General features: G+C 40.8%; 7 protein-coding genes and 2 long non-coding RNA genes across 13 annotated transcripts; 5 read left to right on the top strand and 4 right to left on the bottom strand.

The window, feature by feature from the left end:
- Nucleotides 1-5,040: 5,040 nt before the first annotated feature.
- RNPC3 (RNA binding region (RNP1, RRM) containing 3) lies at nt 5,041-20,611 on the top strand. Of its 2 annotated transcripts, none has more exons than XM_032192745.1 (15): nt 5,041-5,244; nt 6,127-6,174; nt 7,271-7,389; nt 8,498-8,578; nt 9,292-9,403; nt 9,895-9,963; nt 11,477-11,625; nt 12,548-12,673; nt 13,467-13,603; nt 14,459-14,620; nt 14,797-14,891; nt 14,972-15,030; nt 15,561-15,693; nt 16,783-16,855; nt 20,385-20,611. In XM_032192745.1, exons 1-14 carry the CDS (start codon nt 5,041-5,043, stop codon nt 16,840-16,842), a joined length of 1,554 nt encoding a protein of 517 aa, XP_032048636.1. In that variant the 3' UTR covers nt 16,843-16,855; nt 20,385-20,611. The 2 variants fall into 2 exon arrangements, with proteins under 2 accessions (XP_032048636.1, XP_032048635.1); XM_032192744.1 differs by having other exon boundaries at nt 19,494-20,611.
- Nucleotides 20,612-22,233: 1,622 nt separating this feature from the next.
- Nucleotides 22,234-31,273, top strand: LOC116491968 (pancreatic alpha-amylase-like). 2 transcript variants are annotated; one of them, XM_032192345.1, is made up of 11 exons: nt 22,234-22,521; nt 23,864-24,079; nt 24,922-25,068; nt 25,366-25,563; nt 26,950-27,180; nt 29,152-29,285; nt 29,373-29,495; nt 29,610-29,709; nt 29,870-29,991; nt 30,101-30,226; nt 30,963-31,273. In XM_032192345.1, exons 2-11 carry the CDS (start codon nt 23,912-23,914, stop codon nt 31,150-31,152), a joined length of 1,539 nt encoding a protein of 512 aa, XP_032048236.1. In that variant the 5' UTR covers nt 22,234-22,521; nt 23,864-23,911; the 3' UTR covers nt 31,153-31,273. The 2 variants fall into 2 exon arrangements, with proteins under 2 accessions (XP_032048236.1, XP_032048237.1); XM_032192346.1 differs by lacking the exon at nt 24,922-25,068.
- A 4,645-nt stretch (nt 31,274-35,918) lies between these two features.
- LOC116491970 (pancreatic alpha-amylase-like) lies at nt 35,919-41,380 on the bottom strand. Its single transcript, XM_032192347.1, has 10 exons — nt 41,213-41,380; nt 40,450-40,596; nt 40,051-40,248; nt 38,813-39,043; nt 38,248-38,381; nt 38,038-38,160; nt 37,824-37,923; nt 37,215-37,336; nt 36,980-37,105; nt 35,919-36,236 (listed from the first exon to the last, which is right to left on the bottom strand). Exons 1-10 carry the CDS (start codon nt 41,378-41,380, stop codon nt 36,047-36,049), a joined length of 1,539 nt encoding a protein of 512 aa, XP_032048238.1. The 3' UTR covers nt 35,919-36,046.
- A 1,394-nt stretch (nt 41,381-42,774) lies between these two features.
- Nucleotides 42,775-44,582, top strand: LOC116491935 (pancreatic alpha-amylase-like). The gene is made up of 6 exons (XM_032192303.1): nt 42,775-42,882; nt 43,504-43,637; nt 43,725-43,847; nt 43,962-44,061; nt 44,222-44,343; nt 44,453-44,582. Exons 1-6 carry the CDS (start codon nt 42,775-42,777, stop codon nt 44,580-44,582), a joined length of 717 nt encoding a protein of 238 aa, XP_032048194.1.
- An 11,857-nt stretch (nt 44,583-56,439) lies between these two features.
- LOC116491971 (pancreatic alpha-amylase) lies at nt 56,440-61,717 on the top strand. Its single transcript, XM_032192348.1, has 10 exons — nt 56,440-56,607; nt 57,224-57,370; nt 57,572-57,769; nt 58,593-58,823; nt 59,255-59,388; nt 59,476-59,598; nt 59,713-59,812; nt 60,300-60,421; nt 60,531-60,656; nt 61,400-61,717. Exons 1-10 carry the CDS (start codon nt 56,440-56,442, stop codon nt 61,587-61,589), a joined length of 1,539 nt encoding a protein of 512 aa, XP_032048239.1. The 3' UTR covers nt 61,590-61,717.
- A 4,748-nt stretch (nt 61,718-66,465) lies between these two features.
- LOC116491972 (pancreatic alpha-amylase-like) lies at nt 66,466-71,375 on the bottom strand. Its single transcript, XM_032192351.1, has 10 exons — nt 71,208-71,375; nt 70,445-70,591; nt 70,046-70,243; nt 68,915-69,145; nt 68,350-68,483; nt 68,140-68,262; nt 67,926-68,025; nt 67,645-67,766; nt 67,410-67,535; nt 66,466-66,673 (listed from the first exon to the last, which is right to left on the bottom strand). Exons 1-10 carry the CDS (start codon nt 71,373-71,375, stop codon nt 66,484-66,486), a joined length of 1,539 nt encoding a protein of 512 aa, XP_032048242.1. The 3' UTR covers nt 66,466-66,483.
- Nucleotides 71,376-72,636: 1,261 nt separating this feature from the next.
- LOC116491973 (pancreatic alpha-amylase-like) lies at nt 72,637-77,539 on the top strand. Its single transcript, XM_032192352.1, has 10 exons — nt 72,637-72,804; nt 73,421-73,567; nt 73,769-73,966; nt 74,861-75,091; nt 75,523-75,656; nt 75,744-75,866; nt 75,981-76,080; nt 76,240-76,361; nt 76,471-76,596; nt 77,333-77,539. The coding sequence occupies exons 1-10, from the start codon at nt 72,637-72,639 to the stop codon at nt 77,520-77,522; spliced, it is 1,539 nt and encodes a 512-aa protein (XP_032048243.1). The 3' UTR covers nt 77,523-77,539.
- A 16,192-nt stretch (nt 77,540-93,731) lies between these two features.
- Nucleotides 93,732-97,246, bottom strand: LOC116492018. 2 transcript variants are annotated; one of them, XR_004253549.1, is made up of 3 exons: nt 97,057-97,246; nt 96,581-96,732; nt 93,732-94,164 (listed from the first exon to the last, which is right to left on the bottom strand). It is a non-coding gene; the product is annotated as an uncharacterized LOC116492018 (long non-coding RNA). The 2 variants fall into 2 exon arrangements; XR_004253548.1 differs by having other exon boundaries at nt 96,581-97,246.
- Nucleotides 97,247-99,515: 2,269 nt separating this feature from the next.
- On the bottom strand, nt 99,516-106,325 carry LOC116492017. Of its 2 annotated transcripts, none has more exons than XR_004253546.1 (4): nt 106,246-106,325; nt 104,994-105,111; nt 103,595-103,831; nt 99,516-99,639 (listed from the first exon to the last, which is right to left on the bottom strand). It is a non-coding gene; the product is annotated as an uncharacterized LOC116492017 (long non-coding RNA). The 2 variants fall into 2 exon arrangements; XR_004253547.1 differs by lacking the exon at nt 99,516-99,639 and adding an exon at nt 99,675-99,731.
- Nucleotides 106,326-141,985: the final 35,660 nt, after the last annotated feature.

Here is a 141,985-nt window from a genome sequence, read left to right as displayed (position 1 = left end):
GTCTCACCTCGGTACCTCTCCTTGAGGCCCTGCAGGGAGTCGCTCCACCAGTCTATCTCCCGCTCACACTCCCTGATACCCCTCAACCTCTCCACCTCCTCCTTGAGCTCCGCCACCATGCGGACCAGGTCATCCACCTGCTCACACCTAATGCACGCAGTTTCTCTGCCTCCCGCCAATGGCAGGAACAGGCTCAGACACTCCTTGCATCCGGTGACCTGAACTGCTGCATTTTTTAACGGGTAGTCGGTCTGCGTGTGTACCGACTTCCTGGAGAGCGCACCGGAGGGGCAGCTTTTGAACGGCTGGGGAGGGGGCGCTGCTGGCTCCGCCTTCGCCTCATCAGCCTCCCTCACGAGGGCTGCCGGCTCCTGGCGGCTCCCTCAAGTAGGCTCGATGCCGGAAAAATTATCCCTGCCTGGCCCAATCCCCCGCTCCACTGCAGAATGCGTCTGCCCCGGAGCCGATCGCCTCAGCAAAAACATGGGCATACAGTATTTTGTAGACAAGGAAAGACGCGGCATTCTACCTTAGGCATGTCTCCATACTAACACAGCCACTTGCCTCCTCACTCACAGCTTTTTGTCAACTGAAATAGATGCATTTTTTTCTTCTACTGGAGATAAAGAAAATGCCTAGAGGAATATATGTGTGTTTGTGTGTGTATATATATATATATACACATATATATAAAGACATAACCAATAATGATAACAGCAGGGTCCAGAAATCTAGCACTGCAGATATTCAAGATTCAGCCTCATTCTGGTCTCATTTTATCAGGATGATGACCTAACATTATCGTTGTGCATCTTATTGCTTCAAGAAACAGTGTTTCTGCTCTCTCTTATAATAAAGCTTTTTTTTTTTTTTTTTTTTTTTTTTTTTTTAAGATTAAGTGATAACTCTGCTCTGCATAGAAGAATGTGCCAGAAGCCTCCATGTTCCTTTTCAACCTGAATTAATCTGTGGTTCTGACTTACTCTGTTATTATTAAAACATTTGCATTGAAAGTTTCTCTGTATGAGCAAAGTACTCCTAAACCTGGAATCTCAACACAAAGATGTTTTGAGGAACCCTATTATTCAAGTATCTACAGAATTAACATTGAGAAGTTTAAAGAAAAAGAAAAAACATAAATGATCTGTTTTTAATGTGGGGATGAGGGAAAGAGGAAAGGAAAAACTGAAATTGTTTGCTTTCTGCAGCTTAAGGGTATAAAAACCAAACCAAAACTACACACTCACACCCACCCACCCACCGTTTTTATCTTCTTGACTTACATAATATTCTCTGTTAAACCTCTCTTCTGAAGATGTTCAGCTTCAGGGGCCCTATCTGACATGATAAACAGACCTTAGTACAGTGTTTCTCCCTCTTTGAAGGTGAATCTGTGCTGAGATAGACAGGTGGGCTGAACAGCCACAAGATACTAGATCACTGCCTAAGAAAGAGGGAGAAGAACATATTTGGAGTTTTGCCATTATTTCACCGGCTGGTGACCTATCTGCAGATTAATAATTGGAAGGCACTAGAGAACTATGATGAAAACTGGAACATTTGTTTTACCTATAAAACTTACAGACCTGCTGCATAAAAAAATCTGTATCGTAACATGGGAGTGAGCTAAAAGCCCAGTTTATGCAGTATTAAGCAACCTGGCCATGACATATGTGGTTTTGCAGTCCTGATGCTCCCATCTGCTACAATGGCATGTAGACCAGCATTTTACAGAAAGTCTTCTGGATTTTATACAAACAGGCCACATGCTGAACTCATGAGGCTGGCCAGTATTATTTTTAAAGTTTTAACAACCTCACAAAACACAGTAGTGCTGTGTCAGAGAAAATACACTGCTGTGATTTCATTTTCTGCCAGTACCTCCACCCGCTTCTGAGTTAACAGATGTTGCCTAGACAATATGAAGGACACTAATGCAGCAATGGATCCTGTGAGAGATTGCTGTTATATTTTATAACTGTTAAGAAAGGGAGGGAAAGAGGGCAAGGATCATGGTAAGTATCTCCCTTTGAGGGTTATTTCTGATTTACCTAGATTGGATTTCAGGGACTAAGGGGACTTCAACTTGCCAGACATCAACTGGGATTACCACACAGCTGACACAAGCAGGCCCAGGAGGTTCCTAAAGCACCTCAATGATAACTTCTTGGTGCAGGTGGAAGGGTGCCAACTAAGAAAGGTGCCCTCCTAGATCTGTTGCTGGAGAATGTCTTTTGGGGACACGGCAATTGGCGGTCATCTTGGTCATAGTGACCATGAAGAAGTTGAGTTTAAAATTTTTGGTGACAGGAGGAAAACTGCCACCATAACTTCAGCTCTGCGTATGGGGAGAGCAGATGTCAGGCTGCTCAGGGAACTAGTTAGCAAAGTCCCCTGGGAAACCACTTTTGAAGGTATCCATCAGTGCTGGTCAGTCTTCAAGCACTGCCTCCTAAAACACAGGATCAGGCAATTCCAAAATATCAGAAGTCAAGCAGGCGGGGCAGGAGGCTAGCTTGGCTGACCAAGGACCTTCTGGAGCTTAGGCATAAAAAGAAAGTGTATGGCTGCTGGAAGCAGGGTCAGGCGACATGGAAGGAATAGAAGGACGTTGTTCGTGTTTGTAGGGAGAAAATTTGTGTGGCCAAAGCCCAATTAGTGTTGAAGCTGGCCAGGTCTGTGGGACACAATAAAAAGTTCTTTTGTTGTTGTTGTTTGTTGGTGGTTTTTTTTTTTGTTTTGTTTTTGTTTGTTTGTTTGTTTGTTTTTGTTTTAGAAAAAAGGAGGACCAGAGAAAACAAAGGTGTACTACTTGATGGGTATGGTCACCTCACAGACAAGGACATAGGCAAAGCAGAGATGTTTAGTGCCTTCTTTGCCTCTGTCTTCACTGCTGATGATGGGCTTTGCGACCCCGGGTGCCCTGAGCTGAAGCACTGTGACGGTGGGAATGATAAACTCCCAAATGACCCTGAATGTGTGTGGGATTTGTTGCTCCACCTGGATCCATAGAATTCCATGGATCCGGATGGGATTCATCCCAGGGTGCTTAGAGAGCGGCTGATGTCATTGCGTAACTTATTATTTTTCAATGATCTTGGGAATCTGGAAAGGTCCCAGTTGACTGGAAATTGGCAAATATTGTACCAATTTTCAAGGACAAGAAAGAGGACCCTGGCGACTACAGGCCTGTCAGTCTCATGTCAGTGCCTGGTAAAATTATGGAGAAGATGATCCTTGAAGTTACTGAAGTGCACCTGGGGAACAATGTAGTCATTGGTCCCAGCCAACATGGGTTCACAAGGGGTAGGTCCTGTATTGACTAACTTGATTTCCTTTTATGATAAGATCTCCCATCTAGTCGATTAAGGGAAACAAGCTGATGTGATTTTTTGGATTTCAGTAAAGATTTTGAAACAGTTTCCCACAGGATCCTACTGGACAAAATGTCCAGCATACAGTTAGACAAAAACATCACACGATGGGTAAACAATTGGCTGATGGGTAGGGCTCAAAGGGTTGCGGTAAATGGGTCCACATCAGGCTGGTGGCCAGTCACCAGTGGGGTCCCCCAAGGCTCCATTTTGGGGCCAGTTCTCTTCAATGTTTTTATAAACAATTTAGGTGTAGGACTAGAAAGTGTTTTGAGCAAATTTGCAGATGATACTAAACTGGGAGGATTTGTGGACTTGGATGAGGGTGGAAAGGCTTTGCAGAGATATCTGAACAGATTGGAGAGCTGGGCGATCACCAACTGCATGAAGTTTAACAAAAGCAAGTGCTGGGTCCTGTACCTGGGTCCCTGAACCTGGCTATACATACAGACTGGGCGATGAGATGCTGGAGAGCAGCCCCACAGAGAGGGATCTGGGGGTTGTGGTTGACAGCAAGTTGAGTATGAGCCAGCAGTGTGCCCTGGCAGCCAGGAAGGCCAACCATATCCCGGGGTGCATCAAGCACGGCATTGCTAGTCGTTCAAGGGAAGTGACTGTCCCACTCTACTCTGCACTGCTGCAGCCTCACCTCGAGTAGTGTGTGCACTTTTGGGCACCACGATACAAAAGGAACGTGAAACTATTGGGGAGTGTCCAGAGGAGGGCTACAAAGATGGTGAAGGGCCTAGAGAGGAAGACATACGAGGAGTGGCTGAGGTCACTAGGCCTGTTCAGCTTGGAAAAGAGAAGGCTGAGGAGAGACCTTGTCACAGCCTACAACCTCCTTGTGAGGGTGAGTGGAGGGGCAGGCACTGACCTATTCTTTTTAGTGACCAGTGATAGGACCTGAGGGAATGGTGTCAACCTGTGACAAGGGAGGTTCAGGCTGGGTATCAGGAAGAGGCTCTTCACCAAGAGTTGTCACACTCTGGAACAGTCTCGCCATGGACATAGTCATGGCACCAAGCCTGTGGGATTTTAAGTGTTTGGACTGTGCTCTTAAGTCATATGATCTGAATTTGTGGTAGACCTAATGGTGCCAGGAGTTGGACTTGCTGACTCTTAAGGTTTCTTCCAACTTGTGATATGCTATGATTCTGTGTATCATCTGTCCATAGGATCACCTGACAGAAAGTTGCCCTGAAATAAGGATCAGAAGCAGCAGCCGAATTATCAAGGAAAGAATTTGAGAGTGAAGCAAAGCGCATTTATTTGCGCAACTGCAGCAGGTAATGGCATGGAAAATTCCTGGAATTCAGGTGAGGCATGGGAAATGTCCCCCACACGGGCAGGTTCTCCTAACAGCACCGGCTGATCACAGACGGACACCTGGCCGCGTTCAGGCCGGTATCGGGGCACAGCTGGCAGCACCCCACGGCCGCCTGCCCTAGGGTGCTGCGGGCACTCGCAGCCCGCTCACGCTCCCCCATTCGCCTGAGGCGGGCTCTCCAGCCCCAACCCCCTGAGAGTACCGCCCGCTGCCTCATGGCGGCTGAGCCGCGCCAGGGAGGCTCCTCCCCGCCGCCCCTCCCCGCTCTCGCGAGAGCGCTGCGGGCGGCCCCGGCTCTGTCGCGACTGGCCGCGCTGCCGCTTTCCGGGCCCCGGCATGGCGGCGCCGGGCTGCGAGGAGGCGCGGGCGGGGGGCTCGGCGCTGGGGGCCGGCCCCTCGCCCAGCGGCGTGGCGCGGCGGCGGGGCCGGACGCTGCTGGTGCGGCACCTGCCCGCCGAGCTGACGGCGGCGGAGAAGGAGGAGCTGCTGCGGCACTTCGGGGCGGCGGCCGTGCGCGTCCTGGCGGACCACGGGCGGCTGGTGAGGGCGCGGGGGCCAGGGAGGAGCGGGGGGAGCGGGGGGGAGCCGCGGGGCCCGGGCGTTGAGGCGAGGCCTGCGGCGCTGCGCTGGGTGTTGCCCTGTGAGGGTGGAGGCGGTGACACGGCTCTGTCCCCTCAGCTCCCCTGTGGTGTTTTTCTTTGCCGCGCTGCTGCGGTGTGGGTGCGTGTATCCGGCCGGGCGGGCTGTTGGCTGGGAGCCTGGTACGCTCCTCAGGTGAGCGGCCTCTGCGGCTCCCGTCCCTGCCACGCTTCCTCTTAGAGGATATCAAAAATACCTCGTTATGAGGATTTTCCTAACATCTGCTATCATAACAGTGTTAACACTCTTATTTTCTTCATACTGACTCTTGTACTGGCAAGATGAAGAAATGTGTTTAAACCAGATGTAAGTTTAAGGTGAACTTAAGGTTTGATCTAACATGGGAAGCGAAAGTTTGTGTTACACTTAGAAAGCAAGGGAAAGTGTTAGTTAGAAACCATCCAGAGCACAACAATAGTTACGACTTCAGTAGCAGGAAAATCAATGCTTCTGGGGGTTGCTTTGATGAAAGTAATTTATTAGGAGCTGCTGAAATAAACTTCCTCTTTTGAAAAGAAGCATCTTAAATTGTAAGCGAGTAGGTACTGATAAAGGTGGCTTTTGCTCACTAGAACAACAGCAACAAAAGTACTGTTTTCTGGTATTCTTCAGACTGTGGGGTTCCCGTCTTCCTTTTTTAACACAAAGTGCCTGTACTACGTTCTTAGCAAACCATTCCCTGGTTCTTTGCAGCACAGTGGAGCTGGATAACTAGTAACTGGAAGTTTTCTAACCTTTTGATTTGAATTCAATATGACATTTTTTTTTTTGTTTGCTCTCCAGAAACATACTGCTTTTGCTACCTTTCCCAGTGAAAATGCTGCTGCAAAGGTTTGTATAGAGTTTGTTACTAAATGTTTTAGAAAAGTACTTTTCTGAATTACCAGTTCTGTTGTACAGTGTTTTACATCTGATCTAGTAGTACTCAGTCTCAGGAAAAAAGATGCAGAGCAATGTCAAGTATTAGAATTGTATTTCAGCGGATGCCCAAAGGATTTGCAAAAATGAACACTCAAATAGAGTCATAGGAAAGATGGGTTGGAAGGGGCTTTTGAAAGTTATCTTGTGGGTCCAACCCATCACTTACGGCAAGGCAAACTTAAATGAGTCGATGCTGATGGTACCTTATCCAGGCTGCATGTGAGTTTCTATATTAACTATAAAACGAACATAAGTTGCTTGTGTTCTGCACGGTCATATATGTGGGAAAATTCAGACATAGTTAATGTACACAATTCAAGACTGCCTTGAATGCCAAGCTTCAGTAAGAAAAAGAAAAGCAACGTGTTCATGGAGGATACGTAGGCAAAGAAGATAACGCTGATAATGCCTTTTAAATATGACTGGTACAAAGTCCATGTCCTGAATTTTTCCCTCCTATATTCTAGGTAGTTTTTTTTAGGTCATGCTATAAATTGGTATTGAAAAAAGGTACAAAGACTGTATGAGGTGAACAACTGTGAATTTAGGTTGCTTTGTGTCAGTTGTTAGCAGCCTATCAGGACTTGCAGAAGGCTAGAGCTTCACAGTGTAAAGAACAGTTAGGCATCTTGATTTTCAGATTCCCAGGTATTACTGGTAGACTACAATGTGCGTAGTTCATGAGAGAGGGATTTTATTTCTTAAAATTGTAGAGATTTACTAGTTGTTAAGGCTGCAGTCTTGCTACTGTGTTCAGATGGCCTAAGTGTGCTATGTCATCTTTCTCTGTTCTGCAGGCAAGAAAGAGGCTGCCAAAAGCAGCACTGTGAAGGTGGGAACTATGTGGCTCTACCACTGCCTGTGTCTAGTAAGACAGGCTTAGCTTTAAAGTAGTTAGGACTCTGCCCTATGACTGGGTTGCCAACCAAAGGAAGAACAGTTATGCTTTGAAACAATTCTGACATTTTTTCTTTTCGTTTCTTTTTTCCATTATAATTACTTGAAGGCTTTGTCAAGACTGCATCAGCTGAAACTTTTAGGTCACACTTTAGTGGTTGAATTTGCAAAGGAACAAGACAGTGCGCAGGTTCTTAGCCAGCCTTTACCCTCAGAGAAATGCAAAAGGTATGTGGATAATAATTCAATTTCTATGTTTGCGGTCAAGGAGAGGAAGTTTTGTATTCATAACATCTTCATAGTACTGCTAAGTCAAAGGATAAACTGTAGCCTTTTAAAAATGTTAATAGAGAGGTTCATAGCTATTCTTCCCATTAGTGTTGTTCCATTCAGTATTATTATGTAATAATTCCCATCCTTACAGATTGGTGTCTTTCACCAGTACGTGGTCCTGTGAGTTTTCATTCACAGAGCAAGACTCCTGTATGCATAAGCTGGCCTCTGTGATATGCAGTTTCCCTGTGTTTAAAAGAGCCTCTTATACGTCTTTCTTTGTGTCAGGATTATAGTTTTATTTTGTTATTAAGCAGTGCATACAGTGTTTTCCTGTTGTTTCTTTCTAATCTAATCAAGGGTTAGGCAGAATTGACACCTGTAGGTATGACTGTGTAAGGCTATACTACTGTAGCCATTGGCTTCTCAGCTGGAGCTGGTTTGCATGTATCTAGCTCAAAACATGAGCAGAGCAAACATAAAACTGTCTCAGGCTCTCTTCAGATATTTAAAGAATATGTAAATAAGTAATAATAAAAACCTAACAATGAATCCCGATGCTAGTGTGACCAACTACTATGATAGTATACAGGTAAACCTGAAAGCCTAACCATGCAATTTATTCATTTTTTAATTAAGTACTTGACAAGCAATTGAAATTCAAACTATCGAAGTGATAGTGATAAAAACTATGTAATTATGTTTAGTTAAGATTAACTTTGGGGTTTTGAAAGTTACTCAATCCACTCTGAATATAAACAAATCAATAATTTAGTATTTTTGATCTTATAGTCTCTGAACAGAGAGTAACATTTTTTTTGTTGTGAGTAGATTTAAGTGAGAAGTGTTTAAACATAGGAAGACTCACTTAAATCTGTGTGAGAATTTGTTCATGTGGGCCTTAAAAGTCTGGCTACCCTGGTTGATCTGGTAATGCTGTTGATAAAAAATACTGTACTAATCTGTTTCTTATGTTTTTGAATTTTTGAAGTGAAACATTTGTATTTTATGGAAGGTAGTTAACTCTTGCCCTGTTTTAGTTAACCTTAAATTATTTTTCTAGTTCAGAAGAGCTGGTGAAAGAGGAAGAGAAGAAAGAACCAAACTGTCTTAAAATAGACAATGGAATTGCACCCAGCCATGGGTTTGTACTTCCTGTACTTTTTTTTATTCTGTTATGGTTTATGTTGAAACAAATGTTAAACACAGTTGAACAAGAGACTGTAGTAGTCTTCTTTTATAGTGCGCTGCTGTTTTACATGAGGAGATGTAGGAATTTTCATAAAGATGAAATTCGTAGATTGTCAGGTTTAGAACCCTCACAGTTGAGTAGTGACTGGTGCTCATGAAGACATGATGCTCTGGATTACATAAAAACCTGCTAGCACAGTTTGCCTCTTTCTCAGGAGGAGCTTAAGGGCTGGCTGGGCTGTCCAAATGTTAATAGCAGAATGCTTTTTTTTTTTTTTTTTTTTTTTTTTTTTTTTTTTTTTTTTTTTTTTTTACATACATGACGAGTAAGTTTCTTTGTAAACTTTGGGTTTACAGTGTTTGAAGATGTTGATTGCTTCCTGTGCTTGTTAGGCTTCCTCCATGTGTTGATAAATTTGTTTTACCCAAGCCCAGTGAGTCTGTCATGCGTTAGGGGACTGACTACTCCTTGATGGTAAAGACTTAATGTAAGTGGCCCAACCAGCCAAAATGATACATGTATGTATCACTGTTCTAGGGGAAATGATAATATTTTGGTGACGTTTCAGGCGTAATGAATAGTTAAATCTTGAGTAATTATTAATTGTTATCAGTTATTTTGTGGTACTGGAGCTAAGATTCTTTGTTTTTATTCTTTTTCCTCAGTCTCACCTTTCCCATCAATTCTTGCCTCAAGTATCTGTATCCACCTCCTTCAAGTACAATTCTAGCAAATATAGCAAATGCCTTGGCGAGCGTGCCCAAATTTTATGTCCAGGTAAGTAAAAACATGCAAAAAAAAAAAAAAAGGTATAAAAATATGTCTCCCCTTCTTAATTATCCACATACCCACAGAAATAGTTTTTGTCATAGTAAATGCAAGTTAGTTTCCTTGTGATAGTGTTAACCAATATTAATTCTTTGCCATGCTGAGATAATAAGTTACTTCAGATAAAACAAGTTTTAATTTAATTAAAGACTTAACTGGATGTGATCATCCTAATTAGATTTGACTTGAGCACTTCTAACTTCAAACTGAGAAGAGGATTTATGTACTACTTTGATAAGCCTTTTTAGGGTGTTGCTTGCATTTATTATTAGTGTTGCATCTCAAGTTCAGGTTTTCTTATTTTTTAGTAAGATATGTAGTTGTGCTCTCAGTAAAACTATGCTGATTTACACCTACCAGCAGCTATCAGCTGTGATATCCAGCAAGGAACTCATACTTAATTCCCTAATGAAAATATTATTTCTCTTGAATTATTTCAGGTACTTCATCTTATGAATAAAATGAATCTTCCTCCACCTTTTGGACCAATTACTGCTCGCCCTCCCATGGTAACTTGTTTAATACTCATTTTAAGTAGTGTAAAAAGGCTTCGTAATATAAAATGTAGGCAACGTGGGAAGAGATCTAAAGTTCAAACTTGTAAAAGTTGAAGTGTCTTGTGAATAGCAAATACGCCTGCATTTCATTGGGTAAGCTGTGTATGTTAGTCTTCTAAAGAAACCATTTCAGTTATACTCAAATAAACATGTATGACAGCAGTATTGGAGTATTTCAAACCACCGAGTTTAAAGGCAGGGAGGTTGTAGCATCATATTAAAGATGCATTGCTAGAAAATTGCTAGCCTATTGCCTTAAAAAGATAGTTACATTCTTTTATCTGTGTGTTTCTTAGCAGTTCTAATTAGATTCAGATTGTTAATGAGATTGTACAGAGCTTTTTGATTTGATTTGCTGTCTCTGGAGTGTTTTTTGAAAGAGGTGGGGTAAGGGCAACTGGCAGAGGCTTAGAGGGAGCTGTTCCTGTAGAAGTCTAAAGGGAAATAAAACTACTGTCTCTGTGGTTTTGGTTTTCCTAAACTAGCCTGATAGCATAGTTTAACTGATTGCCAGTGGAAGATTGAGCAAGTGAGGACTTAATGTAGCCCTTGGTGTTAGTGCCTTTGGGTATCATGAAGCTCTGCTTCACTAGGTTTTGTGGTTTGCCTTAACAGAACAGCTTGTTCTTAATAACAAAGGTATGGATCTGGCTTGTATAGAAAACTATAAAAATTATCAAATAAATTAATTCATACCGATGTTTCAGAGGGAAAAAAAATCACAACTTTGCCTGGTATTGGGCTGGGTTAAGCTCTGTGAAGTTAGCAGTCATGCAGAAATTAGTAAGGTGAGAAGTCAGTCATTAGAATACGTAGCACAGTTTCTAAAGGGTGCACAGTATATCTAAGGCTTATCTACAACAGTGCTTTATGAAATTGATGGTACATAAAAGTAGTTGTTAACTGTAGCAGGATTGTTGAAGGTGGGACTGGAGGTGATTTTGTATATAGACTGTTTGTTACAAGATGAGGTTCCGTAATCTTAATGGGAAAACAGATTCCTTTCATGAAATTCTCACTGCTTAGAAATGCTGTAACTTTCATAGTTGGTGGAAAGAAAGTTCAGTGTAGAACCTGAGGTGGTTTGGGAGGTTAAGGCTCCTTGTGTATGTTTTGACAATACTCCTCTCAAAAAAGTCCTTATAAAAAAGTGCAAAATAAAAACCCGTGGATGTAATTTCAATTTTTATGTTTAACGCTTCAAATTAAAATTACAGAAATATTCACTGTTGCGTTTCAGACAGCAGCAAACTTTTTTTTTTTTTTTTTAGTGTGGAAGTTTTCATTTCTAAAGTAGTTTATCAAAATACTGTCAAGGTCCCTGCAAATGTACTTTAAAAAGTTGTTTCTAGCCTTCTTGTAATTTACTGCTTGATCCTTTTTGTTATGTGCAAGGAAAACAAGATAGTCACTTTTTTAAATAAAAATTTTGCCTAAAGATTTTTTCCTTTCTCCCCATATTTAGTATGAAGAGTATTTACCAGTGCCTGTGCCACCTCCCCCAATCCCACCTCTGCCTCCTGAAGAGCCTCCTTTGCCTGAAGAGGAAGAAGAGCAAGTATCTAGCGAGGATGAATCAGAATATGAAAGTGATAATGAGGAGGAAAAAGAGAGGTTTGCATTTTAGTCATTTGCAGGCTTTTGTGTGGTTTTTAAGTGGTGTTTTTACTTGTATAGATTTCAGTTCTGCCAGTGGTGAAATCCTTGAACATTCTCAAGGAAGCTCCAGAGCAACTTGAAAACAGTAGGACAATGCTGTTCTGAACCACAGTAAGACAAAACATTGTCATGTGGTGTACAAATTATCATGTTTCTGTGTGCGAATAATGAAAACAAAACTCATCGTGAAGAAAGAATGCAAGTATAAGGAAGTAATAATTGATTTGTTTTCTGGTTTCTTCAGTTCTATACATTTTTAGTGAGTTAACTACTCGGCCTCAATTGTTTGTGCACTCTGACTTCCAAACTGTTCTTTGTATATCAGTGTGTATTGCTATAAGTAATAATAATGTGCGTGCTGAGGATTTTCTTACAGCTTTAGAGCTGAATTGGTGTAAATTAGAACTGTTTTTTAAGCTTTGTAATAATAGTAAATGAAGAAACAGTCTTCTTTTCCTGCCATTTAAACTGACAGGAAAAGTAAATGAGGAAATAACTAGCTATATGCAGAAAATACATGCATTTGGAAAAAAACAAAAGGTTCTGTTAGGTGAAAATGGCATTATGACAAAGGTTCAGCTTGGAGCTTTTTACTGCTTTGATGTCCAACTTAAATGCATACTTTGGGAAGAAAAGGATGTCACTGAACTCATGATTTTGTTTTTTCCCTTATGTGATGCTCCTTTACTCCAGGTATATCAGATTACTGTAACTATAACAATAGTTTTAGTGTGGTTTAGATCTTAAAGCAGCTTGACAAATAACTTGTGTTCTGAAAAGTTGCATTTCCAGGGTTTTAAGGAAGGGAGAAGGGTTATATTTGCGCATATGCATTCTCAAACCGTGCTTCTTTTTTTTTTTTTTTTTTTTATCATAGAATGACCAAATTGATGGAATTAGCAACCCTTCAGCCTAAAAGACCAATAAACACAAAGAGGCGTGGTGTTAGAAAAAAACAAAGAATTAAAGATTTACTCAATGTTCCAGTGTGTGCTCCCCACAGGTTTGTATTATTTCTATGGTGCTTCCTCTTTTTAAGAAAACTATTCTTTTTTACTAAATGTCTTTTTTCTGCGTTCTGTTTGCTTTAGTGTTGTGTTGATAAAAGTATTCTTTTCTCACTGATACGTAATTAGTCCAAATTGTCACATAGTTTGAACTAAATTCTGCTCAACAACTTCAGTGTGTGTGATGTTTGCATAGTTGAAGCTCTTTATCTTGCTATCAAACTAATCAAGAATCCCTTTTTCATTAAAAAAAAAAAAAAAAGTCATATCACAGTGCTGACAGAAGTGATCTGGATTTATTGCCTGGGGTAACTGTCTTAAAAAATAAAAACTGCTTTGGCCTAAGTCATTTTGATTTTTGAAATTGCAGTACTCTGGAACAGTAGATATTAGTGAAGTATTTCTATCCAGTGATGATCTACTGAGAATGCATTTTTTTCAACAGCCTTCCTCTTCCTCCAAGTGCTTTGGTATATTTTTATACTATGTGAGAGCAGCAGACGTGATGATTATTTTTCTTATTGAGGTTCCCTACAGCTTTTTGGGAAGTGTCTGCATATATTGTAATATAGGATGTTCTTTTTTTGTTGTTGTTTTCAGTGTCAGTCAAATGTATTTGCAGTGTTTTAATCAAATTAAATTGTATTAAATGAAATTTATGAAATGAAATTTATGGAACTTGTTTATTTGTGATAAAAAAAAAGTAGGATGAACTCTATCTGGAATAGATCTTTTATTGAGTATGCATTTGTCAGTCACTGAATCTTTAATGTTTTTTGTTTTAAACAGTAATATGCACCCTACACTGTCACCTTCAGATGTCTTTGAGCAGCCACAGCATGTAGGTCATAAAAAAATTGAGTTCCATATTACTACTGACATCCCATCTGTTCTTCAGATAAACTCGGAAAGAGAAGAAAAAAATGGTAGGAGTATATACTTCAAATTTATTTAATATTAACTTGAAAAAAAAAGCTGTTTTCCAGAGAAAGCTGTTAGAATTCCATTGCCTACATTTTTTCTTCTTTTGTGTTGGAGGAGTTTTCATAAATTGTATCTGTCAAGGTCTGTTTAAAAAACAAACCTTGGTTTAAGAACACCAACTTGAATCTTGTCTGCATTTGTTGTTTTTTCCTATTTTAAAGCACAGAGCTCTGTGCTTTGGTATAGTAGAGGATCTAGAGGATTTTGAAGGTCTTTTGAAGTTCACCATGTTTAATGGTGAACTGCTTTTATAAAAATTTAGGTTACTTTTAACAAATACTGTACAAACGCATTCACATTATAGTGTAATTGAATATATGAAGCTAATTTTAGATTTTCCCTTTCCAGCTCTTAGACTAGTATTCATGTGTTTGCCAGCTTCTTCTCTGTGACACAGTGATAATCTGCTATACCATGCTAACTGTGAAGTGTGATGATTTCTAGAAGGGTTGTGGGTCAGTCTGTTTTTCAGTATTTTACAATAATACACTTTTTTTTTTTTTTTTAATGAAAATTAAGTAAACTGTTCATACAGGCTTGAACAGTGGGCTCACTTTTAATTTAACCGGCATGTGGTGCAGCTGTTCTTGGTAATGCAGTTGATTTCATTGAGCTATATAGATCAAATGTATTTGTCAAGCCAGGAAATAAGACACATTTCCTTAACGATGTGTTCATGTTTAGTTACAGAGTCAACTATGTTCAAATGTTACTAAAAGGAATATACTTTTTTGTTTGCTGTTGTTCCTCTTGTGAATAATTATATGAGCTACTTGTTTAATGTGTTCAAATTACAGACCTTCATGCTGCTGCGGAAGAAATCAATAACACAGGATTTGGAAGGATTTTCCCAGCTCCTAGCTCAAATGATAAAATGGAAACTGAGGAAGAAGATGAGGAAATACCATCAGAATTTATTTCTAGAAGGGAACTAGAAAAAAACAGGCTTTCTAGAGAAGGTACAATGACGAGAATAAATTATTTAATAGATCTTTGCTTTGTTGTAATGAAAAGTTTTAAGTATTTCTTCTTTTAGTTTATTGCATACAATTTTATAATTTGTCTTGTACTGAGCAAAAATATACAATAAATACATGACCTAAAATATTTAGACTGTTTTTCTGTCTTCTTCAAGAAATGGAAAAATTTTCTGTCTTCAAAAACTATGAGCCAGGTGATCCAAATTGCAGAATATATGTGAAGAATTTAGCTAAACAAGTTCAAGAAAAGGTAGGTAAACAGCAAAATTTGAATGTTTATCAAAAAGTCTTTTTAGCAGCTTTCTTCTTATGCCTGTCCTTTAATTGCAGGATCTTAAGTTCATTTTTGGAAGATACGTGGACTTCCAGTCAGAACTGGAACGAAATATGTAAGTGACTTTGATACTTGGTTAAAAGTAAACTTTTACCAGTTTATAATACTGGTGAAAATTATGATTTGAAAACTAGTCATTTTTACTTTTTTCCCCGCTCTTTTCTTTCTGCTTCCGTGTTTTTATGGGGGAAAAATGCTTCTCATCTGAAAATCTTCCTTCATCAGAAATACAGAAATAAAACATATTTTTTGCACAGTTTCTGAAGACCTCATTATTTTTGCCTTTATATTTTGCTTACTAAATTTACTGTTTATTGGCTGAGCAATGCAGAATGAATACAGTGCAGATAATAGTGTGTATCTGGTCAATTTGCATACCTTGTATTTATTGCAGTTGCACACCAACGTCCAGTCCTGCAACCTAATGCCACTAAATAGCTTCTCCCAGCCTCCAATGACTTAATGCCTGCACGTAGGCACTGTTTCTATTTTTGACATTCCTACTTTATGCATGAGCATTGTATCTGTACTGTGAAATATCAGTGTGTTTAAACAATACTTCCTAATTCTCAATTTTGCCTCTAGGTTTGATATACGTTTGATGAAAGAAGGTCGTATGAAGGGACAGGCTTTCATTGGACTTCCTAATGAAAAAGCAGCTGCTAAAGCTTTAAAAGAAGCAAACGGATATGTCTTATTCGAAAAACCCATGGTGGTTGTATCTTTTTTTGTCAAATTACATTATATTCTCTGGAATTTCTGTCAGTCTCTAGTTTTGTCTCTATAGAGGGTTCTGCTTTGTTAGAATTTGATGGCAGGAGAAGATACCTTAAGAAAACCAGACAGCATACCCTAGCATGCTATTGGTAATTTTATTATAACTTATATGTAGACACCCCTTCTGAAATAGGAAAGTAAGTGTGCTTTATGTAAGACTTAAATTGACTTTTCTGCTCTTTGATCCTGAAAACACAATCAAAAAGATAATTTAGCTTGTATAACCATTGCATTTAAATTAGGTAGGTTTTTCAACTTGGTTAAGCATACATTTGCAGAATTGGGAGGTCAAGTGAGTTGTTTTGTGTTTGTGTGTTTTTTTTTTTGTTTTTTTTTTAGCATAATGTACAAACTCCTTTTGTCAAGGATTTACATTCACAAATATGTGTTCTATTTCAATTACAATGTAAAACCAAGAATATTTAGAAATGCCCCTGTCAGAGTCAGCCCTCTTTGTTTAGATTTCTTTTCCGGGTGGAACTGTTAGTTACTTTGCAGGCAACTATTAGTTACCTTTTTTGCTTGGATTGTCTTTTTTTTTTTTTTTTTTTTTTTTTTTTTGTTAAGGTATTAAATCTTCACCTGTCCCTTTTTTTCACTTAAGTGTTTTTTAGTTTATTTCCTTTCTTTGTAGTCTTGTTCCCTCCAGCCTGTTCTCCTTTTTCTTTTTTTCTTTTTTTTTTTTTTTTTAATATTTTTTCCTCCCAGGTATCTTTAGAGATCTTGAGTGTGTCCTCTGCTTTTATTTGTCAGTTTGCACCTGCACCTAAACAATTCCTAATTTGTCCTTCTTACTTAGTGTTGTGAACTCCTGAATAGCTATCTTAATGAATGCTGCAGTTCAGCAAGGTCCTAATCTTCGACTAGTATACACTATTGTTACCATATTTAATACCATAGTAGAACTCAGTCACAGAAAAACAAAAGGATGGTTTTTAAACTACCCTTTGCTGAAATTACGCTCCCATTTTGCTCCTTGGTTGACTCCTCTGTTTATCATTGGCACTTGTGGTCCTTAACAGAATCTCAGCAATTTGCTCGTTCAGCTAGACCAAAGCAGGATTCCAATGAAGGCAAAAGAAAAAAATAGAACGCTGCAGAAGGTATGGATTCTCTGCCTAAAAAAAAAAAAAAAGTTGTGGTGGTGTTGTGTTTTATTTATTTATTTAATGTCTGCTTTGGGAATAGTAATGGTGAAATAGAAATATTCCATACAAATTTTCTTTTCTTCAATATGTTCTAGTAGAAAAACAGGCTGCAAGATGCGTAGTTGTTGTGAGATAAAAATGTTGCTTTATCAAACTCTGTTTGGAATCCCGGAGACTTGCCAGTTCCATAATCCTGAGATCCTATGGTGGTTGTCAGTTTTTCTGATCCTTAATCTGGGGGCTCATGACCTGGGGAGAAAAAGTTTGTGGAATCTGATCAATTAGCTTATAGTAATATTCTGAGGTTTTGGCTTTGAAAAGGGTTGCTCCTTTGCCCCCTCCCAGACACACACACACATTGTAAAGGGCCTTTGGTAACTTTGGAAAATGAGATCTTAGTAATTTTGCGGCATCCTTCAAGCTTGTCTCATTTGGGAAAGGACAGTTACTTACAGAGTGCACTGGTGCTAATTCTTGGCATTTCTGTCTAAACAGATGAGAAACTTCTAGTAGAAAGCAATCACTTTATTTCCTACCATACAACTTCATTTCTGCTTACTCTTAAGTATTTACTTTATAGTGAGTAACTCTGGCAAAATCAGCTGTAATTTTAACTGTGAGCATTTTCATGGCCCCAAAGATTTTAGTGAACGGTCATATTAGCATTTGAAGTAACTGTTGGAAGACAGAAGCACTCTGTGCTCAGCCTGCACTCTTTGATAGCACCAATAGCTCAAATTTAAAGGGCGTTTATCTGAATTACATATAGTTGGGCATCACTCTGATTATCCATCCTTATATCTTAATGCAATTGAACTTGCAGCTCAGGTTGAGTGTTTCTGAAACATTTTGCTTACTCAAGCATACTTTTTAATCTGGATGTTTTGATGATTATTACTCTTGAAGAAAACTGAAGTTTGAAAGCAAAGATGTAAACAAATGATTTTTATTCTTTAAAAATTGTTTTGATTCCCTGGTACTATTGTTATGAGGGTACTATTTCTATTCATAACAGCCACTTCAGTTGTAGGTTTCTTGTTGTGTCAGTTGTCTAAAACGTTTCATCAGATTCCCATAGAGCTTGTTTACCTCATTTCTGCTGTTTGGTCTTACTAGTTCCTATTCTGAGTTACTTGTTTGTGGTTTGCAAAATTTGTATCTTTTATTAAATTAAAGATAACTTTTTTTTTACAGGCATTCTTTTGTATTCGTTGTTGAAAGTAGACAAATGAGCTGTGACTAAATTATTCTGTATTATATTTTTTCTAGTGTGGGATAAGAATAATATTTCTTAAAATGCAAAAAAAAAAATGTATTTTAGCTAGTGGAAAGCCTTACAAGTGAAGTCTGAATGGTTTTATTTAAGGCATTCCATACCTTTCCAGGTAGTTTACTCTGTTAAATTTGATTCTGACTTCACTAAATGTGCTAAATAATACTTGAATTGCTTACAGAAAATAGGTGCACACTTGACTATTAATCATGTTGATGATCAACTCAGTAGCTATTTCTAGAATGAGCAAACATTTATGCAAGACTTATTTGTACATCTGAAAGTCTAGATCCGTTATCTTGCTGTCACTGATTTAATATTTCGTGGATAGGACTTCTTCCTTGCCTTGCCCATTTATACGTAAAGATCAGAGTGCACCACAGACTAATGCAGATCCCTTGGAATCCTGAAGGTTTTAGCACAGATTATTTCATTCACTTCCAAGCTAATGATGAGGCTGAACCCTATTTATACACAAATGTGTTCTCCTGTCCCTGCTTTGATGGATGCTGCTGATTTGTGATGCAAAATTCCATGATAAAATTTGACTGTGTAAGCAAGAAGGACGTAAGAATCTTACTTAAAAAATACACGTGTATAAATAAATTTATGCAAACATCTGGAAGACGTCAAATTTGATCTGTCCTGCATCTCAGTATGGTTTTTCTTTTTTTGTAAGAAGGCTAAATTGATGTAAGTTTAAACTTTGATTATTTTTGAACAGGAAGAAATGGTGATTAAGTCATGAAATTTATTGCAAATACTTTGTTATTTTCTCTATAAAGTTTTTTTTTACTTGTAGAGAAAATACATATGGTTTGTAAAAATACTGTGACTCGTTAACTGAAATGTCTTTTTCTAATGGTCTGACAAAACCTTCCTTCAGTTGGTATTTGGGGTGACTATGTTTTCTGTAGCTAAAATACAATTTATTGGGATAAGGGTTATGTAGAAGAAACCGATGTTGAGAGGTCACCAGCTTCTTTGTAGAGAGTAAGTGACCTGAAAGCCTGCATTGAATGGAAACATGATTGGGTTTTGGACCTGATGGAAAAAGTGAGTCTGTAAAACTGAAAGACTTGAAGGAGAATTAATGAGACAGAACAGTCTGGTATTGTCCTAGTGGTTACCAAAAGATGTGCTTACTTTTGCGTATGGAGTTTGTGTTGGTGGACTCATCAGCCCTCATTAAATCTTGTAAGGAGTCAAAAACGTATTTTATTAAACAAGGCATTTTTGTTTATGATAGGTAGCATAAAATTGTGTGTGCAATACTGAGAATCAAGTAAAATTAAACAACATTCTGCTGTTCTTCTTTAGAAACATTCCTGCGTAAATACTGCAATAATACTGTCATGCAGAGTGTATCCTTTCTTGTTGTATCCTTTTTTGTGCAATGTTTCCCATAGCACTCAACTACCTCTTAAGTTTTACACCTAGAGTAGGTGTGGGGAGGAGTTTATACATTTTAGAATTTGAACTAATCTGGCAATTTTAAAAGCAAAGGGCACTTTTTCAGGGGAAAAAAAATCAGAGTCATCTTTGTTGGGTGAATAGATGCAATGAAGCTTCATAATCCTAAAAGGTGGCCTTCACCTTTTTCTTCAAAGGTTATATAACTTGATTTGTGATACAATTCCTTAGCTTGTATGGGCTCGAAGTGTTACACTGATGTGTGTGGAGCTGTGCTGAGCTCACATTGAGGATGCCTTGCTTTTCTTTAAATAAATATTGTATGTCACAAAGCCATTCTTACTGTTATTAAAGGGTAGGCAAGTGTCTTAGTTTGATTTCTGTTGTCCTGGTATATGAGAAACTGTATTGATTTTAGTCTGTACTTTCCTTTTTCTTTTTTGAGTAGAGAACAAAATCTAATAGTATCTCATAATGAAGTAATAGAGTTTGGCATTGAACTATTAATCACTGCTACTATTTTGTTTTTATTTTTTCTATGCACTGAGGTAGTGTGTAGAACTTCTATGAGAGTTATATAGCACACTGACTTATATTTGTCTTGTGGATTTTGTATTATGTTATTGTTTAATTTACTGTAGTATAAAATTAATACAGGCTGTATCTGTTAAGTCAGATTTTTTTTTCAGATAGCAATTTTAGAATATTAAGCATCTTTCAATTTAGTTGTCAAAAGAAAGCATATCACTACTATTATCTGGCTGTTCATACTTCTAACGTGCCTTTGTGATGTTCCAGGTCCTTTTTGTGTTCCAGCTCTTTCAAGTATTACCAAGCTTGGCGAAGAAGCAGTGTAATCATCAGGACTCTGAACTGTGCGTAGTGCATTTCTAAAGTATTTAATGCAGAGTATAAATTTTCTCATCTTAAAGATTCAAAATGTGTTGAAACTGTCATGAGATTTATCCAATAAATGTATGTACGTTGCTTTTGAAATATCTAATAAATTATTTCCTTTCTCTTAATTTTGCGTTTGTTTGTGGGATTTGGGACTGGGAAGAAGGAAGACAATTTTTTTTTAAGAGGTAAAGAATCCAGTTGTAATTGTACAACATGTTCTAGATGATTCACAATATGTGTTCATAGGCGTATAGGGTGAATGTTCTCTTTGTTAAATCTGATGTTCAGTTGATGCTGGTTCAGGGTATAAAAGGTAAGTAAATCTCTAAAATATCCTTAGTGTAAACCTTACCATGGAAACCAAACTGGACTGGTGCACTGGCATGAATTCATTCTGTGTAACTAGCTATTTTGAATTTTTTCCTTAATAATTCATTGTTTATTCACATGTTGAAAGATGCCACTAGTGCGACTAAAGTAGTTGAAACAAGTTTAACAGTTCAAACACTGTTAAACTAGCATAGGTGCCCTGGTGAAACATGTTTAAAAAAAATTAATGTGAAGGGCACAAAGTAAGATCTGTTGCATACTGAGGCTAGCGCAGCTTTCCAAAATCACATGGGAAACGTTGCAATGACACTTGTCGAGAAGGTCCAATAGATTTAAAGATAAAATTATTCTATAAAATACGAATTCACAAGTGATGGTGTGATAACAAGCTAGTGTAAAGATGTTTTGCCTTATCCCAGTTGAAGACAGTCTAAATCGGTTGCTGGACCAAAAAATACATTATGATAGCTGTTTTTCTGTATGATCTCAATTAACAGATACTCAAAAATGCCTTTACTTGAATTTTGATAAGTTTATTGCTGCATTCTTGTGTGGTCACTATACGTGTTTGTTAGTTTCTTACCTGTTTTTGGAGTAGCAGGCCAGGAACAATAAAACTACTTTATATGTGAGTGTCACAGGACAACAGCGTTCTTTGCATGTTGGATGGTAGAATGTCAACAGCCTGTTTCACAGATTTTATAACTCCACCTACTGATTATCAGTGTAATTAAGCCTGAGTGGCATGCAAGCAATCTACGCAAGAGGAAGGGGGAAATACCACTTGCTGTGTAGGCAAGGCACAATATTGGTACCAATTACTATTACCTGTTGATGAACCACTGATGGGAAAACTGGTGACCTCTTACATTCTTTGTCATGATGTCAGATGTGTTCTTTGCCAGGCGCTACCCCTGGCCAGCCTGCAAGAGCTGCCCCCAGTTGGCACTGGGGCACGCTGTAGGATTGCGGCTCCCTGCCCCTGGCACGATTGGCAGGATGATGTGAGGTGTGTCAGTCACAGCAGTGCCCCAGACCGAAGCGAGGCACGTTTCAGATGCTTCATAAATCTGACAGTCTTGATGTCGTCCTGAGGAGGCTGCTGTTCGGGCTGTCACGGGGCTGAGCTCAGCGCCCTTGGTGTAAGCGGGTTGTACGAGCCTGCTCTGCCAGCACCGGAGAGTGTCTGCCAGCTCTGAGACCTTCAGCAGGGTTCGCGCTGTTAAGATGCGAGAGAAAAAAAAAAAAAGGGGTCTTTAAATAAAATAAAAGTTAATTTTTCTGTGGCCTGCCCCTCACAACCAAAGCTGTGTTAGCAGGGTTCCCGCTGCCATTACGCCACTAAGTCCTGTCACGGGGGCGAGGCCTCGCAGGGGCGGGGCGGCCCCAGGCCTCGGTGCGCTTCCCTTCACGGGGCGGCCGGCGGGGCCGGGCTGCTTGGCGGCGCCGAGCCGCGGGGAGCCCTCAGGAGCTGCGATGAACCAAGCCCCAAACGCTCCGTTTTTTCCCATCGCGAAGCAAGCCCCGTGCCACGCAGGAGTGAACAAGCTGTGCCGGCGGAACACGCTGTGAGAGGCTGCGCGGAGCAGAGCTTCTGGCCGGAGGACAGCCTGGCAGCCCACGCTTGGTGTGGATGGGATATGCTGAAAATGCTGAACTCTGCTTAGGCTGTGGACATTGGTGCGCATACCGATCTGTAATTCTTGTAAGTGTAGCATTGCAGTAACTTCTGCAATGTTTTCATACGCTGGTTTTAAGCCGTATAAGAATTGTGGCTGCTTTTGGACTGTAATTCTGTAAGAAATTTTAGATACTGATAATTTATGATTTTGGATCGTGTCATATTAGTTTTTTTTTATTAGATAGATGACACCAGGTATGAAAGACAGTGATTAATTTAGTAATGCACGCTCTCTTCTCCCACTTTTTTTTTTTTCCTTTTAGGAAAAAAAAATACTATTATTAGCACTTGTGGTATTTTGGAAATGCCAGCGGAGTTTTGTACCACTGACTTAACCCAGCAGAAGACAAGTTGGCAAGCCACGGTAGAGTTGTTCAGGAGCAACAATCCCCTCCCATTTCCTCTAACTTGCAGCAGGTGCATCTCTGCCTGGCTCTCTCATCCTCCCAGTGGGAATACAGACCTTTTTTTTTTTCCTTTTTTTTTTTCTTCCCCATCCCCCATTTCAGAAGCATTTTGAGGCTAGACCCTTCAGTCTGCTGGGGCTTCCAACACCTCCATTCCCGTGTTGCTGCTTGTACTGACACCAGAACAGCCCTAAGCCTTATTCCAAAGAAACAAGATGCTACATTCAGTCTCCTCTTCGAGCACTAGGCCCTGGGCTATTTGGTCAAAATACATTCCTACTGCTTTGTGTAATTTAGTTGTTGCTTTCTCAATTGCATTATTTACTTTAAGGAAACAAGGACATGGATCTGCTTCTCTACCAGTAAAATTCTACAGCTATCACTGATTATAACATAAGCACACAACAGGAAAACGTTACATTAAACATTCAGTGGTTCTTAGGTTTGGAGTTGTTATGGTCGCTTCTGTATTTGAGGAATCTTCAATATTTGTGTTTGAATGGTGGACATCACGTCTATCATAACCTCCAAAATACCCTAATTTTCTTGGCAAGTCACGATAAGGAACATACGACTTTTCAAAGTCCTTTTTTAAATATGCACAAGTCATAGTAATGGATTATGAAAAAAAAAAAAAGATGCCATGCAAGGATAAATAGCAACAGAGAGTATTATACATTAAAATGAAAAACAGAATGCCAGTTTCAGTCTATATAAACCACTCAATCCTTTGGTGTTTGTGATTAGTTTCATTTTTATACTAATACAAATACTACTTTGTGCATTAGAGACAGCCTATATTAAGCAACATCACCATTAGTACATGAAGTTCATGTGGCTTAGATAAAGCTAATTCTCAAATGGAATGAAAGTCAGGTGAAGTTAAATAAATACGATGCCAGGGATTAACATTTAAAAGTAAATGCCTGTTCTGTAATGTGTACTTTACCCTCTTGCAGGAGAATAGATAAGCAGTAAGAAGAGCACAACTGGTCACAGAGCACACCATGGGTATCTGTTTTCTTCTGTTAATTGTAGGGGTTTGCTGGGCACAGTACAACCCCAACACTCAGGCTGGGAGGACTTCTATTGTTCATCTCTTTGAATGGCGCTGGGCCGATATTGCTCTTGAGTGTGAACGCTATTTAGCTCCTAATGGATTTGGAGGAGTTCAGGTATGTCTGTTCCTATCAGTAGGTAGTAAAATTGCTTCATTGATGGTAATTTCTTTTTCAAATGAAAATATTCAATTTACCAAAGGACAGGTACTGAAACAGAAAAAAAAAGAATAAAAGAAATTGGTAGTGCGAGTAGTAAATGCTGGCAATATGTTCCTCAGCCATCATTATGTTAGAGTGAATTTATTTCATCACTCCAAAGCACATGTTTTGCTCTATGTGCTATTATGTTTAAATGAATTAGAATTGCTTATCACTGGCTAAACCTCTAAATCTTTTTTTTTTTTTTTTTTTTTTTATACTACTGTGAATAACCTAAACTTATCTGCTTGATATTTAAATCAAAAGAAGTGCTTAAGAACTAGATAAACATAAAATTAAACTATGACTAAGAAAAATGAGCTCCCAGGAAAAGTACCAAAGTGCTGAAGATTTCAAATAAATTAAAATGCTACTAATTCTGTTCACCCAAGCTGGCAAGCTTCTCTCTGCCTGTCAGAGTGTCTGAGTACGCCATTAAAAGGCCCAGCTTCACATCATTTCAGACTATTTGATCTGGGAGGCATGCAGTCCAAAAGATGATTAGGAAACTATGTCCATGGACATAATTTTTCTAATATGTTTCTAACTGCTGAACATCTGGGCCTAAGTCTTTTAATTGCAGCTCACTACAGTTTAAGAAGAGGATACTGGGGATCTGTGTGTGTTAAGTATTGTGAGTTGCTTCCATTAAAGGGACCTTGTTTTATATTTTTATGTTCTTTCTCTAACAATACTGAGCAAACGTAATTAAACCATTATTGGTATCCTGTTACCAAGAGACACCATCTTATTCACAGATCTCACCTCCAAATGAAAACGTTATTGTTGCTGACCCCTGGCATCCATGGTGGGAAAGATACCAGCCAGTCAGCTACAAGCTTTGCACACGATCTGGAAATGAAACCGAATTTAGAGACATGGTGACCAGGTGCAACAGTGTTGGAGTAAGTGCTTAGAAAACCTTGTGGTGTGTGTAGCGCTAGGATATAGACATCAGCTAATGTAGAAGGGAAGACAAGGTAGCTGTGGAGTAAAGATGTTTTTCTTCTATGTGTTGAGCTGTGTGTTGTACCACAACTGCCGTATATTAATAAAAGAAGTATCTTAAATAAAATGTTGAGGGAAGCAAGCAAGCAGAAATAGGAGGATATGGCAGGAGGTAAGAGAAAGAGAACATTCTTCAGATAGTAGCACTATGGAAAGTAACTTTCTTAAACTGAAACATGAGCATCATTCTGTAGGTGCATATTTATGTGGATGCGGTAATCAACCATATGTGCGGAGGTACTGCTGGTGCTGGCAACCATTCTACTTGTGGAAGCTATTTCAATGCAAAGACTGAAGACTTTCCAGCTGTGCCATATTCTGCCTGGGACTTTAATGATGGTAAATGTAAATCTGAAAGTGGAGACATTGAGAACTATCATGATGCATCTCAGGTAAAACCTAAAACTATAAATGCATTTTTATGTCCATCTGTTTCAGGGCTGTTATTTCTTTGCTCCCTTTTACTGTCAGACATTATATAGAAAATAAAACTCATGGAAAACTATCCTAATTGATAATGGAGGTTAGCGTTACTATCATGAACTCCAGTTCTTTATCTAGAGCAAAGGGATAGGTCTACTTGAGCTAATGGCTCACCTTAAGATTTAAGTAATGTGCTTAGGTATTTTATAAGGAGAGTTTTAAAGATCATTAACTCTATTTAGGGATTCTTATTTGTGTTTTCTGTGCTTTAAAAAATATGAATTATTATTTACCCCTTGCTACAATTTGGAAGTTTTCTTTGGTCTTAATTTCAGAAGAGAGAGATTAGGATTTACTAAAGAAAAACAGTAAGGCTAAAATATTGAAAACCAACTTTCTTTTTAGAGATTTCCCTTGCTAAGAAAGACCTCCTTTTGTGCAGATAAGGGGAGTCTGTCTGTTCCTGTGTATCTAATTATATGGTCAGGACTTTAAAACTACCACAGAACTGAAATTATTTTATAAAGATAAATATGTGTTTTGCTTGAGCAATGTCATGCCTTTCAACTGTATTTAATCTTTCCTGAACCTAAGTTTAGGGGAGAGGAGTTTTAGGGAAATGGCAGAAGGGGGGAGATATAAATGTCTCTGGGATGTTGAGCAGCTGTAAAGGGTCATGTCTATTGTAGGTTCTTTAGTACAGGTTGCCACATAGGCTGATGTACCTTGCTGTTTCCACACAGATGTGTCCATAGCTGTGGAAACCCAACATAAGATTTATTAAACATATATTGAGTATACTGAAACACTTTTTTAAAATACTCTTTTTGTGGAAATCTATGACCATCATTCTGTATTTACAAAAACTAAGGCAAAAAAAGAGACAGAAGAGAAGAGTTTAATGTTTAGTAAGACTATAGAATTCAATATATTTTAAAGATTTTGAAATATCATTTCCAGAAATCTTACCTGCATCACAAAAGAAGTAAGTGGACTTGAAATAATAATGAATCCGCGTGTTAATACACTGGACTAAAAATAACATGATATTTTTGCCTTATACTTGCATTAAAAAGCTGATTATAGATTTAATTATGGCTCTCTGGTACATTCCTTCATCACTTGCAGCTGTGTATGCTGGGCAAATGTAGGCTTTGTAATGCTCCTTCTACGTAGAGGACTGTCCATGATGTCAGTCTAGATGACTGTCCAAGGTGTAAGATACGCATGGTGAATGATGAACAGGGAAGGTTTCCTTTTGTCGTTGTAACACAGAGAAATTCAAAGAAACATATATAGAACATTAGATTTAGGTTGCGGGGTGAAAAATGTTTCATTTCGGAATTTTCATACAGGTCCGAAACTGCCGCTTGGTTAATCTTCTTGATCTGGCCCTGGAGAAGGACTATGTGCGCTCCAAAGTTGCAGAGTATCTGAACTACCTCATTGATATTGGTGTAGCAGGGTTCCGGATTGATGCTGCCAAGCATATGTGGCCAGAGGATGTGAAGGCAATTTTATACAAGCTGAAAGACCTAAATACTAAGTGGTTTTCTGCAGGAGCTAAACCTTTCATTTATCAGGAGGTAATCTCTATTTTCTTAATTGTAGTTTACATACGTCTTTTTTGCAGACAGAGTGTAGACTCAGTCCTGTACCTAAAGCAGTGCTTTGCTTGAGCTGGGCCTGAGCAACTTTCAGTCTTGATCTATAGAAAGTGATGTCAAGATTTAACAACCATAATTTGAAATATCTAATTTGCCTGCAGAAGGTCATTGACATGAAAAGTGCCTCAATTGTTTTGCACCTTTTGGAGCTAGTTAACCTGGAAATCTTATTGAGATGTAATTTACTGCATTGAATTAAATGTAAAAATTCTGTCAATCTCAAAAAGGTAAGATTTCAGTCTCAGAATTTTAAATTATAAGTACATAAATTGGGTGAGCAATTGGCTAACGGGCAGGGCCCAAAGGGTTATGGTAAATGGAGCTGCGTCAGGCTGGCGGGCGGTCACCAGTGGGGTCCCTCAAGGCTCCATTTTAGGGCCGGTACTTTTAAATATTTTTATAAATGATCTGGATGTAGGAATAGAGGGTATTTTGAGCAAGTTTGCTGATGACACCAAACTTGGAGGAGTTGTGGACTCAAATGAGGGCGTAAAGGCCTTGCAGAGGGATCTGGACAGGTTGGAGAGCTGGGCGATCACCAACCGCATGAAGTTCAATAAGAGCAAGTGCCGGGTCCTGCACCTGGGACGGGGAAACCCTGGCTGCACGTACAGACTGGGCGATGAGACGCTGGAGAGCAGCCTAGAAGAGAGGGATCTGGGGGTCGTGATAGACAGCAAGTTGAATATGAGCCAGCAGTGTGCCCTGGCAGCCAGGAGGGCCAATCGTGTCCTGGGGTGCATCAAGCACGGCATCGCTAGTAGGTCAAGGGAGGTGATTGTCCCGCTCTACTCTGCGCTGGTGCGGCCTCACCTCGAGTACTGTGTGCAGTTCTGGGCACCACAGTATAAAAAGGACATGAAACTGTTGGAAAGTGTCCAGAGGAGGTCTACGAAGATGGTGAAAGGCCTTGAGGGGAAGACGTACGAGGAACGGCTGAGGTCACTGGGCCTGTTCAGCCTGGAGAAGAGGAGGCTGAGGGGAGACCTCATCGCAGTCTACAACTTCCTCGTAAGGGGTTGTCAAGAGGCAGGAGACCTTTTCTCCATTAACACTAGTGACAGGACCCGCGGGAACGGGGTTAAGCTGAGGCAGGGGAAATTTAGGCTGGACGTCAGGAGGGGGTTCTTCACAGAGAGGGTGGTTGCACACTGGAACAGGCTCCCCAGGGAAGTGGTCACTGCACCGAGCCTGTCTGAATTTAAGAAGAGATTGGACTGTGCACTTAGGCACATGGTCTGAACTTTTGGGTAGACCTGTGCGGTGTCGAGAGTTGGACTTGATGATCCTTAAGGGTCCCTTCCAACTCAGGATATTCTATGATTCTATGATTCTATAAATTGCAACAGAGTATTATAAATGGTGATTACGTCTGAAATGGCAACTGATTGCATAATGGTCTGAAACTGTTTTCCCATGGCACAGCCAGTGTTCATTTCACATTCCCAATTTGTGTATGATGTTTCAGAAAGAAATCCAAGTAAGAAAAACAAAAAATAGATTCCAGTCAGTAAAAGCTAAAGTTGCCAGATACATTATATTAAAAATGTGTTGCCAAAAGATCTAAGGCAAATAGGTAATTGTCCTTTACGTATATCATGAAATAAGTAATGAGGTTGCCCATGTGCTGGAAGCAGAGGTACTGGTGCTTACATTTTAGATAAAGCTCCTGCGGCCCAAGCTATAATTATGCAGTAGTCATCGGACACAGTAAATAGATTGAGGATGGAGATGCAAAAAAAAAAAAAATATAGTGAGTTTGAGATAAAATTAACAAAATAGCAATCAATGCAATATTGAAAAGAAATCAGATAGTAATATTAGCAAAAGTAGTGACTTTTCATTACCCCTTTCTGTTCTAGTTGTAAGGAATGTTCTTTCACGTATTAGGTAATTGACTTGGGTGGCGAGCCAATTACAGGCAGTCAGTACTTTGGAAATGGCCGAGTGACCGAATTCAAATACGGCGCAAAACTGGGGACAGTGATCCGCAAGTGGAATGGAGAAAAGATGGCCTACTTAAAGTAAGGGCGCCCATCGTGCAGCTTGCCTAGGATATGCTGGATGCACAGCTTGGCGGGGTAGATTCAAGTCCTTGTGTTTTTGGCCAGGAACTGGGGAGAAGGCTGGGGCTTTGTGCCTTCTGACAGAGCCTTGGTCTTTGTGGATAACCATGACAACCAGCGGGGGCACGGGGCTGGTGGAGCTTCCATTCTCACCTTCTGGGATGCCAGGTAAGGAATGCGGGGTTGTCTGGCTGATGCCTCTTCCTCTTGCTGATTTGTTTGTCTCTTTGTTCCCCAGCATGCTTTCTCTAGCCACGTCTCATTATGCTTTTGGCCCAACAGGCTTTATAAAATGGCCGTTGGTTTCATGTTGGCTCATCCGTATGGATTCACACGTGTGATGTCAAGTTATCGTTGGACAAGAAATTTTGTAAATGGGAAGGTAAGTTTGTAACACTCAAGATTCACGTTTGCTAAACTTCTCAAGTGATTTCTCTGTCCAATCCTGGATCGGGTGGGTGGAAATTAGGTGCGCCATCCATCCCGCATTTTGATCTGCTTTTTCCAGTAAGAACTTTCAAATGTCTCTTTTCAATAAAAAGGATGCCAACGACTGGATTGGACCACCTAGCAACTCGGATGGATCAACAAAGTCGGTTACAATCAATGCGGACACCACCTGTGGCAACGACTGGGTATGTGAGCATCGCTGGCGGCAAATAAGGTAGGAGACTCTGGAGCAAAACGCAGTAAAAGCAGTGACTTTTGCATGATGAGCCTCTTGGCTGTGGAGCTCTTGCAACTCCAGTGACAGCCATTCCTGGCATTTTCAGGAACATGGTTATCTTCCGTAACGTGGCAGACGGCCAGCCTTTCTCAAACTGGTGGGACAATGGCAGCAATCAAGTAGCTTTTGGCCGTGGCAATAAAGGCTTCATCGTCTTTAATAATGACGACTGGTAAGTTGGTGGGAGAGACTGTATCCCCGAGGAGAAGCAGAGCTCCCCAGACGGAATGCTGAAAGGGCTCAGGTGTTGGGAGGGGGCATGTCCTTCAGCTAGAGTGCTGACGGGTGAATGGAGAACATCGAAAGCAAGGCTGAGGTGTCTGAGTGGAGCGTCTGAAGACGTACAGATTGCTCGTTAGCATCTTGAGCATCCCATTCCTGTGGTCTGCCTCACATACCGTGTCATCTCCAGTACACCCACAGATGAGTTCACATGAGAAGAGGCTGAGGCTGTGGACAGAGCAGTGCCCAAGGATGGAAGCAGTAGGAGCTGAAGTTTTGGTAGTTCTGAGCAGGGCAGGCACTCTCTCACTTCCCTTATCCAAACTTGCCTGTCCAATCCAAGCCAGTCCAAGCCCGTTCAACCCTAATGGATTGAACGCTCATCACAATTAGGATTACCTTTAGCAGCACGCGTCCTGTTGTGAAGCTCTTTTATGCTTTGATTTTGTCCTGTTCTTTTCTTCCAATGAGAACAACTCCTACAGCCTGATCTAGATTCACACAGTGGCCTCCCCATTTCTGGAAAAGGAGTGCAGGGAGAGAAGCAGGGTCAGGCTTAGTAACTCCCTTGCATCGCATTGCCTTTCCAAGTCATGCAATAGCATCAGCTTCAGAATTCCTTTACCCAGTTGCAAATATCTGTTTTGAAAACAACAGAGAAGCAACGTTCACTGATTTTCACACAGGTACATGAACGTCAATTTGCAAACTGGTCTGCCTGCTGGTACCTACTGTGATGTTATTTCTGGACAAAAGGAGGGCAACGCGTGTACTGGAAAGCAGGTGTATGTTTCTGGGGATGGAACGGCTAACTTCCAGATCAGTAACACTGACGAAGATCCATTTGTTGCAATTCACGTTGATGCCAAGTTATAACTTCAATCAGAATTTGTTTCTCTCCCGGTGGTCTGTACATATGCTGTTTCCCCCATTTGCAATTCCCTGGTGTTCAAGATCCTTTGACTCTCCGTTCCCAGTGAACAATAAATGGCAATCAATCTGAAGAGTGATGTCTTTCCTCCTAATGAACTGGGTCATAGTAGCATTATCATGTCATAACTGGGGGCCATACCATTGGCAGCTCTTAAGGTTACCAAGAGAGCACTGCATTTCCCAGATCTCAGAAACACAGAAGAAAATAAAAAATAAGACAAAAGAAGCCAGCACCTGAGCAAGTTAAAATGTTCCAATGCCAAGGCTGATAGGTGCACGCATAGCTGTAAGCTGGAGCAAACACACTGGGGCAGGCAGCCTCTGCTTGCCGGCAGTATGTCCTTTCTCTGGGGCAAAGCCAGTGTGGAGCCCAGGTCAGCAGATGAAGCTCGGCTGCGCCAATCAGTTATTCCAGACTTTGACATCAGTCAAGCCAGTGTGTGACCTGCTTCACACTCCGTTTATGTCTTTATCAAAGAAAAGATCGGTACTCCCTCTGATATCCCCAGTGGCTTCCTGCAATTTAACGGTCATGCTGGCTGTTCCACAGGCTGTTCCACCTCTTTATTTATTTATTTTTATTTTTATTTTTGTTTTTTTTTTTTGTTTTTTTTTTTTTTTATTTTTTTTGTTTATTTTTATGTTTATTTTTATTTTTATTTCTATTTTTATTTTTATTTTTATTTTTTATCTTATTTTTGATGTTGGTTTGCTCTTTAGGTGTTTTTTTCATGCTCATGTTAACGTGCAGTCTATCACTCACAAAGTGTGTGATTCTATACTAGCTATGTGATGAACATTACCTAATCCCAAATGTAAACGTCTAGCCATAAAGATTGCAAGCTCTAACCACCATAACTTTTGTGGAAAATGATTGAAATGACACATATCCACCGGTGGTTTCTGTAAGTATTAGGCAATAAAGGCATGCAGAATACAGAGAGGGATATATCCCTGCTTGTAATCATTCCTCAATCCAAATGTTCCATGATGTTTGAGTGCAGCATTTATTTTATGTGATGTAGCAATTGAAGAGTCAGTCTTTGCTGTCTGTTTCATTCTAGAACGTCAAAGAAAATAATTACTGTCACTGTCTTCTTAAGTGAATTCAAAATTTGGTCGCCAATCTGTTCACTGCTTTTGAAAGATCAGGGCTGCACCCAGTCCCTGAAAAGGTGTTGGAACAACTTGTTCTGGACGCTATCTCCAAGCAATTCAAAGAGAAGAATGTTATTTGCAGTAGTCAGCACGGATTCACCAAGGGGAAGTCGTGCTCGACCAACCTTGTTGCCTTCTATAATGGCATCACCAGCTGGGTAGATGGGGGGAGAGCAGTGGATGTGATCTACCTTGACTTTAGCAAGGCTTTCCATACTGTCTCCCATGACATCCTGCTAGCAAAGCTAAGAAAGTGTGGGATAGAGGAGTGGACAGTAAGGTGGGTTGAGAACTGGCTGACTGGCCGAGCTCAGGGGGTGGTGATCGGTGGCGCAGAGTCTGGCTGGAGACCCGTGAGTAGCGGTTTTCCCCAGGGGTCGGTGTTGGGCCCGGTGTTGCTCAACATCTTCATCGATGACCTTGATGAGGGAATAATGTCTGCCCTCAGCAAGTACGCCAATGACACAAAGCTGGGAGGAGTGGCTGATGCGCCAGAAGGCTGTGCTGTCATTCAGCAAGACCTGGACAGGTTGGAGAGATGGGCAGGAAGAAACCAAATGAGGTTTAATAAGAGCGAGTGTAGAGTCCTGCACCTGGGAAGGAACAACCGCACGTATCAATACAGGCTGGGGGGCGACCTGCTGGAGAGGAGCTCTGAGGAGAAGGCCGTCCTGGTGGACGACACGTTGACCATGAGCCAGCAGTGTGCTCTGGTGGCCAAGAGGGCCAATGGGATCCTGGTGTGCATGAAAAGGAGCGTGGCCAGCAGGTAATGGAGGTGATCCTCCCCCTCTACTCTGTCCTGGTCAAGCCTCACCTGGAGTACTGTGTCCAGTTCTGGGCTCCCCAGTACAAAAAAAAAAGACAGGGATCTCCTGGAAAGAGTCCAGCGGAGGGCCACAAAGATGATAGGGGGCCTGGAGCATCTTCCCTATGAAGAAAGGCTGAGAGACGTGGCTCTGTTCAGCCTGGAGAAAAGAAGACTGAGAGGGGATCTCATCAATGTGTATAAATACCTGAGGTGTGGGAGACAGAGGGATTTGGCCAACTTCTTTTCAGTGGTTTGTGGGGACAGAACAAGGTGGAGCAAGATGGAGCACAGGAAGTTGCGCACCAACATGCGAAAGAATTTCTTCACGGTGAGGGTGACGGAGCGCTGGAACAGGCTGCCCAGGGAGGTTGTGGAGTCTCCTTCTCTGGAGATATTCAAGGCCTGTCTGGACGCCTACCTGGGCAGCCTGCTCTAAGGAACCTGCTTTGGCAGCATGGTTGGACCCGATGATCTTTTGAGGTCCCTTCCAACCCCTACGATTCAGTGATTCTGTGATTCTGTGACCCAGCGTTTGTTTTTGTTCCTTTTGTTTCAAGCTCTTTTTGGTACATATTTGCTTCCTAAAACAATACAAAGAAGGTGAAAAAAGCAAGTGTCTTCCTGAACAACAACAGGTCTTTGAGATGAGTCAGGAAACCTAGAGGTACTGTCAAGATTATTGCTGATCTTCAGGTTTTTCAGAATTAGTTAGCACTGTTTTCTTCATTATTATTTCTTCTGCTTTCTATGCAGTGGTACCATTAAGTCTTCATGCAAACTAATGCTCGTGCCGGCTGTTCCAAAGGTAAAAGTGAAATGTAGGTCTTTCTCAGGCATACTCAACTTAGACCTTGTGAACCAGTTTAAAGGCAGAAATCCTACTTGCATGTGTTAATATAGAGTATTAATTCCAGTGGTACGTGCAGTGCTGAGGCCGAGTCTTCAATTTCTACATCACGTAAAATACACGCTGCAGTCCAACATGATGGAAGATTTGGATTCAGACATGATCACAAGCCAAGACACATCCATCTGACAGATGATGCCAAGCTGGGGAGATGTGTCTATCTGCCAGAGGGTAGGAAGGCCCTGCAGCGGGACCTGTACAGCTTGGATTGATGGGCAGAGGCCAAGGGGATAACGTTCAACACGGCTAAGTGCTGGCTCCTGCCCTCTGGCCACAACAACTCCATGCAGCGCCACAGGCTTGGGGCCGAGTGGCTGGAAAGCAATTATTATTATAAGAGGATATGGGGGTGTTGGTCAATGCTCACCTGAGCACGAGCCAGCAGTGTGCCCAGGTGGCCCAGAAGGCCGATGGCGTCCTGTCTTGTATCAGGAATAGTGTAGCCAGCAGGACCGGGGAGGTGACCGCTCCCTGTACTCTGCTTTGGCAAGGCCGCACCTCGACTACTGTGTTCAGTTTTGGGCCCCTTAGTACAAGAAGGACACCAAGGCCCTGGAGCTGGTCCAGAGAAGGGCTACAAAGTTGGCAAAGTGTCTGGAACACAAGTCTTATGAGGAGTGGCTGAGAGAACTGGGGTTGTTTAGTCTAGAGAAGAGGAGGTTCAGTGCAGGCCTTACTGCTCCCTACAGCGACCCTAGAGGAAGGTGTGGGGAGCTGGCGGCCGGCCTCCTCTTGCGCATTACTAGTGACAAGAGGGGATGGCCTCAAGTTGCACCAGGGGTGGTTCAAGTTGGAAATTAGGAGACATTTCTTCTCAGAAAGAGCAGTTAGGCACTGGAATGGGTTTCCAGGGAAGTGGTAGAGTCACCGTCCCTGGGGGTGTTCAAGGAAGGATTGGACTTGGTGCATAGGGACATGGTTTAGTGGGTGACCCTAGTGGTAGGGGGATGATCTGGGATGACCAGATGATCTGGGAGGCCTTTTCCAACCTTAATGATCCTGTGATTCCACGATCTCTGCATTCTGCATGCCTTTGTTGCCTGTTATTTATGGACACCTCAGGTGGATGTACATGTAGGTCATTTCAATCGTTTTCCACAGAAGGTACGGTGGTTAGAGCTTGCAATCTTTATGGCTAGACTTTTACATTTGGGGTTAGGTAATGTCTGTCTAATAGTTAGCAGAGAACCATCCAGTTTCTGAGTGTTAGACCTGAATGTCAACATGGGCCGGAACCAAAACTAAACAACAATCAAGGAAGCAACCAACCAAAACCAAAATCAACCAACCAAAACAAACAAACAAAAAACTTTACAACAACCTAGTGCAGCATGGAGACGAGCATACGCTGTGCTCCACTCTCTGTCAGGATATCCATTGCAAACCTGTCTTTTGCCCCTGGGATCAGGCCAGGCAGCACTCCTGCCCCTTTGAAAGAGGCTGGCTCCCCATTCCAGTTGCTGCTTGACTGCCCGGAGCCTGTTGCTTGCAGTGTGGGATAGCACAAGACAACCCAGATGGCAGTGAAAGATTTTGGTCAAGCCACATCTGCACAGACAGCGAATGACTTAGCGTTATTTGCTTGGAAGAAAACAGTTGTCTTACTCATGAGATATGTTATGAACAAATTATTGATGGCCACCATTTCCAGAGAACGCTTCCTAGCAAATCGGTAACCTTTAATTAAGAGTGTTCACTTGTAACACTCGTTTTGATCAGAATAAATTTGGGATTGCTTGGGATAGCGCCCTAATTCCTACTACTGGCATAGCATACGGTTTTGACGTAATAATGCTATTACGAACCAGTTCATTAAGAGGAAAGACATCACTCTTCAGTTTGATTGCCATTTATTGTTCACTGGGAACGGAGAGTCACAGGATCTTGAACACTAGGGAATCGCAAATGGGGGAAACAGCATACGTACAGACGGACAGGAGAGAAACAAATTCTGATTGAAGTTATAACTTGGCATTAACGTGAATTGCAACAAATGGATCTTCGTCAGTGTTACTGATCTGGAAGTTAGCTGTTCCATCCCCAGAAACATACACCTGCTTTCCAGTACACGCGTTGCCCTCTTTTTGTCCAGAAATAACATCACAGTAGGTACCAGCAGGCAGACCAGTTTGCAAATTGACGTTCATGTACCTGTGTGAAAATCAGTGAACGTTGCTTCTCTGTTGTTTTCAAAACAGATATTTGCAACTGGGTAAAGGAATCCTGAAGCTGATGCTATTGCATGACTTGGAAAGGCAATGCGATGCAAGGGAGTTACTAAGCCTGACCCTGCTTCTCTCCCTGCACTCCTTTATCAGCCCTCCAGAAGTGGGGTGCCACTATCTGAATCTCGCTCAGGCAGCAGGAGTTGTTCTCATTGGAAGAAAAGAACAGGACAAAATCAAAGCATAAAAGAGCTTCACAACAGGACGCGTGCTGCTAAAGGTAATCCTAATTGTGATGAGCGTTCAATCCATTAGGGTTGAACGGGCTTGGACTGGCTTGGATTGGACAGGCAAGTTTGGATGAGGGAAGTGAGAGAGTGCCTGCTCCGCTCAGAACTACCAAAACTTCAGCTCCTACTGCTTCCATCCTTGGGCACTGCTCTGTCCACAGCCTCAGCCTCTTCTCATGTGAACTCATCTGTGGGTGTACTGGAGATGACACGGTATGTGAGGCAGACCACAGGAATGGGATGCTCAAGATGCTAACGAGCAATCTGTACGTCTTCAGACGCTCCACTCAGACACCTCAGCCTTGCTTTCGATGTTCTCCATTCACCCGTCAGCACTCTAGCTGAAGGACATCCCCCCTCCCAACACCTGAGCCCTTTCAGCGTTCCATCTGGGGAGCTCTGCTTCTCCTCGGGGATACAGTCTCTCCCACCAACTTACCAGTCGTCATTATTAAAGACGATGAAGCCTTTATTGCCACGGCCAAAAGCTACTTGATTGCTGCCATTGTCCCACCAGTTTGAGAAAGGCTGGCCGTCTACCACGTTACGGAAGATAACCATGTTCCTGAAAATGCCAGGAATCGCTGTCACTGGAGTTGCAAGAGCTCCACAGCCAAGAGGCTCATCATGCAAAAGTCACTGCTTTTACTGCGTTTTGCTCCAGAGTCTCCTACCTTATTTGCCGCCAGCGATGCTCACATACCCAGTCGTTGCCACAGGTGGTGTCCGCATTGATTGTAACCGACTTTGTTGATCCATCCGAGTTGCTAGGTGGTCCAATCCAGTCGTTGACGTCCTTTTTATTGAAAAGAGACATTTGAAAGTTCTTACTGGAAAAAGCAGATCAAAATGCGGGATGGATGGCGCTCCTAATTTTCACAGAATCACACATAATCACAGAATTTCTAGGTTGGAAGTGACCTCAAGATCATCAAGTCCAACTTCTGACCTAACGCTAACAGTCCCCACTAAACCATATCCCTAAGCTATACATCTAAATGTCTTTTGAAGACTTCGAGGGTTGGTGACTCCACCACTTCCCTGGGCAGCCTGTTCCAATGCCTAACAACCCTTTCAGTAAAGAAGTTCTTCCTAACATCTAACGTAAAACTCCCCTGGCGCAACTTAAGCCCATTCCCCCTCGTCCTGTCACCAGGCATGTAGGAGAACAGACCAACCCCAACCTCACTAAAGATCAGGTTTACACCCACCTGATCCAAGATTAGACAGAGAAATCACTTGAGAAGTTTAGCAAACATGAATCTTGACTGTTACAAACTTACCCGGCCATTTACAAAATTTCTTGTCCAACGATAACTTGACATCACACGTGTGAATCCATACGGATGAGCCAACATGAAACCAACGGCCATTTTATAAAGCCTGATGGGCCAAAAGCATAATGAGATGTGGCTAGAGAAAGCGTGCCAGGGAACAAAGAGACAAACAAATCAGCAAGAGGAAGAGGCATCAGCCAGACAACCCCGCATTCCTTACCTGGCATCCCAGAAGGTGAGAATGGAAGCTCCACCAGCCCCGTGCCCCCGCTGGTTGTCATGGTTATCCACAAAGACCAAGGCTCTGTCAGAAGGCACAAAGCCCCAGCCTTCTCCCCAGTTCCTGGCCAAAAACACAAGGACTTGAATCTACCCCGCCAAGCTGTGCATCCAGCATATCCTAGGCAAGCTGCACGATGGGTGCCCTTACTTTAAGTAGGCCATCTTTTCTCCATTCCACTTGCGGATCACTGTCCCCAGTTTTGCGCCGTATTTGAATTCGGTCACTCGGCCATTTCCAAAGTACTGACTGCCTGTGATCGGCTCACCACCCAAGTCAATTACCTAGTACAGGAAGCAGAAGGTAATCATCTTTTCTGGTCCCACATAGACAAAATTGCTGCATTCACTCAGCAACTTTACCTCATCTTTTAGCTTGAGAGAAATGCATTGCCCAGCACGTTCGTTTCTGCTGGGCAAATCAGCCAAAAGTTGGTACAATACATGTTGTAACCATGTGGAAAGAAGGGGCTGTAGAGTTGCCCTAAGCTGCCGCCTACCACCTCCTAGTTAGTTGACCATTAGAAATCCCCACATAGATTTCAAGGTGCCTTGCATTTCTGAAGGGCAGGTATCACTCACCCACTGGACTGCGGAGCTCAGCCTTTCCTGGTGTGTAGGAACAGGCCCATGGCATCACTGCCACTCCTCAGGAGGAGGAAGGTAGAAAAGACACATGCACAAAGAGAAGCAGAAAGGAAATTCATGGAGATTACCTCTTGGTAAATGAACGGTTTTGTTCCTGAAGGAAACCATCGAGTATTCAGAGTATTCAGCTTGTCCAGAAATGCTTTGATGTCCCCAGGCCACATATGCTTGGCAGCATCAATCCGGAAGCCTGCTACACCAATATCAATGAGGTAATTCATGTACTCTGCAATTTTTGTGCGTACATAGTCCTTCTCCTGGGCCAGATCAAGAAGACCACTCAAGCGACAGTCACGAACCTGTGAAAGGAATAAAGAACAATGTAAAAGAAAAGGGAAAGGAGAACAGAAAAGGGAAAGCAAATGCAGATACAAAAGTCAAAGGAAAAAGAAAATGAAAAAAAAAAAAAAAGGAAAAGGAAAAGGAAAAAGAAGAGGAAGAGGAAGAGGAAAAAAAGTAAAAAAAAAAAAAAGTTAAAAGAAAAAGAAATGGATAAGGAAAAGGAAAAAGAAAGAGAAAAAAAATAAGAAAAAGGAAAGGAATAGGGAAAATAAAAGGGAAAAGAAAAAAGTTGAAATAAAAAATAAAATGAAAAAGAAAAATTAGAAAATGAAAAAGAAAAACAAAAAGGACAAAGAGAAAGGAAAAGTAAAAGCAAAAGCAAAAAGACAAAGGAAAGGGAAAGAAAAAGGAAAAGATAAAGGACAAATGACAAAGGAAATTAAAAAGGAAAATGGAGAAAGGGGAAGGTAATAAAGAGCACTGTGGTCTCACTCCATGCAGCAGTGGTCAGTAAAATATCACCTCCCCATCTTGATGTCATCAGCATTCCGGATGGGAATCTGCACAGCGTATCATTGCAAAGCTGATGAAGGCTGAGCTGTGAACTTGAGAAAGACCTGCCACACATTCCATGTACAAAAACACTACCGCGCGCAGCCAGGGTAGCATCTTGCACTGCTGCCAGTTTTCCAGGAGTTTTCCACCTTATCAGGCTCAGCTGAGTTTAGCAGCTGTAAGGAAGAGCTCACTGGTGCAGCTGAGTGCTTTGGGCTCCATCAGTTCAGGCGCACAGTCCTGCGCATGCCCACATGAAACATGTGGGGCAGGTTTGTGATTTCTCAGTGCCTACTATACTGTGCACCACAAGTACCTTCCCTGAAGACAAATCTATGATGCTCACTGTATTCACTGGTCAGGTGGTGAAGCGCTGAATCTGTGGTCAACTACTCCCTTTGTGTGGCCTTACAGTAGTCTTTATAGAACAGGTTAAAAAAGAATTCACAGTTTTCCCATAGAAATTTACCTGATACATATCTCCATAATTCTGGATTTCTCCATTTGAGGTGTGACATCTGCCATCATTGAAATCCCAGCCAGAGTACGGCACTGCTGGAAAATTTTCGTTCCCAGCGTCGAAATAGCTTCCACAGGTTGAATGGGTGCCTGAGCCACCTGCAGCCCCACACATGTGGTTGACGACAGCATCCACATAAATATAAACCTGAAACGTAGTGATTGCATTTCAGTATGCTTTGTAGCGCTGGGAAGTAACAGTCAGAGCTTTACCACATCACTGTTAATTCGACCCTTTTTCCCCTTTCATATTCTCCATTTCTGCCTCCTTTGAGGACAGGAGCAGTGATGTCCCTCAGTTGAAACCACACTGCTCGCTGTATCAGTTACGTGTTTTAAAGGCACTTACTCCAACGTTGTTGCATCTGGTCACCATGTCTCTGAATTCATTTTCATTTCCTGATCGAGTGCAGAGCTTGTAGCTGATGGGCTGGTATCTTTCCCACCAGGGTCTGAATGGGTTAGTAAGGACAATATTTTCATTTGGAGGAGAAACCTGCCGATGAGATGATGGACCTCAGTAAGAAACCAGTAGTTCCTGTTTCAAGTTCAAAGTGCAAAACATGCACCAAGATTAGTCCTGGATTCCCATGAGAGACAGGCTTTGTGCTAGACCCGGTCTCTCTCGCTCTCTCTCCCTCCCTGCAGCACAAGCTGGGGTCTGCGAGATGTCCGTCTTGTAGACTGGTAGCAAGGAAGTTCTCTTTTGTTCCCATGGGCTGCCCATGTCCAGCCTGGGCCTGCTGTCCAAGGGCACGCACATGGGAGGGCTGAAGCCACAGGAACTACTTTTGTCTGCAATAGAGACATCCTTCGGAAAGCCAAAACTCCACGCTGAGACACTTGCCTCAGTAAAAAGGGAAGAGGAAAACTTAGCCTTCCAAGGGAAGCCCATCAGGGGAAAGCGTGCACCTTTGCAGCTGGTCTGATGGAGAGACACCCGACCCAGGCCGGCGGGATCTCTGGTTGCGCCTAACAGCATTTACTACTTCCATCCCCACGTTCCACACCAAAGTTACTTGGAGCTGGCTGTCTCTGATTCTGGCCTTTTGCGGTTTATTAATCAAATGTTACAAAGCAGTTTCACTACCTACGGGCAGGAAACAACGTACCTGAACTCCTCCAAATCCATTAGGAGCTAAGTAGCGTTCACACTCGAGAGCAATATCGGCCCAGCGCCATTCAAAGAGATGTACAATAGATGTCCTCCCAGCCTGAGTGTTGGAGTTGTACTGCGCTCCGCAAAGCCCTACGGCTGCGAGGAGAAGGAAGACTTGCATGGTGCCTTCAGCATAAGGCTGTGGTCTCTCCACTGCCAATTTATACTCCTGCAAGATGACAAAGTTCCTACTGCAGCTGACAGATTTCTCAGAGATAAACACTATCAGTTATTGTTTGGGTAGTGAGAGGAAATAACTCTTCCATTTTGTTTTTTTTTTGCCGAATTGCCCCACAGCTGAAGATAAAATAACTTTTCACAATGTTTATGCCTTATCATTAAACAAGCAGTCTGTGCGCAGTTCACCCAAATTTGGGACTGTATTCTTTCCAGTCATTTAAACAAAGATAATGTATCAGAAGTTAGCCCAGGTGTGACACGTGGACCCTTGAGGGGAGCTCTGGAACATGAAATGAAAGGCATTATAAGACAAGTGGAACTCTAATAGGTCTCAGAGAATGAATGAATTCAGAGGCATTCAGAGGCATCTAGCACTCAGGATTAATCCCAGCTCACACCTGGCTACTAGACCAGCCTCTCTCAGTCAAAGGCAGATGCATCACACAACACATTGTGAGACTTGAACAGCTGAATCACACTGGAAATTGGAAATTGGCCTTATGTTTTTTCCTGTTATTTCACACAGTCAAGGAGGGAAATGCAAAATTAGATGTAAAGAGATAGTGCAGGTGAATTTTTGATGTCTGGCATAAAAATGAATTGGAAAGTCAAATGGATCCATTGCCTAAGCCTGTTCGGGATTTTCCTTCTATTTCCTCTTTCAAAGACTTTCCCGCTTTTCCTTGTGACATGATTTGAAGATCTCATTTGGAACTAAAATATAACGTCAAGTTCCTAGTACAACACTCCCTGAATAAGCTGGAGTCAGGCCAATGATAAAACAGCACTCTGTGAGAATTCAAATCCAGAAAATCCCTGACACTTAGTGAATAACTGTGAGAAATGCAAGAAGTCCACCAACAGGCATACCCACTCCAAGAGAAAATGTCATTACATTTTGTACCTGAACTGCCTTGAGTATATCCTTTCTAAACTAGCCATGAAATTCCATATGTGTCAGATACATTCTTGTCTTTCCCAGAATTTGTGTTCAAGGATGAAATGCAAAAGCAGGTCCTGCTTGCCTATCTGTTCATTTTCCTATCATAGAACTTACGAGAGGTCTTTTTCAAATACAAACAAATGAATTGACTTTATTTTAACTAACAGCAATGACACATTGATTGGTAGGAACTTTGGTTCATTGGTTTCTATCTTCAGTACTGTCACAGTAGAAGACAAACTGTTCCAAATGGGAGCAAGAGGGAATAAGGATTCTAACATCGTAAGTAAAAGGAGTCAATTCATTCTTACAAAAATATACACCAGCTCCACACATGACCTTGTCTACATTCCAACAGCAAGCAACCAGTGAGGTGATTACAAATTGTGATTATGAGGATAGTGAGAACAAACCTATTGATAGTCATTATTACCAAGACCAACCCAATGCATGGTCAAATTTTAAAACACCATTCCCTCGAGACTTGTATTAAGCTAAAGGTATGTTATTCAGCTGCTCAAGCCTCACAACGTGTTGTGTGATGCATCAGCTATTGACTGAGAGAGGCTGGTCTGGTAGCCAGGTGTGAGCTGGGATTAATCCTGAGTGCTAGATGCCTCTGAATCCCTCTGAATTCATTCATTCTCTGAGACCTATTAGAGTTCCACTTGTCTTATAATGCCTTTCATTTCATGTTCCAGAGCTCCTATTGAGGGTTCACGTGTCACGCCTGGGCTAATTTCTGATACATTATCTTTGTTTATATGACTGGAAAGAATACAGTCCCAAATTTGGGTGAACTGCGCACAGAATGCTTGTTTAATGATAAGGCATAAACATTGTGAAAAGGTATTTTATCTTCAGCTGTGCGGCAATACAGGAAAAAAAACAGACAAACAAGAAAAAAAAAAAACAGAATGGAAGAGTGATACCCAGCTTGCTAGCCAAACAAGAACTGATAGTGTTTATCTCTGAGAAATCTACAACTGCAAAAGGAACTTTGTCATCTTGCAGGAGTATAAATGGCCAGTGGAGAGACCACCACCTTATGCTGAAGGGACAGCAAATTTTTCCTCTCTATGGGAACAGGAAAGATGATTACCTTCTGCTTCCTGTACTAGGTAATAGACTTGGGTGGTGAGCCAATTACAGGCAGTCAGTACTTTGGAAATGGCCGAGTGACCGAATTCAAATACGGCGCAAAGCTGGGGACAGTGATCCGCAAGTGTGATGGAGAAAAGATGGCCTACTTAAAGTAAGGGCACCCATCGTGCAGCTTGCCTAGGATACGCTGGATGCACAGCTTGGCGGGGTAGATTCAAGTCCTTGTGTTTTTGGCCAGGAACTGGGGAGAAGGCTGGGGCTTTGTGCCTTCTGACAGAGCCTTGGTCTTTGTGGATAACCATGACAACCAGCGGGGACACGGGGCTGGTGGAGCTTCCATTCTCACCTTCTGGGATGCCAGGTAAGGAATGCGGGGTTGTCTGGCTGATGCCTCTTCCTCTTGCTGATTTGTTTGTCTCTTTGTTCCCCAGCATGCTTTCTCTAGCCACGTCTCATTATGCTTTTGGCCCAACAGGCTTTATAAAATGGCCGTTGGTTTCATGTTGGCTCATCCGTATGGATTCACACGTGTGATGTCAAGTTATCGTTGGACAAGAAATTTTGTAAATGGGAAGGTAAGTTTGTAACACTCAAGATTCACGTTTGCTAAACTTCTCAAGTGATTTCTCTGTCCAATCCTGGATCGGGTGGGTGGAAATTAGGTGCGCCATCCATCCTGCTTTTTGCTCTGCTTTTTCCAGTAAGAACTTTCAAATGTCTCTTTTCAATAAAAAGGACGTCAACGACTGGATTGGACCACCTAGCAACTCGGATGGATCAACAAAGTCTGTTACAATCAATGCGGACACCACCTGTGGCAACGACTGGGTTTGTGAGCATCGCTGGCGGCAAATAAGGTAGGAGACTCTGGAGCAAAACGCAGTAAAAGCAGTGACTTTTGCATGATGAGCCTCTTGGCTGTGGAGCTCTTGCAACTCCAGTGACAGCCATTCCTGGCATTTTCAGGAACATGGTTATCTTCCGTTACGTGGCAGACGGCCAGCCTTTCTCAAACTGGTGGGACAATGGCAGCAATCAAGTAGCTTTTGGCCGTGGCAATAAAGGCTTCATCGTCTTTAATAATGACGACTGGTAAGTTGGTGGGAGAGACCGTATCCCCAAGGAGAAGCAGAACTCCCCAGACGGAATGCTGAAAGGGCTTAGGTGTTGGGAGGGGGGATGTCCTTCAGCTAGAGCGCTGACAGGTGAATGGAGAACATTGAAAGCAAGGCTGAGGTGTCTGAGTGGAGCGTCTGAAGACGTACAGATTGCTCGTTAGCATCTTGAGCATCCCATTCCTGTGGTCTGCCGCATATATCGTGTCATCTCCAGTACACCCACAGATGAGTTCACATGAGAAGAGGCTGAGGCTGTGGACAGAGCAGTGCCCAAGGATGGAAGCAGTAGGAGCTGAAGTTTTGGTAGTTCTGAGCGGGGCAGGCACTCTCTCACTTCCCTCATCCAAACTTGCCCGTCCAATCCAAGCCAGTCCAAGCCCGTTCAACCCTAATGGATTGAACGCTCATCACAATTAGGATTATCATAGAATCATAGAATATTCTGAGTTGGAAGGGACCCTTAAGGATCATCAAGTCCAACTCTTGACACCGCACAGGTCTACCCAAAAGTTCAGACCATGTGACTAAGTGCACGGTCCAATCTCTTCTTAAATTCAGACAGGCTCGGTGCAGTGACCACTTCCCTGGGGAGCCTGTTCCAGTGTGCAACCACCCTCTTTGTGAAGAATCCCCTCCTGATGTCAAGCCTAAATTTCCCCTGCCTCAGCTTAACCCCGTTCCCGCGGGTCCTGTCACTGGTGTTAATGGAGAAAAGGTCTCCTGCCTCTTGACACCCTCTTACGAGGAAGTTGTAGACTGTGATGAGGTCTCCCCTCAGCCTCCTCTTCTCCAGGCTGAACAGGCCCAGTGACCTCAGCCGTTCTTTGTACGTCATCCCCTCCAGGCCTTTCACCATCTTCGTAGCCCTCCTCTGGACACTTTCCAACAGTTTCATGTCCTTTTTATACTGTGGTGCCCAGAACTACACACAGTACTCGAGGTGAGGCCGCACCAGCGCAGAGTAGAGCGGGACAATCACCTCCCTTGACCTACTAGCGATGCCGTGCTTGATGCACCCCAGGACACGATTGGCCCTCCTGGCTGCCAGGGCACACTGCTGGCTCATATTCAACTTGCTGTCTACCACGACCCCCAGATCCCTCTCTTCTAGGCTGCTCTCCAGCGTCTCATCGCCCAGCCTGTACGTGCAGCCAGGGTTTCCCCGTCCCAGGTGCAGGACCCGGCACTTGCTCTTATTGAACTTCATGCGGTTGGTGATCGCCCAGCTCTCCAACCTATCCAGATCCCTCTGCAAGGCCTTTCCACCCACATTCGAGTCCACAACTCCTCCAAGTTTGGTGTCATCAGCAAACTTGCTCAAAATACCTTCTATTCTTACATCCAGTTCGTTTATAAAAATATTGAAAAGTACCAGCCCTAAAATGGAGCCTTGAGGGACCCCACTGGTGACCGCCCGCCAGCCTGACGCAGCTCCATTTACCATAACCCTTTGGGCCCTGCCCGTTAGCCAATTGCTCACCCATCGTATGATGTTTTTATTTAGCTGTATGGTGGACATTTTGTCCAGTAGGATCCTATGGGAAACTGTGTCAAAAGCCTTGCTGAAGTCCAAAAAAATCACATCAGCTGGTTTCCCTTGGTCCACCATACGGGTGATCTTATCATAAAAGGAAATCAGGTTAGTTAGGCAGGACCTACCCTTCACAAACCCATGCTGGCTGGGACCAATGACTGCTTTGTCCCCCAGGTGTGCCTCAATAAGTTCGAGAACCATCTTCTCCATGATTTTACCAGGCACTGACGTGAGACTGACAGGCCTGTAATTGCTAGGGTCTTCTTTCTGACCCTTCTTGAAAATCGGCACAACATTTGCCAGCTTCCAGTCTACCGGGACCTCTCCAAATTCCCAGGATCGTTGAAAAATAATTGAGAGAGGTTCCGTGATGACGTCCGCCAGCTCTTTCAGCACCCGGGGATGAATCCCATCCAGACCCATGGACTTGTAGGAATCCAGGTGGAGTAGCAAATCCTGCACACGTTCAGGGTCAGTTGGGAGTTTGTCATCCCCACTGTCCCGGTCCTCCAGCTCAGGGCACCCTGGGTCCCAAAGCCCATCATCGGCATTGAAGACAGAGGCAAAGAAGGCGTTAAGCGTCTCTGCTTTGCCTATGTCATTGTCTGTGAGGAGACCTTCCCTATCAAGGAGCGGCCCTATGTATTCTTTAGTTCTCCTTTTTCCATTCACATATCTAAAAAACCCTTTTTATTTTCTCTCACAGACACAGCCAGCTTCAACTCTAGGTGTGCTTTGGCCACACGAATTTTCTCCCTACAAACACGAACAGCATCCCTGTATTCTTTCCATGACACCTGGCCCTCCTTCCAGTAGCGAAACACTCTCTGTTTCCGCCTAATCTCCATTAGAATGTTCCTGGTCAGCCACGCCGGCCTCCTGCCCCGCCTGCCTGACTTGCGATATTTAGGAATTGCCTGATCTTGTGCTTCTAGGAGGCATCGCTTAAAGAATGACCAGCACTGGTGGACATCGAGGCCTTCAAGAGCAGTTTCCCAGGGGACCTTGCTGACTAGTTCCCTGAGCAGCCTGAAGTCCACTTTCCCCATATCTAGGGATGAGGTTTTGGTGGCACTTTTCCTTCTGTCACCGTAAATTTTGAACTCAACCACTTCATGGTCGCTATGACCAAGGCGGCCACCAATCACCACATCTCCCACCAGACCCTCTCTGTTTTCTAGCAACAAGTCTAGGAGGGCACCTTTCCTAGTTGGCTCCGTTAGCACCTGCACCAAGAAGTTATCATCTAGGTGCTTCATGAACCTCCTGGACTTGCTCGTGTCAGCCGTGTGGCACACCCAGTTAACGTCTGGCAAGTTGAAGTCCCCCATAAGGACAAGGGGAGTTAATCTCGAGGCCTCTCTTAGTTCTGTAAAGAATAATTTATCGGCGCTATCGTCCTGGCCAGGCGGTCTGTAATAGACTCCCACAATGACATCCCCTTTATTCGTTCGTCCCTTGATCCTTACCCAGAGGCTCTCAACTTTGCCATTGCCGACCTGAAGTTCCACACAGTCCAGCCCCTGCTTCACATACATTGCCACCCCACCACCTCGCCTACCCTGCCTGTCCCTCCTGAAGAGCCTGTAACCATCTATCGCAACACCCCAGTCACAGGACTCATCCCACCAGGTATCACTTATGCTGATGATGTCGTAGTTGCGGATTTTTTTTAAAGATTACCTTTAGCAGCACGCGTCCTGTTGTGAAGCTCTTTTATGCTTTGATTTTGTCCTGTTCTTTCCTTCCAATGAGAACAACTCCTGCTGCCTGAGCTAGATTTACACAGTGGCACCCTAGTTCTATAGTTCTAAAGCAGATGTATGTTTCCGGGGATGGAATGGCTAACTTCCAGATCAGTAACACTGACGAAGATCCATTTGTTGCAATTCACATTGATGCCAAGTAATATCTTCAATCAGAATTTGTTTCTCTCCTGTCCGTCTGTACGTATGCTGTTTCCCCCATTTGCGATTCCCTGGTGTTTAAGATCCTGTGACTCTCTGTTCCCAGTGAACAATAAACGGCAATCAAACTGAAGAGTGATGTCTTTTCTCCTAATGAACTGGATTGTAGTAGCATTATCACATCATAACTGGGGGCCATACCATTGGTACCTCTTAAGGCTACCAAGAGAGCACTGCATTTCCCAGCTGCTTTCAGCCATGCTGGCTGTTCCACTGGTAAATGTGAAGTGAGCTGCATAGCCAAACATCACTTAGTCCTCTTGATGATAGTGAAAGCACAGCATAATATTGTCTCTGTGTTGAAGTAGCTCTGCTGTGTCTCAGTTTCATTCCACTGCGATCTCTTGCTTCTTGTGACACTATAGGGGCTTGGCATGTAAGGACAAGTTTGTGTCACTTCATCCTTCATCAGGACACTAAAAAATGGAGGTAGTAGCTTTTCTTTAATTTTTGCAGCCAGCAGATCTCCTCTCTCCCAAACAGCACAAAGTTTAACGCTCTGTTTTTTGACAAGCTGCACTTTAAAATCAGTCTATAACCTTCACAGTTTTGGAGCTGTGCAGAGGGAAAACAAAACAAAACAAAACAAACAAACAAAAAAACACAAACAACAACAACAAAAAAAAAAACCACAAACAAACAAGAATAAAAACAAAAGAACATCAGAAGAAAACTATCTCAGATACCTCTAATTTAGAGTGCAGAAACTGTAAGCTATCCCGAGGTTATTCTTATCAAAACAAGTGCTGCAAATGAACACTCTTAATTAAAGGTTACCGATTTGCTAGGAAGCGTTCTCTGGAAATGGTGGCCATCAATAATTTGTTCATAACATATCTCATGAGTAAGACAACTGTTTTCTTCCAAGCAAATAACGCTAAGTCATTCGCTGTCTGTGCAGATGTGGCTTGACCAAAATCTTTCACTGCCATCTGGGTTGTCTTGTGCTATCCCACACTGCAAGCAACAGGCTCCGGGCAGTCAAGCAGCAACTGGAATGGGGAGCCAGCCTCTTTCAAAGGGGCAGGAGTGCTGCCTGGCCTGATCCCAGGGGCAAAAGACAGGTTTGCAATGGATATCCTGACAGAGAGTGGAGCACAGCGTATGCTCGTCTCCATGCTGCACTAGGTTGTTGTAAAGTTTTTTGTTTGTTTGTTTTGGTTGGTTGATTTTGGTTTTGGTTGGTTGCTTCCTTGATTGTTGTTTAGTTTTGGTTCCGGCCCATGTTGACATTCAGGTCTAACACTCAGAAACTGGATGGTTCTCTGCTAACTATTAGACAGACATTACCTAACCCCAAATGTAAAAGTCTAGCCATAAAGATTGCAAGCTCTAACCACCGTACCTTCTGTGGAAAACGATTGAAATGACCTACATGTACATCCACCTGAGGTGTCCATAAATAACAGGCAACAAAGGCATGCAGAATGCAGAGATCGTGGAATCACAGGATCATTAAGGTTGGAAAAGGCCTCCCAGATCATCTGGTCATCCCAGATCATCCCCCTACCACTAGGGTCACCCACTAAACCATGTCCCTATGCACCAAGTCCAATCCTTCCTTGAACACCCCCAGGGACGGTGACTCTACCACTTCCCTGGAAACCCATTCCAGTGCCTAACTGCTCTTTCTGAGAAGAAATGTCTCCTAATTTCCAACTTGAACCACCCCTGGTGCAACTTGAGGCCATCCCCTCTTGTCACTAGTAATGCGCAAGAGGAGGCCGGCCGCCAGCTCCCCACACCTTCCTCTAGGGTCGCTGTAGGGAGCAGTAAGGCCTGCACTGAACCTCCTCTTCTCTAGACTAAACAACCCCAGTTCTCTCAGCCACTCCTCATAAGACTTGTGTTCCAGACACTTTGCCAACTTTGTAGCCCTTCTCTGGACCAGCTCCAGGGCCTTGGTGTCCTTCTTGTACTAAGGGGCCCAAAACTGAACACAGTAGTCGAGGTGCGGCCTTGCCAAAGCAGAGTACAGGGAGCGGTCACCTCCCCGGTCCTGCTGGCTACACTATTCCTGATACAAGACAGGACGCCATCGGCCTTCTGGGCCACCTGGGCACACTGCTGGCTCGTGCTCAGGTGAGCATTGACCAACACCCCCATATCCTCTTATAATAATAATTGCTTTCCAGCCACTCGGCCCCAAGCCTGTGGCGCTGCATGGAGTTGTTGTGGCCAGAGGGCAGGAGCCAGCACTTAGCCGTGTTGAACGTTATCCCCTTGGCCTCTGCCCATCAATCCAAGCTGTACAGGTCCCGCTGCAGGGCCTTCCTACCCTCTGGCAGATAGACACATCTCCCCAGCTTGGCATCATCTGTCAGATGGATGTGTCTTGGCTTGTGATCATGTCTGAATCCAAATCTTCCATCATGTTGGACTGCAGCGTGTATTTTACGTGATGTAGAAATTGAAGACTCGGCCTCAGCACTGCACGTACCACTGGAATTAATACTCTATATTAACACATGCAAGTAGGATTTCTGCCTTTAAACTGGTTCACAAGGTCTAAGTTGAGTATGCCTGAGAAAGACCTACATTTCACTTTTACCTTTGGAACAGCCGGCACGAGCATTAGTTTGCATGAAGACTTAATGGTACCACTGCATAGAAAGCAGAAGAAATAATAATGAAGAAAACAGTGCTAACTAATTCTGAAAAACCTGAAGATCAGCAATAATCTTGACAGTACCTCTAGGTTTCCTGACTCATCTCAAAGACCTGTTGTTGTTCAGGAAGACACTTGCTTTTTTCACCTTCTTTGTATTGTTTTAGGAAGCAAATATGTACCAAAAAGAGCTTGAAACAAAAGGAACAAAAACAAACGCTGGGTCACAGAATCACAGAATCACTGAATCGTAGGGGTTGGAAGGGACCTCAAAAGATCATCGGGTCCAACCATGCTGCCAAAGCAGGTTCCTTAGAGCAGGCTGCCCAGGTAGGCGTCCAGACAGGCCTTGAATATCTCCAGAGAAGGAGACTCCACAACCTCCCTGGGCAGCCTGTTCCAGCGCTCCGTCACCCTCACCGTGAAGAAATTCTTTCGCATGTTGGTGCGCAACTTCCTGTGCTCCATCTTGCTCCACCTTGTTCTGTCCCCACAAACCACTGAAAAGAAGTTGGCCAAATCCCTCTGTCTCCCACACCTCAGGTATTTATACACATTGATGAGATCCCCTCTCAGTCTTCTTTTCTCCAGGCTGAACAGAGCCACGTCTCTCAGCCTTTCTTCATAGGGAAGATGCTCCAGGCCCCCTATCATCTTTGTGGCCCTCCGCTGGACTCTTTCCAGGAGATCCCTGTCTTTTTTTTTTGTACTGGGGAGCCCAGAACTGGACACAGTACTCCAGGTGAGGCTTGACCAGGACAGAGTAGAGGGGGAGGATCACCTCCATTACCTGCTGGCCACGCTCCTTTTCATGCACACCAGGATCCCATTGGCCCTCTTGGCCACCAGAGCACACTGCTGGCTCATGGTCAACGTGTCGTCCACCAGGACGGCCTTCTCCTCAGAGCTCCTCTCCAGCAGGTCGCCCCCCAGCCTGTATTGATACGTGCGGTTGTTCCTTCCCAGGTGCAGGACTCTACACTCGCTCTTATTAAACCTCATTTGGTTTCTTCCTGCCCATCTCTCCAACCTGTCCAGGTCTTGCTGAATGACAGCACAGCCTTCTGGCGCATCAGCCACTCCTCCCAGCTTTGTGTCATTGGCGTACTTGCTGAGGGCAGACATTATTCCCTCATCAAGGTCATCGATGAAGATGTTGAGCAACACCGGGCCCAACACCGACCCCTGGGGAAAACCGCTACTCACGGGTCTCCAGCCAGACTCTGCGCCACCGATCACCACCCCCTGAGCTCGGCCAGTCAGCCAGTTCTCAACCCACCTTACTGTCCACTCCTCTATCCCACACTTTCTTAGCTTTGCTAGCAGGATGTCATGGGAGACAGTATGGAAAGCCTTGCTAAAGTCAAGGTAGATCACATCCACTGCTCTCCCCCCATCTACCCAGCTGGTGATGCCATTATAGAAGGCAACAAGGTTGGTCGAGCACGACTTCCCCTTGGTGAATCCGTGCTGACTACTGCAAATAACATTCTTCTCTTTGAATTGCTTGGAGATAGCGTCCAGAACAAGTTGTTCCAACACCTTTTCAGGGACTGGGTGCAGCCCTGATCTTTCAAAAGCAGTGAACAGATTGGCGACCAAATTTTGAATTCACTTAAGAAGACAGTGACAGTAATTATTTTCTTTGACGTTCTAGAATGAAACAGACAGCAAAGACTGACTCTTCAATTGCTACATCACATAAAATAAATGCTGCACTCAAACATCATGGAACATTTGGATTGAGGAATGATTACAAGCAGGGATATATCCCTCTCTGTATTCTGCATGCCTTTATTGCCTAATACTTACAGAAACCACCGGTGGATATGTGTCATTTCAATCATTTTCCACAAAAGTTATGGTGGTTAGAGCTTGCAATCTTTATGGCTAGACGTTTACATTTGGGATTAGGTAATGTTCATCACATAGCTAGTATAGAATCACACACTTTGTGAGTGATAGACTGCACGTTAACATGAGCATGAAAAAAACACCTAAAGAGCAAACCAACATCAAAAATAAGATAAAAAATAAAAATAAAAATAAAAATAAAAATAGAAATATAAATAAAAATAAAAACAAAAAAAAAAAAAAAAATAAAAAAAAAAAAAAAACAAAAAATTAAAAAAAAAAAAAAAAAATAAAAATAAATAAATAAAGAGGTGGAACAGCCTGTGGAACAGCCAGCATGACCGTTAAATTGCAGGAAGCCACTGGGGATATCAGAGGGAGTACCGATCTTTTCTTTGATAAAGACATAAACGGAGTGTGAAGCAGGTCACACACTGGCTTGACTGATGTCAAAGTCTGGAATAACTGATTGGCGCAGCCGAGCTTCATCTGCTGACCTGGGCTCCACACTGGCTTTGCCCCAGAGAAAGGACATACTGCCGGCAAGCAGAGGCTGCCTGCCCCAGTGTGTTTGCTCCAGCTTACAGCTATGCGTGCACCTATCAGCCTTGGCATTGGAACATTTTAACTTGCTCAGGTGCTGGCTTCTTTTGTCTTATTTTTTATTTCCTTCTGTGTTTCTGAGATCTGGGAAATGCAGTGCTCTCTTGGTAACCTTAAGAGCTGCCAATGGTATGGCCCCCAGTTATGACATGATAATGCTACTATGACCCAGTTCATTAGGAGGAAAGACATCACTCTTCAGATTGATTGCCATTTATTGTTCACTGGGAACGGAGAGTCACAGGATCTTGAACACCAGGGAATCGCAAATGGGGGAAACAGCATACGTACAGACCACCGGGAGAGAAACAAATTCTGATTGAAGTTATAACTTGGCATCAACGTGAATTGCAACAAATGGATCTTCGTCAGTGTTACTGATCTGGAAGTTAGCCGTTCCATCCCCAGAAACATACACCTGCTTTCCAGTACACGCGTTGCCCTCCTTTTGTCCAGAAATAACATCACAGTAGGTACCAGCAGGCAGACCAGTTTGCAAATTGACGTTCATGTACCTGTGTGAAAATCAGTGAACGTTGCTTCTCTGTTGTTTTCAAAACAGATATTTGCAACTGGGTAAAGGAATCCTGAAGCTGATGCTATTGCATGACTTGGAAAGGCAATGCGATGCAAGGGAGTTACTAAGCCTGACCCTGCTTCTCTCCCTGCACTCCTTTTCCAGAAATGGGGAGGCCACTGTGTGAATCTAGATCAGGCTGTAGGAGTTGTTCTCATTGGAAGAAAAGAACAGGACAAAATCAAAGCATAAAAGAGCTTCACAACAGGACGCGTGCTGCTAAAGGTAATCCTAATTGTGATGAGCGTTCAATCCATTAGGGTTGAACGGGCTTGGACTGGCTTGGATTGGACAGGCAAGTTTGGATGAGGGAAGTGAGAGAGTGCCTGCCCTGCTCAGAACTACCAAAACTTCAGCTCCTACTGCTTCCATCCTTGGGCACTGCTCTGTCCACAGCCTCAGCCTCTTCTCATGTGAACTCATCTGTGGGTGTACTGGAGATGACACGGTATGTGAGGCAGACCACAGGAATGGGATGCTCAAGATGCTAACGAGCAATCTGTACATCTTCAGACGCTCCACTCAGACACCTCAGCCTTGCTTTCAATGTTCTCCATTCACCTGTCAGCGCTCTAGCTGAAAGACATCCCCCCTCCCAACACCTGAGCCATTATTGTTTTTTTCCCTCTTCCATTATTTTTTTTTCCCAAATTGCCCCACAGCTGAAGATAAAATACCTTTTCACAATGTTTATGCCTTATCATAAACCAAGCCATCTCTTTGCTGTGCACCCAAATTTGGGACTGTATTCTTTCCAGTCATATAAACAAAGATAATGTATCAGAAGTTAGCCCAGGCGTGACACGTGGACCCTCAATGGGAGCTCTGGAACATGAAATGAAAGGCATTATAAGACAAGAGGAACTCTAATAGGTCTCAGAGAATGAATGAATTCAGAGTGATTCAGCGGCATCTAGTACTCAGGATTAAGCCCAGCTCACATCTGGATACCAGATCAGCCACTCTCAGTCAAAGGCAGATGCATCACACAACACGTTGTGAGACTTGAACAGCTGAATCACACTGGTAATTGGAAATTGGCCTTATGTTTTTTCGTGTTATTTCACAGTGCCTACTACCAATTATTACAGTTTTTCATCACACAATCATGCAGAGTAACTGTTGCTCTACCTGACTTAAAGTGATGAGAGTTTCAAGTACATTCCTGTAGAGCACCTGGGTAAGCTTTCACCTTCCTTTAAGTGACCACCGATATATCCGAGTCAAGGAGGGAAATGCAAAATTAGATGTAAAGAGATAGTGCAGGTGAATTTTTGATGTCTGGCATAAAAATGAATTGGAAAGTCAAATGGATCCATTGCCTAAGCCTGTTCGGGATTTTCCTTCTATTTCCTCTTTCAAAGACCTTCCCGCTTTTCCGTGTGACATGATTTGAGGATCTCATTTGGAACTAATATATAATGTCAAGTTCCTAGTACAACACTCCCTGAATAAGCTGGAGTCAGGCCAATGATAAAACAGCACTCTGTGAGAATTCAAAAACAAGAAAATCCCTGACACTTAGTGAATAACTGTGAGAAATGCAAGAAGTCCACCAACAGGCATACCCACTCCAAGAGAAAATGTCATTACATTTTGTACCTGAACTGCCTCGATTATGTCCTTTCTAAACTAGCCATGACATTCCATATGTGTCAGATACATTCTTGTCTTTCCCAGAATTTGTGTTCAAGGATGAAATGCAAAAGCAGGTCATGTTTGCCCACCTGTTCATTTTCCTATCATAGAACTTACGAGAGGTCTTTTTCAACTACAAAAAAGAAACACTAAAATAGTAAATTGACTTTATTCTAACTAACAGCAATGACACATTGATTGGTAGGAAATTTGGTTCATTGGTTTCTATCTTCAGTACTGTCACAGTAGAATACAAACTGTTCCAAATGGGAGCAAGAGAGAATAAGGATTCTAACATCATAAGTAAAAGGAGTCAATTCATTCTGACAAAAATATGCACCAGCTCCATATATGACCTTGTCTACTCCAAAACAGAAAGCAACCAGTGAAGTGATTACAAATTGTGATTATGAGGATAGTGAGAACAAACCTATTTATAGTCATTATTACCAAGACCAACCCAATGCATGGTCAAATTTTAAAACACCGTTCCCTCGAGACTTGTATTAAGCTAAAGGTACGTTATTCAGCTACTCAAGCCTCACAACGTGTTGTGTGATGCATCAGCTATTGACTGAGAGAGGCTGGTCTGGTAGCCAGGTGTGAGTTGGGATTAATCCTGAGTGCTAGATGCCGCTGAATCCCTCTGAATTCATTCATTCTCTGAGACCTATTAGAGTTCCACTTGTCTTATAATGCCTTTCATTTCATGTTCCAGAGCTCCTATTGAGGGTCCACGTGTCACGCCTGGGCTAATTTCTGATACATTATCTTTGTTTATATGACTGGAAAGAATACAGTCCCAAATTTGGGTGCACAGCACACAGATGGCTTGGTTTATGATAAGGCATAAACATTGTGAAAAGGTATTTTATCTTCAGCTGTGGGTCAATTTGGGAGAAAAACAAAATGGAAGAGAGATATCCTCTCACTACCCAAACAATAACTGATAGTGTTTATCTCTGAGAAATCTGTCAGCTGCAGTAGGAACTTTGTCATCTTGCAGGAGTATAAATTGGCAGTGGAGAGACCACAGCCTTATGCTGAAGGCACCATGCAAGTCCTCCTTCTCCTCGCAGCCGTAGGGCTTTGCGGAGCGCAGTACAACTCCAACACTCAGGCTGGGAGGACATCTATTGTACATCTCTTTGAATGGCGCTGGGCCGATATTGCTCTCGAGTGTGAACGCTACTTAGCTCCTAATGGATTTGGAGGAGTTCAGGTACGTTGTTTCCTGCCCGTAGGTAGTGAAACTGCTTTGTAACATTTGATTAATAAACCGCAAAAGGCCAGAATCAGAGACAGCCAGCTCCAAGTAACTTTGGTGTGGAACGTGGGGATGGAAGTAGTAAATGCTGTTAGGCGCAACCAGAGATCCCGCCGGCCTGGGTCGGGTGTCTCTCCATCAGACCAGCTGCAAAGGTGCACGCTTTCCCCTGATGGGCTTCCCTTGGAAGGCTAAGTTTTCCTCTTCCCTTTTTACTGAGGCAAGTGTCTCAGCGTGGAGTTTTGGCTTTCCGAAGGATGTCTCTATTGCAGACAAAAGTAGTTCCTGTGGCTTCAGCCCTCCCATGTGCGTGCCCTTGGACAGCAGGCCCAGGCTGGACATGGGCAGCCCATGGGAACAAAAGAGAACTTCCTTGCTACCAGTCTACAAGACGGACATCTCGCAGACCCCAGCTTGTGCTGCAGGGAGGGAGAGAGAGCGAGAGAGACCGGGTCCGGCGCAAAGCCTGTCTCTCATGGGAATCCAGGACTAATCTTGGTGCATGTTTTGCACTTTGAACTTGAAACAGGAACTACTGGTTTCTTACTGAGGTCCATCATCTCATCGGCAGGTTTCTCCTCCAAATGAAAATATTGTCCTTACTAACCCATTCAGACCCTGGTGGGAAAGATACCAGCCCATCAGCTACAAGCTCTGCACTCGATCAGGAAATGAAGATGAATTCAGAGACATGGTGACCAGATGCAACAACGTTGGAGTAAGTGCCTTTAAAACACGTAACTGATACAGCGAGCAGTGTGGTTTCAACTGAGGGATGTCACTGCTCCTGTCCTCAAAGGAGGCAGAAATGGAGAATATGAAAGGGGAAAAAGGGTCGAATTAACAGTGATGTGGTAAAGCTCTGACTGTTGCTTCACAGCCCTACAAAGCATACTGAAGTGCAATCACTACGTTTCAGGTTTATATTTATGTGGATGCTGTCGTCAACCACATGTGTGGGTCTGCAGGTGGCTCAGGCACCCATTCAACCTGTGGAAGCTATTTCGACGCTGGGAACGAAAATTTTCCAGCAGTGCCGTACTCTGGCTGGGATTTCAATGATGGCAGATGTCACACCTCAAATGGAGAAATCCAGAATTATGGAGACATATATCAGGTAAATTTCTATGGGAAAACTGTGAATTCTTTTTTAACCTGTTCTATAAAGACTACTGTAAGGCCACACAAAGGGAGTAGGTGACCACAGATTCAGCGCTTCACCACCTGACCAGTGAATACAGTGAGCATCATAGATTTGTCTTCAGGGAAGGTACTTGTGGTGCACAGTATAGTAGGCACTGAGAAATCACAAACCTGCCCCACATGTTTCATGTGGGCATGCGCAGGACTGTGCGCCTGAACTGATGGAGCCCAAAGCACTCAGCTGCACCAGTGAGCTCTTCCTTACAGCTGCAAAACTCAGCTGAGCCTGATAAGGTGCCTCCTGGAAAACTGGCAGCAGTGCAAGATGCTACCCTGGCTGCGCGCGGTAGTGTTTTTGTACATGGAATGTGTGGCAGGTCTTTCTCAAGTTCACAGCTCAGCCTTCATCAGCTTTGCAATGATACGCTGTGCAGATTCCCATCTGGAATGCTGATGACATCAAGGTGGGGAGGTGATATTTTACTGACCACTGCTTTATAAGCTGCTGCATGGAGTGAGACCACAGTGCTCTTCATTACTTTCCTTTTCTCCTTTCTCTTTTTTCATTTCCTTTGTCATTTGTCCTTTATCTTTTCCTTTTTCTTTCCCTTCCTTTGTCTTTTTGCTTTTGCTTTTACTTTTCCTTTCTCCTTTGTCCTTTTTGTTTTTCTTTTTCCTTTTCTTATTTTTCTTTTCCATTTTCTTCTCCTTTTTTTTTTTTTTTGAATATGCTTTTGCTTTCCCTTTTCCATTCTCCATTCATTTCTCCTTTACATTGCTCAGTTTTCCTTTCACAGGTCCGTGACTGTCGCTTGGTTGGTCTTCTTGATCTGGCCCTGGAGAAGGATTATGTACGCTCAAAAGTTGCAGAGTACATGAATTACCTCATTGATATTGGTGTAGCAGGCTTCCGGATTGATGCTGCCAAGCATATGTGGCCTGGGGACATCAAAGCATTTCTGGACAAGCTGAATACTCTGAATACTCGATGGTTTCCTTCAGGAACAAAACCGTTCATTTACCAAGAGGTAATCTCCATGAATTTCCTTTCTGCTTCTCTTTGTGCATGTGTCTTTTCTACCTTCCTCCTCCTGAGGAGTGGCAGTGATGCCATGGGCCTGTTCCTACACACCAGGAAAGGCTGAGCTCCGCAGTCCAGTGGGTGAGTGATACCTGCCCTTCAGAAATGCAAGGCACCTTGAAATCTATGTGGGGATTTCTAATGGTCAACTAACTAGGAGGTGGTAGGCGGCAGCTTAGGGCAACTCTACAGCCCCTTCTTTCCACATGGTTACAACATGTATTGTACCAACTTTTGGCTGATTTGCCCAGCAGAAACGAACGTGCTGGGCAATGCATTTCTCTCAAGCTAAAAGATGAGGTAAAGTTGCTGAGTGAATGCAGCAATTTTGTCTATGTGGGACCAGAAAAGATGATTACCTTCTGCTTCCTGTACTAGGTAATTGACTTGGGTGGTGAGCCGATCACAGGCAGTCAGTACTTTGGAAATGGCCGAGTGACCGAATTCAAATACGGCGCAAAACTGGGGACAGTGATCCGCAAGTGGAATGGAGAAAAGATGGCCTACTTAAAGTAAGGGCACCCATCGTGCAGCTTGCCTAGGATATGCTGGATGCACAGCTTGGCGGGGTAGATTCAAGTCCTTGTGTTTTTGGCCAGGAACTGGGGAGAAGGCTGGGGCTTTGTGCCTTCTGACAGAGCCTTGGTCTTTGTGGATAACCATGACAACCAGCGGGGGCACGGGGCTGGTGGAGCTTCCATTCTCACCTTCTGGGATGCCAGGTAAGGAATGCGGGGTTGTCTGGCTGATGCCTCTTCCTCTTGCTGATTTGTTTGTCTCTTTGTTCCCTGGCACGCTTTCTCTAGCCACATCTCATTATGCTTTTGGCCCATCAGGCTTTATAAAATGGCCGTTGGTTTCATGTTGGCTCATCCGTATGGATTCACACGTGTGATGTCAAGTTATCGTTGGACAAGAAATTTTGTAAATGGCCGGGTAAGTTTGTAACAGTCAAGATTCATGTTTGCTAAACTTCTCAAGTGATTTCTCTGTCTAATCTTGGATCAGGTGGGTGTAAACCTGATCTTTAGTGAGGTTGGGGTTGGTCTGTTCTCCTACATGCCTGGTGACAGGACGAGGGGGAATGGGCTTAAGTTGCGCCAGGGGAGTTTTACGTTAGATGTTAGGAAGAACTTCTTTACTGAAAGGGTTGTTAGGCATTGGAACAGGCTGCCCAGGGAAGTGGTGGAGTCACCAACCCTCGAAGTCTTCAAAAGACATTTAGATGTATAGCTTAGGGATATGGTTTAGTGGGGACTGTTAGCGTTAGGTCAGAAGTTGGACTTGATGATCTTGAGGTCACTTCCAACCTAGAAATTCTGTGATTATGTGTGATTCTGTGAAAATTAGGAGCGCCATCCATCCCGCATTTTGATCTGCTTTTTCCAGTAAGAACTTTCAAATGTCTCTTTTCAATAAAAAGGACGTCAACGACTGGATTGGACCACCTAGCAACTCGGATGGATCAACAAAGTCGGTTACAATCAATGCGGACACCACCTGTGGCAACGACTGGGTTTGTGAGCATCGCTGGCGGCAAATAAGGTAGGAGACTCTGGAGCAAAATGCAGTAAAAGCAGTGACTTTTGCATGATGAGCCTCTTGGCTGTGGAGCTCTTGCAACTCCAGTGACAGCGATTCCTGGCATTTTCAGGAACATGGTTATCTTCCGTAACGTGGCAGACGGCCAGCCTTTCTCAAACTGGTGGGACAATGGCAGCAATCAAGTAGCTTTTGGCCGTGGCAATAAAGGCTTCATCGTCTTTAATAATGACGACTGGTAAGTTGGTGGGAGAGACCGTATCCCCAAGGAGAAGCAGAGCTCCCCAGATGGAACGCTGAAAGGGCTCAGGTGTTGGGAGGGGGGATGTCCTTCAGCTAGAGTGCTGACGGGTGAATGGAGAACATTGAAAGCAAGGCTGAGGTGTCTGAGTGGAGCGTCTGAAGATGTACAGATTGCTCGTTAGCATCTTGAGCATCCCATTCCTGTGGTCTGCCTCACATACCGTGTCATCTCCAGTACACCCACAGATGAGTTCACATGAGAAGAGGCTGAGGCTGTGGACAGAGCAGTGCCCAAGGATGGAAGCAGTAGGAGCTGAAGTTTTGGTAGTTCTGAGCGGAGCAGGCACTCTCTCACTTCCCTCATCCAAACTTGCCCGTCCAATCCAAGCCAGTCCAAGCCCGTTCAACCCTAATGGATTGAACGCTCATCACAATTAGGATTACCTTTAGCAGCACGCGTCCTGTTGTGAAGCTCTTTTATGCTTTGATTTTGTCCTGTTCTTTTCTTCCAATGAGAACAACTCCTGCTGCCTGAGCGAGATTCAGATAGTGGCACCCCACTTCTGGAGGGCTGATAAAGGAGTGCAGGGAGAGAAGCCGGGTCAGGCTTAGTAACTCCCTTGCATCGCATTGCCTTTCCAAGTCATGCAATAGCATCAGCTTCAGGATTCCTTTACCCAGTTGCAAATATCTGTTTTGAAAACAACAGAGAAGCAACGTTCACTGATTTTCACACAGGTACATGAACGTCAATTTGCAAACTGGTCTGCCTGCTGGTACCTACTGTGATGTTATTTCTGGACAAAAAGAGGGCAACGCGTGTACTGGAAAGCAGGTGTATGTTTCTGGGGATGGAACGGCTAACTTCCAGATCAGTAACACTGACGAAGATCCATTTGTTGCAATTCACGTTAATGCCAAGTTATAACTTCAATCAGAATTTGTTTCTCTCCTGTCCGTCTGTACGTATGCTGTTTCCCCCATTTGCGATTCCCTAGTGTTCAAGATCCTGTGACTCTCCGTTCCCAGTGAACAATAAATGGCAATCAAACTGAAGAGTGATGTCTTTCCTCTTAATGAACTGGTTCGTAATAGCATTATTACGTCAAAACCGTATGCTATGCCAGTAGTAGGAATTAGGGCGCTATCCCAAGCAATCCCAAATTTATTCTGATCAAAACGAGTGTTACAAGTGAACACTCTTAATTAAAGGTTACCGATTTGCTAGGAAGCGTTCTCTGGAAATGGTGACCATCAATAATTTGTTCATAACATATCTCATGAGTAAGACAACTGTTTTCTTCCAAGCAAATAACGCTGAGTCATTCGCTGTCTGTGCAGATGTGGCTTGACCAAAATCTTTCACTGCCATCTGGGTTGTCTTGTGCTATCCCACACTGCAAGCAACAGGCTCCGGGCAGTCAAGCAGCAACTGGAATGGGGAGCCAGCCTCTTTCAAAGGGGCAGGAGTGCTGCCTGGCCTGATCCCAGGGGCAAAAGACAGGTTTGCAATGGATATCCTGACAGAGAGTGGAGCACAGCGTATGCTCGTCTCCATGCTGCACTAGGTTGTTGTAAAGTTTTTTGTTTGTTTGTTTTGGTTGGTTGATTTTGGTTTTGGTTGGTTGCTTCCTTGATTGTTGTTTAGTTTTGGTTCCGGCCCATGTTGACATTCAGGTCTAACACTCAGAAACTGGATGGTTCTCTGCTAACTATTAGACAGACATTACCTAACCCCAAATGTAAAAGTCTAGCCATAAAGATTGCAAGCTCTAACCACCGTACCTTCTGTGGAAAACGATTGAAATGACCTACATGTACATCCACCTGAGGTGTCCATAAATAACAGGCAACAAAGGCATGCAGAATGCAGAGATCGTGGAATCACAGGATCATTAAGGTTGGAAAAGGCCTCCCAGATCATCTGGTCATCCCAGATCATCCCCCTACCACTAGGGTCACCCACTAAACCATGTCCCTATGCACCAAGTCCAATCCTTCCTTGAACACCCCCAGGGACGGTGACTCTACCACTTCCCTGGAAACCCATTCCAGTGCCTAACTGCTCTTTCTGAGAAGAAATGTCTCCTAATTTCCAACTTGAACCACCCCTGGTGCAACTTGAGGCCATCCCCTCTTGTCACTAGTAATGCGCAAGAGGAGGCCGGCCGCCAGCTCCCCACACCTTCCTCTAGGGTCGCTGTAGGGAGCAGTAAGGCCTGCACTGAACCTCCTCTTCTCTAGACTAAACAACCCCAGTTCTCTCAGCCACTCCTCATAAGACTTGTGTTCCAGACACTTTGCCAACTTTGTAGCCCTTCTCTGGACCAGCTCCAGGGCCTTGGTGTCCTTCTTGTACTAAGGGGCCCAAAACTGAACACAGTAGTCGAGGTGCGGCCTTGCCAAAGCAGAGTACAGGGAGCGGTCACCTCCCCGGTCCTGCTGGCTACACTATTCCTGATACAAGACAGGACGCCATCGGCCTTCTGGGCCACCTGGGCACACTGCTGGCTCGTGCTCAGGTGAGCATTGACCAACACCCCCATATCCTCTTATAATAATAATTGCTTTCCAGCCACTCGGCCCCAAGCCTGTGGCGCTGCATGGAGTTGTTGTGGCCAGAGGGCAGGAGCCAGCACTTAGCCGTGTTGAACGTTATCCCCTTGGCCTCTGCCCATCAATCCAAGCTGTACAGGTCCCGCTGCAGGGCCTTCCTACCCTCTGGCAGATAGACACATCTCCCCAGCTTGGCATCATCTGTCAGATGGATGTGTCTTGGCTTGTGATCATGTCTGAATCCAAATCTTCCATCATGTTGGACTGCAGCGTGTATTTTACGTGATGTAGAAATTGAAGACTCGGCCTCAGCACTGCACGTACCACTGGAATTAATACTCTATATTAACACATGCAAGTAGGATTTCTGCCTTTAAACTGGTTCACAAGGTCTAAGTTGAGTATGCCTGAGAAAGACCTACATTTCACTTTTACCTTTGGAACAGCCGGCACGAGCATTAGTTTGCATGAAGACTTAATGGTACCACTGCATAGAAAGCAGAAGAAATAATAATGAAGAAAACAGTGCTAACTAATTCTGAAAAACCTGAAGATCAGCAATAATCTTGACAGTACCTCTAGGTTTCCTGACTCATCTCAAAGACCTGTTGTTGTTCAGGAAGACACTTGCTTTTTTCACCTTCTTTGTATTGTTTTAGGAAGCAAATATGTACCAAAAAGAGCTTGAAACAAAAGGAACAAAAACAAACGCTGGGTCACAGAATCACAGAATCACTGAATCGTAGGGGTTGGAAGGGACCTCAAAAGATCATCGGGTCCAACCATGCTGCCAAAGCAGGTTCCTTAGAGCAGGCTGCCCAGGTAGGCGTCCAGACAGGCCTTGAATATCTCCAGAGAAGGAGACTCCACAACCTCCCTGGGCAGCCTGTTCCAGCGCTCCGTCACCCTCACCGTGAAGAAATTCTTTCGCATGTTGGTGCGCAACTTCCTGTGCTCCATCTTGCTCCACCTTGTTCTGTCCCCACAAACCACTGAAAAGAAGTTGGCCAAATCCCTCTGTCTCCCACACCTCAGGTATTTATACACATTGATGAGATCCCCTCTCAGTCTTCTTTTCTCCAGGCTGAACAGAGCCACGTCTCTCAGCCTTTCTTCATAGGGAAGATGCTCCAGGCCCCCTATCATCTTTGTGGCCCTCCGCTGGACTCTTTCCAGGAGATCCCTGTCTTTTTTTTTTGTACTGGGGAGCCCAGAACTGGACACAGTACTCCAGGTGAGGCTTGACCAGGACAGAGTAGAGGGGGAGGATCACCTCCATTACCTGCTGGCCACGCTCCTTTTCATGCACACCAGGATCCCATTGGCCCTCTTGGCCACCAGAGCACACTGCTGGCTCATGGTCAACGTGTCGTCCACCAGGACGGCCTTCTCCTCAGAGCTCCTCTCCAGCAGGTCGCCCCCCAGCCTGTATTGATACGTGCGGTTGTTCCTTCCCAGGTGCAGGACTCTACACTCGCTCTTATTAAACCTCATTTGGTTTCTTCCTGCCCATCTCTCCAACCTGTCCAGGTCTTGCTGAATGACAGCACAGCCTTCTGGCGCATCAGCCACTCCTCCCAGCTTTGTGTCATTGGCGTACTTGCTGAGGGCAGACATTATTCCCTCATCAAGGTCATCGATGAAGATGTTGAGCAACACCGGGCCCAACACCGACCCCTGGGGAAAACCGCTACTCACGGGTCTCCAGCCAGACTCTGCGCCACCGATCACCACCCCCTGAGCTCGGCCAGTCAGCCAGTTCTCAACCCACCTTACTGTCCACTCCTCTATCCCACACTTTCTTAGCTTTGCTAGCAGGATGTCATGGGAGACAGTATGGAAAGCCTTGCTAAAGTCAAGGTAGATCACATCCACTGCTCTCCCCCCATCTACCCAGCTGGTGATGCCATTATAGAAGGCAACAAGGTTGGTCGAGCACGACTTCCCCTTGGTGAATCCGTGCTGACTACTGCAAATAACATTCTTCTCTTTGAATTGCTTGGAGATAGCGTCCAGAACAAGTTGTTCCAACACCTTTTCAGGGACTGGGTGCAGCCCTGATCTTTCAAAAGCAGTGAACAGATTGGCGACCAAATTTTGAATTCACTTAAGAAGACAGTGACAGTAATTATTTTCTTTGACGTTCTAGAATGAAACAGACAGCAAAGACTGACTCTTCAATTGCTACATCACATAAAATAAATGCTGCACTCAAACATCATGGAACATTTGGATTGAGGAATGATTACAAGCAGGGATATATCCCTCTCTGTATTCTGCATGCCTTTATTGCCTAATACTTACAGAAACCACCGGTGGATATGTGTCATTTCAATCATTTTCCACAAAAGTTATGGTGGTTAGAGCTTGCAATCTTTATGGCTAGACGTTTACATTTGGGATTAGGTAATGTTCATCACATAGCTAGTATAGAATCACACACTTTGTGAGTGATAGACTGCACGTTAACATGAGCATGAAAAAAACACCTAAAGAGCAAACCAACATCAAAAATAAGATAAAAAATAAAAATAAAAATAAAAATAAAAATAGAAATAAAAATAAAAATAAACATAAAAATAAACAAAAAAAATAAAAAAAAAAACAAAAAAAAAACAAAAATAAAAATAAAAATAAATAAATAAAGAGGTGGAACAGCCTGTGGAACAGCCAGCATGACCGTTAAATTGCAGGAAGCCACTGGGGATATCAGAGGGAGTACCGATCTTTTCTTTGATAAAGACATAAACGGAGTGTGAAGCAGGTCACACACTGGCTTGACTGATGTCAAAGTCTGGAATAACTGATTGGCGCAGCCGAGCTTCATCTGCTGACCTGGGCTCCACACTGGCTTTGCCCCAGAGAAAGGACATACTGCCGGCAAGCAGAGGCTGCCTGCCCCAGTGTGTTTGCTCCAGCTTACAGCTATGCGTGCACCTATCAGCCTTGGCATTGGAACATTTTAACTTGCTCAGGTGCTGGCTTCTTTTGTCTTATTTTTTATTTCCTTCTGTGTTTCTGAGATCTGGGAAATGCAGTGCTCTCTTGGTAACCTTAAGAGCTGCCAATGGTATGGCCCCCAGTTATGACATGATAATGCTACTATGACCCAGTTCATTAGGAGGAAAGACATCACTCTTCAGATTGATTGCCATTTATTGTTCACTGGGAACGGAGAGTCACAGGATCTTGAACACCAGGGAATCGCAAATGGGGGAAACAGCATACGTACAGACCACCGGGAGAGAAACAAATTCTGATTGAAGTTATAACTTGGCATCAACGTGAATTGCAACAAATGGATCTTCGTCAGTGTTACTGATCTGGAAGTTAGCCGTTCCATCCCCAGAAACATACACCTGCTTTCCAGTACACGCGTTGCCCTCCTTTTGTCCAGAAATAACATCACAGTAGGTACCAGCAGGCAGACCAGTTTGCAAATTGACGTTCATGTACCTGTGTGAAAATCAGTGAACGTTGCTTCTCTGTTGTTTTCAAAACAGATATTTGCAACTGGGTAAAGGAATCCTGAAGCTGATGCTATTGCATGACTTGGAAAGGCAATGCGATGCAAGGGAGTTACTAAGCCTGACCCTGCTTCTCTCCCTGCACTCCTTTTCCAGAAATGGGGAGGCCACTGTGTGAATCTAGATCAGGCTGTAGGAGTTGTTCTCATTGGAAGAAAAGAACAGGACAAAATCAAAGCATAAAAGAGCTTCACAACAGGACGCGTGCTGCTAAAGGTAATCCTAATTGTGATGAGCGTTCAATCCATTAGGGTTGAACGGGCTTGGACTGGCTTGGATTGGACGGGCAAGTTTGGATAAGGGAAGTGAGAGAGTGCCTGCCCTGCTCAGAACTACCAAAACTTCAGCTCCTACTGCTTCCATCCTTGGGCACTGCTCTGTCCACAGCCTCAGCCTCTTCTCATGTGAATTCATCTGTGGGTGTACTGGAGATGACACGGTATGTGAGGCAGACCACAGGAATGGGATGCTCAAGATGCTAACGAGCAATCTGTACGTCTTCAGACGCTCCACTCAGACACCTCAGCCTTGCTTTCGATGTTCTCCATTCACCTGTCAGCGCTCTAGCTGAAGGACATCCCCCCTCCCAACACCTGAGCCCTTTCAGCGTTCCGTCTGGGGAGCTCTGCTTCTCCTTGGGGATACGGTCTCTCCCACCAACTTACCAGTCGTCATTATTAAAGACTATGAAGCCTTTATTGCCACGGCCAAAAGCTACTTGATTGCTGTCATTGTCCCACCAGTTTGAGAAAGGCTCGCCGTCTACCACGTTACGGAAGATAACCATGTTCCTGAAAATGCCAGGAATGGCTGTCACTGGAGTTGCAAGAGCTCCACAGCCAAGAGGCTCATCATGCAAAAGTCACTGCTTTTACTGCGTTTTGCTCCAGAGTCTCCTACCTTATTTGCCGCCAGCGATGCTCACAAACCCAGTCGTTGCCACAGGTGGTGTCCGCATTGATTGTAACCGACTTTGTTGATCCATCCGAGTTGCTAGGTGGTCCAATCCAGTCGTTGGCGTCCTTTTATTGAAAAGAGACATTTGAAAGTTCTTACTGGAAAAAGCAGCGCAAAAAGCAGGATGGATGGCGCACCTAATTTTCACCCACCCGATCCAGGATTGGACAGAGAAATCACTTGAGAAGTTTAGCAAACATGAATCTTGAGCGTTACAAACTTACCTGCCCATTTACAAAATTTCTTGTCCAACGATAACTTGACATCACACGTGTGAATCCATACGGATGAGCCAACATGAAACCAACGGCCATTTTATAAAGCCTGTTGGGCCAAAAGCATAATGAGACGTGGCTAGAGAAAGCATGCCGGGGAACAAAGAGACAAACAAATCAGCAAGAGGAAGAGGCATCAGCCAGACAACCCCGCATTCCTTACCTGGCATCCCAGAAGGTGAGAATGGAAGCTCCACCAGCCCCGTGCCCCCGCTGGTTGTCATGGTTATCCACAAAGACCAAGGCTCTGTCAGAAGGCACAAAGCCCCAGCCTTCTCCCCAGTTCCTGGCCAAAAACACAAGGACTTGAATCTACCCCGCCAAGCTGTGAATCCAGCGTATCCTAGGCAAGCTGCACGATGGGTGCCCTTACTTTAAGTAGGCCATCTTTTCTCCATCCCACTTGCGGATCACTGTCCCCAGTTTTGCGCCGTATTTGAATTCGGTCACTCGGCCATTTTCAAAGTACTGACTGCCTGTGATCGGCTCGCCACCCAAGTCAATTACCTAGTACAGGAAGCAGAAGGTAATCATCTTTTCTGGTCCCACATAGACAAAATTGCTGCATTCACTCAGCAACTTTACCTCATCTTTTAGCTTGAGAGAAATGCATTGCCCAGCACGTTCGTTTCTGCTGGGCAAATCAGCCAAAAGTTGGTACAATACATGTTGTAACCATGTGGAAAGAAGGGGCTGTAGAGTTGCCCTAAGCTGCCGCCTACCACCTCCTAGTTAGTTGACCATTAGAAATCCCCACATAGATTTCAAGGTGCCTTGCATTTCTGAAGGGCAGGTATCACTCGCCCACTGGACTGCAGAGCTCAGCCTTTCCTGGTGTGTAGGAACAGGCCCATGGCATCACTGCCACTCCTCAGGAGGAGGAAGGTAGAAAAGACACATGCACAAAGAGAAGCAGAAAGGAAATTCATGGAGATTACCTCTTGGTAAATGAACGGTTTTGTTCCTGAAGGAAACCATCGAGTATTCAGAGTATTCAGCTTGTCCAGAAATGCTTTGATGTCCCCAGGCCACATATGCTTGGCAGCATCAATCCGGAAGCCTGCTACACCAATATCAATGAGGTAATTCATGTACTCTGCAATTTTTGTGCGTACATAGTCCTTCTCCTGGGCCAGATCAAGAAGGCCACTCAAGCGACAGTCGCGGACCTGTGAAAGGAAAGAAGAGCAAGTTAACGGAGAAGGAGAAAGGAAAAAGGTAAAGGAACATGAAAAGTACAAAGGAAAGAGGTTAAATATGGGGGACAAAGGAAAGGAAAAAGGAAAAGGGAAAAGGGAAAGGGAAAGGGAAAGGGAAAGGGAAAGGGAAAGGGAAAGGGAAAGGGAAAGGGAAAGAACAAAAGAAATGGGAGAGAAGAGAGAGGAGAGAGAAAGGAAGAGAGAGGAGAGAGGAGAGATGTGAGAGAGGAGAGAGGAGAGATGCGAGAGTGGAGAGAGGAGACAGGAGAGAGGAGACAGGAGAGCGGAGATAGGACAAAGGGGAAGGTAATGAAGAGCACTGTGGTCTCACTCCATGCAGCAGCTTATAAAGCAGTGGTCAGTAAAATATCACCTCCCCATCTTGATGTCATCAGCATTCCAGATGGGAATCTGCACAGCGTATCATTGCAAAGCTGATGAAGGCTGAGCTGTGAACTTGAGAAAGACCTGCCACACATTCCATGTACAAAAACACTACCGCGCGCAGCCAGGTAGCATCTTGCACTGCTGCCAGTTTTCCAGGAGGCACCTTATCAGGCTTAGCTGAGTTTAGCAGCTGTAAGGAAGAGCTCACTGGTGCAGCTGAGTGCTTTGGACTCCATCAGTTCAGGCGCACAGTCCTGCGCATGCCCACATGAAACATGTGGGACAGGTTTGTGATTTCTCAGTGCCTACTATACTGTGCACCACAAGTACCTTCCCTGAAGACAAATCTATGATGCTCACTGTATTCACTGGTCAGGTGGTGAAGCGCTGAATCTGTGGTCACCTACTCCCTTTGTGTGGCCTTACAGTAGTCTTTATAGAACAGGTTAAAAAAGAATTCACAGTTTTCCCATAGAAATTTACCTGATACATGTCTCCATAATTCTGGATTTCTCCATTTGAGGTGTAACATCTGCCATCATTGAAATCCCAGCCAGAGTACGGCACTGCTGGAAAATTTTCATTCCCAGCGTCGAAATAGCTTCCACAGGTTGAATGGGTGCCTGAGCCACCTGCAGCCCCACACATGTGGTTGACGACAGCATCCACATAAATATAAACCTGAAACGTAGTGATTGCACTTCAGTATGCTTTGTAGCGCTGGGAAGCAACAGTCAGAGCTTTATCACATCACTGTTAATTCGACCCTTTTTCCCCTTTCATATTCTCCATTTCTGCCTCCTTTGAGGACAGGAGCAGTGACATCCCTCAGTTGAAACCACACTGCTCACTGTATCAGTTACGTGTTTTAAAGGCACTTACTCCAACGTTGTTGCATCTGGTCACCATGTCTCTGAATTCATCTTCATTTCCCGATCGAGTGCAGAGCTTGTAGCTGATGGGCTGGTATCTTTCCCACCAGGGTCTGAATGGGTTTGTAACGATGATATTTTCATTTGGAGGAGAAACCTGCAGATGAGGTGATGGACCTCAGTAAGAAACCAGTAGTTCCTGTTTCAAGTTCAAAGTGCAAAACATGCACCAAGATTAGTCCTGGATTCCCATGAGAGACAGGCTTTGCGCCGGACCCGGTCTCTCTCGCTCTCTCTCCCTCCCTGCAGCACAAGCTGGGGTCTGCGAGATGTCCGTCTTGTAGACTGGTAGCAAGGAAGTTCTCTTTTGTTCCCATGGGCTGCCCATGTCCAGCCTGGGCCTGCTGTCCAAGGGCACGCACATGGGAGGGCTGAAGCCACAGGAACTACTTTTGTCTGCAATAGAGACATCCTTCGGAAAGCCAAAACTCCACGCTGAGACACTTGCCTCAGTAAAAAGGGAAGAGGAAAACTTAGCCTTCCAAGGGAAGCCCATCAGGGGAAAGCGTGCACCTTTGCAGCTGGTCTGATGGAGAGACACCCGACCCAGGCCGGCGGGATCTCTGGTTGCGCCTAACAGCATTTACTACTTCCATCCCCACGTTCCACACCAAAGTTACTTGGAGCTGGCTGTCTCTGATTCTGGCCTTTTGCGGTTTATTAATCAAATGTTACAAAGCAGTTTCACTACCTACGGGCAGGAAACAACGTACCTGAACTCCTCCAAATCCATTAGGAGCTAAGTAGCGTTCACACTCGAGAGCAATATCGGCCCAGCGCCATTCAAAGAGATGTACAATAGATGTCCTCCCAGCCTGAGTGTTGGAGTTGTACTGCGCTCCGCAAAGCCCTACGGCTGCGAGGAGAAGGAGGACTTGCATGGTGCCTTCAGCATAAGGCTGTGGTCTCTCCACTGCCAATTTATACTCCTGCAAGATGACAAAGTTCCTACTGCAGCTGACAGATTTCTCAGAGATAAACACTATCAGTTATTGTTTGGGTAGCGATCTGGGTATCACTCTTCCGTTTTGTTTTTTCCTGAATTGCCCCACAGCTGAAGATAAAATACCTTTTCACAATGTTTATGCCTTACTATATACCAGTATGTGCTGTGCACCCAAATTTGGGACTGTATTCTTTCCAGTCATATAAACAAAATAATGTATCAGAAGTTAGCCCAGGCGTGACACGTGGACCCTTGAGGGGAGCTCTGGAACATGAAATGAAAGGCATTATAAGACAAGTGGAACTCTAATAGGTCTCAGAGAATGAATGAATTCAGAGGGATTCAGCGGCATCTAGCACTCAGGATTAATCCCAGCTCACATCTGGGTACCAGATCAGCCACTCTCAATCAATCTAAAATAGTAAATTGCCTTTATTTTAACTAACGGCAATGGCACATTTATTGGTGGGAACTTTGGTTCATTGGTTTCTATCTTCAGTACTGTCACAGTAGAAGACAAACTGTTCCAAATGGGAGCAAGAGGGAATAACGATTCTGACATCGTAAGTAAAAGGAGTCAATTCATTTATACAAAAATCTTCACCAGCTCCACATATGACCTTGCCTACACTTCAACAGCAAGCAACCAGTGAGGTGATTACAAATTGTGATTACGAGGATAGTGAGAAAAAATCTATTGATTGTCATTATTACCAAGACCATCCCAATGCATGATAAAATTTTAAAACACCGTTCGCTCGAGACTTGTATTAAGCTAAAGGTATGTAATTCAGCTGCTCAAGTCTCACAGTGTGTGGTGTGATGCATCTGCTATTGACTGAGAGAGGCTGGTCTGGTAGCTAGGTGTGAGCTGGGATGAATCCTGAGTGCTAGATGACAAGCCTCTATCAGTCATTATCTTTGTTTATATGACTGGAAAGAATACAGTCCCAAATTTGGGTGCACAGCACATACTGGTATATAGTAAGGCATAAACATTGTGAAAAGGTATTTTATCTTCAGCTGTGGGGCAATTCAGGAAAAAACAAAACGGAAGAGTGATACCCAGATCGCTACCCAAACAATAACTGATAGTGTTTATCTCTGAGAAATCTGTCAGCTGCAGTAGGAACTTTGTCATCTTGCAGGAGTATAAATTGGCAGTGGAGAGACCACAGCCTTATGCTGAAGGCACCATGCAAGTCCTCCTTCTCCTCGCAGCCGTAGGGCTTTGCGGAGCGCAGTACAACTCCAACACTCAGGCTGGGAGGACATCTATTGTACATCTCTTTGAATGGCGCTGGGCCGATATTGCTCTCGAGTGTGAACGCTACTTAGCTCCTAATGGATTTGGAGGAGTTCAGGTACGTTGTTTCCTGCCCGTAGGTAGTGAAACTGCTTTGTAACATTTGATTAATAAACCGCAAAAGGCCAGAATCAGAGACAGCCAGCTCCAAGTAACTTTGGTGTGGAACGTGGGGATGGAAGTAGTAAATGCTGTTAGGCGCAACCAGAGATCCCGCCGGCCTGGGTCGGGTGTCTCTCCATCAGACCAGCTGCAAAGGTGCACGCTTTCCCCTGATGGGCTTCCCTTGGAAGGCTAAGTTTTCCTCTTCCCTTTTTACTGAGGCAAGTGTCTCAGCGTGGAGTTTTGGCTTTCCGAAGGATGTCTCTATTGCAGACAAAAGTAGTTCCTGTGGCTTCAGCCCTCCCATGTGCGTGCCCTTGGACAGCAGGCCCAGGCTGGACATGGGCAGCCCATGGGAACAAAAGAGAACTTCCTTGCTACCAGTCTACAAGACGGACATCTCGCAGACCCCAGCTTGTGCTGCAGGGAGGGAGAGAGAGCGAGAGAGACCGGGTCCGGCGCAAAGCCTGTCTCTCATGGGAATCCAGGACTAATCTTGGTGCATGTTTTGCACTTTGAACTTGAAACAGGAACTACTGGTTTCTTACTGAGGTCCATCACCTCATCTGCAGGTTTCTCCTCCAAATGAAAATATCATCGTTACAAACCCATTCAGACCCTGGTGGGAAAGATACCAGCCCATCAGCTACAAGCTCTGCACTCGATCGGGAAATGAAGATGAATTCAGAGACATGGTGACCAGATGCAACAACGTTGGAGTAAGTGCCTTTAAAACACGTAACTGATACAGTGAGCAGTGTGGTTTCAACTGAGGGATGTCACTGCTCCTGTCCTCAAAGGAGGCAGAAATGGAGAATATGAAAGGGGAAAAAGGGTCGAATTAACAGTGATGTGATAAAGCTCTGACTGTTGCTTCCCAGCGCTACAAAGCATACTGAAGTGCAATCACTACGTTTCAGGTTTATATTTATGTGGATGCTGTCGTCAACCACATGTGTGGGGCTGCAGGTGGCTCAGGCACCCATTCAACCTGTGGAAGCTATTTCGACGCTGGGAATGAAAATTTTCCAGCAGTGCCGTACTCTGGCTGGGATTTCAATGATGGCAGATGTTACACCTCAAATGGAGAAATCCAGAATTATGGAGACATGTATCAGGTAAATTTCTATGGGAAAACTGTGAATTCTTTTTTAACCTGTTCTATAAAGACTACTGTAAGGCCACACAAAGGGAGTAGGTGACCACAGATTCAGCGCTTCACCACCTGACCAGTGAATACAGTGAGCATCATAGATTTGTCTTCAGGGAAGGTACTTGTGGTGCACAGTATAGTAGGCACTGAGAAATCACAAACCTGTCCCACATGTTTCATGTGGGCATGCGCAGGACTGTGCGCCTGAACTGATGGAGCCCAAAGCACTCAGCTGCACCAGTGAGCTCTTCCTTACAGCTGCTAAACTCAGCTAAGCCTGATAAGGTGCCTCCTGGAAAACTGGCAGCAGTGCAAGATGCTACCTGGCTGCGCGCGGTAGTGTTTTTGTACATGGAATGTGTGGCAGGTCTTTCTCAAGTTCACAGCTCAGCCTTCATCAGCTTTGCAATGATACGCTGTGCAGATTCCCATCTGGAATGCTGATGACATCAAGATGGGGAGGTGATATTTTACTGACCACTGCTTTATAAGCTGCTGCATGGAGTGAGACCACAGTGCTCTTCATTACCTTCCCCTTTGTCCTATCTCCGCTCTCCTGTCTCCTCTCTCCTGTCTCCTCTCTCCACTCTCGCATCTCTCCTCTCTCCTCTCTCACATCTCTCCTCTCTCCTCTCTCTTCCTTTCTCTCTCCTCTCTCTTCTCTCCCATTTCTTTTGTTCTTTCCCTTTCCCTTTCCCTTTCCCTTTCCCTTTCCCTTTCCCTTTCCCTTTCCCTTTCCCTTTTTCCTTTTTCCTTTCCTTTGTCCCCCATATTTAACCTCTTTCCTTTGTACTTTTCATGTTCCTTTACCTTTTTCCTTTCTCCTTCTCCGTTAACTTGCTCTTCTTTCCTTTCACAGGTCCGCGACTGTCGCTTGAGTGGCCTTCTTGATCTGGCCCAGGAGAAGGACTATGTACGCACAAAAATTGCAGAGTACATGAATTACCTCATTGATATTGGTGTAGCAGGCTTCCGGATTGATGCTGCCAAGCATATGTGGCCTGGGGACATCAAAGCATTTCTGGACAAGCTGAATACTCTGAATACTCGATGGTTTCCTTCAGGAACAAAACCGTTCATTTACCAAGAGGTAATCTCCATGAATTTCCTTTCTGCTTCTCTTTGTGCATGTGTCTTTTCTACCTTCCTCCTCCTGAGGAGTGGCAGTGATGCCATGGGCCTGTTCCTACACACCAGGAAAGGCTGAGCTCCGCAGTCCAGTGGGCGAGTGATACCTGCCCTTCAGAAATGCAAGGCACCTTGAAATCTATGTGGGGATTTCTAATGGTCAACTAACTAGGAGGTGGTAGGCGGCAGCTTAGGGCAACTCTACAGCCCCTTCTTTCCACATGGTTACAACATGTATTGTACCAACTTTTGGCTGATTTGCCCAGCAGAAACGAACGTGCTGGGCAATGCATTTCTCTCAAACTAAAAGATGAGGTAAAGTTGCTGAGTGAATGCAGCATTTTTTGTCTCTGTGAGTCCAGAAAAATGATTACCTTCTGCTTCCTGTACTAGGTAATTGACTTGGGTGGCGAGCCGATCACAGGCAGTCAGTACTTTGAAAATGGCCGAGTGACCGAATTCAAATACGGCGCAAAACTGGGGACAGTGATCCGCAAGTGGGATGGAGAAAAGATGGCCTACTTAAAGTAAGGGCACCCATCGTGCAGCTTGCCTAGGATACGCTGGATTCACAGCTTGGCGGGGTAGATTCAAGTCCTTGTGTTTTTGGCCAGGAACTGGGGAGAAGGCTGGGGCTTTGTGCCTTCTGACAGAGCCTTGGTCTTTGTGGATAACCATGACAACCAGCGGGGGCACGGGGCTGGTGGAGCTTCCATTCTCACCTTCTGGGATGCCAGGTAAGGAATGCGGGGTTGTCTGGCTGATGCCTCTTCCTCTTGCTGATTTGTTTGTCTCTTTGTTCCCCGGCATGCTTTCTCTAGCCACGTCTCATTATGCTTTTGGCCCAACAGGCTTTATAAAATGGCCGTTGGTTTCATGTTGGCTCATCCGTATGGATTCACACGTGTGATGTCAAGTTATCGTTGGACAAGAAATTTTGTAAATGGGCAGGTAAGTTTGTAACGCTCAAGATTCACGTTTGCTAAACTTCTCAAGTGATTTCTCTGTCCAATCCTGGATCGGGTGGGTGAAAATTAGGTGCGCCATCCATCCTGCTTTTTGCGCTGCTTTTTCCAGTAAGAACTTTCAAATGTCTCTTTTCAATAAAAGGACGCCAACGACTGGATTGGACCACCTAGCAACTCGGATGGATCAACAAAGTCGGTTACAATCAATGCGGACACCACCTGTGGCAACGACTGGGTTTGTGAGCATCGCTGGCGGCAAATAAGGTAGGAGACTCTGGAGCAAAACGCAGTAAAAGCAGTGACTTTTGCATGATGAGCCTCTTGGCTGTGGAGCTCTTGCAACTCCAGTGACAGCCATTCCTGGCATTTTCAGGAACATGGTTATCTTCCGTAACGTGGTAGACGGCGAGCCTTTCTCAAACTGGTGGGACAATGACAGCAATCAAGTAGCTTTTGGCCGTGGCAATAAAGGCTTCATAGTCTTTAATAATGACGACTGGTAAGTTGGTGGGAGAGACCGTATCCCCAAGGAGAAGCAGAGCTCCCCAGACGGAACGCTGAAAGGGCTCAGGTGTTGGGAGGGGGGATGTCCTTCAGCTAGAGTGCTGACGGGTGAATGGAGAACATCGAAAGCAAGGCTGAGGTGTCTGAGTGGAGCGTCTGAAGACGTACAGATTGCTCGTTAGCATCTTGAGCATCCCATTCCTGTGGTCTGCCTCACATACCGTGTCATCTCCAGTACACCCACAGATGAATTCACATGAGAAGAGGCTGAGGCTGTGGACAGAGCAGTGCCCAAGGATGGAAGCAGTAGGAGCTGAAGTTTTGGTAGTTCTGAGCAGGGCAGGCACTCTCTCACTTCCCTCATCCAAACTTGCCTGTCCAATCCAAGCCAGTCCAAGCCCGTTCAACCCTAATGGATTGAACGCTCATCACAATTAGGATTACCTTTAGCAGCACGCGTCCTGTTGTGAAGCTCTTTTATGCTTTGATTTTGTCCTGTTCTTTTCTTCCAATGAGAACAACTCCTACAGCCTGATCTAGATTCACACAGTGGCCTCCCCATTTCTGGAAAAGGAGTGCAGGGAGAGAAGCAGGGTCAGGCTTAGTAACTCCCTTGCATCGCATTGCCTTTCCAAGTCATGCAATAGCATCAGCTTCAGGATTCCTTTACCCAGTTGCAAATATCTGTTTTGAAAACAACAGAGAAGCAACGTTCACTGATTTTCACACAGGTACATGAACGTCAATTTGCAAACTGGTCTGCCTGCTGGTACCTACTGTGATGTTATTTCTGGACAAAAGGAGGGCAACGCGTGTACTGGAAAGCAGGTGTATGTTTCTGGGGATGGAACGGCTAACTTCCAGATCAGTAACACTGACGAAGATCCATTTGTTGCAATTCACGTTGATGCCAAGTTATAACTTCAATCAGAATTTGTTTCTCTCCCGGTGGTCTCTACGTATGCTGTTTCCCCCATTTGCGATTCCCTGGTGTTCAAGATCCTGTGACTCTCCGTTCCCAGTGAACAATAAATGGCAATCAATCTGAATAGTGATGTCTTTCCTCCTAATGAACTGGGTCGTAGTAGCATTATCATGTCATAACTGGGGGCCATACCATTGGCAGCTCTTAAGGTTACCAAGAGAGCACTGCATTTCCCAGATCACAGAAACACAGAAGAAAATAAAAAATAAGACAAAAGAAGCCAGCACCTGGGAAAGTTAAAATGTTCTGTTTCCAAGGCTGATAGGTGCACGCATAGCCGTAAGCTGGAGCAGGCACATTGGGGCAGGCAGCTGCAAGCAGTGCCTCTGCTTGCCGGCAGAATGTCCTTTCTCTGGGGCAAAGCCAATGTGGAGCCCAGGTCAGCAGATGGGCTGTGCCAATCAGTTATTCCAGCCTTTGACATCAGTCAAGCCAGTGTGTGGCCTGGTTCACACTCCGTTTATGTCCTTTAGCAAACAAAAGATCAGTTCTCCCACTGTTATCTCCCGTGGCTTCCTGCAAACTAACGGTCATGCTGGCGGTTCCACAGGCTGTTCCACCTCTTTATTTATTTATTTTTATTTTTATTTTTATTTATTTTTATTTTTATTTTTATTTTTATTTTTATTTTTATTTTTATTTTTATTTTTATTTTTATTTTTATTTTTATTTTTATTTTTATTATTTTTTATATTATGATTGATGTTGGTTTGTTCTTTATTTTTTTTTTCATGCTCATGTTAACGTGCAGTCTATCACTCACAAAGTGTGTGATTCTATTCTTGCTATTAGATGAACATTACGTAACCCCAAATGTAAGCGTCTAGCCATAAAGTTTTCAAGCTCTAAGCACCATACCTTTTGTGGAAAATGATTGAAATGACACATATCTGCCTGAGGTTTCTATAAGTACTAGATATTTAGAATACAGAGTGGGATATATCTCTGCTTGTAATCATTCCTCAATCCAAATATTCCATGATGTTTGAGTGCAGCATTTATTTTATATGATGTAGCAATTGAAGACTCAATCTTAGCTCTCTGTTTCATTTTAGAACTATATACATCATTGAAGAAAATAAATCTTGTCACTGTCTTCTTAAGTGAATTCAAAATTTGGTGACCAAACTGTTTACTGTTTTTGAAGGATCAGACCTGCATCCAGGGTTTGTTTTTGTTCCTTTTGTTTCAAGCTTTTTTTGGTACATATTTGCCTCATAGAACAACACAAAGAAGGTGAAAAAATAAGTGTCTTCCAGAACAACAAGAGGTCTTTGATATGAGTCAGGAAACCCAGAGGTACTGTCAATTTTATTGCTGATCTTCAGAACTAGTTAGCACTGTTTTCTTCATTATTATTTCTTCTGCTTTATATGCAGTGGTATCATTAAGACCTTATTTTTGTATGCCAGTTATGATTAAAATTTGAATTCATTTTATGTGAATTTATGAAGTTAAAATTAAGGTATTTTCTCAAGCACAGCAGGACATCTAATAAATTTGCTGAAGTGTAATATTTCAGATTTTTGTGGGCATTATGCAATAGTTCATTTTCTGTCACTAACAAAACTGCTCGCTTTCTTTGTTCAACAGTCAGTTTAACTGAGTAATGTCAAAACCTTTTATAGACTGATATTCTAAAGTTTTGTTGTAATATTGTCTGTCTCAAACCTTGGAGAACAACAGCTCAAACCATACACATTCTTAGATGAATTATTTTTAATGTAGCAGGTCATGAGAAACTTGAGCACTAGCAGAGATAAATATTCTTACATTTTATATACTATGAGATTATCATACTCGTTTAAGATTGACTGGAAGAAAAATCATGGCTAGTAATAGGTTATTTTTCCTTGATATGTATAAGTTTTCTCTTTATGAGGAGTTTAAGTATTTCTGTTACACAATTTCCTTTTCATTTCTTTCACTGCAGAAAAACACTTACACGTATGAGGAACCGCTCCGTTGACTTCTGTGGGGAAGAAGGTGAATCTGTCAATCTCCACATATTAGAAATTGGATAATACCATATCTGAAAAATCTGGCCTTCTTTTTCTGCTTTGCCTCTACTTGACTCTTTGAACTGCCCTGTGTTCTATTTGTCTGGTGAAAAAGATTTTTTTTTTTCTACTATACTTCCCCACACCTTTGCTGCAGCTTTGCTTTTCCTGCTCTTCTGCCTTATCTGTCATGTGCTGAATACCGCTTCACTCCTAGTCAGCTCTTTCCAAGTCCTTCAGAAAGCTCAGAGGAACTGTGGCTATGTGTTAGGTTCAGGCAGCCATGAAGAGGGGATGCTCTTTACATATTTTACTTAATTCATTAATTGCTCTTGTGTTAAATTCGGTCATAAATAAATAAATGTGCTTTGCTTTCTAAATAATTGTTGTGAAGAAGTGTTTTAATTGTAGTGGGTGTAATAGGATGGGAAAGGCAGTAGAATGTTGTCAATTCTGTAAGTATAAAGCACTTATTGTTCACTTAAAATTCTGACAATTAAAACATGGAAAAAGAACAAAAAAAGGAAGCATAGCAATAAGTGTCATTTTCTTGTTGTGTCCCTTTGCTTAGGGCACATGTTTTCTGAACATGTGTAGACAAAGCTCCCTGCACTGTACTGAGCAGAACAGATTGTTTTACTAGTGATAACTAGTAAACCAGGTAAATTAAAATTAGGACATTTTTAGTGTTATTAGTAGATTATGAGAGGAAGATAAAGTATAGAAATATCCTCAGAAAAGCAGTTTCTCAGTCTCATTAGAACCTTACATGAAATGTTGAGCCTAGAGCTATAAAGCCTATGCTGCTATAAGTTGTTATCTCTTGCATTTCCTAATCTGCTCACAAAAGTATTATGTTTTCAGTGAATATTTATAGTAGAGTATTTCTAGTTATGCAGACTAAAACAATAGTAATCAGATTGAAGACTTCAGCATCTGCAAGTATTCGCTTTAGAACAGGGAAAACAATTCACTACTGAGCTGTGCAACTTTTCCAAACTGTACAGCTTTCTAGGAATGTTGGCTAAATATATTTTCAATGAGGTGAGTTTTAATAAATCACTGTCAATTCCCATATTTTATCTGACTATAAGGGAAAGTTAGGTGAAATATTCAAAGTGGCTCAAAGACAATGTGGTATAATTTGACACCCATAGCAATGTTTATACAAAAACAAAACCCAATATAATTTATTCTATGATTCTGTACACGCATAATGAGTTTATACTTTTTTCTTTTTTTTTTAATATATATTTATTTCTTACTATAGTTCTATCTTTGTGTGTAGCTTTCCACAGATATAAAAGTGATCAGAATTTAATGGAAGTGATGTGCCATAGAGCAAAGTGAATGGCAACACTGTATGTGAACCTGACCAAGAATACATAAAAGTTAACAATATAGGCATATTTATGAGGCAAACACTTTCACAATCACCCAACTGCAAAAGAGAAATTGGGGGGGGTCTGATACATCACAGTATTATTATATATTTGGCCTTTTGGTGTTTTTAAGCCACAGAGTTAAAATTATGTTTTTGTCAAATAAGGTGAAATAACCAATGTATTTAGAAAAATCATGACCTTACAGCTGTTTTTCTATGAGTGGACCAGAAGGTTAAAATTACTGAATTATTCTTGGCAATTCATTTTCCCATCTCAATGCAACAGCATAATTGGAAACTTCTGTTCAGCCCTACATGCTTCTGTGTCAGCTTATTTTTCTGAACCACTGTTATTTTTCTAGCAGAAGAAAGCTCTGTAAAGGGAAACTAACAGTCTATTGTCTCTTAATAAAGCCTGTGAAAATCTTATTTAATTTAGCATTTTGTTTTAAATGGAAATAAATGAAAACTCAAAACACTACCTTTTAAAGTTCTGATCAAGTGTAAGGTTCGTTTATATGCAGTTAGTGTATTTAACAGTCTACCAGTCTCACTGCACAACGTTTTCTGAACAATATACAGATATTGCCCTTGTAAATGCTTTCATGCTATAGCAATTTTCACTTTGCCTTAATGTTAAATCAGAACGGTGTAAGAAGGAATGAAGTAGAAAGTAGAAATAACATTACTAAATATGTTGCCCTTCAGATGACATTTAATACAAAGGCCTTCATCATAAATATTCTGGTGACAGTGTTTGAGATAGTGGTGAATTATCTCCAGTCCATCAAAGCGAAAGTCCTTGGGTTTTCACCCAGTTGTCACACCAGTTTCTCTGGGATAAATAGCCAGAACATTTCATGTATGATGCAGAAGCTGACTTACACCCTTTAAAAAGAGGAGTAAAACACGAGAGATTCTATGACGCTTGTGAGTTAAAAAATATTTGTCAGAAAAAGAAATTCCATTGTCTTCCTTAGTCTTAAACTAAAAATTGCATTGCGTTAACCACCCACCAAGACTGAGAAGTAGCCACTTTAACTAACTGCATTATACTTCCTTACTATCCCAAGAATTCTTATTTATTTACCTATCTATTAATTTATTTATTTCAGAAACAAAGAATGGGTGACATCATGTGCATATCTTATACACTTATATCATATCTACACATATCTTATTTTTCATTCCAATTGTGAAGAAAACCTTTGGAAGTTTTGCAATTTCTGTCTGTCTGTAATTGACAAATGGTAATAATTGTGGATGCTAATTTTGGCAATGTTCTGAATGTTTTGTGGAACATGAAATCAATCAGAAGACCCATGAAAAAAAAGTTAACCTTAATAATTAGGGCAAGATGACTACAGGGAACTCATTATGTTTACAATGATGAACATTCATATGGTAGGCTAATTTATGCTGGTATTTTTCCCTTGTAGTGTGTGAGGGAGGCAATCACTAAAATTTTGATTCATTATCTTGACATATTACAGTACTTTGAATGGTATATTTTAAGTATCAGAATTTGTCTGTGTTTAAAATGAACATGTTAAATCATTATTCAAAGTCTTCTGCCTTTGAAATTTTGTGAACATATATGTGTCTTGGGAATTGTGAAGATTAAGCTCAAGTAATTGCCACCTGAGCTCATAGGCTAAAATCACTTGCAGAATAGCCACTGACCAAATTTAGGTAATTTAAACCCTGATCAAGTTGAATCTCACCAACCATAATGTTTTGCAACAACAAAAATATGATGACAAGAACTTTGAGCTAACCAGATTGAGTGCAGAAAGAGAGAAAGTCCCCTTTTTCCCATCATTTACTTCCCAGACCCAACGCTGAACCCACACTAAACAGAAAAAGATTCTTGAATAGCCTTAGTTAACCAAACCAAACCAAACAAACAAACAAACAAAAACAAACAAACAAAAACACCAAAAAAAAAAAAAAACACTTAATGGAGTCACAGTACACTGTTAAAAGTACAGCAGATGCAACTGCAACATTGGTCTGTGGGCCTAGTAATGCTTCTCACAGGGCAATAAAATTTGCAAGAACAGCATTTTCCCAAACTGAAGTTTCTTGGAAATGAAGTAGATTCACAAATATATATCCATACCTCTCTAAGGACATCTGAATACCTCTGTTGTCTTTTACTTTCCCAATTTTCAGCATTTGTAACATACATTTTGATTGTATTTAGACATATATAATTTGCATAACTTGGTAGACAATGGCAGGGCAATCTTACTGTGGAGCTGCAGGCAGATAATAGAAGGATTAATAATACATCATATCCTTCGTGTTAAGATGGCATAGGCCCTAGGATGGAAAAATTGCAATGGAGGAAATGTGGATTTTCATAAGCTAAACTCACTGCAACTCAAACAATTTCCCCTGACAGATAATGGATTATAGCAGTAGCCAAGGCAATAAAAGCTATATAAAGAAAGCATATAAAGAAAGAATTTTAGCTTTCTCAATCTGGGTTCAGTGCACATTTCTGCCTTTGCACAAATACTCCTTGAATCTGCCCTTTGCTAGACAGAGTAGTTAGAGACAGACAGCTGGTATGCACAGTGGTGATAGTGAGACAATAGAGTAGTCAGTGGTGAATAGACAGCATGGCAGAACAATTAGCTAGTAAGACAGAATGAATACTGATGTTGATAAATGGATGATATGACAAGACAAACACAAATAACAGACAACAATACAGAACACAGAGACTAGGCAAACTCCTTCTGGATCATTTAGCTAGGGAGCCAAACTATATATTCACAGGTAGCAATTGTAGATGGTTGAAATAACAGAGACAGGATGAAGCCAAGTGGATCAGCAAGTGCTGTGTTCGTGTATAGCAGATGGGACTTTGATGCTGTAGACGAGAAAAGACTTTACGTCTTAGAACAACTATGACAGAATTGTTATGATGCTTTAACCTGTTGCAAATTGTCTATATACTCTATGAGAATAAAAGTAATAATCTTGCCAGCAAAAATAGACTGTCACATTGTACTGTCAGGATGTAAGAGGAGTAGGATGTTAAAACTCTTGATAGGAGACTTCAGATGATACAAGACAGAAGGAGATGTGGCAGGAAATCTTGAGCTTTAGATTTTAACCAAGTTTTTCACACTTTAGAATCCATTTCAGTCTCTGTGTCTACAGATTTATTTATTTTTATTTGCCAGCTTTAATATATCACGGTTGCCACATTCAACCCCTGTCTCAATTCTGTAGATTATGCAGTGCCCTCCAGATAAGTGCTCTGTTGCTTGCTATCTGCCAAGGCAAGTGAAGTTAATGTGGCAGTTCTGCAAATGTAGCCCCTATATATGCAAAACCAGAAGTCACAATAGCTGCAATAAATACCACTTTTCTAATTTTCTACCTTGTGGGAATAGAGACTCTTGCCTTCTAACCTCTCTTCATGAGGAAAGCCAAGTTTTGTTCCTGACATTCCATTGTAGCACTGTGTGAGCATTATAAACTTACTGCACAACTTTTCCACAAGACTGGAGAATGTTTGTCTCAACAAGTCTGCAGCTTATTTTCAAAGCGAATTGGAGAAGTGATGTAACCACTGCACAGGGCTGTGTTTTTCTAAAAGAAGAACCCATCACATCGTCTAGCCCTGAATTACTACTAACATCTTCCTATGTGTCATGAATGCAAAACAATTTTTCTTTGCATGTCTGCTGACTTCAGAAAAATGTTCATTGTTTAGTGTCACAGGTAACTTCCTGATCATTCAGTCTTCACACTCAAATGCTGTATTCCATTTATTCCACACCTAGCAATCAGAAGGTTGTATAAGATCACTGGGGTCATTTCAGCTGCACTATAATTACAAGTCGATCCTCTTCACTAAACTCCTGTTTTATCTGGTCTACTTTGAACATAGCTTTGTTGTTGCTTCAGTGGCTTTTGAAAAGCTGCTCTTCTGCCTAATGGACTTTATAGACAGATTATTTTTATCATTAAGCTAAACTTCACACTTTTATATTACTTTAATCACCTTAAATAATGCTTTGTCTTTCCCTGACATTTCCTCTCAGTAGCTGAGAAAGTAGTATTATGCTGAATGTCAGTGTATGTCAATGCTGCATAGATTAATTGAAATTAAGTCTAATGTCGCAAAATGAAAGCCACTTTCATTTTTTCCCTTCTTCTTTTTTATCTAGGTAGACATAAAAATCTGGTAAAGGATTTTTTTTTTTTTCTGATCTTGCATGAATTAGTAGTTGTTCTGCCCTTGCATTATCTGATACTTATACTATCTTTGTTAGTTAACCTGTAATGATCACAGGTATAGCCTTGTTTCAATGCATTTGTCTACCCTGAAAAATTAGGAAGCAAGTCATCTGGCTAATGCAAAATCAAGTAGAATATAAGCATGAGTGTATGTATCACATACTATATCTATGTATATACAAGCAATGCATGTTTATATGTATGTATTTTCATTCATTTTGCCTAAAGGATATCCCTTAGGTATTTAAATGGAAATTATATGAAATATATAAACTTCTCATTAAGTTCTATTTCTGTCATATGTGTTCAGAGATCTGAACCAGCAAGTAAGGGTTATTTCAGGGATAATCAATGGTCCAGCCTCTTACTTTTGCATAAAGAATTTTTATCAAGCAGAAATTGGTATTAAAAAAAAAAAAAAAAAAAAAAAAAAAAAAAAAAAAAAAAGAGGCACCAAGATGGGTGACATTATGACTTTTATGTCCATATTGAGCTCTAATCTCAACTTTTTAGATGCCTGTATGATTCTGCACATAGCTGGACTTTTAATTCACTCTTATCCTGACAAATAGTGCAGGGGAAGTGCTTGCTCTGCTTCATCCTGATGCCTTGCTGATCAGACTCCAGAAAGCTTTTTATTTCCTGTTCATCTCTGATACAGCAACCAGTAACACTGCAGGTATAGACTTTTTGTTTCTACATGGCTACTCAAAATATTTACAGTGGTGGGAGGCAGCTTCAGGTTTGGAAGGAAGAAAAAGAGAATGAAAGATGATTTTTCTCACTTTCTATATACTCTATTGGTGGACTATAAGCATATAAGCATCTGACAATGCAGGTATGGTTTCACTATGGTATCACGAGCCTAGCCATGGGCCACAGACCCGGCATGTTTTGGAATTCAGGATTTGCAGCAGGAGACAACATTGCTGTAGCTCAGAGTAGCTCAGAGTAGCATGGTGGCTCATGCTGGTGTGCAGCCTGAAGCCAGGGAGTTGCCTTGGGAGTGCTTATTATGCCAATACTTTGGTTGGGGAATAACATGTGGGGTCCACGTGGAAGAGTCTCATAAAGAAAGCATGAGAGTTGACAGGTCTGTTTGGTATCTGATTACAAGGCAGTCATGGAATGAAATCATTAATTACAGTAATACTTGTCTTAAAGTGAGATCAGTTCAAGGCTAAGAGAGGAATAAGGCCACGTCTATTTATATCCTCATTCCCTCCTTCTTCTTCTAAGATAAAAAACATCTGAAAATATGAACAAATTTATCACAGCAACTTGTGCTGGGGAAGGATTTGTGTAACAGAAATGTAACAGGCAAGAACAGCCTGGATCTGCCTGGCCATCAGCCTGCACAATTAAGGACTTGTACAGAACAGACTCAGGCAGGAATAAGGTAGTGTTGTGGAAGCCTCAGAATAGCTCCATAACACCCAGAAAATTATCACTGGTACAGGAGCCATGGATGTTTCTGTAGGACAGTTCTATACTCCTGATGTGAAACAGGAAGACGCACTGGGCTGAAAAGTACTTCAGCTGCCCCATGACACCAGAGCCCCAGCATTTCTCTTAAAGGAAACTGCTCTTTATCTAATTTAGGCACAGCATTGGCCTTACTGCTGACTAGTCTCTCTCTCTTTGACGGAACTTTGGATAGTTAGTGGCACAGTTTCAACAGAAGACAGAGGAAACTCTTCCTTTCCTTCCCATATAATCTGCAGCCTAGTAGAGCAAATACAGGAGCAGAGCACCAAAGTCCCCCAAGACTGAAATTAGGCCTTAAGCCTAACCTGTTCCCTTCCATTAACTTCTCAGAAAGGGTCACTAATCATTCATCTCATGTACCAAAGACATGTAGCGACTCTGCTAGTAGTACATTCTGTGGTCTGAAGAGGACCTCTGACTTGAACGAGTCCAAGATCAAGATGATATCATAAATAAATAATGCAAAATATCCATAGTAGCATGATATTAGCTATATCAATTACAATAGAATGCAGTTTATTTTTAAGGAATAATTCAGTAAGTTGAACATGGATAAAGCTGCAATCTAAACACCAAAGACAACAATGAAAAATAAACATCAACTCAATATCAGGAAATTCATTTTATGAGAATGAGACAAGTATTTTGTCACAATGGTCTATTCTCATGTTTTTACTGCTTTTTGACTACTTGATTAGCTATATACACAACCTAGTGTTTTTTACCTACTTTCTTAACAATGCTTCAAACCACTGTGCTTTTCTATGCTTCAACTGTTGTGCAATAAAGTGAATATTTTAAAGCTATATTTAGTAGATCTAATGAAAAAAAATACAAGGAAAATATACAGCTTAAATCTTCTGTAATTGAAAAGCTGTCTCCTGATTGAAAAGATTTAATTTAGAGTTTTAAGTATGTACTGCTGTAGAGGACCATTGCAACACCTATTCAGTGTATTGCTCCATACATTTTTGAAAAATAATAGGCATTTCTGCCCTAAAAAACAAGTAAACAAACAAAAAGAAATCCTTGTGTCTTGTCATTAGAAAACTATTTTGCTTACAACTATGTTTAATTACTACCATAACGACAGTAATAACATGAAATTAAATATGAATAAGATTTCCAATCTACAGTATCTCAAATGTCAACTGAATTTTCTAAGTGTTACAATATACAGTGCTACAGATCTGGGGCCCCCAGCACAAGAAGAGGACGTGGACCCATTAGTGCAAGTCCACAGGAGGCCATAAGGATGATGACAGATCTGGGGCACCTCTCTTTTTTAAGACAAGCTGAGAAAGCTGGGGAAGTTCAGCCCAGAGAAAAGAAGGCTCAAGGGAGACCTTTCAGTGGCCTTCTAGTACCTAAAGGGGGCTGCAGGAAAGGTGGGGAGGGACTCTTTGTCAGGTGGTGTAGGGACAGGCCAAGAAGTAATTGCTGTAAATTAAAACAGTGTAGATTTAGATTAGACATTAGGAAGAAATTCTTCACTCTGGGGTTGGTGAGGCACTGGAACAGGTTTCCCAGAAAGGCTGTGGATACCCCATCACTGGAAGTGTTCAAGACCAGGCTGGATGGGGCTTTAAGCAACTTGGTCTAGTGGGGGGTGTCCCTGCCCATGGCAGGGGGGTTGGAACTAGATGATCTTTAAGGTCCCTTCCAATCTAAAACATTATATGGTTCAAGGATTCTATGAAAAACAGAACAAAACAAAACAACAAACAAAACAAACAAACAAAGATACTCTTTTACTCTTTATGTTTATGATGTCTTTTTATCTTGCTTTTAGCTCAGATTCATACCACCCAGTTCCATGAATGTATGGATCAGAAAAGCTGAGGAATCCCCAAACTTTCCATGTGTAGGCATGTGACTCATGGAAAGCTGACTACACAATCAATAAGATTGTAAAGTAGGTATGTTTATTCAGCACTGGGCAGCGCAGGGGGTAGTCCCACCAAAGTTGTGCACACCTAATGCGGCAACTTGCCATGGTTATATGCAGTAAAGAGTTACATATGCATGAAGTTTCCCAATATGCCTATACATATGCATAACCCGTCCCCGCTTAGTATTAAAATTAGCTACAAGAAGTCATTTCCATAAATTCCTCTTGTCTGCGCTTGTTCAGTGCCGTGTGGTGGTGGGTGTTGAGGGTCGTGGGGATGAAGTAAGATGTCTTCATCAGGGTTGAACTTTTCACCTCATCTCTTTGCACATGCTCTCTGAGGCCTTGGTCACAATCTGGGCCATCAGGTTGGTTTGATCTGGTTCTTGGGGTCTGAGGGACTCCTGTTATCTTGAGGCCTTGTATGTTTAACATTCCTTATCTTGTCCCTTTGTAAGCAGTCCTCCTTATCTCTGACCCCTTGGTTAAAGTCTGAACCATGAGGGGCTCCTGTTATCTGGAGGCCTAAGCGCAGCACAGGCGCAGTACATTGCAAATATAGCACCTATTAATTCTTAATCAATTGCTCTCTAATTTCTAATCCCAATGATTCACATGAATATATTTTCTAAAGTGAGTATCTAGAGATTCTAGTGAAGCTGTTCATGGTGCCATTGACGTCATGGTCTCGATTTTGTTATATTAAATCATTCTGCTATTTACTTGATAATCCATATGCAATAGAACAGAGATAGTGTGTATAAAACCACAATTCTGCCACTAATTGTGAATGCATTTAAAATCTGCAAAATAAATACATTCGTACCATAGCTGCTGATGTCTAATATATTACGTATACAAACATATACACAAATCAAGTGTTGTATCTATATTTATATAGATACATATTTGTTTTTTCATTAAGTGCTGCATTTCTACTGAATGTAGCAGAGTTATTAGCTTTGCTGAGAATCTCATTGAATTGAAATAAATAACTTAGGTTCTTTGAATTCAATTTTTATGCTCAACAAACTGTCACAGAGGAAGTGGTTTTGCATGGTTAATAACAGCTTCAAGAGATTTGCAGTTCTCTGACTGCATTCAATTATACTTAACATCAACCTTCAAAATTATTCACCATTACCTGGACAATTTTAGTGCAGAGGAAAAGTGGTTTGTTCAGAGCTAGTATGCTTATAACACAAACTTGAACAACTGCTATATTTAAACAAGCCAGTCTGTATGTTGTAAAAATTGTGTTGGATATATATTAAATGCCATAGGCCTCTTTTTCCCAGTAGTTTCCAGGTGAGCAGTTAACTAAAGTGACTCAGCAAGAGGCTGAGGACAGGATGAGGACTCAGGAAAACCCCTGTAGCTGTGAGAGTCTGGACCACAGGAAGGCAAAACAAAGACAGGGCTCATTGACCTCATACGTGAGAAACTACCCTTGTCACTTGGCCATAGCTCTGAGTCTCCAGAAAATTTAAGAGAAAAACATAAGTAAAATATTACCTGAATAAAAACATCTAAGGTTTCATTGTGAGGGAACATCATATTTTAGTCTGTTGCCTCTACTAATATACAGACTACGTTTGCATGCAGTGATTTTTTTTTTTTTTTATTTCAAATCATCCCTACTCCTTGAATGCAATCCTATGATTGTTCAATTAATCTTTCAGAAAGATCACATGTAATTCAGAGACAAGGCCAGATTGCTATGTCTTTCTTGGAATAAAACGTGATGTGTCAGTGAGGTTAATGAGCTTTTAAGAAAAAAAAAAGTGAAGACTGCCTACCTAAGAGCAATCTTACATAGATGTGCTGATGTCCCTAATTAAAGAAGCTGGATCACGATCATTAGGATAATATAAGTACTAATTATAGTTTAATCTAAATTGTACTGTACTGGAAAATAACTACTAATTGGTACTGAGAAAGATTGATGAAGCCATGTAATTTTAGCTGATAGTACTGTACCTAGAGAACAGATGCAAGTTCACTCCAATACTAAATGACATAGTTCTAGTGAATTGCAAATATGCACCTAGTATAAAGGCTGCCTTTTGTTAATATATTGTTTTCTGCAGCCTTAAGTAGAGGAAACTTCAGGTCTTAAAGTCAAAATGTTGTAAAGCCTTGCAGCAGACTGCAGGCCCTGGTTCAACTGACCTGAGCTTCAGTAACATGCATCTTTGAGGTTCCTGCTAGTGCTGCTCCTCCAGCAGTCTGAGCCGGGGGGGGGAGGGTGGCAGTCCCTGTGATTACTGGCTCTGGCTTTCTTCTTCCTATGAGAAACTAGTACTTTATTGAAGACTTTGTGGTCCTGCGAAGCTTCTACCCTCTTGATACACCTAATGCAATAGAAAACTGCAAGGCCAGCGATGGCAAAGCAAGCAATGTAGAAGGCCATTAACTAACTCCAGTGATACAATAATATCCTCTTCTCTTCTCTCTCTCTCTCTCCCTCTTTTTTTTTTTTTTTTTTTTTTTTAAGCACTGAAGTCATGTAAAGCTTCTATCACCTACCTCTTATTTTCCCTCATTTTGGCAGGGAAACAAACAAACAAAAAGTTAAAAAACTTGGCAGAATATATGTTATTCTGTAGTAAAACAAAACATTATGAAACTCAGCTTCTCATATCAAACACTAAACTTTCAACCTGTTCTTTTATTACATTTTATATTTATGCAATGATAGAATCTTTCCATGTTATTACATACATACCCAGAAATATGAGGAAAATACAGACACAACAGGTTCATTGCAGGCTTTAGCATCACCTGGAGGAGAGCTTGTATATTTTAATTTCTGTGTCTCTGGCTTTTATAAGCATCTAAAGATTCTATATTATAATTATACAGAAGAACTGTTTTAAGCAGTATGCCTAATTGCATGCCTTTTATTTACCAAGAGTATACCCATTTTAATCATCATTCTGTATCCAGCTTCTAATTTTGACTCAGTGAGTATGTACCTGCTTCAGGTCACTAATCGCACTTACAGATGGATACCATTAAAACTTTTTTTTAAGTTAAGTGAAAACAAGGTGTGCAAGATGGGTGATCTTTTGATTTAGCTTTTAGAACAAGATCTTTGCTGATGACAGAGCAGATGGTCAGCTTTCTTGAAAAAGAGAATGAAAATAACTAGATAGATTTTGGCAGATGTTCACTACATTCATGCATAGACAAACATAATCTTCCTCTTTTATCTCCTAAATCTGGATTCTAGGTGTAAAAAGTGTGCTGTCGCATGTAGTGTATTTTGAAAACTGAACCATGATAGCTCTTCATTTTCTGGTATCACTACAGTGAAAGAATTATGTCCCTTATTTTTTGCTACAGATCTATCAGAGGATAAAATAATTTTAAAATGTCAATTTATTTTCATAACTTTTCTTTATAGTTTCATCATTTTTACAGATAAACATTTTCTTACCGATAAGAATAATATGTTCAAAACAGGTTGCTCAACTTAGGAGTAAAAATAGGAACTACTTAGCACAGGTCCTCTCTAGCAGTGCTTGCACCAAAAAAATTGATGGCAGCATGTGTGTATGTATATATATAAAAGTATATATGCATATAACAGCCATGAAGCTCAATTGTAAATACAGAGTCTGTTTGTGTTTAGCTTACTTCCATTAGAAAGCTACTCATATTTAGACTTTTCAGAATGTAGATGATACTTCCAGGAACTTAACTTTATGTATTTATTGTAAGGAGAGTTACAACAGAATACTTCAACTTGGAACAACTTGACAAAAAATCAACCTGATGAGAGTAAAGTGACTATGGAGTAGAACAGCCTGGGAACTTACCCCTTACTTACATAGGGCAACATGCAACACAGACTCTTAGTGTGCGGGGTCTTCGAATAGCAATAAAAAACATTCAGGACAGATTTTTAGAGCACAATGTTATGAAGTGTATAGATGTCAAATATACTTATCTCTTTACATGTGATACTGTAAATCAAGGATTGTCTCGTTTCTGAGGTTATGGCTTTCTTTCATGAGAAAGTATTCATCAAAAGCAAAATATTTCTCAGATATATATAGCCTTGATAAACTTTAATATGAAGAAAATTCATCAGGAATTTTTAGTCTGTCAAGAAAAGTTCTTTCTCTTTGTCAATAAAATTTCCTCCCTGACCATGTGGCATGTTCATGGGCTTAGCACGAAAGAAAAACAGGAAGTTAATGAGGTCATGTACTGAATACAGTGTTCAATGTTAATAAGATTTTAATATGTACAGATTTCTACAGGACCTCAGACTCAGAATAGTGGCAGCAACTGATTTTATACCAAGTAGAATACTTCCAGGATGAGTAAAAAAGAGCAAAGCCCCAGGGAAACCATTGCTTGTTTACAGGTCCTTCAGATATGGAAAGCCCTGGTGCTAGGATGGATGGGTGCCATTCTCTTGGGGTCACCAGAAGAATATGAATTTGTCTGGTATGAGACTTGCTATTTTCTGAATAAAATAAAAGAAAATAAAACAAAACAACTGAGCAGAAAACATTCAACTTGGCATTTTCCATAGAAAGAAATAAAAGAAATAAACCTGCCCATCCCTAAGGCTGTCCCAGAAGTCATGACCTCTTTCTTTCAGTGGGACCGATTAACATCAGGTGCTCAACAACTCACCTGATGAGGCAGAGCTCTCTAGTTATCTGACAAATGACTTGTGCAGTGAAAAGGCTTGGTTTGTCACTGAAGTTGACAAAGTTATTGTATTTTCAGTCTTCTGGACTGGGAGGCTTGTTGCATTCAATATCTGAAGTACTGAGCAGTCCTATCCATTGCCAAATGGCCTGCACACCTTGCATTCTGACAGGACATCCTCTAAGGCTAGTATGTTATTAACATTGTCCACAAGTGAGTCAAAGCAAGATCCCATTACACTAGCAGAGTGTAAACAGAGAAAACAGACAAAAAACATTTTGGATTTCTTCTGCCTTGAATTCAGTACATTTTTCTGAGCCTTTATTATTAAATCTATGAAATAAAAGTATTCTTAAGATTGTTCAGATCTGTTTAGACTCTGGGTGATCCCTTTCTTTCAAGGGAAGGTGATAAAAATCATATTGTTGAAAGATTGATAAAATAGTTTTTGATGTTCAGATACAGGTTTTATTTTATTGTTCTATGCACATTTTGCAAGAGTACAATACCAGTTCCACTTTATGTACCATAGCATTTCAGGAATTCTTGGCAACACAATAAAGAAAAAGATGGCTGCAGAAACAGATTGATGAAACTTGTCAGAACCACAAGATGGCAATACTGTTTTAAATATAAAGCTTACTGAACTAAAACAATAGTGTTATGACCATTCATAACAGGTAGAATGTGTAACACTTTTTTTTACAACTACAGTGCAATATGGGCGTTTTCAAGGAAGATAATCACAAGTTAGTGGTGTCCAGAGGCTTTGATTTGATTCTCTTTTAACAAGTACTGTAGAACAGGTTCTTGTTCAATATCATGATTCTATGATCATGGTTCAAACTCCAATGGAACCGTGCTGCTGGATTTCAACACAAAGCCTATAAAAGAGAAGAATGAACAAACTGCAATCAGTATTGCACACTCATTTTCTCTTTCATATCCTCAGTTTCATGAAATGAGAAGTTTGAAGACATTAAACATTGTCTGGCAGCTATTTTTGTTGATCAGCTCTCATGTTAATTATGGCCACTTTCAGGCAGCAGAAAGAGAGAAGATGCAGGAAGCTGCTGCAGCATTCCGTCATCAATATAAAACGTGTGGTGTACAAAAGGTGCCAGTCAGAGCAAGCAGATCAAAGAATACTATATAGGGTACTCTTTGTATTCTCATTTCTGGGGCACTGCCTAGCTATGTTACTAATTACTTAATGATATTATCTGTTGGGATAAAAAAAAAAAAAAAAAAAAAAAAAGAGAGAGAAGAATTACACCAAAACAAACTACTTATGCAGCAGCAGCTCACAAAAGGTAGGTGGTGAGCTTTACCAGTAATGAGTGAGAGCTAAATGGTCCCATAGCCAGGCAAAAAGATTTTCCAAAAATATATGAGCTCATTGAGAAATGCACACAAATACACATATGCATGATAATGCACGAAATGGAATGTTGTAAAACTTATCAGGAAACTCAATTCCAGGAAGATACATACTGATTAAAAGAAAATCTAGTATTGTCTGCACACTGTATAATAGCCAGAGGAGTCCTACACACACAGGTGCCTCTGAAATTGTGAGGGAAATCCCTTTTAGCAGGCATGCACTTCACTGTTTACGTCTCTGTTCCAGACAGGATTTTGCTGGTGGGATGGCAGTTGCAGGCTGCAGTAATGATTTGCATGCTAAAGGTTTGTCATGGAACTGTAAGAAGTTTGTGTTAGTTTACCAACTGCCATGACAAATTCAGTATATCTATTTACACTCACAGATGCAAATACACAAATTGCTAGTTCAGAACCTTTTTCAAAATATTTTTTTTTCAGTAACATGAATACAGTGATTCTGTCTACAAAGAGAAATGTTATTATATTTAACTATGGGGTATCCTTGATACATATGTACTTCAGCATGTAACTCCCATCAACTCCAAAGGGGTAGAGACTTCAGAAACAGTGAACTAGAACATACCCCAAGAAAAAAAAACAACACTGTCTTTGGGTGCTTATGAGCAGCTACTGTTTACATTAATGTAAGAATGCAGTTCTTAACCCCACATATGGCCATTTCTACTGGAACTGAGATGCTGAGCCCAGTTCTCATGGAAAAGTCTTACAGAATTTCTAGGAAATAGTAATTCCTAAGAAAATGTTTAAAACCAAACTATTTTAAACCAAAAACTTATTAAACAATGAGATACCTACTGTATAATACATAATTTAAAAATAACCAACAGCAAGTATCTATTTCTATAGGTCTCATCCATCACATATCTTGAATTGCACAGTCTCTTGCAAATGGAAATCTTTTCAAGATGTTGACATAAAGTGGCAGATGGATCCACAGTTTCTACCCGCTGCTCACATAAACATTTAGGCATTATGGATGCTCAGCCATGACTTTTAGGCTAGATTGTTATGAGTGGTTACCATCAGTGGATATTAACATCTACTCTCTATGACAGCAAAAACTTCACATTGACCTCAGTGTAACTTCTCTGTCTCAATTCGAGTTTTCCTGAGAAAGAAGTAACATTTCCCCACTGAAGTATTAGAAATAGATTTTTATCCTAAATTTCTATAATTTAGGTTAGGCATTCTCACATAACTGCAAGTTTGCTTGTCATATGGGGACTTCTACCTTTACACCTGATTAGGCAAAGAGCATCTTAGCTACTTTCCAACTCAGATTTTCAATTTGTATTCAATGAAATACATCGAAGGTTATGTATGCAGTCAGCTGAAAACATCAAGCTCTTACTATCAAGTGCATGGAAAACTGTATGGCCTTGGTACTTAAAAACAACATTCATGATTTAACTTAATAAGCCATAACTGCTACAGGTCAGCATGTAAAGAAGTCCACTGACTCAGGGGAGATTTGGAAGCTCAGAATAGGAAAGAATTTACCAGATAATTTGCAGTATTTTCTTCTGCAAAGACTATGGGCCAGACTGTGTATAGTAATCCTCAAAAATAATGAGTAAACACACTAAAACAATATAGTAACATGTGATACTATGCATTATTATTTTGTAACTCTGCACTGTGACATTATCCAGCTCTCCTAAAGATCAGAATCTCTTTGCTGCAATTTTGGTAGCATGACAGTGTGGGGAGAAAGCATGAATAAATAACAAAGTGACCTGTAGACTAATATACTCCCAAGTTCAAAAGTATGTTCAAGTATATATTTTAAGATGGCATGCCATTAAAATAAAAATTTAATAAACAGAAGCAACAAAAAGCAACATACTTCATTTCACATTAAATGCATCTAGGTGACTTGTCACTTTGCCATACCTTACCAGAGGATGACATAGGGAACATGCCACAGGACCAAAAGAGAACAGCTGTGCTGTAAATTGCCTTGACTGTGAGCACTGGATCTGCTGTTCCAGCAGAGAAGCATGGCCCATTTTGCCCAACGTTCTGCCTTTGAAAGTGGACAGCTTCTATAGAAAGTGCAAGAAAAAGACGTAAGGGAAAATTCTGGGATGACTTCTTTAGATGTGATTTATTGCTTACTTAGCTCAAAGAGTGGCTCTTTTATGCCTCTAAGCATGAGGGTTTCTTGCCTTTTCATTCTTTAGCCTCCTTTAAATATAATACAGATGATTCCTTCCCAATGTTTTCAGGTTAAAGACTCCTTCCTACAGCAAAAACTTTCTCTTACAGTTTTTATTTGCCATTTAAAAGCAACAGTGCTGTCACAGAGATGAGAAGCATGTTTTGTTTATTTTGTTTTGTTTTCTGAGAGGTGGCTGAAGACACACAACCTTGATGAAGACAGTCTGCAGAGAGTGGATGGAGACCAGAAGGATCAGATTGTCTTTGTTTCTGAATGTCTTTCATCCTCTGGAGGTCCCAACACACTGTCTGAAAAACTATTGAAAGTGGAATTGGTTAGTTTTTGCTTTTTGCCCATAGTTAGCCTACAAAGTAATTAATGCAGAAAAGCCCAGCATACTACAGTATCATATCTTTATGCTTATCTTGCAGTCACTTCCTCTGTAGACAAGCCCTTACTATCCAAAACTAATACTGCTAACACGTTGAAGGCTTGTGAAATCAACCAACTAGCAACAAGAATCTAAGCTGTTCACAGTAAGTGGTTTTACAGCTGAAATATTATCTGTTAAATCATGCCTTCTGAACATGTTTCTATAGATTTATTTACCCTAATCATTTTAGCAACATATGGCTGAACTCATCTATATCTCTACAGCTCTCTTGTAGAAGTTTTTTTCAGCTTTTTATGAGACTGCATGAAGTCTGCAAGTTGTCAAACTCTTTCCTCTGCTACTCAAGTCTATGTTCTGCTTTTCAAAGATTATTCAGTTTTTAAAAGTTTTTATAGCAAAAAAAAAGGAGCCCTGTGCACAATGTAGTCAAACATTCTCTTCTAGCTGCTTTCAACATAGCTGGTGTGGTTACCATTCCCCTCAGAATAAAACCATCCCCTTCCAATGCTTGTATCAATGCCCTGTTAGTCACTCTCTATTTAACTTTGCTGGCATTGCAGTATTTGGAATCTCTCTCCAGCCTTTATGCTTCTGCTGCAGAGTATTTAAAACAGTTTTAACAATAGTGTTTTTATTTCTACCTCCCTCCCCTTGGCATCATCCCTCAAATCAGAATGATATCAACTACTAGGACAAGAAAAAAGAAGAATGAATGATGAGGATCAGCAAGATGCGGTGAACTGTTTTGCATTCACTGGGTAGCACATCTAACTTTAACCTACGAAAATAAAACATATAGATGAGAACAGTTTTCAGTTTTTCTTCTTCTTCCTCATCATTCCTGTTCCTTCTGTATTACCCAAACTAAATCCATTCTGGGGATAAATTAAGATCCTACAGGGACTCCATTACAATTTTGCCTCTCATTTGGCATTATGCTTGTGTTCTCTTGCTCTCCTTTTCAGAAAACTGGGAGTCCAACTTTGTAAGAAATGCATTTTCAAAACTCCCAGCAAAGTTATAAAAATAAGCAAAAAGGGGTTCAGGCAAAGCTCTAACATCAGCAAGCTTGATGAAAACAAAAATAGTCTGAATTTTGTCATTCTTATTAAAAATTCAATAGACAGTTGTCTTGTAATTTGAACACCTTTGCAAGGTAAATTATTTAGTAAGCAAATATTCTAATTTTATAAAAGAAAACAAGGCATTATAAATTTAGTTTCTCACCATGTTATTGAAGTACTGACCAGAAGAGTAAAAGACAGATGGGTAAAGTGAGCAGATTTCCCAGCTCTTTGAACACCTAGTACTTACACTGAACAGCCCTACAAAGAGAAGACAGCTTCAAAAGTGTAATGCACATTTGCAAAATGCGTAGTCCAGAGAACACTTCAGACAAAGCTCTCTAGGGGCTATTTTTGTGTTTATAAGCTTTCAGCTGAATTTCTAAGTCAGAAAAGTGGAAGATTACAGTTAACAGAAAGGTTCTCAAGAGCATGGACACTTAAGTTCAATCTTAACGATTGCTCCTAGAAACTGTGTGGAAGTGGAAAAACCTGCTATGGTGGCTTTCCCACCCAGTTTAATAAAACAAAAATTTCATCACTTCAGATTTATGCTAGGGGAAATAGATTAAAATCTATTTGGCAAATTTAAAGCATCAAACAGATCTTATATTAAAGCCCTCTTCCTCTTCATTTTTTAAAAGAAAAATGTTCTCTCTTTTCAGGAGAGTTTTAGTTTAGAAATTCACATTAATCATATATTACTACTTTGTTCCTGTTCTGTGTCAGATGAACTTTCTAAACCCTTCCTGCTTTTGTTAAATATGAACAGAGGAATCCTTACATCAGATTATACAATGATTTTTGGTAATACTTGCTTTACCAGAAGAAAGGGGAGGAAAAAGGCAATCCATATGAATAAGAAAGCTATTCTCCGTCTTATTTTCTTTTTTCTATTCTCTGTCTTATTTTTTTTCCTAAGGCTTGGGCCTACAGCTTTATAAATAGTGGAGAAGATACAGAGTGCCAGTATAATATTGTCTCCCACAAAAAACAGATTATTGAGAATATTTCATTTATGGAATGGCAATGTAATATACTTGCATTTGTCTGTAGTCTCATGCATAGAAAGCATGAGAAAATGCTGCTTACATCATCAAAACAAACTCTCATAAAAATTTTATAAGCCAGCAAAGCACAGATGGCTGAAGGCATATGTTAGATCACTATTATAGTTTTATTTGCTTAGCAGGACTTTCTCACCTCAGGTCCTGAAAAGTTTCTCTTAGAACTCCAAATGAGTATGCAAAACAAACTGTGTAGTATCTCTCTCCATAAAAGCACTTTCAGCTGCATGTAAGTACTTGCCCAACTAAAAATGAGATTGGTAGCGCTGTAGGATAACAAAAACATACATTATTAATACCTGCTTCTTCTAGTTTCTTCTGTAGTATACTCCTGTTTCAAAGGCCAAAGTACAAATTGCTGGAGTCAGATTGCATTTAAAAAAAAATAATAAAAAAGTAGGTAAGCGTGGCATTAGATAAGGGACATTTGTTTTAAAGATTCTTCAGCTTTACTTAAAAAATAAAATAAATAAATAAAAAATTCTGTGAAACTGCTGTTTCACAGGGGGAAAAAAGTTGAAAAACAAACTCTTGCTTTACCATTTAGAATTGTTCTTGCACCTTAGCTGTTCTTATGGATTTGCTTGTGCAATTTGTGTTAAACTACAAAAATATTAAGCCAACCGCTATTTTGTCAGTGAACAATATACTATTTATGTTATAAATCATAAGAGGAGAAAAAGCTTTAAGCCTGTTCACAAACCAATCAGGATTCAGGATAAATCAAACTGCAAAATATCACTTTGGGTGCCAAAACTGATCCTCTAAATCTGGGTTTTCGTATCTAGATTTAGCTAGTAAGTTGCAAATCACTGTTTAAGATTTCTAGGTGGCCTGAATTTAGAGAAAACACGATTTTCTGTTTGGCTCTTTTGGTCTTCAGGGCTCTCATGTCTGACTCACACTTTGACACATATTTGCATCATACTGGTAGTCCACTGAAAATCTCTGAAACACTGCTTCAGCCACAGGTCTTCCTGGGACACAGCAGAGACACTGCAGTTCCTCACTGTTGCCATGCAACAGTCAACATCAATACATTTTGGATAAAACCTTGTAAAGGACTTTGTTTTTTTTTTTTAACCAATCCTTAAAGATCCTTAAAGCTTTATCTTTTTAGTCTATATGAAATTTCTTCAAGTATTTTACTTCAAAAAGTGCTACTAAGAAAAAAAACACATACACACAAAAACAAACTGAAACAAACACAAAAACAAAAACAAAGCAGAGAAACAGTGGACCCCAAGTACATTACTATTTCTGCTGCTTCTTTACTGAAAGGGTTGTGAGGCATTGGAACAGGCTGCCCAGGGAAGTGGTGGAGTCACCATCCCTGGAAGTCTTCAAAAGACGTTTAGATGTAGAGCTTAGGGAAATGGTTTAGTGGGGACTGTTAGTGTTAGGTCAGAGGTTGGACTCGATGATCTTGAGGTCTCTTCCAACCTAGAAATTCTGTGATTCTGTGATTCTCAGGTTAACAGTATAGGGGTACTTTCAAGGCATAATGATAATAATAAAATCTAACCAGTACTGAACCTTTCAGGCCTTAATACTAGAAACACTGCTTAAACACAAGGCTTAGAAAGCCCAGGTAGTCTGTGACTGCTTTACACATGTACACATGCATGCACACACACGCTCCATGAAGCCAATTGTCCTCTGAAGGATACTGATCACACTAAGTAATCACTGTTCTGCCTTTCACAGCTATAGCAGCTGGAATTCGTCCTTCTGACTAGCATATAGAGCTACGTACACTAACACCTAACACATAGGTTAACATTTCCTCTAACCTGACAAATTAACAAGTCAAATAAAAAATGTTTTAGATACTGACAAAGCCTGAAAATAAGATGTGATTCAAGCAAAGTCACAATTCCTTTTCAGTTCCGAATTGAGAGCATTCCCATACCCTGTGCTTATGGGAGGGGGGGTGGGGGGGAGGGAGGGGGGCAGTGGGTTTGCTCATGTGTCTGGAGCTTCTCTGTGGGCCAAGGTAACTGTCTGATGTGTGGCAGTACACAAGTCTCTCTGGGAAGGACAGTCTGGTGACAAATTGTGTAATACTCTGAACAACTCTAATGCATATACTACAGAAAAAGCAAACATTTCCTATTATTGCAACTATAGCAAAATCTGGCAATATGCAAAAAGCCATATTTCAAAAACATTTGGAAGAAAGACCACAAGATCTAAATGGCCAAAATTTCCCACCAGGACACATCCTTGCAGACTTAAAATCTTCTGCCTCCAGCTTGCTAATAGCAGTGTTAATGCAACCCCGAGGTGGTACTGAAAAGATAACACACACATATGCCTCTCCTTAGTCACGTCACTGCAATTGGTCATTAGCTGGTATTTCCATCAGACTCCTTAACTGAAAAATTATAAAGAACTCAGCAAAAATACTCCCTAGATCTTTGCAGACAATATACCCTTACCAGAAATCCATTCTTCTCACTTTAGTGAAAAGTGTCCTAGAAATCTGTTTTGCAGTTCAGCACTGTACTGCCTTTGGACTCCCACTGCGCAAAGTGCTGTTCTGGTAATGTTGCCATCTTGTCTTACCTCCTCTTTTTTTATAAAGAAAAGACAAAATATTTCTTGATATCCCTCATTTGTTTACAGAGCTGGAAGCTGTGGGTTTGTTTTCACACACAACATTATGTGTTGAGCATAGCCTGCAAATAGCTTAAGCCTTATGCTAATGTATGGTATAACTGGGTAAGATTAGAACAAGGTGGCTAACGATATCATTATTCATAAGTGTTTGTGAATGAATTTTCTTTACCTTAAGTTTTCAGTCTTTCTGTCCTTGTTTCTAACTGACAGTTGGCTGATGCCCTTTTCTGGTACTTGTACAGATAGCCCATTTCAGTGTTGTAAACTGAAATTTGTGGATGATCACCTTATGAGCTAGTGGGTGGGGGAAAAAAAAACAACAAAAACAAACAGACAAACAAAAAAACAAACACACAAACTGCTCTTTGGCAGCTCTCAGCTAAACAAAACAACATGAAGTGGAGATCACACCAAAGATAAAACAATTTTAAAAGTTATTTGGATAATACATTTGAATATCGAATAAAACAGAGAAAAATTGGTTTCTCTATATGAATACTTCTTGAGCAGAAATAGGCTGCATGAACCAAACAAAATGTTATTCATGAATTATCTGCTCACAAGGAAAAGGAAAGGAACTTCCTCTTCAAGCTTATCATAGGTAACTTACCGCATTTATGCATTTTCCCTAGCATCTGTCTTCTCTGAGACATCTAACTAGAATCTCCCCCTGTACTCAGCTCTGGTGAGGCCGCACCTCGAGTACTGTGTTCAGTTTTGGGCCCCTCGCTACAAGAAGGACATGGAGGTGCTTGAGCGGGTACAGAGAAGGGCAACGAAGCTGGTGAGGGGCCTGGAGAACAAGTCCTACGAGGAGCGGCTGAGGGAGCTGGGCTTGTTCAGCCTGGAGAAGAGGAGGCTCAGGGGCGACCTTATCGCTCTCTATGGGTACCTCAAGGGAGGCTGTAGCGAGGTGGGGGTTGGCCTGTTCTCCCACGTGCCTGGTGACAGGACGAGGGGGAATGGGCTTAAGTTGAGCCAGGGGAGTTTTAGGTTAGATGTTAGGAAGAACTTCTTCACTGAAAGGGTTGTGAGGCACTGGAACAGGCTGCCCAGGGAAGTGGTGGAGTCACCATCCCTGGAAGTCTTCAAAAGACGTTTAGATGTAGAGCTTAGGGAAATGGTTTAGTGGGGACTGTTAGCGTTAGGTCAGAGGTTGGACTCGATGATCTTGAGGTCTCTTCCAACCTAGAAAATTCTGTGATTCTGTGAATCAGACCAACACACAAAAATATGTAAAGCTGTTCTTATGCTTAAATTACTCTCCTAGTAAAATGGCATTCATTTTAAACTGATAATGGAAACAGAAAACTCAAAGGCAAACTCATCTTAAGACACGGATAGTTTTTAACTTAATATTTAGCTGTCACTTTGAATGAGAGCCAACAGAACTCTGGCCTTTTTGGTCCTGACATTTTACAGATAGAGATAATTAAAACAAATGAATTAGAATAACCTAATAATAAACATAAGCAAAGCATTCTGACGATTTTTTTTTTTTTTTTGATAAAGGTAACAATATGCAGTACATATATTGAAAAGGAATTTAAGAAATAGTAAAAAAAATCCATATATTTAAATAATTCCCTGAAATTTTACCTGTATGCCCAAAGCGTTATTCTCCTTAATTACCATAGCTTCAGAACAGCATGAATCAATACTGTAGCAATCACCTCTACTCAGTAACTAGGTCACAAACTCATTTACCATTCCAGTAAAGAATTTGCATGGCAGACAATTTCATTCATCTATTATTTCTGTTGTATGGAAAGCACATGAAATTCCTGCTTGCATCATCAGATACAGCATCTGAACTCTGATGTACCGAAATGTAGCCTGAAACAAATTAAGAAATAAGCTAATATCACTTGATGTTCAATACACTAGTTGATGTTGTCCCCTAGAGAGTACGTGTCAAATATGACAAGCAAGTAAATCAGAAGTTTGCAATTTACAAAATAAGCTCTTTATGGATTTTGGGGGTAGTCTAGGTTATTTCTGATTTCCTTATAAATTATCATTGTGGCAAAGGATGAAATAATTCAGTCTTCCTAACTTGCGTAATTATTATTATGGCAAAACTATCAGGAGCACTACCTGATTGAATGGCAGTTCTGAAAAAAAAAGTCTGTGCTCAAAACTCCAGATTTGCTCAAAACACCAAATATTGCCTCAAATGAACCTGCTTCAGCTTGTTAACTTGAAACGCATTCTTTTATCTGATTGTATAACAACTGAAAAAAAAATATCAACAACAATGCAGTTAGTGATGATATCTAGATACCTAAAACATTTCAAAATACAAAGATAAATTTAGATAGTATGATTTTCTAAACTGTATCTAAACAACACATCTTAGCCATCTCCCAAAAAAGTCAGGAGCACTACTTCAGTCTTTCAGATATTTGGTCTTAGATAGTGCCAATACTTTTTACGCTGAAAACCCTTTCCTAGTTACTGGGGTCTAGTTTTTAATATCCAGCTTTTAAATAAAACTTGACCTTTAGTAATTTAATAAGTTTTAATAATTTTTTGAAATTCCATTGCCAAATCAATTTGAGAATATGGTTACGATCAGAAGCAGAAAGTTACAGTTGAATATATTCTGATAGGGAATTTATGCTTTCAGACTTTTTGGTTCCAAAATTGAGTTAAAACCACAAAATGAATTGTGAAAAAGTTAGAAAGATTTTAATAAAAGGCAAGTCTCTCTGTTATTAACATTTTACATTAAATATATTAATATTTTTCAAAATATATATTTCTTTTCCAAAACTTAAATACATCAGAAGCTTTTCTTTTTTCATTTTCATTCTGAAATACATGAAATATTTCATTTCCTAACATATGTCCAGTGGTCTTCCCTATATCATTGGTATGATCTGTAAAAAGAAAAACTATGCATCTACACTATATATCTAAAAACCTATATCATTAAAAAAATTATGCCAGGCTTTAAATAAATATACCTTAAGAAATGCATAGAAATTACTCTTACCTTTTGTTCTCCATATAACCACTGTCTTCCAGAGTTCAGCAAGTTTCTGTATTTTCTTTTGATGGGCTGGAATATTTCTGGTAGGACTAATACTTTTATGCATATATTCTTCATGAATCTAAGGTACATTTTCAGATATAGGTAAATTAAAGTTAATTTTCTACCAAATATGTTTTCTGTATGCAGAAAGTTCTGAAAACCACACACTTACAACACGTGGGTTACATCAGATCTAACTTCTTTCAGAACAGAAATGAAAATCTACAGCTATGTTAGGAATCTAGCTTAACAGGGTATTTGTTGAGTCTAAAACATCCATTGCACTGGCCAGCTACCTGCAAGAGTTTGAAATAATTACATTTGTCATATGGCAGAAAACTTTCACTGAGCAAATCCCAACTTGCAAAGATAAAAATCTCTGTCTTATCACTTTCTGCTAGAAGATTTGTCAACTGCCTAGCCTACAGATATGTGAAAATGAAAAAACAAAGCAAAGGAAAACTTTTGGACCTAAGTGACTTCATCACCATTTCAGTTGCCAATCAGCTACTGAGTGGCCTTTCCCAGATGGCGCTCTTGGATTCTCAGTTTTATCTCAGTTTTATCTCAACCTTCTTAGATGTAGTTTAATATATTTATTGTATCAAATTCAGACTTAGTGAAAGTCAACAGTTCTCTCTTTACTTGCCATGCCTTCAGTAGGAATACATGTAGAATAACCAAATTTCAGCTGGGACAGTACCTGCAGACGTTATGTTCTGTGTCAACTTGTGAAAACATTATAAACTTTTCCAAAAGCTCTTTATTTTTTAGTGGCTTGTTGATGTTTTTGTCTTCTGGAAATGCCATAAAAAAGACTTATCATTAAGAAACATAAAAGAAAATATAAACTTTATATTAGCTGCAATTTTTCAGTTTTAGATATTTCCAGAGAACAAAAATCTAAGGTGCAAATTCTAAACAACGAAAGTGATATTTGTCTACTTATCCAGTGACACCCAGCATAGTTACAATGAATTTATGATACACAATCAAAAATATTTATATGTTTTTCAGTGAATAATACCATATAATGGATAAATGTGAACATTGCACCATTATTTCAGCTAATTTGTTGCCAAGAAGAGTATGAATCTTACAACTGGTATACTGAGTGTTGATTCATCACCAAGCTATTGTTAGAAGGTGTAAAATGAGTGCTCCTACACGTGCACACACAGAACATGTTGTCTCATGCAGAGAAAGTGCTTACCTTTCAGATTCTGCTTAGCTTCATTCCTCCACTGTCCTTTTCTCTCTTCTTCCAAGTTAATGTGCCAATTTTATTTGAAGCATGACTGAAAAAAAAAAAAAAAAAAAGTAAGACTGATTACTATTAGGATGTTTCCACGAACCGAATTAAGCTTTTAATAATGTCTTCATTAACAAGAAGTGTTTGATTCACTCTGAGTCCTTCCCCAGAACAATCAATTCCTTGTAGGAAGATGGGACCCCAGATGAATATGTGAAAGGACAGTGCAGCAGAGTTGACCGAAATTTTCTGGGAAGCCTATGATTGTGTGTTTTTTCCCGTGGTGGTTCTTACAGGAGGAAATTGACTCCAAAACAAAACAAGAGCACATTAACTCTTTCAAAATCTTATAACACAGTAGCTTGTCATAATAATTATTTAATTTTCAAGATTTTCTGAAATACTATGAGGTTTTGTACATTAGTACCTCTTATGCTACTCTATCTGTAAGATTTCAGTTTGTTACAATGTGGAAGCTTTATGAAGAACTGTAAGGAAAGTGATCTGAAGAAATGCAAAGATGCAATAAGTGAGTGGAGGTGAATAGAATATCTACATATGTTAAAAAATATGCAAGAAATGGATTGCAAAAAAAGGAAAAAATATTTTATTTCAAAGCTGAGAAAAGTGTATTTGAGCTATCAAATTAAGTTTGAAGAGGTAAAAGTGCAATTGGGGCACGTGATTAAATAGTAAAAATGTACATAAAGTGAAAAACAGGTAGTTTTAGAAAAAATATGTACTGTTCTGGGAGGCAGGAAGAATTGGAAAGGCAGAGAAAAAAAGTTAATAGATATGCATAACAAAAAAAGATTTTACAAAGTTAAGACGTTGAATGTTTTAAGTTAGCTTTAAAAGGCTGATCAAAACTGTCTACAATGGAGATAAATGCTTTCTCTTCAACTAGCAGCCAACTTGAAAGAGACAGTGAGGACTGAGAGACAAAGGATAAGAAACTACAGATTTATTACAACCCATGCTTTGCTTCTGATTTTGAGTTAGAAGTAAAAATGAAATGTACCAGGAACCATATTTCTTCATGTGATAAAGCTGAAATTTGGAAAGGTTTCAGGTAGATATATGTATCTGTGCATTTCAGTTAAGACACATAAAAAGAGAAAGACAATTCACTATGCTTTGCAGACTCTTGAATTCACATGGACTACTTTTCAAAATGTATAGTTTAAAAATATATTCTTGTGTTGCTTAAAACTGTATTTAATTTTCTCAGTTCTTTATTCTCAAGGTCATTTAGATGCAGACAGACATACACACATATTCTGCTGCTTAAAGCTAATTTACTTTTGTTGATTATTCAGCAGTAGAAATCATATGCTTCTCCCAGTGGCATCATCACCATGAACTAATAGCACTGTTCACTGTTATTTTTATTGGAAAAATTGACTTTCAACTATTATGTCTCAGCTAGAGCAATCATATGATGTCTTAGGTTATCTTATTCATGCTATATACTAAAAATAACTTGAGTGCTAACCTTAATTGGATGAATATTGTAGGATACAATAAGAGAATATAATGAAACACTATTTCTTTAGACATTTCCAAAATGGCTTTAATTAAACTCCCTTTGTTGTTGTTGTTAACTCTGATCAAGTTGTATGATTCAGTCCTAAGAAAATCTGAAGAGGAGACATTTCTCTGTCCTTGAGGCCCAATTCTGCATTCATTATTTGACACTTCTCTGGTATTCTACCAGAATTTTCAGTGTGTAGGCACAGAGGGACCAGGCATTGCAAAGAACAGATAAAGACAAAACAATTCGCCTTTTCTGGGGATGTGGTAACAAGGACAAAGAACATAACGAGTGTTGGAGCACAAACCAAAGCACAGCATGGGAATGGGGATGCCGGTGCTCTTGCTGCCATCAGCAGATGCTTCCAGAGGTTCCTGGACCTGTCCCTGGCTCTGTCCTGCCTGCAGCCCTGGGGCAGCCCACACATGCATGCTTGGCCCCAGGGCTCGCCTGCCTTGGTGTGCATCAGAACTGCCTGGACACATGTGGCCCTGGCCTCTGGGGTCAGGATGGCAAGGGTTCAACCTGACTTTTTCTTGGCTTTCATTAACTGCTGTCTAAAGGAACAGGTAAAATTATTTAGGAGGAAAACAGTGCTATAAAGGAAGTCACACCAGCCCATACATTTATTTGTGGCACTTAAAAGGGTGGATGGGTCTGATTTCTACCCTCTGCACAGGACAAAATTTGTCCTGATGACCCCTTGCCCATTAGGGATAATGGCTTCTTTCTTGCTGCCTCCTGTAGCAAAATACTCTTGGTTCCTTGCCTCTTGCATGAGTAACCATGACAAAAGCCAGACTAATGCAATCAACAACCAGGAAAAAAGCAAAACGAGGCAGCTTTCCTTTTCAGCAAAGTAAAAACTAGCATTCATTTTTCACCTTACTCTTGGGCTCTTCTTTTTATAAAGCGATCACAAGTTTAAACACAGAGGAAAATTGCTCACAAATCCAATAAAATTTGGAATCTGCAGCTACCAGCAATACCGGGGGATTTCCACCCAATATATTTGCCAACAAATCAATAACAAGAGTAAATCCTTCTGCACTGAGGAAAATCAAATGCTCACTAACAGGTACTATCACCTAAATTAATATAATCCCCCAAGTGCTCTGTATGTGTCAAAGTTAATACCAAAGGAAGCTTATGCTTCACATGTGATAAGCTGAAGGATATTTCTTAATAACGGCTTAAATAAAAGGAAATTATGTGGAGATTTTGAATTAAATGATCCTGAACTGACTTGGCTCCACTGAAGCCTCCTCCTTCTGGAGATGTTCTGTTTTCTTATCCCAGAGAGCACACTGGTCCACCAGGACTGTTATGCTAAACCTGAATCAATTCACAATGCTTTAAATTTGGAGGCTGTCCAAAAAAAGTGATTTTTTTTCTTCTGTCAGGATGTTCGATGTTTACTTGTGATTAAAAGGACACCTTGCATGGTCCATACAGGATCTTTGACATTCTGCTGTTGGATTGTTTGTTTTTTTTATATTATTATTAATTAATTTATTTATTTTGACTAGTCTCTGGTAGCAGTAACTGTGTCAAGTGCTGCTAGTGTGATGTTCTGAGGTGCCCTAATTTTCCTTGCCACCATCTAACCAAGGTGTCTGGCTTTGGTTCTTACGGGTCACTCCTCAGACTATTATTCATCAACTGGTGCCTCAAATAAAGAGTGGATCAGTCATGGAATATTCTACAGGAGGAAAACAAAACCAAACCAAAAAAAAAAAAAAAAAGCACAGAGTTTTCATCCTGAAGGAAAAAAAAAAAAAAAGAAAAAGGTAACAAAGATCCTCCCTCCTCCAGGTCCTGCCCATCTTCCAGGGTTCCAGGGTAACAGAGCTCACAGAAAGGCAGCCAAACAAAGGCAGATGCACTGAGAGGCAAAGCAGCTGGCTGGCCTGCTGCAGGAGAATTTACCTGCTCTGGGTTTGCAGGTTTATCTGCAGTGTGGTTGCTGTCTTGCTATGGACCAGCTCCAAGGGCTTTGTGGAAAGCTTAAGCCTGTAAGAGCAGACATGGAATAGCGTGGCAAGCCAAATGGCAAGACAGAGAACACATTTAATCATTAAACTAAACATGCTTCTGGAGATGTTCTGAGGAAGTGGCATATATCAATGTAAAAACACAACTGTGAAAGCCTTTCTAGACAACTCTGCTTTACAATCTTCTCATTGGTGAAAGTCTTTTTTTCACTTTTCACTTTTTTTTTTTTTTCTCAAATAGGAAATATTTACTAATGAAACTACTCTAAGTATTGCAAACAAATAATCAGGCCTTCTGATTTCCAGTTTGATTTCTTTCTCTTGAGACTTGAACTTTATATTATAAAGATCTTAAAAAAGAAAAAATAATGGTTGAATAAAATACTACTAGTAAACAACCCATTGTACTTCCCTTCTGATAATTCATGTAACATGATAAAGCCTTGGATTTCTTTCCCTCTTCAATATCTCACTGAAACCAAAGTTTTTCCTGTCCCTACTTCCTATAACAGCATCAAAGGGAGGCCTTTGATCCACCGTTGAATCTATGATTTGTGTATTTTGGGAGCATGTTGCTCAGGACAGGGTGACATGTCAACCAGGCTGAATTCAGAAGCCTACAAGAGAACATTCAGGATTTTGCAGAGGCATGTGTGCTAGCTGATTTAATAAACTAAGTGGCAGAATGCAATGAAACATGAGACCATTGCAGTTTGCCAGAAGAAACAGCAGTCTCTTCCTAACTAGGTGTTATTGTTATGATGGTAATGAGAAAAATCAGTATTTTTTGTAATTAGCAGAAGGGAATTTGAGATGCCAGACTGATGAGTCACAAGTTCAAAGAGTGGGTGTTTGACAGATATTTGCAATATATAGCAATAACAAGCTGCCTTTTGCAAAATGGTTCAAACCTTAATAATACCACTCTAAATTCATGTAGGGTGGATGTGTTTACTGAGCAGTGCATTAACGATTTGAAAGGTATTTCCCAGATGATGTAAGGAAAAAGGGTATGGAAAAGGGCTGCTCCTTTGCAATAACATCTTTCAAAGATGGAAAAAGTGAATTCTGGCTGCAGAAGACAAATAAGATGAGGCTTTATATGTACATCAGTGAGGACAAGTAGTTTGAAACCGAAAATCTGCTATTTAAGGAAGAAGACCAAAAAAGGATCACACTTAACTCAGCATGTTTGTATGTGGGTTTCTAGTACCACAAGGGAGAGAGAAAGCAAAATGCCTAGATAAGAAATGATGAAGACTTTGCATCCAATTTCAATTCTCCTTAGAGCATACGTTCATCAACAAGCTTCAGGCTAACACTGATTTACGCTGCTCTTCATATTGTTAAAAATCTAATGCCTAGGTAATTGATAAAACGCTAGTAAAGAAATGCATGGAAAACCTTAATACGGGCCTATTAGCACTTCTGTGTGAAGTATATTGCAGTACATACTAATTACTTTATACAATTAACCCAAAGAAGTCCTTTGAATTTATTTTGTGGCCTGGTCCTGCAAGAGTTATCTATACGCCTGGCTAAAAAAAATATGAGCAGTCTCCTTTGCATCATTAGGATTCACATACATAAAATTAGCCATGTGAGTAATTTTTTTTTCTTTGTAGGCTAGGCTTTTGCAGAACTAATGAGACACCAGATGGCTGGATGGCACTGAACTTTAGAAGATGAATAAAGAGTAATTGTGGAAATTATCATCTGGTAAATCACATTACAATCCCTAGGAAAATAATGGGAAAAAAAAAAAAAAAAAAAAAAAAAGTAAAATAAGCACCTGACAGAAGAAGCACGAGCAATAAACAGCAATGAGTGAAATTATGACCCTGCATATACATGGTGGAACACAGGGTGACTACAGTGAGGGTTGCAAGTTTATAAGAAAGAACAATTTTGGATCATGTATTCAGTGTTAGTAGACACCAGATACAATACCTCAGAAATCATACATGAAAAATTAATCTCAGATGAGTTGGAAATGAGCACTGTCTCATGGATTTAAAATTGTCTGACAAGCTGTAAATGAAGGGTAATGATAGATGGTGAGATATTGAGCTTAGGGGGGGGGGGGGAAAAAGCAATGCAAATGTTTAAGTACTAAAACATTTTGAATGATGAGAAACATTTATGAAAATTATGTAATGTAACAGAACATTGACCAAGGGTGGTATGGTAACTATCACCATGCTGGGAGAAGAACTTCAGAATGGGCTGAGAGAATAATGGGATATAGATATTAGAGACTAGAAATACTGGTTTATTAGATAAGCAAATGCGCATGAAGAAAAGTGTCCTAACTAGGAACCACATTTTTAATTATGAATAGTCTCCTGGAAGAAAACTTGCATGATCAATAGAGTAGTTTAAAAAATATATATAAATAAATGCCAAGAAACTATACGGACCAAATACATATTTGCTGGGGCAATCCTAAATACAGATACAGGCTGGGTGGGGAATAGACTTGAGAGCGGCTCTGGTGAGGTCTGGGGGCATTGGTTGATGAGAAGCCCAACACGTGCCGACAATGTGCACTTGCAGCCCAGAAAGCTAACCATATCCTGGGCTGCATCCAAAGAAGCATGACCAGCAGGGCAAGGGAGGTGATTTCTGCTCTCATGAGACCCCATCTGGAGTGCTGTGTTCAGCTCTGGAGCCCCCATCACAAGAAGGACATTGACCTGTTAGAGAGAGTCCAGAGGAGGCCATGAAGATGATCAGAGGCCTTGAGCATCTCTTCTATGAAGACAGGCTGAAGGAGTTGGGATTGTTCAGCCCAGAGAAGAGAAGGTTCTTGGGAGACCTTACATCAGCCTTCCAGTACCTAAAGGGGGCTGCAGGAAAAGGTGGTAAGGGACTCTTTGTCAGGGGGTGTAGTGATAGGACAAGAAGCAATGGCTTTAAACTAAAACAGCGTAGATTTAGATTAGATATTAGGAAAAAAATCTTTACTTTGGTGGTGAAGCAATGGAGTAGGTTGCCCAGAAAAGTTGTGGATGCCCCATCCCTGGAGGTGTTCAAGGCCAGGCTGGATGAGGCTGTGATCAGCCTGGTCTAGTGGGGGGTGTCCCTGCCCACGGCAGGGGGGTTGGAACCATAGTCTTTAAGGTCCCTTCCAATCCAAACTGTTCTATGATTCTAAATCTCCTCTAAAGATAGGGAAGCTGAGACAGAGAATCTTCCTTCCCTGATATGGCATGGTATGACCACACAATGCTACACACACAGAAAGAGACTAGGCATTAAATTTATCTCTATTCTAGAATTAGTAGTTCTTCTACTTCAGCTCTGCTACTGGCCTTTACTACTATATGAGTAACGGAAGAAATTAAGCTTTGTGCAGTCTACTGGCCATGTATACCCATGTGGCCATCCACCATTTTCTATCTTTCCATAGAAAAAAACTGTAGTGCAAAGGAGCCCTCTGTACCCACAAAGGACAGCAGCAGGATTTAACTCAGGAAAGCAGATCAAACAGAGAATGAGCATGCATTGATTAGCCATGTCATCACATAATAAGTGCATTGACCCTTTCACTTATTCCTTAATTCACATTGATAAATAATTGCCCTTCACACCCTGTCTTCTTCCGTTCATCATATTATTGTGTTGCCAGCTTAAAACACTAGTACTGAAATAAGAAATTACTATTATTAAAGATCACATTTGATGCATACTCCATTGATGTATTCTGCTGTGTTGCAAACAAGTGCAGTAAGATAACTTCAGTTACTATCTAGCAGGGCCTTCATAACCTAAGGACTTTCCCAAACATAGCAGGTAGCTGTGATTCAAGCCTACAAGTGCTGTCAAGGTGATGGTATCTAGGAGTCACAACTACTTTTACAATTTAAAAATCTGTGCTAAAAACAAATCAATAAACTGACTGAAGCTACTTCTCAGAAAGAAGAAAGGAAGGAAGAAAGAAAAAGTACAAAGGTGAAGATTTCACAAGATAGATTAGTAGCCACTACAAGGCAGCCTATAGCTATTTTTTATCCTCAGCTGCACCTCCTGAATTCTGCTAGGTAATACTAAAGCACCCTTTATTGATTCTCACATTTTTCTATTCCAAAATAATAAGAAAAAAAACACTCAGACTTAAAATCAGAACAACAGGAGTGCAGGTTACAATTCCCCTCTAATACTAACTAGATGATTTTTTCTTACTACATTTCAAAAAATAAACAATTCCAACATCTAATCAGTCAGACAAGTTATAAAAAGACAACTGTAGATTCAAAGAATCACTCTAACTGGCCAAATATCAAAGTTCGTATATCTAGCACAAAAGCTGGACATTTTGTGTTGTTTTTGTTTGTTTGTTTTTCACACTGTATGTGCATAACTTGAAAATATATGTTATTATTACTAACTGGTATTTTAGCTTTAAGAGTATACTAATACTGCCAGAAGACTCATTTTTCGGGTTCTAAATGCAAATGCAAAGAGATCTAAATAATAAACATATCCCAAAAGCCTTCAGATTTTGTCTGCTTCCAGAAGGCTAGATACTTTACTGAAGAGAAAGAAAATTACATTTCCCATTATCCATGTATTCCTAAAACTTTCACAGCTGCATTCATTTTCAGACAGGAAATTGAACTGTTTTTCCTCTCAAAATCATGTATAAACACCAGCCACTACTGAGAAGCTTTTATTCACCAATAGTTTGGACAAGCAATGCAAGTGCAGTGGCCTCAAGTTGATTGTGAAACTCAGCCCAGTCTCCAAATACATGTTATTTATCTATTGCTGCTGTGCTACTTGACTGGGCACAACACGGACCAGGGCTGGATAGTGTTTTCTTACCAGAGTGACACAGCCTTAGTGGAAATTCTTTGTTCTTCAGAGCCATCAGTGCCACTGACACCTCCTGTGAGTCAGAAGCAGCCAGCCCAGGTTTTGAAATGGCTGTGCAAAACCCTCATACCAACCACAGATTTTCTTATCTGAGAAACACCATGCAACACAGAAAGGCAGGTTTTCTGCCAGCTGTGAGCTGTACCTTCACCACAGCTCTCTAATGAAGTATTTTTTCCTCACAGTTTCATCAATCCTAATGCATTGCTATTATGTATTTTACATTCACTTCTCCTATTCTTCTCTACTTGCTGTTCTGTTCCTTCCCCCTTTTTAATGAATTTCTTTCACTCACTCAATTAGTCTGTTCCCTTGCATAAAGTCAGAAAAGCATACTTCAATACATCAGCCCCACACAGATGTCCACGTTGTACACTTAGATTTTGCAAGAAGCTTGTCTGCAAGCCTTCTAAATTTGAGAGAAATTATTCTGACAGCACTATCCTGTTGTGCAAATCAATCACCTGTTGTCTTTGGAGCCTGCCTGGACTTTTGGGATTCCAAAGACAGAGACCTTGACTTATATTTACAGGGGCTACCCTGAGACCAAGGCAGATTGAGCAGCCACCAGTGTGCCATGTACCAGATCCCAGCGTGATGTGCAATAATGACCTGTCAGGGAAGCAGCCTGTGTACCACCACACTGTGAAATATCCTGCGGGACTTTCTTCATGAACTCAAAATGCCTTCAGGCAAGAATGAAGTCACGCATCATTTAAATATTGTTTCATGCTTTCCTTTTAGGCTGTCTAATCCTTTTCTTTGGTCTGTTCTAATCTGTATTTCTGAAAATAATCAAAATAAAAAGAAAGCCATGAAAAGACCATTCCAACCTTGTGAGGAAAGGGCTGTGTCTTAGAGGTTTCAGATTCGTTCACACACACACCCACCCACCCCTTTTATCTCACTAGGGGGTTTGAAAAGGCAGCCAGTTGTTTTTTTTTTTTTTTACTAACTACTATCTGATCATTTTAAACAGGGATTGATTTCTTTGTTTTCTTATCTTCACAATTTGGCAGCCATTTTCAAGAAAGAAGTGTGTATTGATGCGGGACTCAGTAGCAGCTTGCAAATAATCTTGGAGAAGAAAGAAAATTTAATTCCATACCCATAGTGTAATAGGATGCTGCACAACAAAAGGACAGTGAAACCTCTGCTGGAGGTAACAATAAACCCTGAGTCCTTTACTTGCCAATGCCTTTGTTTGCTGATTTTATTTTTAATTTAAGCAAACACAGTAGCTCTGCCAGTTTAGTGCCCCCCTGCCAACAAGTGCTCCAGCACAAACACAGTAGCATCCACACAGGGCTGGGTCCGCCCTGCCGCTGTGTGAAGCCTGGGACTTGAAGAACTCTGAAGCCATGTGAAATCTTAGTTTGCTGAGATTATGTTATTTGTCAGGGTCACACAAGAAGGTTCAAAAAAGGTTTCCTTACTTATGAGATTTGGGAAGTAAGAGCCTTCTCCTACTTAGAAATTGTTTGTGGTCACAGGAGAAAGGGATTTTCATTTTCTAAACATGATTGTAACTTATTTCATTGTAAAGCACTGTCCAGAATTAACTTTATTTCTGTGTACCCCTAGCCCCCGTTAAAAAGGAGGGCTTAAGTATACTCAAAGGAGGGTCATAAATAGCTTAGAAAATCTCTCTGCCTATGAAAGTGCTGTGAATGACTCACAAAGGCATGAGTCAGATGGGAAAAAACACAGTTTGGATATCTGTATAGGTCTGCATGCAGGGCCTAAAATTGTTTTAATTTCCATGAAATATAAAATAGAAGTGTAGGCATGCACTTCATTTTCTCAGCAAGCTCTCAGTGATAACAGCAATTCATAAGCTTTGTCACTTGGAGCTATACATTGTTCCACTGACTTGAGAGCTAAAAACCAGTGTCATAGACAAGAGCCACCTCTACCACAAAACTTTCCACTCTTTTCTTTCTATCATTAGAGAGAGTGCATCATTAAAAAGCTGAATTGCTAGCCTTTCTACACAGCTGAAAAATAATGGTTACCCAGGAATCACTACTTGGGAGAAAAAAATCAAGTTTGATCCAAAAATTCTGCATCTGTTTCTTGAAATAGGCTCATGTGCCAGAAATATATGGTTTATCTAAATAAATGTTTTATTGAATAGCACAGCATAAGGTCTACATATCTTGTTGAAATATTCAGTGAGTTATTCCTGCCTTGCAAGTGCATTATTACATACTCTCATCTAAACACAAACAACTGTAGAAAGATTTTTGCCACAGTTCGCATATATCGAGACCAGCAGATGTAACAGACTCCTTTCAGTAGCATACAGTCTTTCCTGTATCTGAATCATCTCTTAGATATATAAATGAAGATGGGATTATTTATTTCTTTGCTGGCGTAGCAGGTGAACGAACAACAACAACAAAAAAAACAAGAAAACAACCCAGTCAGTCTGTGGATAAAACACGATCATTAACCAGGCTTTTTGTCTAAATAAAGAACTGCAGAGAAATGGCCTGATTTGAGAATGCAGTGGAAAGAAAGGAGTGCATGGAGTGATTTTTAAAATTTTATTTATTTATTTATTGTAGTGTCTTAATCCATTGATTCATTGTCTAATTTAAGTGTTGATAAGGTCTCCTCACTATTCCTGTGTATTCACATAATTAAGTGAAAGAAAGACTGTGAAGGGGGTAAAAACAGCTCAGTTCCAAAATGTAAAGGTGCCCTTATTCATGTATTATACACATGGGCATTTTAATATGCAGTTTGCAGCTATTTAAAACCCTGCTAATGCTTCATGGAAAAAAAAAATGAATCAGTCTACTGAGATTTCACCTATACAGCATGTCATTTTTCCCCTTTCTATTTTAAAACTAGTGGCATCTGCACTAACAAATTGTTGTTACTAAAGAGTTTATCCAAATTTTCTCTGAGATGCCTGACTGAAGTTACAGCCCTCACTGACACCTCTCCATGTGTTATGATGATACAAACTGGGTCTTGTTTTCAGAGAGCGCTTCCAGGTTTCTGGAAGTGGGGAAAATGTCCTGTTCTCTCAGGCTGAGTAGTATGATTGCCAAGAATTGGAGTTTTGGTCCACTATCAAACTGACAAATTTAAGTCCTTCAGGTTTATATCAGTGATGTATTCACATCGTGTGTCTAAAATGAGCAACCAAATCAATTGCTGACCTGCTCTTCCCTGTCCTCTTTAATCAGAAAGGTTTTTTTTTTTTCCTCCCCTCTTGCTTGTTGTAATCAACATTGCATCAAATTTCTGGTAACAAGAATATTCAGGCCTGGTTTGTTTACTACTGCTGCAGTAAGAAATGCATACAGATACACTGCTTAATTTATCTGAGGCATTTTCCAGGCAACAGATATTTGCTTATTGATTTTGTTTGGCAAGGTGATTAAAGCATTCACAAGTATATATCAATAAATTCCTAACCTATTTAAGATTATAAATGTTGTACCCCTTTTCAGAGAACTGCTTATATACAGAAATAAAAACAATGGGTGATATTTAAAGTGTCACATAACTGAAGAGTACCAGGATAACAAAATGAAATGACTCTCATCCAGTTGCACGGACAAACTGTACCTGAGTTCTTACATGACAGAACTGTGGCTTGTCAGCATATGAATTGTGTTAATATCACAAATCCTCTGCCTCTTAAACTACCTGGGGGTAGTATAATACCCACAAAAAATAAGACGCTATGACCTCTATTCAACTTTAGGTCAGATATTCACTACTTGTTTGAGGTGCAGCAGTCTCCTGGGTTCAGGGTCTTACTCATCTCCACTTGCCCCCTGCTAAAGTGTCCTAAAATATACCTGCATTTAAAGTTTGTCTTGGCCCTTGCACAGGCTTTTCCTTTTAGGATAGCAATTTGAAATCAGTACAGGTCAGCAGAAAGGAGCTGAAATTAACCTCCTAAACATAAGGAAGGGTCACAGGTCTCTCTACTGCTGTTCTTGTCGTGAGACCAGTACCAATTAACAGACTCACTGGGCATCTCAACAGAAAGGTTAGAAAGTGCATAAGACTGAGTATTTGTCATCTTAGGAAGACTCATTTCCATACCCTAAAAAAATATTTGTTAACACTACAACTTACATAGTTGCCAAATAAATACCTGATGCATGTGTATATGAAATATTATTTGAAATGGGGACAGGTATTGCTTAGGAGAATCTGCTGTTTAGATGACAATCACAGACAACTTTACTACTTCAACACAAAGAAGTTACTATATGTAGATCTTACTCATTACCACTGTTATTATTGAAACATGATATGATAAATCTAAGGCATTTCACTATCTGGTTTGCAAAACTTTCTGAAGGACTACTATAAAATGTATTTCGCATATTAACATGTATACATATTAAACACTTCTACATAGTCCATCAATATTGTAGTCACGTTGCTACATTTTATTGGCTTTATTCTACAGCAATGAAGCCACTGAAAACTTTATTCATTCAGCAGAACTGAGGAGAGAATCATCTTTAGCTACAGACATTGATTTTCTTTTCTTCCCCCAGAATAAGGTAATCTGAGGTAGCTTTGTTATTTCATTTTATTTTATTTTATTTTTTTATTTTAATGGAAATGTTTTATAGAGTAAGGGAAAATAACAGGACCTGACTGAACCTTTGCTGTAACACAGATATCATGGTTACTATACACATGACAAAGCTGATATGTAGCTCATGAACTTTAGCATTTCGGTCACATATGGACACTATGGACATACTAGAACATAGGCAATACCACACTGGAATATGGTTCAGCGCCTCAGCTCAGATAACTGTGTCCTTAAGCCTATAAAGAAATTGTTAATCATTAGATGTTTCTAATAACACAACTAAATGTAAAAGCTAAATTTTGCATTTATTTAGTGTAAACATGAGAAGTGATAAACCAAGTATTCAGTTCTGATATTTCTTAATTTGAAGTTCCATTTTTATTTTAAAGAAATGGTATAGGACTATAAACAAAACATACGGTTGGTCTATTTGCTTCTGTCACAAAAATGACTTCTGTTAGTTATCAGTATTTTTGGCAGGCTCAGCAAAAAAAGTCCAGGAAGATATTTTCAAGAGCCATCAGATTTTAACACTAAGTGAATTTTAGACTGTAATCAGCACACATGGCTTGCCCCCAAAATATTTATTTTTTTTCCACCCAAGCTGCACATATTTTCATTGAATTAAATGGCACAGAGTGCATCTGAGTTAGAATCATAAATACCATAAATGTACATGACATGGGGCTATGTGATAGTTATAACATGTAATGGGAAGCCAAGGTGGTGGGTCCCATTCCTGATTTCATCACTTAACTCTCTCATGTATTTGAAGAAGTAGTTGATCAACACTTTATCTCAGTCTCACAATGTATAATCTGAGGATAATAGTAATACACAAACTCATTTGTAATCTTCCTGTTAAAGATGCTAAACAATGTAAATATCTTTAAAACCTTTAATTTTCTTCTCGCTGTGCGTGGTTTGGTGCATTCCTAAAACAGCTGCATGTCAGCAGCCACAGTTTAATTTTTCCAGGACAAGGGACCTACACACACTGTATGTATCAAGTAAGAAAATAAACACTTTTTGTGCAGAGTCTGCTTTTGAGTCACTATAATCAGGCACTGTCTGAGGCAAAGCTCTGAGGAAAGGTTTACTGGTACCAGGGGAAACTGGACCTTAGGTGTGAGCAAACTGGGCTGAGGTCTGTATTAAAACTGTAGGATTTCCTGGTCCTCTGTGAATGACTTGCAGGAAGTTTGGCCTCTGCTCTGAGAAGGAATCTGGAGAAGAAGCCAAAGTACAGCTTGCTCTACAACCATGATTATCACTGTAACTGTGACATACCATGCTTGGAAGTGTTAGTCTGGGGTAGAAATGGTAAACACAGTCTGTCTTGTAAAGTACATACCGTTCTTGTCACGATGACAGGAGTGAATCTGTATTTGCAGGCCATTATTACCACGCTCAAAACTGAAGTCTCAGTTCATCAAAATAAAGTACACTAAGTTTTCTCACATCACAGAAAAGTTTGTTCAATCTTTGGAGTGACTTCTTTATCAAGAAATCAACTCCCATCACCCATTCATCTGGCAGGCCAACCTCTTATGCTAACTGCAAGATTTTCAGACAAATAGTTTCCTGCTCTTTGCCCCACAACATCCAATGAAAAAGTTCCTGAAGGAACAGCTGCACAACCACCTGGCAGCTACAGAGGTTACCCTTCAATCACTTTTATCATGATACCCCAAAAGTAGGAGGTAATATCACAGTGCTGATATTGCTGTTTAGTATGCAAAGTCACATAGTCTCTGTGCACCTTTGTTCCCCTCTGTCTTGCTATCCATGTGCTGTGTTTTGTCTTCTACACAGATTGTAAGTTTTCTATGGCATTAACTGAGAGCTAGGCAATGTCTGTATCTCTTGGGTGCTATAATGCATGAATAATAATTATACTATCTGTTCAAGAGAAAAAGCGGGACCAGCAGTCAGAGACCAATGTAGTCAGATGAGCAAATATAGGGACAGTTTAAAATGACACTGAAGTTCTGTCAGGACAATGTTAGTGAAGTCAGAGGACTCAGTAAATTTAATGCAACTCTACTGAGCATGACAGAAGGAAATCAGAGAATAAGACTTTGAACTGGAAACTGGGAATTTTATTCTCAGCTTGGCAATTTCAAGTAGAGTATTGAGAAATGGCAAAGGCAGACATCATTACTAATCCACAGGTGTTTGTGTGAAACATCACCATAATTTTAGTTTGGCTGAATTGCAAAAAGAAATCAAAATACTGAAGTGAAAAGTTTCACATTGCATTATTATTTTATGTTACTGGTGAAATAGAACTACTGAGATATAAAATATCAGCTGTTTCCACTTTCCATGAGGAAAGGAGAGCTCATCATCAAGTTTCAAACTGAACGACTGCCACTTAAATGTGCATTTATTATCCTTTTTTTTTTTTTTTTTTTAAATCTGGATTTTTGAGATTTGAATACTGTGAAATTTAGATATAGATAACAGATTTAAAATTTAGTATTTGAAAGATGTGAGGAGAGATAAATAAAATGAAAAACATTAATCTGAGTGATTTAAATTTTGATTTTTTTTTTTTCCTAGGAGAATTTCTAGAGGTTTAACCAAGAAAACTGAGATGAAAATCAACAGAGAAAGAAAAGGAGAGACCAATCCAGAGGCTCAGTCATTGTGGCAGTGCCACAGCCTAAAACCAGCCTCATAAATCCAGTAACCAGCTTAGTTCTGGGCATTTTGCTGGGATGTGAGTTGGATGTTTCTAACCATCCATCTGTTGTGGCATACTTCATCATTTAACCCTGACCAACTTCAAGAGACAGAGAATTGATTTGGTCGTTTAGTTAACTGAAATGCTTAAACAAAAGTTTCTGTTCACATTGTAAGTCTTTCATGAAAAGCTTTGTCCGTCTTGAAAGAGAGCTCACAAAGCAAGTGAGACGTGATGGTGGCCATTAGAGAGTGGGAGGATGAATGCGAATTGCTGCTTGTGAAGTGCTGCTTTGCCTGTCTCAGGAGAGCAGCTGCCAAGCACACTTGAGAAAGAAATCTGAAATCAGACATCTGTATGTGCACTGCATCCACCATGTTTGCTCTGAGGAGAGAGAACCATATGAAGCAAGACAGCAAAGGTGAAATCCAGCAAGACATCCTACTTTATTGCCATGGCAACCCCACCCTGATGAAAAGTAGAAAAACAATAAAACATCTTTAGAAAAAAAATCAGTTGTATCTACCAAGGGAATTGAGGAAGATGCACTTTAAGGAAGAGCTTGACATTTCCACCATTTGGTGACTCTTTGAAACAAAGGTATGGCTGCAGCTTTTGCAAGTTGCAGAGTTAGAACATATTGTACTTGATAAATTATTTAGTTTGTTTAGCAGCTGAATTCTGAATTATAAGTGAAAGCTGTAGTTACAGATTAGAATCTTTAATGCTGCTGTAGCCAAACAGAATATTATTGTTATGATTTTCCTTGATGTCTTCTGACATCTATCATCCTTTAGCACTTGAATCACCTTTCCTGCATTAGACTTTCCAGGACGGAAGAATGTGGATGCACATGTGTCTTACGCAAGCGCATGTTTGAGTCTGTATGTGTACTCTTATAAGGAGTTTTAGGCATTTATGCCTGCTATATCTAAATTCATTACTGACTTTCATGTGAATTGAAACAGATTATGTACAGGACACATATGGGCCCCACTGAGGTCAGGGAGCCAAGCAATGAAGCATCTGCTGTTAAACAAACCATCAACTCTTGCACCACAGTAATGATAAGGAACCAATATGTACCAAAAGAGTACCCTGTGCAAGCTGCCAAAGGTGTAGAGCTAAGGCAGGTGGAAAAGGATTGTGCAAGGCAGTTTGTCTGCACAGCTCCTGTGGGAGTTAAAACTGCTCTCACACTCTCATTCCACTCCCTCTCTTCAGAAAGCTCCTGAAGTGGATCAGCAGCCGCCCTGGTACAGCCTGCCCCTGCCTGTGCTGGAGCTTTCTTGTACAGCAGGGGGCTTACTGGCACACGGAGGTGCACTATACCTCCCCCAGCCTTAGGGAATCTTGATTTAGTACACTTGTGTTTGCCAAGCATAATGCTTTAATTTTCATTTGTTATTTGCAAACATTGTTGTTTTTTTTTTTTTTTTTATTTTATTTTTTATTTTTTTTTGTAACTAATTTGCATGGACAATGAATATTCTGGTTCTGTACAGTAATGAGAAAAGCAATAAGACTATCTTACCAAAGGGCACTTTTAAAAGTAGATATATTAGTTTCTGTTTTAAGCAGCATATATCTGATATGGCTGTTACTGTTAGCATTAACTGTAGCTAAGCCATTACAGTGGCATCTGGATATCTTATTTCAGGTTATAATTTCTGTGTACAAGGTGGTAGGCATATCAAACAGCAGAAAAATAATTTATCTTACAATGGGATATGAAGGTGAGAACTGACTGCAGATCACTTGATTCCCAGACTAGAACTTTACATGACCACCTTCCCCTCTCTCCATGTATCTAACTTGGCAAAGAGATCAGCCTTCCTCAGCTCTGCCTGCTCACACCACAAGGACACCATGTGCACTTTCTCCCTTGCTCTTCAGCACCTGCCCAGGTGTGGCTGCCCCAGGGAGGAGAGATCAGCCCAGCAGGACAGGTCTGCCCCACCATGTGAAACATGGATCTCTGCACTGACAGTGTGCACCAGCAAAGGTAGATGTTCAAAAAGGAGATTTAACATACAGTCCTATAGGCGGTCCTGCAGAAGCTGTCTGGCAGGTGTGAGAACACATTTTTGAATGCCACACTGAATCACAGAAGAGAATCATAGAGTCATACAGGAAAAGACCTTCAAGATCACCAATTCTAACCATCAATCCAACCTACCAAGTCCCATCGCTAAACCATGTCTCCCTTAGTGCCATGCCCACAAGTCTCTTAAACTCCTCCAGGGATGGGGACTCTACCACTCTCCAGACAGCCTGTTCCAATGCTTGACCACCCTCCCCATAAATAAATACTTCCTCATGTCCAATCTAAACCTACCCAGGAGCAACTTGAGACTATTTCCTTGTGTTCTGTAACTTGTCACCTGAGGAAGTCAACACAACACATCACTGCAAACTCCATTCAGGGAGTTGTAGAGAAAAATGAGGTTTCCCCCAGTCTCCTCCAGACTAAACAACCCCAACTCCCTTGGCCACTTCCCATATGTTTAGCTTTCTAGTCCCTTTGCCAGCTTTGTAGCTATTCTCTGCACTTTTTTTTTTTTTTTTTTTTTAATTCCCCTAAAACTCTAAAGGGAAACTATGGCCTTTTTTTCTTTACTACATTCATCAGGAACCACATCAGAATTTAACACAAAACTCCATTTTACATCATGCAATAATGTGGTAATGATCACAAGAATTTGTAATAACTCAGCAGCTGGTGTGTGCCACCCTATGCTGTGAGAAGCACATACAGATTTCCTTTGAAATAACAGCAGTTCAGAAATATGTTTGTTTAGAAAAATTGCAGAGATGACGTGCTCCCTGGTATCAAAGAAAAGAACGTTTGGTCTTTTTCAGAAACAGGTCATTCATGTGGGAAGGAAACTTGTGCATTGTGGCCAAGGTCATGGAGACCTTAGAAAATTCACCAAGAAAATACAGCACAAACTAAAATTCCACTGAACACAATTAATAACAGCTCAAACTTCCTTCACTGAGGATATAGCAGGAATAGCTGTCTCCTTGCAGTGCGTGCATTGTTCCTACTAATATTAATGAGATATGGCTTCCCATACTTCCCATCAATATTAATGAGAGATGCACGCGCCACTAATGTTAATGGGGAATACACATGCGTGTAACTCCCATTAATGATCATTAGATATCCACAGGAGAACCCTCATTAATGCTAATGAGTGTTGCACGTATATGTAATTCCCACCAGTATTAACTAGAGATCTATGTGCATGTATTACCCATTAGTGTTAATGAGAGATACACATGCGTGTGGCTGAAACTGTCATTAATGTTAATGCGATGTGTGCAGGAACTGACAAAAGAAGATACTTTATCTTGATAACTGAAACTTGCCCTTTGTGTTTGGGTTCCAGTTCATCTTTAGAAAATGTGTTGCTTTCTATTAATAATCTAGTTTGGGTATTGCTGTGGCCATGCATCTAAATACTCTACAAAATTAAGACAAACTGCAGAGATCCATTTTTCAGATGATGTGAAGTCTCTCTCTATATCACAGATGAAAGCACAGCAATTTGCATGTTTATGCCAGGGTCAGTATGTAGAATAGGTGAATACATGTTTTACTTCTATGGGATTTGATCAAATTTGTATTTCTTAATTGCACTAAATCTCACCTAAGGCTGTACTCTGATAGGTGATTAGGTAACTGTGATCTGCCTCGAACTTAGGTCCCGACAGCTACATTCTCACTGGAGTTTCTCCAGGGGTCCATGAAGTTTGTGGCAACTTCTGTTACAGCTGTCATCCCTAATCAATTAGAGACTGCACGTGGAGCGTGATGAGCAGACTTGAATTGTATCCTTCAGTGAAATGAGTTGGTGGAACTTGCAAACTAGAAATGCAATGCATTGGCATTGTCCTTTGCTGTTTCCGAGGGACAGTGCCATTTCCCAAGCCTGCCAATTTATGGAAAAATTGTCTGTGCAGATACTGAATTTTGATGCATATATTTCACATTACACAAAAAACAATAGATAGTCAGACAGTAATAACAGAAGACCTAAAAATGTTATAGTTAAGAACAACGTTGAAAAAAAAAAATGTTTCTGCTATATTCCTTCTTAAAAATTTACCAGGGCACATCACACCATGCCTTAGGAAATCTCAGAGCTTCTTGCCTATAACAACAGTCTTATTCTCTACTGACAAGAGACTCATACAGTTATTTTTGCCTTACAAAACAAGTATAACAAAACAGCAAGGTAGAATAATACACCTGCTTTGCACCATATACATGGATTAAGGAAACACCTAGGGAAAGTGTGGGAATAAGCTTTCTATTGTCCTTTTAATTCCCATCTGTTCTGAGACTGAAGTTATGTGCTAAGACTAGAAGACAACTGGTCAGAAAAAGAGAATTTAACAACTCAATAAACCATATGTTTGTAAGAAAAACAAATCTGCACCACTACATTGTTTTATGCTTCGAAAAAATAAGGAAAACTGAAATGTGATAGCACTGTCTGTATCAGAAAGGGTCCATCTGCACAGTACAGTCATGACAATGGTATATTCTATCTAGTCTAAGAAATTCTTGCTCCTCACCTTACACCTCCCCAGTCATTTATTTCCTGGCTCACACCACAGCTCTTGGTGGTACCAGCATAGTATAGAACTGTGCTCTGAAATAGATAACTGAAGTGAGCTGTTTTAGAGGAAGCACACAGAACTACGGTGTTCTGCTGGGTTTATTGCTTTGCTTTTTATCGGATCTTTTGAATGATCCACTTATCAAGGAGAGCTGTATTGACATAACAGAAACTTGCTAAAGACTACTGTGCAAGGGTGGGAACAAGCATTTTGAGAAAGGTATCTACTGCAAGAGAAAATATCTCACCAACCTGCATTCTCACGTCCACCAATGAAAATCATACATAACTTCTGCAGACAGTAAGAACACAGCATTCTCTGGGTTTCTAAGGCCTAAGGCCATACATTGGAATATAATTTAAACCAACAACCCCCCATGGCTTCTTTTCCCTGTTAATCATTTTTTGTAGATGCATCCATCACATTATACAAGCTACACCTGATCTGATTTATTCCTATCAAACAGAAAGCAAGGGGTTCCAAGTCAGATGAGCAAATACAAAATGAAAACGAAGCAATCTCAAACCTAAACAAAATAACCACAAAGTGAGTTCCTGGAACAGCATGCACTCCAGTCTAGGAATAAGGAATTTGGCACTGGGCTTCATGTTAACAGCAGACTAAGAACTAACAAAAGTCTATCACAAAAACATGACTTAAGGCTCAATTTTCCTTTCTAAGCATGTAACCTGTGTTTACATATTTGCAGCTGTGAGGCTTAGCAGCATAATCAAGTGCTCCCAATTTTAATTAAGGGAGTAAAATATGCATATGCAAACTCCCCCTTTTACTGGTGTTAATGCCTCAGCAATGCCAGCAGCACTGAAAGAACTAAGAAAACAAGAAAAGGCAAAAATCCAAAAAAAAAAAAAAAAAAAGAAAACAAAAGAAAACAAAAGAAAACAAAAGAAAACAAACCCCAGTAACTAATCAACTTTGTTTAACCAACAAAAGGGTAAGAACAGAGATAACAATACAAAATATTTCCAGTGTTACAGCCAACATGCACTAAGATTCTGGTCTGGCCTGAATTTCCCTGGCTAATATAGGATCCTAGTCCTGTCAGAGCATTTGAGGTAAATGACTCAAACTCAGGTTTTGTCATTGTGTGGGAAAGCCAGGCACAGGTGAAAAGCCTTGTAGTCTTGAGTAACAGCTGTTGGTAGAAGTGCTTCTCTCCCACAACCTGTAGATGCTCAGGGCTTCAGAAGTAAACCTTTGTGCCTTGGACATTAATAAAATGTTCCAGCTTGCTGCTCCAGCTTTGCTTTTGGGTCACTAGAAGCATGCAAATCCTCAGTGGGGACTCCTGACAAGAACTGGGCAAAGCTGAATATCTATCCCAAAAAGACATCAAATCCTGTGTGTTTAAGATAATGCCACTGAGACATTCACAGATAAACCAGCAAACCAAGATATTCAAACATGCATTTAGAGACTACTGGAGATTGGAGGAAGTTGTATATTTCACGTTGGTTTAACTGTAGGTTCCTCTAGGAAAATTTGGACAGTGGCATTCCCAACTGCTCATCTCCAGAAAGTCCTCTTTTTTAAAGAGAGAGACAGGAGCGTGGCACAACACAATACTGCTTGGAGCAATATTATGTTCCATTCAGGCACCTGAGTGGTTTGGGAAAGCAGTCCTTAGAGCACAGAAAAGAGCACACCATGGAGATCAGTATATCTGTATTAATATTGGAGCTGCAACATACTACAAAATACTGTACAACGTAACAGGTACCAAAGGAGCCACTATGGTCTGTTGAGTGAAATACACCCTTTTAGAACTGTTCCAATATATATTTACATGATACACCAGAAACAAAGAGCTGATCTACTGAATAAACACTGCAGTAAGCTTCAGAGCTGTTACGGTCTATTGAGTAAATAATAAAAAGTTTTAAAATGGTCCAAGCATATATTTTCATAACATGAAAGAACTGCTTCTGAGGAAACTATTTTGTCAATTCCCAGGCATGTCCATGAGTGATTTCCTTTCTTTTCCTTTTTGTTTCACCATTTATATTATTGCATATGCCACTTGCATAATGATGTACAGTTCTTTCCAGTCCCTGGACACAAATTGTAACAATCCTGTTGCAAATTCCCCCCCCATACTAAAGATGTTTAGCCACTGTAGTTTAAGGCAACAGCCTCAGTGACTATCTTAACAGAAGTTGAAAATGGGGAAAATCAAAAGTAGTGATGAGATATGCAAAGATGTTTTCTAGCAAGCTGGGAAGAGTTGAAATAGTGTCTCTCTGCCTACTGCAGACTAAAGCCTTCCCTTTATTTTCTGTTCTATTTTTCAAATTTAGCCTTCTTTCCTAAACCAATAACAGAAGGAAACCTTTTCATAACACTCCATTTGATGACACAGAGAAAAAACATCTTGATCCATGGCCATTGTTAGACTTGGTCATAATTTTATTTCATCCTGTGACTTGAAAGGGCTTACACAGAATAAAACTAATCATCAGTCTGTGAAATACACCTACTCTGTGAAATACAATAAATTAAGACCATACAAAAAATTGATTCCTACTGGCAGTTAACAAGAAATTTGTTGTCTAATTATCCAGGGTCCAACTAGTCATAATTGACATTCTGACAGCCTAGGAACAGCTAAGATAATAGGGCTCCATTTTGTTCTCAAATCTCTAAATCAGGAGGTACTTATCTAGATTATACAACTACAAATGTGAGTAGAATATTTGCATGTGAAATGCTTTTATGGCCTGTCCCAAAAGCTCTCTGCTGAGAGCTTCATCAAAGAGGTACCCCGATTCATTTTTGGTCCCACAAAAAGTGGTTAGGTGGCTCCTCTGCACTGAGCAAACCAAGAACCTTGCTCACCAGGGAGGCAGATAAGAGCTCCAGTACCTGCGGTACAGAGCAGTAGAGAGACCTTTCCAGCCCCATCTTCAGTCTAATGTGGAATAGGCAGGAAGTATAGGGAATAGAAGCCATAGTAGAAGTATGATATTCTGAAAAGAAACTGCAAAGAAAAACAACATGAGGTGCACTATTCTTTTTGAAGGTAGAGAATCGAAAGTATGTGAAGAGTTATGGAAGTTTAAAATAAAGATCCAAGACAATGAGTTTCAGAAAGTAAAGAAGTACTGTTCTGGCTGTCCTTGTCAGCCAGAGTCCCTTTCTGTTAGTGGGTAAGACCAGAAAAGCATCTCCAGAAAGAGGCTCACCTGACCTTGTCTTGGAACTCCACCAAATAAGCTATTTACACAGCTGCGTATGAAGCATGAGTACTTAGGAAACCAGTTTAAAACAGATGCTTTCATTTTTAGACAGTATAAGTCTGATAAGATTAGTTCTGCATGTGATTTCAGCAGCTGAAGTTTTGAGAAACATATCAAACCTAGGGTACAAGGTACACAGAGAAACAACAACTTTGCTGTTGAGGTTAGAACTGAAGATTAACATCATAGGGTTTCATTCAGCTTTTTTCATGCCTTTCAGCTAAGGATAAGTAGCAAATCTGAAGTTTTTTATAGTGCAGAAATAACTGACTGTGTGAAAAGAAAAATCACAGAAACACTGTGTTTTTACGGAACTTTTACGGAAACTCCGAACTTTTATGGAAATTCTGTGAACTCAGAAGAAGAATGAACTTTGAATAATTTTAATTTTACAATGTGTATTTTAAGGAGCTCTAGCAAGATGGCTTCTAGCAGTTACCAGATCCATTGCACAGGGTGTTTTCTCATATGGAAGACAGTACTTTTTGTATCAAAAGAAATAATAATTTTGAAAAGAATGCTCAAGTAATTTCTTAGATCAGCTAGTGCTTTCATCGTGACTTTACAGTTTTATTTTTATTTTTATTTTTAATCAGAAATGAGTTATCAGTATCTCTAGGGTTTCTTCATATGGGAGAAAGGGTAAATTCTCTTTGGTTCCATGGTAAAATAAAACAAAATAAAACAAAAAGGTGTTTACCAGATGTATAGTGAGGCTGTAAATTATTAATGAGCATCTGTGGGCTTTTCATTTTAGTACCCTGCTACAAAGAATACGATGATTTGCAACATTTACTAATGTGATTACCTTTCTAACAGAGAAGACTGTGTTTCTTTCCTATGAAAAGAATATATGATTTGTCAGGTGAGAGAAGATCAACATTCTTATGGAATAAGGCACGTATTCATACACTCATATATTACAGCTAAGCAAATGGATTAAGGCTATCTGAGATGATAAAGTGGTAGCAATTCCATCTATGTGCCAAGTCCATCAAGCCAGTGTTTCTCAACACTAAAAATCGAATTAGTCCTTCTACAGATGGCAGCTAAATTTAGCAGAACTTCTGCTTTGCTCTTGTCTTAACCACAGTCCAAGGAGACTTACTGAATTCAAATGAAAATATCTACTTGGGCCCATCTGTGCTTGAAACTGGATTTGCAAGGCTCTGACAGGGAAGAAGTAATCACAAGGCAACTTGCTGAAGAGGGTGACATGCTTGCACACAATCCCTAAGCCATGATGCCTTCCACAGGGGAAAACCAGAAAGAAGGAACACCACACACCCTGGGCTGTTTTGGAATGATCAGACCCATAACCAGATGGTGTGACATGGTATTTGGTGCATACCTGTGTGGGGGGCAATGCACGTTCTCACTCACCTGTTCCAAGCCATGGAAATGCCAAATGAGAATTAGCACTGCCAGCAGACTTGTCAGTGTCATGATCCAAAGTGATCTGGCGCTCTGCTGGTGGGCTGCTCCTACCCTCAGCCAGTGCCACCGAACTCAGCCACATTGGATTGAAGCACCCAAGCATGTAGGAAAATATACCTCATCATCTTTATCTGGCAACTTACATATTTAGAAAAACAGCTCAGTATTTTGCACTCATTTGTCACCTGGCTAAACACCACTTGATTTGGAAGAAACTAAATCAGACCTCTTAAGCAGAACATATGCCAATACTACCTTGATTAACTAACAGTCATTACCATACACTGTCATCAGTTTCCACGGAGATAGACCCAGTAAAGCAGCTATCCCTATTCAGTGTGTCCCAATTAAGTAGAGTATACAGTAATAATATTCTACATTTATATACACCATTCATCCTCAAGCACTTTAGAGATTATACAGTGCTCAGACACCACTGTGACAAGTGTATTATAAATGCCCCCTTGTAGACACACTGAGCTATAGCAGCTTTTCAAGTGCATGGGAGCAGTCAATTGGCATGCTGGTATCTGAGCTACCATAGATGAAGAAACTATGCTGCAGTGTCCCTGATACAAATCCATGACATTATTAAAAAAAAAAAAGAAAAAAAAAAAAAAAAAGAAAAAAGTTCTTGAGTCTCAGAATCTCCCTTGGGCAGAAAGACATTTAGGTTCAGATCTAATCAGAATAAATCCATGTAATATAATGCACAGAGCTCAATCAATTTAATTTGAGAAAACAGTCAAGACACCTATTCCTATACATAAATCCACAGATCCTGAAGATTAAATATTTCAAAATCTGTTGTTTGGACTGCTAAGCTCTCTTTTCCAGTGACTGAATGATGAATTATTGTTGGATGTACTTTCCTCCTTTCAATAGCTAAATTCACTTTTATTTCCTCTTTCCATTTTAGATAGTATTTCTGACTAAGGATCCACTCCTACGACCCTTAATTTTTTGTTATAATTGTCCATTTTATAAATGCAGATAATATTTAATTTCCAGATGTATTTTCTTAATGACAGTGGGAATGAAAACAAGGTATTGAACTTAGCTCTTGCCTTTCTCTACTACAGTTTTGTGCAATACTTTATAGACATGGCATATACAGCATCCTGTTTAACCCCCTTTACTTCTTAAAGCTCCTCCCTCACAGTTCACTTGGGATTGTAGTCACACTTTTAAGCTCTTGAAGTGCCATTGGTTTAAAAACCAGCCCTGCTACTTACTGTGAATAACCCTTTCCATCTGCCCTATTAGGCAAATATTACCATCAACTAAGAGAATTTAAACTATTTGTTTAGGCAGTCCTGTTGTCAGTTGGATGAAGATTGAGGATTTTATTTCCCTGAAAGAAAGCTAGGTGGTTTTTGTTTGTTTGTTTTGTTTGTTTTTAATGCCAAGGACACTGACCAGTCTCTTTGCAGACCTAGTGCTTTCTTTTGGAGATGTCAGCTTTCCGTTCTTCTGAACTTCTGCTCTGTTTTGCAAATCCTATGAAAATACTATTGGCAACATGCCATATTTTTAAATGCTTTTACAGCAAGAAAGTAGTTTGTTCAGGTCATGTGCCCTATTGATATTCTCTTATTACTTAAAGATAGATGAAGAGGTTCTGCTCAAATCTGCTAAAATAAAAATACTACTTTCAATAAGAACTAAATTCAGAAAGCTGTTTAAGCCCCTGCTTAGCTCTGGCACATGCTTACCATTTGTTGCATGGGGACTTAATTCACTCTCACTTAATGTGTCATTCTGGAATAGAGACATTTCTCAGATTCGAAGTTGAACTACTGCAAAGTTTAGCCTCTGAGGTGAATGTTTTGGAAGGTTAATAGCCTGTGGAAATAGAGGAGCCCTATGTTATGTTTAGTACTCACTTTGGCTGAAAGATGAAATAGACTCTCTTCACCCAGCCGCTAAAATGCAGCCACCTGTGGGGAGTAATGTGCCAGCTCTTTAGTGCAACAGTGCAAAACCATTTAAGAGGGAAGTGAAGCGTTATGCCTCGGTCCAAAGGGAGTGTTTGCCATTGTTGTTGCTGAACAGCACGACATTTTTTTTTCTGGGTGGAAGGCACTGTCTGTGTAATGCTGTATTTCAAAAGGATTTGGGTTTGGATACACAGGAAATGGGATCGTGTCATCAGTTAATCAATAACTCAGTCCGATGGACTGGTCTCCCTACTTAGCACTGGAAGAAACCAGCAGAGGCAAGAACACGGACACAGTGAATGTTACTTAATGTGAGTGCCTACCTATAAGTGTTAGTTATATTTATCAATTTTATCACTGAACCCATAAAGAGAGAATCAAATATTTGGTACAACCACATAGCTGTAGCAATTTTGCTACAGACTGAGATCAAAGTTTAGTTACTATAACAGGAACTTGCTTCTTTTCTGGCAGAATTTACTCTCTCTCTGTAATTAAGTGAATATCTCCTATAAGTTCAGGTTTAACTTCGATCTGAATTTCAACCAAGCCAAATCTATTCACTTTACAATTCACCTTTATCCTGCCAGGGTAGAATTGGAAAGACAATGTGAAAGTCTGGGGAAAGATCTGCAAAAGACAATGCAACAAGTAAACTGCAGCAGACCAACAAGGATTCTTATTCTCCGAGATGATTTATTAAAGGACACCATACATTTTGTAGGATTAACTAACTGTAGTATTTTTCTTCCCCAGCTTTTCTTTCCTTAAGCTCAAGCAATTTAATTTCCCCAAATTCACATTGCTACCTCTTCCTGCCCTTGCCCTCCCAACACGCAGAAGAGAAAGCATTGCCTTGGTTTTTAAACCTGTAAAAATAGAGATTTGTAAGATTCTGGGTTGGTCAAATCTCCGTAAATGCTTTGACAAACTTTGGCCTGAAGGTGGCAACATTGAATAATATTCTGAGGAAAAAGCCTCCGCATACAGATACCTTTAATTAAAGGTTTATATTTTTAAGCGATTTATCCTTCTCCCCCATTAGTTTTTGGCACTGTGTTGAGAGAGAAAGAAGATGGGGTATTGTACATTTGTTTCAAATAATCTTAAGTGCACATTATACGCAATTATTTGGAAATTAAAAATAAAGCAAACAAACATATAATTTATGCATAAGGCAATCCTTCATACCTTCAATTTAAATAGAATTTTTGAAAATATATGCTGCATGTTCCTTTTCATGGTGTCACTATAAATGGATGCTCCTAACTCTGAATCAAAATTAGTGCAGGTTCTTTCAAACTGGACCTTGCCGTCATGCTAAGTTATTTCACCTATGCTCAGTAAATATTGTGCTTTAGGAGGTGATGAATTAACCAGACAATAGGAGGTGCCATTTGGACAGTGCATTGCACAGTGGCACCAGCTAGGTGCCCTGCAGACCACGTGAAGCACTGTGGCTTTGGTTGACTCAAGACTGGCAGCTCATCAGTGAAGGAGCTTGGCCCAGAAGGTTTTGCGGAGAACACAATTTTGCAGAGAACAATTATTTAAATATTATTTGTAAGTTCTTCTTAAAAAAAAAAAAAAAAAGTTTTAAAGTGTTTTCTTAAAAAGAAAAAAATCTACAAGTTGGTATTATTAACCAGATTAAGATACTTCTTAATTCTCCTTAAACTCCCATATGTCTTTTTTCACCAATTTCCACAGTACCCAGTGACTTTTCCTTTGACTTCTGTAAAATTTAGTATTTTCTGATATCCCACTGATTACTGTCCTTTTGGCTCCATGAAAAAAGGTATTATACATGGAATTGAAATATTTTACATAGTCCTCACTGCTGTGAACATTCCCTAGTGGTAAACAGTGGTAGCTTAAAAAAGAGACCTAACTAGGGCAGCCAGCAAACAACAAAAAATAAATCCTCAAAGTTCAGAAGACAGTAACTATTGTATTAAGAGTGGTTAGGAAAGAAAACCAACTGCTGAATTTGCCCTGTCTAGAGAAAAGATGACATGATAACAGGCTTTGAGTACTTAAGAGGAATTAATAAAAAGGAGTTGTAGGCTGCTGTGGGAGGACTGTTGGCAGCATGTAGAAAGCAGGTAGAAGTACAGTAATAGCTCAAAATTACTGAAGGGGAAAATGTAGATTAAATAGTATAAAATGAGTGAACAGGGAAGTAATATGGCACTGATTTCAATGGGGGTCACTGAGGGGGGTCACTGATTTCAATGCAAATGTTCATCCCGAGGATCATGTTTGCAGAGATTGGAGTAGGTGACTCCAGAGGTTTTTTTTTTTTTTTTTTTTAAATATATACATATATATATTTTTTTTAGAAGTCTAATACATATGGGTCAGATCACTCCTCCTTGTGGGAATAACTCGAGGAGGAGTGTTTTACATAGAGAACACTGCTGCCAGGGGACTGCCTGGTGCAAAGCAAGCCAGGAGCATGGATGCTTACACCCTGCTCGTTCTTACTCCTTTGTAACAGCCTCCAACAGGCTTTTCCAGCCAGAAAGAGCACAAGGATCCCTTGCTAACGATTGCTCCTATTGGATCTAGAGAGGAGCTGATGTAAATAAAGCATAAACAAGAACTGCTAGATGGAGTACCATTAGTTCAGCTGGAAAAAGTGCCACTGATGAATCAATGACCTATAAAAACAACTAATTGCCATCATTTCTGACAGAAGGTTAGATTTTGACTGTGTATCCATCTCTGAACAAAACAGAACAGTAAATTATTACCCATTCAAACCAGCAAAAAGACCCTTGAGGAGGGACAGAGAGGAACAAAAGACTCCAGTCTTTTCCTGCCTCTTCTGATCCCCCCACCTGCTTACCTAATAGAACGCATAAGCAGGCAAATTCTCTGATACCGTTGTACCTCTGGAAAAGAGATGCAAACAAGCCCCCTTGAGATATAAAAAGGGTTCCTCCTATGTGACACCACAGTTGCAGTCTTAATCTTAAAGATTAGCCATCTTTCTGGTGGGGTTTCATATGCTTTTTGAGGACAAGCTCTAAACTCCTTTTTAACACATCTGCTCTGTGCTTTTCAATGCACTTAGTCATTAAAGTAGACTTACCTTTAGCATTTCTATTAAAACTACATATTCAGAAAAAGAACAGGGGCTGAGTGAGTCACTGACAAGAAAGCACAGGTATCACAGAGGGAAAAGATGATGGTTATTTCCAGGCACATTGTCTTGGAAATTGAATAGACTGGGTGAATAATCGGCAAAGTTGTAATGCAGACCACAGTATTAAAAGGTGACAAGGCAGAAGAGAAAAACTAACATGATCCCAACCCTATATATTCAGTTCAGACCCCATGTTCTGACAAAAAAATCATAACAAAAATGATAGAAAGTGTTCCAGTACATTTTGATACCTGATCATTCACTGAAGCTACCATGACTAAATGCTCATGCACAATGGTATATGCAGCCTGCTTCTGCAAGACCACCATAGCTAGGAAAGGTTTTCAGATTGCAGCTGTGGGGACAAATCAAGCGCGTGAGTAAACAGCATAGTACAAAAATCTCCTAACAACACAAGTTAAAAAGGAATTAAGCAATTAAAACACATGACTGAAAATAACATATAATAGATAAACAAAACTAAACCACTATGGAAAGCTTTGTTTCAAATAGAAAGGTTGTTATCAAAGTGCTAAAGCCAGCACTGCCTTTGGGCCTTCTCAGAACTGCTGTGATTTCATTTTGCAGGCCTAGATCTGAAGAACAAAACAGCTAGGTACACACCTCAGATACACTGCATTTATGCTTGGCACACTGGAGAGCAGAGGCAAAGTTTGTGCTAGGCTCCCTCATCCCAGAGCTGGCATATGAATGGACCAGTCCCAGGCATGCTATTGTGCAGTCACAGGTACCTCATGTCAGCCCTCAGGGAATAACTAAGCACATTATCTCCAGTGCTCTCTTGTTTTCCAAATGATCTGGTCTTTCCCTAAAGCAACTGCAAAGGCACCCTCTGGTTCATGAAGGATGGACCTACATAGGAAGCACTGCTGGGCGCACACTTTCCCTGTTGGGGCTAGCCACTGGAACAGTCTGAAGGTCACTTCATAGATAGGACTTGCTAATTAAAATAAATTTTAATTGAGTCAAATTCTCTGATTATTTGTGCTTTAATTATTATGCCTCTCCTCTCTTACTCTCCTCAATTGTGGTTATTTTATTTGCAATAAGGACTCTTTTGATGAAGCTGAATTCAAGCCTGGGATGCTTAATTTTGCACATAATAAGATATTTAGTGTGTTAGTTCGTATTCTGATGTGCTAGACCAAAAGTTCTCACATGTAACAGAATGAAAACTCAGTCAATCAGCAAGAACCAACCAGGTCCAACACTGGCTGCAATGATCTATGATTTTGATGGCATCTCTTTTACTGAGGAGAATGTTAGTAAATCTTAGGTTTCTTGGTGAAATCACTTTGCAATGTACCTTTGGGATGGGAGCTTCATCTGCTTCATGAGATGTATTTCTACATCTTGTAGGGTAAGCACTTGTAGGGTAGCTAAAAAGTGGATGTTTTTTGTGGGAGTTTTAACGCCTACACAAAGAAAATGATTTCCTTGTGGGTTCTGTTGACAGTTAGTCCTGGGCCCTGGAAATGTTTTTTTTTTTTTATTATTATATATATTTTTTAAAGTGGTGGGTCATCTCAGTTTTCTCTGATGGAACTTACTGTACCATTTTCAGCACTGCCTCTGAATAAGTTTTCTGTGTTTCCTTACCTTCTCCTTTCTTAAAAAAACCCACTGTAGGAAAGCAGAAAAAATAAAATTCAGGTTGAAGAAACATTTAATAAAATGAAGGAACACCATGGCAGAAGCAGCAGGTCATTCTGTAAGATTCATTTACTAATTTTTAATGTATGTCACAGCAGGATAGCATGAGTCTAATTGGATTTGAAAGCAGTGTGATTCTCCTGTAATAAAAGGCATATTTGCCAGGGCAGCTACAGGAAAAATTATTCCTACTGGGTCTTAGATTTAGGGGACATTAGAATGAAAGAATGAATACACACAGTTCTAGTAAATACCCTTCTATATGACTGTGGAATGCCATGCAACTTCAAATCACAGCTCCAAAAAAAAAACCAGGATTTATATTAAGTTTAAGTTGTCTCCTACCAACAACCTCATATTGATAGAATACCTGGGGGGAAGCTTTAAGGCAGATTAGCAAAATAATCCTTTCATGCTGGGAGTTGCATTTCTCCACTTAAATGGCCATTGGTAGCAACAAAAATGCCTACAAAACAGACAGCAAAAGCAGATATCAATAGAATTCAGAATCTGAGTGTTTCCTGGAGTCAGCTTAAATTGTCTATTAATAGAGAGCTATCACACACAATTACATCTTGCACAATCTTTCAGTGAAAAAGTATGATCTATATATTATCAATATTTTTAATGAAGTCTCATCAACAAAGAAAACATCATATTAATTTTACCTGCCTTTTTTTATTATTTTGTCTTCTGAAAAATGATCTGAAGGTTAGCATTAAAGTTCTCCATTTATTTCTTGTTTAATACCGTTTTGAAACATGCAAAGGAATTGTGCAAGCACTGTCTACATCTTGTGAAGAACATAAAGGCTTTCTCACTACACTTCAGAAGCTGAGCTTTCCTTCAGCCCCACCTGCAATGACAGATCAAGGAGATTTTTGTTGTTAAAAAAGACTGCCTCCAGATACATTTCTTTCTCTAAAGGACAATGTATGGATAAGAGTTGAGCAGAACTGCTATGGTTAAGTATGCAAACAGAGATATTTGACTTGACAACCCTGCTGAACAGAAATATGCATTCTGTTTAAAAGATATACTCAAGTAGCTTCAAATGAAAAACACTGGCTTGAGTTTTTTTTTTTATAATATATATATATATTGTCATTCCTTCAGAATAACACAGGAATAAACTCCATTTTCCTACATGATATTCCACCATTTTATTTCTGGTTTAGGATCCTACTTTGGGCACAAAGTCTCATGAATAAAGCAGATGATCTTTTAAGGTAGCCATAGGCAATATGACTACCTCAAAACAAACAAACAAAACCATATTTTTTATAACCCTTGCTATAAAATTAGCCACAGATCAAAGAAGGCGAAACATTGCATCACCTAGCAATGCACTGCATCACCTAGAAATACAGCACCACTCTGGATGGACCTGAGTCTTTGTGGGAAATAATATAAAAAGACCTTGGGAACCCTGAGAGTATGCCAACAGTCTTTATGTGCTCTGATGGCCTTCATCAGGTGAAACTGAGTGAAGAAAATCTTGTCTCATTTCCTTCCTGTACAGGAGATTTTAATTCTAGGCTAAAGGTCTGCACCGCAGAATTTCTACTGCCAATGAGAAGAAAATATTACTTTGCCAGTTGAGTGTAAGTCTTGAGATGCCCACAAGAATACATTTTCCAAGTAAAAAATGATCGCTTGTTGGAAGTTTGTGCATTACTTTTGCACAGGTCCACTTCACTGGGTAAGATGCAACGCAGTGGTAAAGCAGGCCAATTTCCTCTCTTTTTCAAATCAAAAGAGAGAGAGAAAAAAAGAACAGTAATAGCAGACCAGGAACCTGACTATGATCTAACTTTAATTCTGTATTCTGAGGTAAGTTGCTTGACTGCAGCATACTTTCATTCAGGTCAATATACGAATGGAATCTGGCCAAATGGATTTGCATCAGTATAAGCCTTTGCAATTGCTATGAAAAACAGTCCCTGAGTTTCAGAGCAGTTAAACTCACACTTTATCATAGAGTTTGAGAGGGGAGGAAGATCCTATCTCCTATGCTCCTACTTGATACAGGTAAATCAATTTGCAACTGTTTTTTTTTCCCTCCATGATGGAGACTTGTACTTATTGAAAAAAGATCTCGATGTGCAACACCACCCATTTGCAGATAAGGGAAATGAGGAATGTAGGAATGTAGGGAAATGAGGAATGTTCTGAGACCCAGATCCCCCCAAGTTATTCATATATTTAATCACCTAAGTAAAAGTCTAGGCCTATGTTCAGAATGACATGAGACACTTTTGATAGCACTAGAAATTGCAGTCAGAGCACTGTGGTTTAACCCGACAAGCAACAAAGCACCACACAGCTGTTTGCTCACACACCCCTCCTCAAGTGCAATGGGGGAGAGAATAGGAAAAAACAAACAAACAAAAACTTGTGAGTTGAGATGATAACAGTTTAATAGGACAGAAAAAAGATGGGATGTTATTATTTGTTATTATTATTATATCATATAACGTATATATATTATCATATCTCACCATCTATATTATTATATCTCTGTAAGCACTACTCTGGAACAACTAAAATGTCTGTGTGCTATCAACATTATTTTTCTTCTAAATCCAAAATACAGCACATACCAGCCTCTATGAAGGAAATTAATTCTATCCCAGCTGAAACCACGATACAGTTCTAAAAAGGTCCATGCAGTTTGCTCCTCACCTACAAGACAGCTTTTCATTTCCCCTGCCTTTTCAATTATGACAGAAGTTTTCTAGATAAGTATCGTGAAGATGTAAACTACCTTTTTAAAAATATATGAAGCTGAAAAAATTCTGCAAACACAAGTTTGTAAATTTCAGAATAATGAGTATTTTAGAAAACAGGAGAGGATCAAGAGACTGATAGGAACATATTACAGTCAGAACCACACCAAAGGCACAAAATTGCTGTGCTGAACTTCATCACTAGAGATAATGAGACAATATTTCAATCCCACATACCAAGTGTGATTTTTCAATTATCTGCAAATAAAAAGTTGTACAGAAGCTTCCACAAAATATATATATATATATATTCAGAGAAAAGTTTGATCTTATTTGTCTCTTATTTCAAAAATGTCCACTTGATGTGTTTCTATGAACATTTTGTATAGAATAGATCTGTATAGAACACTTTTTTTGTTTTTTAAACTTTTAAATTTAAGCAAATAATTCTATTTTTTTCAATTTGTACTAAGTCATATTACTTATTTCTGCTACCATTTCCCTCCTTACATAGTGATAAGAGATATTATCTAGTTTAAGCTTTCCACTGATTTAGCAATTTTACTGCTACAGTAGTTATTCACAATTAAAGTTAGATTCCAAATTGTGATTTTGCTAAGATGACATAAACTTGCTCTTATTTTTACTTAAGCATTATCAACACTGGGATAGTTTATGATGCTGTAGCATGTCAATTTCACCAGCACTGGACTAGAAATTGCACAGCTTGTTGAATACAATAAAGATTCATCATTTTCTCCTTGGTCAAAAACAGTGATCCATGCCATTCTGTGTTACAAGATGAGTACCCTATTACTATGAAAGAAGAATAAAATATAAGTAATAATAAATAATAATAAAAAAACATAATATGCTAGAAGCAAAAAAATAAATTTCATCAAATATCATTAAATTTATATGCTTGAATGAAAAAATCAACCTCTAGAGACTTGCATTCAAGCAACATATACTTCCATTTTACAATCCTATCCTATTTTCTGGAACATCCTATGTTTTCTTTCACTCATCTGACCACCATTCAACCAACATAGGGTTCAAAATGCTTCTCTCCCTTTTATTAATGAAGTAATTGCATAACCTGGAAAATCGTGTTCTTTATACACACACACACACACAAATGTTTTACCAAAGCATATGCTGTACATAAGGTTGAAGGGACAACTTTGCCATCTAAGAAACACAGAAT

This window comes from Aythya fuligula, chromosome 8, assembly GCF_009819795.1.
Source record: "Aythya fuligula isolate bAytFul2 chromosome 8, bAytFul2.pri, whole genome shotgun sequence".
NCBI lineage: Eukaryota > Metazoa > Chordata > Aves > Anseriformes > Anatidae > Aythya > Aythya fuligula.
This window is presented reverse-complemented; position numbering and strand designations above follow the sequence as displayed.

Coding starts and splice junctions, on each gene's coding strand:
- RNPC3 (XM_032192745.1), top strand. CDS start 5,041: ATGGCGGCGCCGGGCTGCGAGGAGGCGCGGGCGGGGGGCTCGGCGCTG. Junction 7,390..8,497: donor CCCTCAGAGAAATGCAAAAG/GTATGTGGATAA, acceptor TTATTTTTCTAG/TTCAGAAGAGCTGGTGAAAG. Junction 9,404..9,894: donor TGCCCAAATTTTATGTCCAG/GTAAGTAAAAAC, acceptor GAATTATTTCAG/GTACTTCATCTTATGAATAA.
- LOC116491970 (XM_032192347.1), bottom strand. CDS start 41,380: ATGCAAGTCTTCCTTCTCCTCGCAGCCGTAGGGCTTTGCGGAGCGCAG. Junction 38,382..38,812: donor AACCGTTCATTTACCAAGAG/GTAATCTCCATG, acceptor TTCCTGTACTAG/GTAATTGACTTGGGTGGTGA. Junction 36,237..36,979: donor GTCTTTAATAATGACGACTG/GTAAGTTGGTGG, acceptor ATTTTCACACAG/GTACATGAACGTCAATTTGC.
- LOC116491971 (XM_032192348.1), top strand. CDS start 56,440: ATGCAAGTCCTCCTTCTCCTCGCAGCCGTAGGGCTTTGCGGAGCGCAG. Junction 57,770..58,592: donor ATTATGGAGACATATATCAG/GTAAATTTCTAT, acceptor TTCCTTTCACAG/GTCCGTGACTGTCGCTTGGT. Junction 59,813..60,299: donor GAAATTTTGTAAATGGCCGG/GTAAGTTTGTAA, acceptor TTCAATAAAAAG/GACGTCAACGACTGGATTGG.
- LOC116491973 (XM_032192352.1), top strand. CDS start 72,637: ATGCAAGTCCTCCTTCTCCTCGCAGCCGTAGGGCTTTGCGGAGCGCAG. Junction 73,967..74,860: donor ATTATGGAGACATGTATCAG/GTAAATTTCTAT, acceptor TTCCTTTCACAG/GTCCGCGACTGTCGCTTGAG. Junction 76,362..76,470: donor CATCGCTGGCGGCAAATAAG/GTAGGAGACTCT, acceptor TGGCATTTTCAG/GAACATGGTTATCTTCCGTA.
- LOC116491935 (XM_032192303.1), top strand. CDS start 42,775: ATGAGGATAGTGAGAACAAACCTATTGATAGTCATTATTACCAAGACC. Junction 42,883..43,503: donor AGACTTGTATTAAGCTAAAG/GTATGTTATTCA, acceptor TTCCTGTACTAG/GTAATAGACTTGGGTGGTGA. Junction 44,344..44,452: donor CATCGCTGGCGGCAAATAAG/GTAGGAGACTCT, acceptor TGGCATTTTCAG/GAACATGGTTATCTTCCGTT.
- LOC116491972 (XM_032192351.1), bottom strand. CDS start 71,375: ATGCAAGTCCTCCTTCTCCTCGCAGCCGTAGGGCTTTGCGGAGCGCAG. Junction 70,592..71,207: donor ATGGATTTGGAGGAGTTCAG/GTACGTTGTTTC, acceptor CCTCATCTGCAG/GTTTCTCCTCCAAATGAAAA. Junction 68,484..68,914: donor AACCGTTCATTTACCAAGAG/GTAATCTCCATG, acceptor TTCCTGTACTAG/GTAATTGACTTGGGTGGCGA.
- LOC116491968 (XM_032192345.1), top strand. CDS start 23,912: ATGGGTATCTGTTTTCTTCTGTTAATTGTAGGGGTTTGCTGGGCACAG. Junction 24,080..24,921: donor ATGGATTTGGAGGAGTTCAG/GTATGTCTGTTC, acceptor TCTTATTCACAG/ATCTCACCTCCAAATGAAAA. Junction 29,496..29,609: donor CTCACCTTCTGGGATGCCAG/GTAAGGAATGCG, acceptor TTGGCCCAACAG/GCTTTATAAAATGGCCGTTG.